At 41.6% G+C, this 134,661-nt stretch overlaps 2 protein-coding genes and 4 non-coding genes across 10 annotated transcripts; 3 read left to right on the forward strand and 3 right to left on the reverse strand.

Moving 5' to 3' along the window:
- Nucleotides 1-65,783: 65,783 nt before the first annotated feature.
- On the reverse strand, nt 65,784-118,774 carry LOC147638504 (lipid droplet phospholipase 1-like). Of its 5 annotated transcripts, none has more exons than XR_015265893.1 (11): nt 117,942-118,774; nt 83,712-83,779; nt 83,536-83,606; nt 83,087-83,338; nt 71,990-72,153; nt 71,790-71,845; nt 71,630-71,682; nt 71,415-71,529; nt 71,112-71,230; nt 70,819-70,916; nt 66,393-66,443 (listed from the first exon to the last, which is right to left on the reverse strand). XR_015265893.1 is itself a non-coding variant. In XM_086798420.1 (10 exons), the coding sequence occupies exons 1-10, from the start codon at nt 118,184-118,186 to the stop codon at nt 66,372-66,374; spliced, it is 1,194 nt and encodes a 397-aa protein (XP_086654546.1). In that variant the 5' UTR covers nt 118,187-118,774; the 3' UTR covers nt 65,784-66,371. The 5 variants fall into 5 exon arrangements, 3 of the variants coding, with proteins under 3 accessions (XP_086654546.1, XP_086654549.1, XP_086654548.1); XR_015265894.1 differs by lacking the exons at nt 66,393-66,443; nt 71,112-71,230 and adding exons at nt 66,450-67,096; nt 67,249-67,327; XM_086798420.1 differs by lacking the exon at nt 71,112-71,230 and having other exon boundaries at nt 65,784-66,443.
- Nucleotides 76,670-76,742, forward strand: TRNAN-GUU (transfer RNA asparagine (anticodon GUU)). Its single transcript has one exon. It is a non-coding gene; the product is annotated as a tRNA-Asn (tRNA).
- Nucleotides 77,506-77,579, forward strand: TRNAH-AUG (transfer RNA histidin (anticodon AUG)). The gene has a single exon. It is a non-coding gene; the product is annotated as a tRNA-His (tRNA).
- On the forward strand, nt 77,907-77,989 carry TRNAY-GUA (transfer RNA tyrosine (anticodon GUA)). The gene has a single exon. It is a non-coding gene; the product is annotated as a tRNA-Tyr (tRNA).
- Nucleotides 81,676-81,746, reverse strand: TRNAG-UCC (transfer RNA glycine (anticodon UCC)). Its single transcript has one exon. It is a non-coding gene; the product is annotated as a tRNA-Gly (tRNA).
- LOC147638509 (uncharacterized) lies at nt 106,950-110,018 on the reverse strand. The gene is made up of 3 exons (XM_086798419.1): nt 108,192-110,018; nt 107,746-108,061; nt 106,950-107,638 (listed from the first exon to the last, which is right to left on the reverse strand). Exons 1-3 carry the CDS (start codon nt 109,649-109,651, stop codon nt 107,180-107,182), a joined length of 2,235 nt encoding a protein of 744 aa, XP_086654545.1. The 5' UTR covers nt 109,652-110,018; the 3' UTR covers nt 106,950-107,179.
- Nucleotides 118,775-134,661: the final 15,887 nt, after the last annotated feature.

A 134,661-nucleotide genomic window follows, 5' to 3' on the forward strand; every position in this document is an offset into this window, starting at 1 on the left:
ACTTGGATAGATCTTAAACTAGAACACTTGAAAATTTAGACAAAACTTTACTTGAATTGGTATAAACTTCGTAATTGTGATTGGTATATAACTTAAGCTTGGTTTCTAATCACTTGAGAGCTATTTCTTTACTTTTCTCATCATCACTAAATTCGATGGTGAAGCAATTGATAACTTGAATCAAAACTAGAGAAACTTGCTTGGATCTTGAATCTTCAAATTGGTCTTAATCTTCTATGAAATGTCTAGCAGTCATTTTTACTTGAATTTGGGCAACTAGATCTTGAAGATAACTTTTGCTAATCTTGTCTCGATCTTTGTAGTTAGGTCACTGTATCTAAAATTCTTTTCAGGAGCTAAAGTTTTCTAACTAGGTCTAGAAGCAAAGAATATTCAGAAGACAAATACAAAAGCAAACAAGAAATTGTATACAATAAATACTTTTTAACACATACCTCCACCTTTGGTTAGTGTGTCGAGTGTGTTAACTCCTTCGGTGTCAAGCATGTCCTTTTGTGCAATTTGGTTCTTCGTTCTAGTTGGGCAAGATTTAGCATAATGTCCCAACATCTTACACCTGAAACACTTGACAATAGGCAGCTTGGATACGATGTCATTGGTCAGGCTATGCATGTCAGATGCTTCCACGATGTCATTGGTCAAGCTATGCATGTCAGATGCTTCCACAATTTTAACTTTCTTCTTAATATATTTGTTTATTCTAGATAGACGTCGTTCAATCTTTCTTTGAAAGTTGTCACGATGCTCTTGTTCTTGATTCAAAAGAATATAAAGAGAATCAAGCTGTTCTTGAATAGTACGATAATGTTGCGGATATTCACCCATTTCCTAACAATTAAAAAGAATAGGAAAAATTTAAAACAGGAGAAAAGATAGGGTTTCTTATCTCATTTGGAATGTCGAACTAGATGTGAGTCCTGCCAAGTTAGCTCAATACACAAAATGCATAATTTTTCAAGAAATAATCCATATACTCTTTAAAATTAGAAAACTAGCCATAGTTAAAGCAACATTTTAATGATATCTTCACTAACAAACTATTTATATTATTCGTACTTCATGAGAATTTAGAAAACAACATTATTCACAAGAATTTGACTAAAGTCTCAAAATTTCTCTTTAGGTAAATTCTAAAAATCTGTAGAAGAAATCCCAAACTAACTATATGCACATGGGACCCTTTTCCATAAAATATGATGGGAATAGTCAAAAAATATTTTTCTTTTGTAAAACATTTTACTAATCTCATATGTTAAGCTTTAAGCTTATTTGAAAAACTTAACAAAGCTTTATAATAAAAGCTTTTTCAAGCATTTCTCAGCCTGAAACTGTCAACTCAACTAACCTAAATTTAGAGAAGAGGTGGTATATTTATAGATATGGCCTCTTTTTTTTTAAATTTTAACTAAGCTTATATCAAAGCTTTATACTAAGCTTTATCTCATAAAACTTTTAATATTAAATTTATCAAGCTTATTAAAAAGCTAATGAAAGCTTTACTTTTAAAGCTTGTAATCTGGTCGATGCCCAAAGCCAACGATGGAGAAAAAGTCGCATCCAAATATAAAAATAAAAGTAAACATTTTAAGCTCATAAAGCTTTTAGCTAATTTAAGCTTTGTAATAATCAAAGCTAATTAGCTAATTTGAGGTTTTGAAAATTCCTCAATTCTTAGCGCTGGCCGCTCGGTTATGAAGGAGGAAGAGCGAGATAAAAAAATCAATTGAAAATTTATATATATATATTTTAAAATCTATGAAGCTGTCCTTCAAGATGCGCAGGGCGCAGGCCGTCGGCCAGATGGAGGGAGGAAAAAATTTCAGTGCCTACTCGCGCTGCCGGCCTGAAAATTCCTCATCTCCCTTAATTCGCAGCTCGCCCCGCCGGGTATGAAGAGGGAGAGAGAGGGAAATTGTGTGTGTGTGTGTATATATATATATATAGCTTTTAGTCATTTCACAGAGAAGACTGCGCTTTTTCTAATTGAGAGAAAAATTAATAAAAATCCATCACCTCCCTGTTGAGAGATATAATCGCGGTGTAGTGTGTATGTGGGAAAGCACCCTAGAGGTGCAAGATATTACGTGTATGTGTGTATGTGGGAAAGCACCCTAGAGGTGCAAGATATTGTGGTGAGATAGGAATGCCACATGTAATATTGTATGGTGTGTGAGTGTTGACCAAAAGAGTGGAAAAGGGAGTGCCACATGGATGATGACATGTAAAGTGGGATAAGGCTTGAGAGCCTATATCATTGTATGGTTCATTGTGATATGCAATACAAGGGAATAGTGTTGAGTGTGCAATCTCCCTCTCTCTCTAGTCATGGAGTTTTTAGTGTGGTTTAATCCACCTTAATCTTATGCTTAATCTATGTCCTTCACCATGATCAATCCCATTTCTAGAATCTTAACATGGTATCAGAGCCAAATGGGCTCTTGGTCATGGGTGATTATTATGTATATTAGTTTGGTTGTGTGTTTCTTTGATTAAGCATTATTTTCAGCTTATTATGAAAAAAATTATGCACACTCATATTATCATTTGGATTTGCATTTGTGAGGATTTAAGAGGAGATTTGTATTTGTGAGGATTTGAGAGGAGATTTGCAACAAGGAGGTTGCATAGAAGCTGCCCAAGAGAGTTCCAAATGGAGTTTTGCAACATAGAGAGCTTGATCATCATCAAGGAAGCTGAAAATGGAGATTTCAGCATTATGAAGGCTATGGAGTCTTCATCACCGTCAAGGAGAAGCTGCCAAGAGAAGATATGCTACTGATTATGCCTCAAGAAGGTTGGTTTTGTGAAGTTTTGCCTCAAAGTTTTGGTTTTGAGCATGGAAAAATGCTCAATGTATAAGGGTTGCTTGATGGGATGGAAGAATCCCAAGGTTCTTTGCTTCCAAGCAAAGAGTGTAAGAGGTGCAATGCTTGTCTAAGAAGGGACAAGCGGTTATGGGCTTAGAAGAAGTCCATGGTTGAGCACATTGGAAAGAGTGATGCTCATGGTTTTGCTCATAGAAGATGGGCAATGTTTGGTGGAAGCTTTTGGAATATTATGTATATTAGTTTGGTTGTGTGTTTCTTTGATTAAGCATTATTTTCAGCTTATTATGAAAAAAATTATGCACACTCATATTATCATTTGGATTTGCATTTGTGAGGATTTAAGAGGAGATTTGTATTTGTGAGGATTTGAGAGGAGATTTGCAACAAGGAGGTTGCATAGAAGCTGCCCAAGAGAGTTGCAAATGGAGTTTTGCAACATAGAGAGCTTGATCATCATCAAGGAAGCTAAAAATGGAGATTTTAGCATTATGAAGGCTATGGAGTCTTCATCACCGTCAAGGAGAAGCTGCCAAGAGAAGATATGCTGCTGATTATGCCTCAAGAAGGTTGGTTTTGTGAAGTTTTGCCTCAAAGTTTTGGTTTTGAGCATGGAAAAATGCTCAATGTATAAGGGTTGCTTGATGGGATGGAAGAATCCCAAGGTTCTTTGCTTCCAAGCAAAGAGTGTAAGCGGTGCAATGCTTGTCTAAGAAGGGACAAGCGGTTATGGGCTTAGAAGAAGTCCATGGTTGAGCACATTGGAAAGAGTGATGCTCATGGTTTTGCTCATAGAAGATGGGCAATGTTTGGTGGAAGCTTTTGGAGTTTTCACATTGGTTTGCACCTTGGTTTCTTGAGAGAAACCAAAATGAAAAAGCACCCTTGAATGGATGTATGCATTGAAAGAAAGCATGCAGATTTGAAGCTCATTGGGGAGTTCAATATAACCAAAGGAACCTAGGAAGAAGGTTCATTATACATAGGCACTTTGGAAAATTGAAGTAGAGAGAAGGCTTTGCAAAGCCTTGGCAAGCTCAATGATGGAGCTTTAAGAGCATGGGAGCCTACAAGTTAGGCTTAGAAGGACCATATAACAATAGAGCAAGAAATGCTCAAGCAAGAAGATCAAGAAATGCGACCTCACAATAAGGCTAGAGATACCAAAAAGCATTGGTAGGAAATAACAGCACAGGTGGTGTCCAAAGAGAACAGTTGGTGGACAGATAATGAACTGCAGAGCAGCAGACGGACATCAGGTATAGCAGCTATTGATGATGAGAGAGAATCACGGCCAATAGCAGAGGTACAAGCGGGCAGCTAACAGAAGAGATTCAGGGCCCCTGATATCACAGGAATACTGAATAGGAGAAGAGAGCCAAGCTCTCATAGAAGTGTAGAAAGGGCTTACATGCTCCAAGAGAAATAAGAAAATCTCACAACAGAATATGGACGTAATGACTAAGGGAGGTCGCCATGAAAGCAAGCAGTTGGCAGTGTTAAAGCTATGCACCCTCAACATAAGAAGATAACAGGAGATGAAGGAGGCGTAGCGAATCAGAAGGCAACTATGCAGTTAGTAGCCATGCAGCGTATGGAGCAGAGAGCTGCTCTGAGAGAAACAGCAGCACAGTCGCGAGACAACTAACCAGCAGCAGGCGCAGCATTGATGCACATGACAACAGCGCGCAGCATAAAGGAACTGGTGGATGAGGGTCTGGACTGCGTTCCAGAGAGGTATGTGCGCCCCCCTCATCAGAGACCCGCCCTCCACACCGTCTGCGATGACACCCAGGCCCCCACGAAGGAAGAGAGAGGAAAGTGTGAACTAGTCGTCGGCAGAATTCATCATTCGCGCAACTGGCAGTCTGGAACTAGCAGTCTGCAGTGCAGCATATTTAATGAGTAGAGGGCAAGAGGCACATTTTATTTTATTTTTTTTAAAAAATCATTCATGTAAGGTTGTTTGTGTGGTGTACAATACACTTAAACAAGGTGCATTCACACACAAACAATTTTCAAGTTTTTTAAAAAAAGTTTGTTCACACACGGAGGGGTTCTCTGCCCAACTACGGCCAAAATGATTTGTAAATGATTTCACCCAAGTGTTTGTGATGGGTAACCGTACCCGAGCTTGTGTGCTCAAAACGAGGATTTCTTTATGTAATCACCCATGGTATAAGGGTTGTCATGCCCGAGCTCACCTAGAAGCTCAAAATGGTTGTTGTGATGTGTGCAAGAGCGATGCACGTGTGAGGTGCATGCGCATGGGTTGGTGAACTTCTACGTTCAAATCGAACTCAGTGGTTCAGCTGTGAGCGAGTCGGCTCAAAATGGACTAGGTGTCTAAGATGGTAGACACGGGCACACATGTTTGGTTGATAGACACTCCAATGTATCATTGAGGGGGAGTGTTGAAAGGTAGCGATTGCGGTTGTGCAATGCTACATTGATATGGGTGATGAATGATGGGTGAGTGTTGTGGAACACCTCGATTAAGAGGGGGTGTTGAGAGATATAATCGCGGTGTAGGGTGTATGTGGGAAAGCACCCTAGAGGTGCAAGATATTACGTGTATGTGTGTATGTGGGAAAGCACCCTAGAGGTGCAAGATATTGTGGTGAGATAGGAATGCCACATGTAATATTGTATGGTGTGTGAGTGTTGACCAAAAGAGTGGAAAAGGGAGTGCCACATGGATGATGACATGTAAAGTGGGATAAGGCTTGAGAGCCTATATCATTGTATGGTTCATTGTGATATGCAATACAAGGGAATAGTGTTGAGTGTGCAATCTCCCTCTCTCTCTAGTCATGGAGTTTTTAGTGTGGTTTAATCCACCTTAATCTTATGCTTAATCTATGTCCTTCACCATGATCAATCCCATTTCTAGAATCTTAACACTCCCACCCTTGATTATAGAAACTGAGCAGAGGGAAGGTTTAGCAATTCTGATTAGGGCTCTCCATGCTCCTCTGCTTGCTCTTTCAATCCGTATAGACAGATTAGGAAGAGGATTAGTGAAGAGGAAGGTGGTTTCATGGTTTTGGGAAACCCACTAATGGTTTTCCACCTAGTTTTATCCTTTGGGCAATGGATTGATGGAGATTGATTACCCAATGGTTAAAAACAAGCTTTATTTCATCCATACATAAACAAAATTCCCTAAACGTGTTCTTCTTCAATTAAAATTCAAAAAAAAAAAAACCAAAATCACCTCTGTTTTTGTCTCTTTCACCTCTTTTGACCACCTTCAAGAAAATTAAATTACACCAAAGCTTTGATACCACTGCAACCGGACCTTTAATTTTCTTGAAGAGATTAATCAAAAGACTCATAAAAATTATATCAAATATCAAACAACTACTTGAAATAAATTGAAAATTAAAGCATATAACAAAACATAGAGCAAGAGAAAGAAGTACATCACCATCAACACAAGGCAACACAAGACTGGGTGCAATCTTCCCCCCCCAACGTGAGTGGCTTCTTCTCGCGTGGGTATTTTTATATATTCCAAAAAGTAGGCTTTCAACCAAAAATAAAGTATACATCCATATTTGGACTTGGCCATTTAATTAGCCTTTGTCCTCAATTTTAGCCTTTGTCCTCAAACCTTCTAAGGTTTGCACTATTTTTCTAATTCAATAATCTAACTTGTGCACATATGCACATTACAAAATAAATCAACTAGTGCTCGTACGCACACTGTATAATAAATTGACGCGTGTACACACACACACATCACACTGACGTCAAAATAATATCAAATGCCATAGTACAGCCACAAAATATTGTGAGATCGGTCCACACGCCATGACTCAATCCACCATCCGTGCGACACCTAAATCGGTACCCTCGCACTGTGCAACACCTAAATTGGTACCCTTGCACACCTCATCACCTAAACTCATAAACATAAACCACGTCAGTAGTAACAATCAATTGACATCTCATCAATCAATCCTAACGTGTTCATGATGAGAAATAGGCATCATAAAAAAATATATATACAAATTTAAATGACCATGATTATTATTCAAATAACATGGGTCATAACAGAGTTTGCTACTTAGGAGTTGCCTCCTTTTATGTTGCTTTGGATGCCTTCTTTTCTGTTGCTTTGGGAGTTTTGTCCTTTTCTGATGCTTTGGGAGTTTCCTCTTTCTCACCTACCTTTGTTTGTCCCTTTTTTGTTTGCTTCTTGGCTTGCCTCTGTTTTGTTTACCTCTTGGGAGTTCTCCTTCTCACTTGGCATTATAGCTTTTTTAGGTGACTACTTTGAGATCTTCTTTTTTGGAGACTTTCCCTTTTGTACCTTTTTTCTTTTAGATGAGAAATACAATTTTTGTTTGGAGGTAAGTACAAGGTGTCCTTTTTTACCCAAAGAATCCACCTTCTGGTCTGTAGATTTTCTTTTCCTATGAGTAGTGATAGGCATTGATGAGTCAGGATCACCTCTGCTGGTATGGCAGCATGTAGTTCAAGCATCTTCTTAGCAATGGCCCTCACGTACCAAATGTATGTATCTGTGTAGCAAGTTGTAGAAAACTATAAAAGAAGCAAGGATTTTTGACTTGAATAATATGAATTATTGACTTAAATAATCCATGACAAAACACAACAAAAAAACTTAAATAAAGCACTTATAGGAATTCTTTTGGGTCTAATAAATAGCTTGGCAGTGAGAAACCTCCAAGCATTAGCAGTGACTCTCCAACCACAGCTAGTAGCATCCTTTTGTAAAGGATCTGGTAGTGAATACATAGTTGGTTCTTTCTCTTTCAAAGGAGGATGCATTACCTCCAAATGAGCAAGTAATCTTTTAGTATCAAAAATAATAAGCAACATCCATGGGAGAATTTAAAAAAAAGACTCATTAGATAAAATTGGGATTACAATTTCGACTCTTCATGTTGTCCATATATTGAGTTGAGAAAACAAACTTTTTTAAATTTGAGGTCAATGACTATGACACTCCAATGAGAACTAAAATATAAAAATAATATAATATAAGAGAAATGGAGGATGTATAGTTAAATAGAAAACAAAAGAAAAAGGCAACACCTTACCCCTCATGATATGGAAAAACTACGAAGAAAACCTTGTCAAAATTTATAGCCTTCAAAAAATGGGCATAAAAAAATGGGCAAAATGCTTTGCTTCTTCCAACTTAATTCCAGAAATGAGAGGATCTACAACAAAAACTTTGTTGTAGTCTTCCTCTGACATGGTACACAACAAATACCTATAAAATTTCAAACATCAATATAGGAATATCAAGAAAACTATAAAAAGGGTATCAAGCTGTGCAGAATATTACCTCAAAAGCATAAAAATCACACTATCTGTAATCTCTTTATCCTTCTCAAATAAAAAAATGGTGTCTTCAGGGGAAATTGTGAGGTACTAATTACTTCCAGGAAGTCCTACATCAACAATAACTTGCCATGGAACTCTTTGAGCTTTTGAATGCTTTCATTCTCTAACTGCCTGCAAACAAAATTCTCATCCTCTGCATCAGTTTCACCTAGGTCCTTCTCTACGACATCTTCAATTGTAACTTCTTCAGTTTGTTTTAGGAGCCCTTGCTAGAGGAACATAAAGAATCTCTACAGCCTTGAGACTTGGATGCCCTTGGGGAGCCAAAAGCTTGTCATATCTCCATCTAAGAAGCTTCAGTGTCATGAAGTCTTTATCCATGAGTGTAACCCTAGGTACATGGCTTGAACAAATATAGGCATCATGCAAAAATTCTATTAAGAAGTTCTCAGCAGCCTCTTGAACACATTCGATTGCATTTCTCAGCCATATGAATCCAAAATTGCTGTCTGAAAGAATTACATATCTCTTTTATAAGTCTCAAGAATGGAGCCCCAGGGATAGATGCTCAAAAGACTTCTGAGCTCTTCTTATTTCCATAAGGGCCTTGATCTAGTAGTTGACCCTCCTCTTAACACCCCTAGAAGATAACGCATGTAAAAAAGGCCCTTGTTTGCCTTTTCCAAAATTGCTAGCTTCAACAGGAGGCTCCTTTGAATCATCCTTTTTTTTATAAGACTTTTTTTGTTGTTTGCTTAATCCTTACCATCTGCTTAAAAAGAAAAGATGGTGCAAAGAGATGGTCATTACCTTATGGATAATATACTACCATATGGACATACAAAGATGGTTCTTAACATGGAAATACAAAGAGAAATCCACATGAATTTACAAAGATGGATATGGCACGAAAAATGGCTAATAGGGGAGAGGAGAATGACCATTCGTGCGTTGTGCAAGAGAAAGTGGTGGATACGATGCACAAAATGGATAACCGGGGAGTGAAGAATGACCATTCGCATGCCATGCAAGAGAAAGTGGCTATCACGGCATGCAAATGTGATGTCGGGAAAAATTAGGAGCAACCTTTGCGTATCGTGCAAGAAAGCGGTGAAGAAACATGAGAAATCGATAAGAGACATGCATATCTTGAGTGAGGGGAATGAGAAGAGAAATCAGTGATCCTTGAGCAGTGAGAGAGAAAATTTGAGTCCAAAAAATCTTTGACAGTGAAAAAAAAAACGAAATGCAAAGATGCTTTTATAGTAAAAAATGCCACGTGGCATAGACCATTGCATGTGTGCCATGTGGCACTAGCCATTACGCCACGATGATTTATCATGCGTTTGTATGCCACGTATCAATTTATCATGTGTTTGTATGCCACGTGTCAATTTATCATACGTCTATACATACATGTGGCACTAGTCGTGCTGACACATGGTAGCAGTAACAATTGGGTCCACATGGTAAGGTTATTAATATCCGTGGCCCGCCCCATTTTTTATTTTTTCCTCAAATAGAATCACCTCCAAAATCTTTATTTTTGCTTATTTTTTCTTCTATTTCTGTATGCCCTGCATACTAGATACAATGTCTTCCATGGCGCGCATGTTAGCCTATTGATATTTTTGAAGTGTTCTTTTGCGCTTTGTTCTGGATAGTTTGTGCACCCATTTGCAAGGCTCTCTTTTTCCAAGGTAATTGATTCCTTTGTTCCACATTCCTTCCTTGATTTGGGAGATGGAGGATGTGGACATTGGGGAAATAGAGTTAATGAATGTAGAGGAGACATCAACTGAGAAGCTTTTTGATCTTTTGCATGGAGCTAGTCACCATAGATCTTTTGATGATGTGAGGTTTATGTTCAATGGTTCTTTTGACTTAAGTAATGTTTTAGCCTCTTCTATTCCATTTGTGGAAGATGAATGGATCACTTTTAGAAAGCTTGTAGAGGTGATGAACAGGTTTGTAAGATAACCTTTTATTTTTGCACTCCCACTCCCTTGCTTTAACAGCATCTAAGAGAAAGAGATTATCTGCTGCCAGGGAGAGTGTGCTTCCACCTAGCCCAAAGACTATCTTTTCTGATGGTGGTCCTTTCCACCAGGGGAAGAAGTGCTAATTTCTAGAGTATAATGCTGCTTTTTTATGCTTCCTTTCTCTTCATGCAGATTCAGTAGATCCTGTAGCTGTAAATGAGCAAGAAAGTGACAAATATCTTGTGTTGGGTGAAGTGGAGGATGAACTTGAAGTTGAAGAGCTAGTGGAGCCAGAGGTTGAGACAGAAATGTCAATTTCTCTCCTCAAAGAAATAAATGAAGTTCCCTTTATAGAGGAGGGAAGCAATGTGGAGATTCCCCTCACTACAGATTCAATTACCTTGCCTGCATTGGCTTCCTGTCCTTTGGAGGGGCATGATTTTGTATTGATCAATGACATACAAAAATTGATGAACCTTAGGGAGGATTATTGCCTTGGAATTATTGTAGAGACATGTGATGAAGAGGAAGGTTTTATTGATGATTCAGAAGATGAGTTCTCAATTCTTGATAAAGAGACTGTCAACTTCATTGAGGGAAAGGATGCACTTAAATTGTGCTTACAAAGGGCTTTGGAGTACCAACCACCTACAGAAAAAGAATTTTTGGATATACAAGAAAGACTTAGTATCTCAGGAATGGGAAGAGACTTGAATCTCCCCAAAGCCTCAAGAGTCCAAATAACAGACCCTCAAGAGGATTATTCAAGTGGCTCAATCAACCTATGGGATGAGAAAAAAGTCCAACAAGATGAAGCAGCAAAGGTAAGTTATCTTGTATTTTTCCCTTGCATTCATAACAGTTGTAGTTTAGTTATTTAATTGATTTATTCTTTCATAGATTGTAATCTATGATGAAGATCAATTTCTTGCAAGATCTGGAGGAAAAAGGCTCAAAGTTGGAAAGGATTCTTCCTTTGCTCATTTTCTTCCAAAGCTCAAGAAAAATATCTTTAGAGTTTATTAAATGCAAGGTTTTTAAATGATCCTAAAATTCCTCTTCTCGCATTCAAAGCTTTATCAAGATACACAGGATATGCTCATGTTCCAATGAATATAGAGAAAGTTCTTCTTCTTGAGAAAGGAACTGCCATTAGGTTTTTTGGATACAAACCAAGATTTTGGGGATGTAGAGCATCCTATTTTCTTTGTTTCTCAACATATATTTTGGGAGCAAACACCGAGGTTGATGCTGCCTTAGAGGGTATCAAAAGTTAAAAGTTTTTGAGGTACAAAGGTAAGGTAGAAGAGAAAAAATGTATTGAAGGTGGTGAAAGCAGTACCAAAAAAAGAAAAAGGTGGTGAAAGCAGTACTAAAAAAAGAAAAAGGTAGCTTTTTGATTCATAAGCTTCATAAGCCTTGGAAAAAGCTTTTTGATTCATAAGCCTTAAGAAAGTGATTCCAAGCATATATGTATATACAGATGTATTTATTGATGTATGCGTTACATGCAAATATCATTCTGAACTTCTTCAGTGTTTTGATGGCTCTCTCTCTCTTTCAGTCTTTGAATCTTCTTTATATAAAATGTATTGAACATTTCACAAAATGAATTTACTTTTGTTGTTCCACCACCATGAGACGAGTTATCTTAAAGTACCATGTGCGTGCTTGATAATGAGATTTTTCCATTCCTTGTGTATTTCATATACTGCAAGTGATCCATAGGTTTCCACAAAAAATACATTGTGTTTCAGCAGGATATGCTGCAAGATAAAACAAATGGTGTCATGCTAGTTATTTAACATTTTATTATTTTCATCATGTAAAATAAAAGGTTGTTAACATTAGTTATTGTGGCTTACCAGATAAAAGGTAATATCCTTTTTTGCCCATGCTTTCACAATGAAGTTTACAAGAGCTTTGATAGCCTCTTTGAAATTTTTTTGTATAATCTCCTTCAACTTTAGATTGTCGGAGAAGCATGACAAAAGTATTTGAATGCACCCATACTTCCATTCTATTTGTGGTCATTATTGGATCACTTGCCTGATTTGTTGTGCATTCCCATAACTCTTTCTAGCACTCCTAAACTGCATTCAATTGTTTATCTTCAAAGTCAGACAAGAACCTCTTTGCCTTTGCTCCACCCATTGAGACATCAGCTATAACATCACCAGTTTCTCTTGACTACTTTAAGTCTTTCTTAAGCTCCACATGAACTCCATGGAAACCCATCTTTGATAACAAAGCCTCATATTTTTCTATGTATGCATCAGACAATTCAGTTAATCCAGGACCTTCCTTGCTTTTGATTAATAAGCAGAGTCCAAGTGAATTTGGATTAGTTTATCAATTATTCTTAGCTCTGCATGTAAAGTACATATGTAAACCCTTTCAAGGTTAATGGTTAAGACAGGATCCCAAATTGGTAACGGTTTTTGTTTTTTTCCAGACTTCTCTTTAGCTTGCTCTTGGTTTTCTATTTTTGAAAGAGGTTGGCTTGAAGCTTCTTGTATATCAAAACGACTTTGTCCCTTGATGGAGGTAGGCTTAGGTTCCTTGATGTGTCATACCAATAGTCATCTTTTTGTTCTTTCATGCAATACAGGCATGGGTATGCTACATTTGGACCTGATGTTACTCCAAACATGCATTCAAGAGCTTTGAGGTCAGCACTCATGTGCCATTCTACAGTGAATGAACCAATGTTCTCCACTATTAGAGGCTCTCCTTTATTATGAGCATGTATGATGTCTGGAATATTAGTGTGAGTGAAGAGCCATTTAAGAGTCTCATGACTCTCATTTGGAACCTGTGCTGTTGCACCTATCCACCACTGTTCATTTTCTGATTGAACATTGCAATATAATGTGTCTTCACTCATACCCATTGCACAGTTTAAAGCTATGTTCATCAAGCCAATGCTGATTCTTTCCATTTTTTGATATTTTAGAACCTGTGCCTCATCTAATTTCAAAACAAAAATGAGTTCACCACTTGTATTGTCCATGACATTTCATATACCTTCACCATTTCAGTTTGGAATTTTTAAATATCAACCTAGGTATTATTATACTCATCATACTGAAATGAGTGCACATTTGTCACATTTTTGTTTTTCTTTGGGATGGGGTTCTTCAAAGGAATGCAAGCTAAAATGTGTCTATACTCACCAAGCACTTCTACAATAGTCATATTCTGATTATGTCTTTCTACTGCAACTCTATGTGGACGGGAAGACCAAACACACGTAAACGGTGTGGTCTGATATGCAATTTACCAATAACTTGGAAATAGCACGATAACCATTTGTGTTGATGGAAGTTTTATCACATACCTTCACTACCTTCTCTGGCCTTATTGTACATTCTGAACTTACATCTTTCAGCACAGTCTGGAGTTCATTTTGAAAGCTAGGGTCTTTAAGAATCTTAGGGATGTCATTTTTGTACAAAGTTGATTTGATTATTGAGATTCTTTGCTCCACATTCTTGCAATCAAAACCAACTACTGTCCTTAAGTATTTCATTCTTCTTTTCCTACCACCCCCATCTCTTACTAAGCTGGTAATGCTCTTGAATTTTCTTTGATGCTCCCTAAGACCAAGAGGAGTACATTTGACCTTTTTCTCAGTAGCTTTTAGTTGTTCCTCAAGCACAGCTATACATTTGTTTTTATCCTCTACAAGTTTGGTTTGTTCTACACAAGCTTTTTCCAATGTTAAAACTTCCACTTTATGTTCACTTTGGAGTGCTAGAAGCTGGACTCTACTTGCTTGTTGCAAAGCAACATGTTGATGAATTAGACAATGACAATAACCTAACAGTCCATCTTTTCCATCTTCGATAAACCTTATTATATCATGAAGTGTGGCAAATGGAGGTGGCTTACTAGTTAGCGGATCAAGTGGGATAGTTGTCCTTGAACCCAAAGATCAATACTCTTTTTTCCTTTTCACTACACAATCTTGTAGCTTCACTCGTATCTTGTAGAACTCTGCGATGAGAACTACTCCATTTTGCATACTCTTTATCCAACTCCAAACGGATTTGAAACTTTCTCCTTAATGGTGTTGCTCGCTCCATGGTGTTGTTGGCATTTCTATTGTTATTGCTCCATGTTGTTACTTCATGATGTTGCTGTTAGTCTCCATGGTTATGATGTTGTTGCTCCAAGAGACTCCATGGTGTTTCTCCATAGGACTCCATGGTGTTGCTACTATTGTTGTTGCACCATGGTATTGTTGTTGGTCTCCATGGTGTGGTTGTTGATAATACTGCATGGTATTATTGTAGGCATTCCTTCACCATCTTCTTCTATCATGGTGTTGCTATTGGCTATGGTATTCACAGAAAGAAACTGAGAGAAGAAACAGAAAGAAAGAAAAATGGAGTGAGAAAACAAGAAAGCAATATTTTGCACATTTTCTAAAAATATGAATCTAATGCAAAAACGATTTGAAGAATAACTTAGATTTGGTGAATAACTAATTGGCACACAATTTAATGATGATACCACAAAATTTAATGATTACATCACCAAATTCAGCCCTCGGATATGCCTCTATTCTAACTAGTTGAGTTCCAATTAGTGTTTTAATCACTTTTCTTACATGGCCCTTTTTTCTTAACTTTTGGCCCTAATGCACCCAGATTCTTGGTCTTTACATTCTCAGGTCCACTTCAAGTTGGAGGTTATGCAAGTAGACTCAGCTTGGTGGTCTTGATCTCCTCACCACCATGACCTCTTGTATGAAAAGATGAGAGCTTGAGCTCTTGCAAGAACACATACACTCACATAAACCCTAGAAGATAACACACAAGATGAGAGGCTGAAAATTAATCTTCTTCTTCTTCTTCAACAAAGGAGGTCTACAAAAGAGATAAAGTGATGAACACACATACTAGACTATATACAAGTGGTCTATAATGTAAACATGCTAAAGTGGAGTGGATATATGTGGACTAGTTGGTGTAGTCTTCTTCTTCTTCTTCTTCAACAAAGGAGGTCTACAAAAGAGATAAAGTGATGAACACACATACTAGACTATATACAAATGGTCTATAATGTAAACATGCTAAAGTGGAGTGGATATATGTGGACTAGTTGGTGTAGTCCAGCTGTAGAATCTTTGGCAAAGATATGTTGGTGCCAGCTACCAAAACTGCGAGTGATGTAAATGTCGAACGGTCATGCAAGCGTCTCGTGAGTGTTAGCTCATGTTGAGCTTGACATCTCAACACTCCCCCTCAAACTCAACTCTAGCTTGTGAACTCCAAGCATATCTTAAAATCTATGGAGCTTCTCAGCTCCCAAGGCCTTCGTGGAAGATGTTAGTGACCTGATCCTGTGTGCTGACGTAGGCCAAGTCAATGTCGTTGTGCAAGACTCTCTCCTTGATGAAGTGATAGTATACCTCAATGTGTTTCGTTTGTGCATGGAAACTAGGCTCTTGGCCAACTGTATACTGCTAAGATTTTCATAATATATGACAATCCACATGCAACTCCAAATCAGCAAGTGTGTGTAACTAAGCTATCCACATGCTGCCACCACCACAGTTTGCCTTTGTACTCGACAAGGCAACTATGGGCTTCTTCTTGCTGCTCCATGTCACAGCAAGACTCCCCAATGAAAACATAAATTAATTGGTAGATCTCCTATCTGAGATGCTACCTGCCCAATCTGCATCTGTGTACCCATATAGCTCCAATGGTACACTTGCTACATAAAACAATGCATAATCAACAGTGGCCCTCAAATACCGAAGTGTGCGTCACACACTGTTAAGATGTGGTTTGCGCGCGAAACCTGCATAAACTGGCTCTCTAAGCCAATAGTGTAACTAAAATTTGGCATGCTGATTGTGACATCGATCAAACTCCCCATAATCTTCCTGTACATAGTGGGGTCCTCCACCACATAACCTGCCTCCGCACATTGAGCTTGCCATTTTGATCTAATGACATTGAGATTGACTTACAACCAGCCATCCCACCAATACATACTGTCTCTATGATAGCCAAATACCATCAGGTGTGCAAATGACTTCAATGTCCAAAAAGTAGCACAGATCTCCCAAATCCTTCATGCCATTTTGATCTAATGGCACTTCCTTTTGAGAAGACATTTCACATGCTCAATCTCTTCCAAGTTGTCACCCCCCCCAATAATAAGATCATCTACATAGATGGTGATGATCAAAATGCCCTTATCACTCTTGCACACATACAAAGAGTGATTTGCATTTGCCATTATGAAAACCAATAGTGACAAGATACTCAACAATCTTGTCATGTCATGCTTGTGGAGCATGATTCAGCCCATACAAGGCCTTAGGAAGCTTACATGTACATACTCTGGGTGACCTGTATCCTCAAAACTAGGTGGCTGATCTATATACACTTCTTCTTACAAGTCACCATGCAAAAACACATTTTTTACATCCATCTGATGTAAAAACTAGCCTTTAATTGCAGCCACCGCAATCACAGCTCTCATAGTTTCCATCTTTGCAATCGGGGAAAACTTCTCCTCATAACCAATCCCATGTGCCTGTGTATATTCTTGGCTACTAATCTAGCCTTGTACCTTCTTATGCTACCATCACTATTGTGTTTCACCTTATACACCCACTTACATCGTCCAATAGCTTTCTTGCCTTCATGCAATGGCACCAAATGCCAAGTTTCATTTCCATACAATGCATCCATCCCCTCATCCACAGATTTCTCCCAATCCACATTTCCAATAGACTCATCAAAACATGTGGGCTCTACAACCTGCACAACTTTTGCCATGTAAGCATAGTGATGTGCCACATAACCATCTTAAGTCAACCTTTGCAGGGTTTTTGACTCTTCCAGATCTTTGTAACTTTGCATTCATGGCTTCCAAAACCTTCTTTACACCAGGTGTCCTTATTGCTAGGATCCCAAGCTCCTCTCATCAGGGCTTATCTCTGAGCCACTAGACTCTCCATTAGCAAAAAAAATACCATGTAGAAATATTGGGCATACCAAGGGGCTCAACCACTTTTGTCTTTATGTGATGTACTAACTATATTTCTAGGACTAGTATCATGATGTAGCCTTTCACTCCATGGTCTATCTAAGAGAACCGCTGCATGAGGACTCTCCTGGTCCACTCAATGACTATGATTGCTAACTTTCATTCTGTGCAACCACATTTCCACTTACATTAGTCCCAACAGCATCCTTTTTCAGCAACATACCAGCTACTCATCTCATCAAATACAACATCCCTGCTTCATGTGTAGCATGATTATAACATCTATATCCCTTTTGCTCAAGAGAATACCCAATAAACACACATTTTTATGCTTTTGGATCCAACTTTTAGTACACAACTCATCTGGCACATGCACATATGCAATACATCCAAAAACTTTCAAGTGAGACAAATTAGGTTTCTTGCCAACCAACCACTGAATTTCTCCTCTAGTGTTACATCATGTATGGCTGTAGTAGGAGTCCTGTTTATGATATAAACTATTGTAGAAATAGCTTCAGCCCAATAGCTATGTGGCATATTCTTCTCTGTCTCATCAATGCTCGTGCTATCTCTAACAATGTGCTTGTTTTTTCATGCATAGTTACATTCAATGTAAACATTCTTTCTACTCTGTTACCTTTTGCAACCAACTTGCACTTACCTTTAAAGTCTTCTACTACATAACAACCATCAGGGTTAAACAGAACCTGCAAGCCCTGCTCAATCATCTAGCCAATAGAAACCAGATTCTTTATAATGTTTAGAATATGAAGTACATCTACAAGGTACTTCACCTTACCATCCTGCATAGACAATGGCACATCTCCAACATGGGCAATCAGATGAGCACTGTCATCCCTATTTCAACAAAACCTGGTCTTTCAAGACTCTTCATTTCCTTGAACCACTCACCATGACTTGTCATGTGGTTCAAAGCACCTGAATCAACATACCATACATCATCCTTACATGTTGCTACAACATTAACTACATGTTGCATAACAAACAACCTCTAATTATTCTCATTATTTATGCTAGAGGACGCATAGTTATTTTGCTGCACTTTTCCATTTTGCATGTTATTTTGCTTCTTATAGCAATTTGCCTGTACATGTCCAAGATTACCATAGTAAAAATAACATCGCGTATCATTATGTTGCCTTTGCAATTACCACAACCTCTTTGACTCCCCCTGCCTCTAAACTGGGCTCTTCCACCTATGTGTTGTTGTTGAGAATCCTAGGACAACTATGGCTGTGCTGACCACCATAATTTTGATTATCTATATGGCCACCACCTTGGCCACGGCCTCTATTGCATCCTCTACCTACACGTGTGGAAGGCCTGTTGCTCTGAATTGCCTTTGTTTTGTGAAGACTGGTCTTCACCCAAACTCTTTTCTTCAATGATTAGCATTGACACCAAATCTGTAAAGTTGGAAATGTTCTTTCGAGTCTGAAAAGATATCTTGAATGCCTTGTATTGTGGGCTTGAGATGTAGACATACTTCCACCTTATCATCATCATCAATAGAAACACCAATAGATGCAAGGGATTCCACAATGCCCTAATCTTCAAGGCATAATCATTCACAGGTATATTTTTTCTTCTCCACTGAATCTTTTGTGCTTTGGTGTTAGTTTCATACAGCTTATTCTTCAACTGAATCTTTCGTGCCTTGGTGTTAGTTTCATACACCTTCACCAAGGTGTCCCATGCCTTCTTGGGTGACTTGGCATCCTATATATGCCCAATCATAGTGTCATGTATGATAATAGAAATCCAATACATGACTTTCCTTGCTCCTTGATTCCAATCCTTGTATTCTTTTACATCTGCCTAGCAGTTGGATTAATCTCTGGTATATTTGGTGCCTTCTCATGTTCACCTTCAATGTAGTCCCAATAGCCTTTTCTCATTAGGAAATTTGTTAATCTAGACCTCCAAGCATGGTTGTAAAGATTTTCTGTAACAATTTGGTTAATTCCATCATTCGACATCTTGTCTGCACAGCAACACAAACTCACGAAAACCAACACTCTTATTTGACCTGCACAAATTGTTGTAGTAGTACTATATTGCACCCAAACTATTGTGATGACACAAAGTTGTGGTTTTGACTTCGGTCACTTCTTAGAATCAAAACACAGTTGTATGAAATCTCACAGCCTCCTCACCTCCCTTTCTCTCCCTAGGTTAAGATAAAGATAAACACATCAAAGGTGAGATCAATGGAAGAAAAGATGAAAGGCTCAGGAGAAGCAAGAATTTCTGCCAATCTTGTAGCTCCCAACAAGAGGAAAATTCTTTGTTTGGAAGAAAATCTTCCGACTCAGGATTATGTGAACGAAAACATACGGGGAATGTTGGTGGTAAGGTTCATCCGTTCGAATTGGGCGATTTGGATGAAAGATCTTAAAGTAAAAGAATATAGCAATCACTTACAAGAGGATAAGATACATGGGATTTGCTTTTTGATAAGAGATTAAGAGGAATTAATCATTATTAAGAAAAAATAATGGCCAAAATCTATAAAAATAGAGATATACAGAGAATTATAGTTTTAAATCCATATATAGACTGTATAAAAAAGGATTATATAGGTATGTAGAGCTTGAAGAGAGCTTCGCGTCTATATAAAAACTTTCAAAAACGGGCAACCGAGCGAAAAGTTATGAGCATTTTACTACAAGACTAAAAGTTAGCAACTTTGGGAGAAATTCTGATCATCAATGAAGTAAAGGATTAAGAAATTAGTTACATGAGTGGAAAGAGCATATAAAGAGCTTCCTAGCCATATGATCAATTTTAGAAACCAATACCCGAGTGATGAGTAATTCGATTGAAATTTGAGTATTAGACCACAAAAACTGCACTTCCCTCTCTTTGCATGAAACCTCAATTTTCACATAGCCTCTTGCCTTTCATCTCCTTCATGATTCAAGCTAGAGGGTAAGGGTTAACATTGCTCAGCGGACAATCGTAAAGATTTACCTATGGTCCCCAAAGTCTTTCCACATGCTCATTACTGCTAAAACTATTGGTACCTCCAAAGGAGGGCGGCAATAAGGCAAGGGCTACCTTGAGAAGTCGCAGGCCCACCAAGATAATAACTCCTTATCCCACTTATCATGAATCATCAAAGAGGTCCAAAATTGGGTTAAGCATGAGGAGCTAATGCTAAATGTAAAGAGAGTGTTTGAAGATAAGAGAATGGCAATGAAACAAAATGCTAAATTGAGGAGGCTTCATTCATTGATTTTTGAAAGGGAGAGGAGGGCTCCTATTATAGGTGGAGAATCACCCTCTCTTTTATTGTTACAAATTACAACATAAAAATCTTCAATCCTTCAGTGACATAAGGGTAGATTTTACCATCAATTGTCCTCTTAGGCTAAGTCTTCTATTGATTATTAAATTGAAGACTTTTTGACTTTGAAAGTGTGATGAGATAATAGCCAAGTCTAAGTGGTATGTAGGTGGAGATCCCACTTACACATGGCAGAATTCTCCTCTTCCACGTAGGCATTCTAGAAGAATCTTTCCCAATTATGCACCTACACACACTCTTCCACATGCCTTCCACACTCCCCAACTTGTAGCCTTATGGTGAATACTATACTAATAATACAATTAAAATCCATGTGAGCATGAAGGCCCACTTTTATTTTCCACATCACTAGCCTATCTACCATACCAAAAAGTATTTATCAAGCATACTTGTGGCATTTACAATGTGTGCACCCTAAATCAAGTAAAACCATTATATTTGAAGATAGAATGCTGTTATCAGGGTAGCCGCCAAGCCGCCACATCACCACGCCGTTATTCCATTATGGGTGCCGCAATCTTCTTGGACAAGCTTCCTCCCTATTACCATTGAGAAACCATCAAAATATGTACAAAATTGAAAATGAAAGATATCAACTTTTCATGTCACACTATCACAACCACTGACCTCAATTTGCATACATATACCCAATGGAAACTTTAAGACCTCTTTGCAATATACACAATGTTTGCATAGCCAATTGTCCTTCCTGCAGTTCCAAACAAAAATTTGTAGAGAATCGAAACTTACCCGTAGTGCATGCGAACACCTACGAACTGAAAAATAGAGGTCAAGACACGCCCAAAACACGATTTCGCCCCCTAAAAATTTTATCCAAAGAAAATTATAGTTGCCCTGCAACTCTACTCCCACAAAGACAACTCCTCAATCAGAGTTCATTTGCCGGTACCTCCCGAAGAGCTCCCGACAAGGGTGTAGTAGCCAACATAAAGAGGGAAGAGTAGATAAAGCCCTTACCCTTGTACCGCTTTCTGTGTTTCTCTTACTTGTCGCTCAACTTCTTAGTATGAACCAGGCTCTGATACCATGAAAAGATGCACGGAGGAAGAGAGCTTGAGCTCTTGTAAGAACACACACAATCACACAAACCCTAGAAGAGAACACACAAGATGAGAGGCTAAAAATTAATCTTCTTCTTCTTCAACAAAGGAGGTCTACAAAAGAGATAAAGTTACTAACACACATACTAGAGTATATACAAGCGGTCTATAATGTGAACATGCTAAAGTAGAGTGGGTAGATGTGGACTAGCTAGTGTAGTCCAACTGTAGAATCTCAGGTGAATATATGTCGGTGGCAGCTACCAAACCTGCCAGTGATGTAAATGTCAAACGATCATGCAAGCGCCTCATGAGTGTTAGCTCATGTTGAGCTTGACATTTGTAGCCGTGCTTTGGCCATTCTCATCCCTCCTACTCACTCTATCGGCTCATTGTTTTGAACTCGAGATTCAAATAGTTCTTTAGCTTCTTGAGCCAGGCTTTCATTCTCCTAGGATTTCATTCGTTGTACTATCTCGGGGCAACCGTGGATGATTTGATCTCAAGTTTTAGTAGCTTGTTGGTTTTCTACATTAGTTCCTGGCTTCGTTTTTCCTTCTACATAATGTCCTAAGTCATTTTGTATGTTGAATCCACAAACTCCTTGTCTTTTCTATTTCTCACTTCCTACTGCATGCCCGAGCTGAATTCTTTCATGTATAGTTCATCAGTCTTCTTCAATGTTGTGTCTCATCTTCTCCAATCCTTTAAACAATTGAACAATATTCTTCAACATCAACATGCTCATGCTTCCGAGGATATAGAATAGGGTAGAAGTGTGAGAAAGCATCATCATGAGATCCAAGCGGATAGGGCAATTGCTATGGAGGTGGCAATTGATTTATGATTCTTGCATGTATCCTATTTTCTTGTAGGATTCTCTAGCAAGCCCTCAATCATATAATGTGCATAGCAAAACATTTGCATGGGCATGCTTCCCCCAACTTGATCTCAAGAATTTTCCTTTCTTTATTTTCTCTCACCCAAATGGCCCACTGATGCATCTTGGCGTACTTTCTTGACTTTATCTGTTAGCTCCCTAGCTCCGAGTAGCAACTCTAGAATCCTCCTGATAGATCTCAAATGTGTAGTTGTTACTCTTGCTAGTGAAGGAGGTTTATCATCTTTGGACACCTTGTAAACAGGTTTTATGTTCAGCAGTTGTGTATGCATCGAGGATGTCTCTATGGTACATAAGGTACTGAGTAGGGTACCTTAGTAATTGGCCATCCTTGCTTAATCTTTTGAAAATCATGGGTGGTAAAACTTTTCTTCATTTGTCATCTCCTCAAATAACTTTGATTCCCCAACCTCATTTTTCTTTTGCTATTCACTTCTTCTCTCAGCCGCTTAGCTGATCAAGAGCTTCCTTTCCATGTCCTTTTCTTCCACCTTTTCCTTTCCTTTACTAGTCCCCTTTGCTTGAATTTTCTTTGTCCTTGCATGGATCTCTACCTCTCAAGTTTCCTTGACCACTTTGTCCACCCTGATTTTTCCTAGAACCTCCACTTGGGCCTCCTCCACCACTGGAACCTCCTTGATCTCCCGAGTTTCCTGCCCCTAAGCCTCCATATCCTCTTGACACAGTGCCCTAGGCCTCCTCCATCTAAATTTCCCTCTTTTGTATCTGTAGGTTCAAGATCATATTTTTCTTCCTCATCATCTTAGGATTCTTCGGCCTGACCAATCTCCATTTCCATTTTGCTCTAATTCCTTCATCACTTCTTTAGCTACCTTCTTAAAAGACTTGGCTTCTTCCTCATCATCCTGGTGGATGAGTTCCTAAACTCGGTCTTCTTTTTGAATATTTTTCTTTCCCGTAACATCTCATGCAAAGTGTCCACCAGCTACCCCTTGGTGCACTTGTTCGATGATGTATAAGTGTTCATTCTCCCTGGGGTAGCGTCTTAATATGTCATCCTTACCTCTTTTATAAAGAGTTTTAGAAGGTTATGCTTCTTTAAGAAATTTTCTTACTAGACCTTTCCTTAACTTCTTTACCTCCTGGAAAACCATTGGCTAGAAAGTTAACAATTTTCTCATTTCACTCTGGTATGGCCTCAACTTTGAATAGTGTAGCGTTAGGTAGATAATCATCTATTCCAGTTGGTGCTTCACCATTAGGTAGACGAGATAGATGATCAACTATGACATGTTTTTTGCTAGGTCTTACCACCAATTGTGAAATCAAATTTGAGAAGAATCAACACCACCTAGTGATTCTCCCTGTGGAGCAAGGTTTATTGACAAGGTATAGTAAGGCTTGATGATCAACATAGAAAATAAATTTATTAGTTAGAAGGTAATGCCAGAATTTCTTCACGACATATACCATTCCTAAACCTTCACGCTCTGTGGTAGTGTAATTCATCTCAGCCTCACATAATTATTGACTTGCAAAACTTATGGGATAGTCTAGTTTATGTTCACCTGGGTGAGCTAGGACGCATCCAATTATACAAAGTTAGAAGCATCAATATGTACGTGGAAGATAACATCCCAGTTTGGCACTCATAGTATGGGAGTACTAGCCAAAGCTTGCTTTAACATGTCATACACTTGTTGGCATTCTTCTGTCCACTCGAATATAATGAGAAGCTTATACAAGGGACGTGCAATCTCGGCATAGAAGAGGATGAATCACCAGTAGTAGCCTACATGTCCCATAAACCTTTGGACTCCCTTGTAGTTTGTTGGCAAGGGTAATTCCAAAATAATTTTGATTTTACTTTCATTTTTGTGGAAACTATTTGTCCTAAAATGAGTGTGTGTTTAATCCAAAATTGGCATTTGAATGGGTTTAGAGATAGGCGATATAGTCTACATCATACAAATACCTTTTGTAAACATAATAAATGCTCCTTCCATGATGAATGAACACACAATCATCTAAGAAAGCGTCAAGAAAGGTCCTTAAAAAATATTTAAAGGGAGTGTTTATAAGCCTTTGGAAAATATTTAAAGGGAGTATTTATAAGCCTTTGGAATGTGGCTGGTGCATTTGTCAAGCCAAATGGCATGACTCTATAAGCGTAAACTCTGTGTTTTATAATAAAAGAAGTTTTTGCTTGATCCTCTGGAGCAATGGAAATTTGGTTATATCCTGTATAGCCATCTGAGAAGATGTATGCTTCCTTGCTAGCTACTCATTTGAGTACATGTTTTGAATACGGAAAGGGGTAATGATCTCGTCTTATTATTGCATTGACCTTTTTGAGATTGATAAATACTGGTAATTTCCCATTCTTTTTAGGTACAACCACAATGGCTGATACTCAGTCTGAATGTTTAATTTCATACATGAGTTCACATTCGATGAGCTTGTCTATCTCTTGTTTTACAATGCTAGCATACTTTGAATTCATTAGATAAGGTCATTGATGGATAGGTTTAGCATTTAGTACCATGTGGATTGTGTGCTGCACAACCTCAAACAGGTACTCCCTTCATATCATGCTAAGTCCATGCCAAGCAATCCTTATATTCCTTGAGGAGATCAATGATTTCACCTTCCTAGTTCAAAGTGAGGTCTTTTGCTATAAATACTGGCTTAGGGTCTTCCTAGGTTTAGCCAATTCTACTTCTTTTACTTTAGCAGGACCATCATAAACTCATTCTACCTCACTTGTTGGTTTTTGTGTGGCATTATCAAACACTAACTTGCTGTTCCCAATTGTAAAAGATTTACAGGGCCCAAGTTAGGTGTTAGCTCTTGATTTTCTTCACCTACCTTATTTGTAGTTTCCACTTCCCTCTCTTTCTAGGCCAACTCTTTGTTCTTCTTCCACCTCATGGGAAGGATTAAGCTTTGATTCATCCACACGCGATATCAATTTTGGCTTTAACTTAGTGGGAGAAGGGTTGCAATACATAACTTTTTGTAATTCCTCTCCACAATTGTCAATAAACTGATGTGCATTGAATGCACCAATATATTGTAGCCATTATGAAGTAGTTTTCCTCTCTTGTAGCTTTCAATGATGATTGGCTACATAGCATTTACATCTCCACCATTTTTGGTTGGATGCTCCTTGTGTTTTGAAGAACTTCGTCCCTTTCTTTAGATTGGGCCTCATGAGTATTAGATTTAAAGCTACTCCCTGTAATTTTTTTTAACGTTGTTAGCTCTTTTTTGCTTGTGGTAACTAAGGATTTGGCGTCGCTTTCAATCTCTATTCCATACTCCCCACCATCACCATTGGTGCTAGTGTCCAAATCATCCCATGTGGACTCAAGTTCACTATAACCATTTCCCTTGGCATCAGAAGGTAGAGCATGAATGGCACAACCTTGGGGAGCTCCTCACCATCTGGTGTAACACGTTAATTCTATGGTTCCCCAAATATCTGTTGTAGCCATCATATGTATCCAATTTAGACCATCTTCAAGTCAATAGCTTGTTTGTTTAGCATCCTTGGAGGTTGGGTCCTTCCCTACATTAGTCTCTTCTCTGTAAGTATAGCATTATTGCAATGGGGCTGAATGGGTGGCGATGTCTAAATGATTTTCAAAAAGTCAACCACTACCCATAGGATGTACGCGGCTAGTCACAAGATCAACCACTACCCATGGGATGTACGCGGCTAGTCAGAAGATCAACCCTGATGATGGAATCATCGAATTGGAGGTAGACATGGTTCTTAGACCAGCCATGTACCATCTTTGTCTCTGGCATGAATTGACATCTTAAGATCATTTCATACGGTTTGCGTTGTTTGGAAAAGTCCATAACAATGAAGGTATGTTTAACCCGATGTTTAAGAATGTTGATCTTTAAATATCATAGCATCCCAATAGGTTTGGCATGTGACAATTCCGTCAGTCATCTTGACAATGATGTCGAGACTTCTAGACATGGATTGGCCATCTTCTCTCATCATTTTTTTGGTGATTATGCTCACTCTAGCACCACCATCTAGGACTCCCATTACTATGATGCCCTTGGTGGCGGTGACTGGTAGTACTGCATTAGACTCATCACCTTCAAAGTATTGTCCTAGTTTATTAGGTGGAATTTTAACCATAGATTTGGCATTTTCTTCTTCCACTGGGATTGTTGGTTTGGGTAGAACTCGTGGTGTCTCCATTTTATAGAGCTTATGCATGTTAGAAAATGGTTGTAATATGCTACATTGAGTTCTACATTAAGGAGAGCTCTCATCGCCTTCAAACAATTCATGATCTCCACTCAATCGGGCAGTTATTGTTGTACTTGTTTGAAAGGCCATAAAGTCTAAAAATTTGGGGATGTTTAGTGGCACATTCATGACCTCCTTCCCATAAAAAGGTGTCAGGGAGACTAGAAAATCCATCTCTGAGATGGGATCAGGGTTTCCATGTCCCTTGATCTAATCATGGATTAAACTATGTGAGAGGTGGAGGCCTCATTCTCTTCCATGTGATGACACTCGGTACATCTAGAGGCTTGTGAATCTCAGTAGTAGACAATAAGGTACTAGGGTATATAGTATCTGAGACTCTCACTTGCTTGGGCTTTGGTTCAAAATCCTCTTGTGTTTTATAACTAAATCACTAAATTCATAGACTTGTTCAATCTCCTTTTGAGGGTCAAGATAAGAGCCAAGTTTCTTCATGTGTGCTTTAGTTTCATGCATTACAAGCTCCCATGGGGCCTCCTTTCCCATGTTCTTGGTTTTGGGTGGTATTTCCCTACCAAGTTTAGAATTAGTCCTTGTGTCCAAGGAGTCTGAGTCCTCATCTAGATCCTGAATGAGGACTAGCTAATGAGGCGTTCCCAGATTTATGTTTTTGGTCTCCTTTGTTTTCCCATTTTTAATCAACTTTTTTCTCCTATGGGCCCTTCTTCTTCTTAGACTCTGCTACTACTGAGGCCACAAATCATTGTTTGAGAACATGTTAGTTTTGTGCTTGTATAGCCAGGTGATAGCATGCAAAGATGTGTAATCTAGATTCTTCAAGATCTACCTTTGAGTTTGATTATCTACCCAAATCAAGTCTAGGGGTGTGATGATGGGTCTTATCTGTGGACTTGTCACCACAATCTTATTGGGGCAGTCCTTAATCCAATGATCTATGCCACAACAGTTACCAGTAGAGCCGGTGGCATGTTTGAGGGCACATCTTGGCTAAGTTGAGGAAACCTTATAGGGAATTGTGACAGTCATTGGGGACCTTGATAGTGATAACATTACAGAGGCATTCTCCTTCCCCTTGCATTAATGTTCTGGCCCCTTCCCATCACAACAAGTTGATAAACTGGATTGACTCCCCCTCTCCCATAATAGTTGGGATGAAGCTTTGTAGGGTCCTCAAAGAGGTGTGGGATGGCTTTGACATCCAGCTCATATTCTTGGTAATTAGTAGGCTCCTCAAAGCTTACTTGATTAAGAGGTGTCACCCTTGGTGGTGGTGGTTGTTTTGTAGTCCTAAGACTAATGGAGGAAATGGCACATTAGGTGCATTGTGCATGCCTTTTGATAGGATTTGTTATGTGGGATGCTCAACCATTGCTTGATTTGAAGGATTGAGAGCTAGTGTTTGTTGTGGTGCCAACAATGCTAGCTGTGGTCTCATTGTGTTGGCAATAGCATGTAGGCATGCTCGACAATCTTGAGCTTTGTGAGATCCGTGCCCTCTCTGCGCATCGAACTCTGGAGAGCTAGCAGTAGAAGTAGCAACCTCACATGCAGGGCAGAGCTTCCCACTCGGAGCCTTGCCCACAAATATCTGGAAAAAAGACTAATCCCTCGGTTCTTCCAAAACCGAACCCGAAAAAAACTTCCCTCACCCAGAAAGCATAGATGATTCCTCCAGGAAAATCTTCTAATGTAGTCAAGAGCCTTAACTATCCTTTGTATTCCGACCGAACCCGCGGGTCACATGGCCGGATCAAAGGAGGAACTTGCACTTGGTTCATAGAGACCAATGCTTAACTATCGTAACTTGAATAAAATTGAATTTTATCATAGGAATCCATCGATCTAGCCAATCCCATGGGTTAGCCAACCGCCCAACCCACTGTATTGATAGGATCCATTATAAAAATTTGGTTATGTTTTGTCCCGGGTACCAGGGAAAAGAGTTCCTAGGCGCCCCAGCTAGCACTCATGCAAAAATTAAATAGATTCACCACTTACACATCCAATATGAAATTGCCTTTTTCTTAGATTCAACTATTTCCAAATAGAATTGCAATAAAACCACAATGTTTCCATCATAATCCTTAGTATTCCATTTCTAGGGTCCAAATTCTAACTTTTCCACTTTCCTACCATAAAATTTGAATTCCGGTCATTCCTTCCTCAACGTACCTATGACATCATCGGCAACTAGAATGCTCACTACCTGGTTAGTCTCTCTAGGCTCACCTAGTACTTCACTCAGGGGCCTTTTCAATAGTTCCTAGCTCATAGTACACCCAGGAGTATAATCTCATAAAACACATATGGACTCTCCGTTTAAGATCAGCTAGATCAACCAACAATGAGATCCAATTACCAAAAACAGCCATGGACTCATCCATTGAAGACCAGCAAGGTCAACCAACCAAATCCATGCCAGTGTTCAGAAAACAACTCCAACTCAATGTTCCATTTCTTCCTCGACGCACACGTGGGTATCCTAGGCAACCCAGAGCCCGAGCATCGTATGGTCAACACCCTCTAGCCTCCTTTGCAGGTGACCTAGTGCTTCACTCATAGGCTAAATTTTCTATCTTCTTCTCTTATCTCCTAACATATAACTGAAAGTTAAGAGTACATACATATAAAGGGAAAGTACTCTCCTACAACAACATAAAAATGGTCGGTCTATAGTGTGAAATCGACTATTTGAGCTGGTGCTATAACTATGCCATAACTCTAGTACTCCAAAGTGGTTGTCACACAACCTATCATTCACCACTGGTAGCTTATCAACCATAGCACATTGAGGTGCATTATCACTATGTTAGGGAACAACTCTATATTGGAGAGATAGGCTTGACCTACGTGCCAACACAGGCCAATGTGGCAGATGGATTTACTAAGCCCCTTTCCAAGGAGAAGTTTGAATCTTTCCAACAAGCTCTGAACTTATTACCTCTACTAGGATAATCTACTACACCTTGTATCTGTTCATGCCAGGGGGGTTTGTTAGCCTTCTACCTTTAACAAGTTCAATGTGAACTAAGCTGATCACGGGAACTTTTACCCTATGCTGGTAGGGGTTTTTTCCCCATGAGAACACACCCTTAGTGTGTTAGTAGCCATGTTAGCCCTAGTGCTAAGGCTACTAGAGTTCTACTCCACGCAGCCATGTTAGCCCTAGTGCTAAGGCTACTAGAGTTCTACTCCACGCAGCCATCATTATCTCATTCGATTATATTCCACCTACTATCACTATTGTTTCTTTTTCTCTCTGAGCTCCTGTGTGTGTTTTGTTTGTGAGTCTATGTAGAGCATCTTATTTCACATCCCACACCCGATTCCTATGGCCCAAAGGTGGTAAAAATAATACGATGTTTAGCATCGATGCCATAGAGATCTCCGGCATAACACCACTCGCAAATAGTCTAGATAACTCGGAGCAATTTTAATAAGCATCCCAAGAGTGATGGTGAATTTGAGACTTTTGAATTGTTCCTATACTTCCTCATTTCTGCTCAAGCCCTCTTTGTCTTGCTTTTGGGTTCAAGGTGGTTCTAGCTCTCTCTATACTGGGTTCATTTGCCTCCTCCCTCATTAGAGACGTATAAGGTAGCCTTATTTTAGCTTCTTCTTCTTATAATTCCTTGGTGATTTTTGATGCTACTTAACCCGGTTCATTTGCCTCCTCCCTCAATGGAGAAGTGTAAGGTAGTCTTATTTTGGCTTCTTCTTCTTGTAATTCCTTGGTTATTTTTATTGCTACTTAACCTATTAGGCGATGACTCAGCTCTCCTGGCCATTCTTGCCATCACCTTGGCTTTTGGCTCTAGGATTTCTTGAATTACCAGGTGCACTCCTATTGCTTTGTCACTTGCTTATGCCTTCTTTGGACAATCCCTAGTGAAATGTCCTTCCTTTCCATAGGTGTAATAGCTCATATGTGCTGATGACTCTTTCACAGCCTCGTGTTCTTTCCCCTCTATCTGTTGTTGTTTCTCTTATGATAATTCTTAAGTCTATTTCCTTTTTACAGTCATCTACTAATTTGTCTCCTATAGACCTTGGCTAGGTTTCTTGGTTTATCATAATATCTACACCTGATGCAATCCTGTGTCGGGTGCCTAGATATTTTGCACTTAGTACACCATACCTCCTTTCCTATTGTGAGACACAGACTCGTTCTTTTGTGCACCAAATCCTTCAATTATTTGGTGATGCTCTCCTCTATCGTGGTTTATCATAACAGCTACACCTGATGCAATCCTCTTTCGAGTGGTTAGATCTTTTGCACTTAGTGCACCATGCCTCCTTTCCTACTATGAGGAGGTGGACTTATTCTTTTGTGTGCCAAAGTCTGTTGCCTTTTTGTCCTCATCTCACTGATTTGGGTCCAGCAAACCTTGGGTAGGTGTCGTCTCAGTGTCGTGGTTTATTTATCCTATGATTTTTTGCACTTATTATACCATACCTCATTTCCTATTGTGAGAGGTAGACTCGTTCTTTTTTGTGCTAAATCCTTCAATTTTCTTCTTTCTAGTTTGGCCTCTTGGAATTTCTTCTTCCTGCTACTCTAAGTGTCTGTTTATCTCTCTGATTCCTCTTGTTTATCTCTCCGATTCCTCTTGTTTTTTTTGAGGTAGCATATTTCTTTGCCTTCTTTATCTTCTTAGTTTTCTTCTCCTCTTCTGGATTTCTCTTAGATTCTTCTATTTCATAGCCCTTGTCTTATGACTTGAACTACTTTCCACTTTTAGTGCTCCCTCTAATAGTTCTTCTAGTCCTTGGTCTTTCATAGCCCTTGGTCTTACGACCTGACCTACTTTCCACTTTCAGCACGCTCTCTCCACCAATAGTTCTTCCAATCCCCTGGTTAGGTTAAAACATTCTCCTCCCATAGTTTCTTGCTCTTCAACCCGTTAAGGAACCAAGATCTCAAATTCTACTCAGTATAGGAGGACCAGTTAATTGTTTGGATATCTCTATGATTTTTTCATGAATTCCCTAAATGAAATAACTCCTTGTCTAATCTTCCCCAAGTTACAAAGCAAGTCATCACTACGAGTCTCTCTATACCTTTTTAAGAAAGCTTGTCTCTCTAGGCCATATGATGGAATCCTTTCATGAGGATACTAGTAATTTTTTAAGAAAGCTTGTCTCTCTAGGCCGTATGATGGAATCCTTTCATGAGGATACTAGTAATATGACTTCTAAGCCTTTTCCAATAGTGTTTGAGGAAAATAATCCTCCCATTTGTCCTTATCTACACTGATAGCTCCAGTTTCACCTTTGTTGTGCTAGTCAAGTCCCTAGGGCTGATCCATAAAGTACAGATCTAGATTGTAGGATATGATTATTCCATAGTGTTTGTGGTAATGCAGATGGAGGAAATCACTGGTGACTATCTGATGCTATGCTCAACAACAGATAATGTTGTTGCAGAAAGGCAAGAAGAAGATAAAGGCTATAGTTGCGGGCTTCGATCAAAAAGTCACTAAATCTACCAAAACTACTTTTTGTCGAAGTTTTGAATTTCCTAGTGGGAGTGGAGGAGGATCAAGAAGAAAAAATATTAAAGTTGTGACGAGTTTCATGTGGTTCTTTTTGAATGATTTCAGTGTTTTGGGAAGGAAGTAGCTCACTTGTGCAATACAGACTATGTTTGGAGAAGTGTCAGAAGAGGCTCGATTTGAGTCTCAATCTTGCCAAGTGTACTTTTGCAGTTAATATTGGAATCCTTCTTGGGCACATTGTATCTAAAGAAATCTTGGCCCAAGTCTCCAAGTAATCTTGGTAATGCAAAGCAACTTAGAAAATTTATTGGGCAAATTTGCTAGCATAACCAGTTTCTTCGCTACCTGGCTAATGTGGCACATCCACTTCATGCTTTGATGAAGCAAGATATAGCCTATGAGTGGACAAAGGAATGTAATAAAGCCTTCTATAGCTCAAATTGATGTTGATGGTAGTCCCAATCTTGGAAGTGCCAAATTGGTCCATGCATTTTCATGTGTTTGTAGATGTTTCAAATGTCACTATTAGTTGTGCATTGATACATGAGTCTAAAGATGGATGGTTTCAGCCCATTTATTATGCTAGTTGGCTACTCTTTGGGGCAGAGAAGAATTATTCCACTACAAAGAGAGATTCTTTGTCACAATAAATTCAAACATTATTTATTGGGAAATGAATTCACTTTTCATGTGGATCATCAAACCCTTCAGTACTTAATTAGTAAGCCTAACATGACATGTAAGCTGGCCTAGTGGATGTTCCTTCTTTCAGGAATTCACTTTTTAAATCCTCCCACCCTTGCAAAAGAGAATGCAGTGGGACTGATTTCTTGTTAAGATAGGTGAAGCTCCCACCACTATGGTTGATTCATTCCCTGATGCGGATATCTTTTCAGTCAAAGTTATTTCAAGTCTTCTGGATTGGTATGATGAGATGTTCATGTTCATGTTTCTGACACAAAGGATTTTTTCACCTACCTTGTCATGGGATCAGCGAGACGAGGAAGTGATCGGCCTTAAGAAGAATTTTTTAATGATGATTGTCAGCCAATTATATAAGATGTGTATTAACCAGGTGCTCCGAAGATGTGTACCAATACATGAGGAGCAAGCTATCTTGGTGGAGGCCCATCAGGGCATTGTAGAGGTAGACACTTCTCCAAAGACATTACAGGGCGAAAAAGTGTTCTAGGCTAGATTTTGGTGGTGGTTACAGGGATGGATAGGGAGTGCGATGTATGCTAACACTTAGGCCAACCTGCAGCATGAGTGGGCATATCGAATGTCTCATAATATAGTATTGCCCTTGGAACCTTTTCAAAAAGGGGGGCTAGATTTTGTGGGTCCCTCTAAACCCCCTACATGAAAGAAATACTATAACAAATATATTCTGGTTGCCCAAATACATTGATTACTATACCAAATGGGTGGAAGATCCTACCTTGAGGGATAATCGATTGGAATTTGTAGCCAAGAACTTGTATGAAATGATTATGACCCATTATGGGTGCCCTATTGAATTGGTTAACAATCAAGGAGGGTATTTTCTTAATGCTATGATTATGACCCATTATGGGTGCTCAATTGAATTGGTTAACAATCAAGGACGGCATTTTCTTAATGCCGTGATCCGTAGTTTGACAGAATGCCATATGATTATCCATAAGAACTCAACAGTGTATTATCTCCAAGAAAATGGCCAAGCAAAATCCACCAATAAAATCCTCCAAAAGGTGGTTATTAATGAATATAGTACAGATTGGGATTAGAAGCTTTACTTTGCATTATGGGCTTTTCGAACAGCTTACAAAGTAGCCACACTAGGCTAACTCCTTTCTCTCTGGTGTATGGTTTGGAGATGGTAGTGCCCATGGAGTTTATTGTGCCAAGTCTTTGAGTAGCTATTTATGCATGTCTTCCTATTAGATAGTCCTTAAAATATAGATTGAATCAACTAATGGCATTGGATAAAAATAGATTTCAAAGCTCTTGGATGGCAAAAGTAGTACAACATAAGTGCAAAAACGTTAAGTGCAAAGGACGACAAAATTCAAAATTCAAAATTTTTTATGTAGGCGACCCTATGTTGCTCTTCTAGTCCCAGATGGGTCCACACGTTGGAAAATTAAAGCTCAAATGGGTAGGACCCTATTGCACTTTGGCTAAGATTAGTCCTAGTACTTTTTCTCTGGTCACAGATGGTGTTTCTTTTCCTAACCTTGTGAAAGGGTTCTGGTTGAAACCTTACTATGATCATAAATGGGAAGATCAACATGTGGATGGGAAGCTGAATAACACTTGGGGAAGTCTAGATGAACTAGTCTATTTCAATGGGTTGAAGAAGACCAACCCATTGAAATAGGCCAACCTGCCAAAGAAGACGAAAAATCTGCTAAACAAGAGATGCAAGTAGTTGAAGCAGGGGAAATTAATGTTACAAAAACCAAGTCTAAAAAGATGTAAGAAGTTGAAGCATGGGGAAATTAATGTTACAAAAACTAAGTCTGAAGAGAAGTCTACAAAAGGGAGTAACCCTATGATTCCTTGGTGCTCTAGTTTTTCCTTTGTGAGATTCACATGGATTAGGTTGTGCAAGTGGAATATCTATCAAATGTGGCCCACACTACTTTGATTACTCAAGAGTGGGAGTAGCATTTCATAGGCAGCTCATAGTTCTAGAGGCTAGAAGCATTGCAACAGAGTAATTGCTTAAGACATAGGTAGTAGAGCTAAGCTTTTCTCTAGGATTAAAATAAGAAATGATTGAATCTCTAAGTTCTACTCTCTAGCTGAATGCCATGATAAAACTATTCAGATTTTGGATTTACAAGCTTAGCTACAAAAGTAGAGTGAAGATTTTGAGAAATCACAAAATAAACCAACTCCAAACCGCCATGGTTAGATATGCAGTTTAAGCTCATAGAAGGAGTAGAGCAGGAGCTACAAATCTTGACTGATGTGAGAACTCAAGATGAAGAATAGGTAAAAGCTATGGTGATAGCCCACTTGGAGAATCTGCGAGAAATCTATTTATTTGCGGATATGAATAAAGTTCAAAAACTTATGTATAAGTCTTGCTGGGATGCCCAAGTTGCCATTACCAATATCATGGTAATAGCGGAGGAATGGGATAACTTGGAGCTTAAGGGGGGGCTAGCAGATGTCAGTGAAGCTCTATGAGGATATGGAGAAATGCCTCTTAACGGCATTAGAGGGTCTGCCACCTACTTATAAAGCTGTGGCTCTTTATCATCCACACACTAGCCCAAACCCGATGATGATGAAGGAGAAACCAATTAAGATGAGACCCCCTAGTGACAGGTGTAGGCAAAGGCTTTCGAGTTGTGGAACTTGTTGCCACCACAACAAAGACTTCCAAACCCTTCTACTTCTAAAGAGCAGAGCTAAAAGGCTAAGTGGAGGAGCTGAAAAATACGTGGAACTGCTAGAAAAAAAGTTAAAACTTGCCAACAACTACATTAAAATGTCCTATGGAGGAGATAATGAATTTCTAGTGGCCAAAAAAACCTTCTTCTTGGTGAATTTGGATGTCCACGCTCTCAAAGAGCATGCTCTAACTGCAAAAAAAGAAGTCCGATTGCTAGAAAATGAATGCAACTCTCTTTGGCAGCTATAATTAAAGGAATATGAAGATGAGACAGAGGAGCTTGCTAAGGAAAATCAATAGCTGGTGCAAAGGATTGACACATTAAAGAATTTAGTTAGAGGTGGACCAACTGATGGGAAAATCATTCCTAGGCTCGGAAGTAGATCAAAGAGTTGAAAAAGGAGAAAACTATTCTAGAAGAATATGCAATCAAAGTATAGGAGGCTCACAAGGCCCAACTAGATCAATTCCAGAAAAGTTTTGAAGATCTAATAGCTTCACAGGAAAGGAGCTAGAAGCTTACTACTCTGCACATGCAAGGTGTACATTCCACAGGAGTAACCTCGTCTTCAGGAACTCCTCTCCGCCCTATTGGTTTGGTGTAGCAAAATTGAGGAAGGCAAATGAAAATTTAACCCTTTTCTCTAACCAATTGGCAGATAAGCTGGACAAAAAATGAGACACTCAATCACCAGTGCCTGGATTTAACTACAAAAGGGGGAAAGCTTGTTTGTTTCTCAAGAAGATTGTTTCCATGGGGTGGATTATTTACAATAGCTGGTCCATACCTTAACAATAGCCTCTACTCCTTTACCTTGAAATTGGGGAGAAATTAATCAGCTTTTGGTGAAATATGCCCAAACTACCGATCAAAGAGGAAAGGAGAGGAGTACTGAGAGACAGTCCATAAAGTGGCAGATCATCTCACAAAGATCCGGAGAGGTCCAAGGGGGGCATGTTGAAGCCAGTGAATCCTTTAAGTGGGATGATGAATTATGACTTTGATCACCACTATGCTTGAGCCTTATAGCTCACTGGTGGAATAACTATAGTCCTTATTCTTTACATATGTATAAAGATTACAAAGAAGTTCATCCGGAGGATAAAATGTTGGATGTTAAGTATATAAATCCATGGAATTTTTTTTGTCTTGGCAACCTAGAAGTAAATGCTGGCAATCCCAAAGATTCTTATGTTCACTCTTTATCTTCTCTAGAGAGTTGGTTGGTCACTGATGGAAAGTGGGTTCAATACATCCGTGTGTGGCTGACCCACCGGTGGGTGTGCCAGGTGTTAGCAATAGTAACATACTCTAGGTAGAATACTATAATATCTTAGGTGGATTCATCGTGTAGAGATATAATAAGGCCTAAACACTGCCTTAGATATTCTTTGTAACTACCATATATACAAGCACCACAAGCGCTCATTATACACAAGATTCATACAACAAATTCATTGTTAGTTATGTCTCTACAATTAATACAATTTAATTCCAATTATGTCTACATTACTCTATGTATTTAGTTATGTCTCTGTTCTTTGTGTAAAACTTAGTAAGTGTTGATGACCCCCAATAACTTTAACATCATGAATGGATAGTTGCAAACCTTCCCTTTCCATTTTTGGAGAATTTTCTTGCTTTTCTCATTTCGTCTTGTTGTTAGCGATCTATCTTCCCTAGTAGGATTGCCAAAATTTAGATAGTCCTTTATTGACAAGATTTCACTCAAAACTTGTTCTCGTTATGCGGTGCACAATTGTTCTTTTATGTGATCTAGCTCGCCAGGCTACTCCTCCCTTGAATTCAAGAGAGAATTGGGTCTAGATCCCTAGCCCGTGTCGAAGCTATCTCCTATACATCTATAGGCACTCATCACTAGGAAATATTTATAGATTAATCACACTCGTGAGAAATGATGATCATATTCTCTCTCTCTCTCTCTCCCTCTCTCTCTCTCTCTCTCTCTCTCTCTCTCTTCATAGTATGTAATCGGATAATACAATCAATAAGACTTAATAGCATATTCATGAAAAGAATCACATTACATCTAATTGACAAATTCTTAATATGGTGATACCACAATCAAGAAGACTTGACATCATATTCATGAAAAGAGTCACGTTACATCTTATTGAAAAATTCTTAAAATATGGTGATACCACAATCATCCAAAAATCTCATTAAACTAACTTGTAATTAACATCAAACTTTTTAGAACTCCCTTTACAAAGTTTACAAGGTTTATATACTCTTCTAAGATCTTGGCAAGCAAAATCTACAGGCTTACCACGTGTTATCCTGGTTACAAGCATTAAAAAAGGGGTTCTATCCTAGATTACTCCTATGGTTGGCTACAATCATTAAACAAGGTGTCCTATCTTGGATTACTCCTTCGGTTGCTTTCAAGCTTCTGCTTCTTGTGTTTCTCGGTGTGTTTATTGTGTTAGTTAAATGTGCTACATCTTGGCCTTCACATCATGGTCTTTACATTCTCAAGTCCACTCTAGCTTGTAAGTAGACTCAACCTAGTGGTCTTGATCTCCTTGTTGACAATCTCTCTTAGACATGCTTTGGCAATTCCCATCCACCCTACTCGCTCTACCCTACTCGCTCTCTGCTATGTTTTTTGAACTCGGTCTTGGAATAGTGCTTTAGCTTCCCGAGTCAAGCTTTTGAGCGTTGAGCTTCTACTTGCTCTGTTAGCTCTCATTGCTTTAAACTTGATCTTGGAATAGTTCTTTAGCTTTTCGAGTTAGGATTTCAAGTGTCGAGCTTCTAGCAACTTTTTTATCAGATTCCACTAGTGGGACTTACTTTTATATAGAAGCCTTAAGCATCTAGTAGCTTTCTTGTCAGAGTCTAGCGGGGTGTCATCAGTTTTGCTATGACTTTCCTTTGTCTTAGGGGGTTGTGACATGAATGACTTAGTGTTATTGAGGATGAATTCATGGAATATTATATATATTCCCATGTTGTGTAATTATAAATTTTTAAAAGAATTCATGGAATATTTTTATTCCCAAGTTTTTATGCTATGAACTCCCAGACGGGTTTAGATGGGGATGCCTTTCTAAATCCGAGCGATTGTAGCTTACTTTATGTGTATGTGGATGAATCCGTACCATGCTTGGGTGAATCTGTACATGCATGGGAAAGTATTGGTTGCATCATCTTTTTGATATGAAATTTTATATGGATGTTTAATTTTAATCAATTAATTTATTAATGGATTGGCTAGTTGATGCAAATGCATATCACTGGACCGGATAATGGAGGTGAGTCGGTGATGGTCAAGAAATATATTTTGAGATGACCAATTTTGAATATCATCACAAAGTTAAATAATATTTAACTTTGTGATGATAAGCACCATTAATATATTTGGACGCTATTCATATTCATTAACAATGTGTATATGTTAATTGGGACATGTGAAAGCTCCCTAGTGCATACTTTATTTTTCAAGACATGTGCACTCTTATAAGATTCAAGGCTCACAACTATTTTTAAAAGAAGCCTAGCTTGCACGCTCAAGAAAGCTAATTTTAAAGCAAGCTAATTTTGAAGAATACTATTCTTGAAAAAGTTGACATTTTTGTAAAAGTATCCTATTTTTTAGCCCCAAAGGCTACCCATGAAATCTATTTAAGTACACCAAGAGGAAGTGTGGGCTCACTCTTGTGTGGGAGGAGATTGGAACTAATATTGAGTACTAAGTATCTTGTTTGTTCTATTTATTTTACATATTTTATTTATTGCAACCACTTTTATGGGTTTATGTCAACATCCCACAACACGTAGTTTTAGGGATCCAAATGGAAGGGTCCCCTTCATAGTAGCCTTATGCTACTAACAACGTGGTGGGGATTCTGCAAGGCTCTAGGTGGGACACTCGGGTTGTGGATAAAGCTTTGATGCTTGGGATTCCTGCTTATGGGCACCAAGTCTTTGCTTGGGAATCATAGATTAGCTAGCCAATGTGCTCTTTCCACACTCTGTTGAGATTTGAGGTGACATGTGAGCTAGAGAGAAGAGTGGAGATTTATCCCACATTGATATACAAGCCCAAGAGTGTACCTCTTCATAAAAGGGGACCATTTCAAGCAATGAAACACGAAGAAAGATCTCAAGCCTCTTTATGAGTACAAGTCTCAACCTTGTAACCTAATTGTGCTTAAGTCTTAAGCTTAGTTAGCATAATCTTTTCATCATCATTATATTGTTAATTAGGTTGCACGCACCATAAGATTAGTGTTCCTTAATCATAGTAATTAAGGTTAAGATAGCCAATGGTGGTGAGGGTTCATCTTTTGTGACATGGTATCAGAGCCACCCTCTTAGCCTTAGCTCACAGTAGTCTAATTCCTTCACTAATCATCTCATTATCAACTAATCTCAATCTTATCCAATTCCTCCATTTGTGGTCCAAATTTCAAATGCTCACCATTGCTCATTCTCTCATTCATTTTCCAAGATAATTTACAAGGTTCTTGCTCAACCCTAGGCTAAGCCACAATCGCGAATTGAAGAGACTTTTTCATTGCCATTCTTGTACTGGGACTAGACACTAGCCGTGAATCATTATCACATGCAAAGACCTTCCCGATCTTCTCGCTACAAATTTGTATGATATTAGACATTACAAACAAAGAAAAATAAAAGCTTTAGTAATACCTTCTCAGTATGGAGCATGTTGAAGTTGTTTCAAGATTTAATGGTGATGGGTTTCATACATGGCAAAGCAAGACCATGTACTTGCTTATGCATAAGGGGCATTGGCACCTCATTGAGGATGAACAAGTGGAGGTTGAGCCACTTCAAAATAACAAAGAATTGGACCTTAGCGCTAAAATATTGATGATGATGTGATTAGTCACATTGCTAGAATGCCAAGTTGGCATGCATGAACTCAATAAGATTTTTGACACCGACTCAAAGAGCTCAAAGATCAACCTTCTCATGCAATTTTATAAGCTTGACAAGAAGGAGACTGAGGCCATGGCACAACACATTAGTAAATTCAAAGGTATCAAGCAACAACTTTGTGCGTTAAAGAAAATCATTGAGGAAGATGAATCTATTGCCGTATTGTTAAAAAAGTGTTGACAAAGAACCTTATGAATCACTTGTTGTTGCTACACTTAAAAATGTGCCCAATACTAAAATTCAAGATGTAGAATCATCTCTACTTGGACAAGAATCAAAATTCAAGGATAAAGAACCATTCAAATCACATTCAAGTGGGTAAGCACTGTATACAAAGGATGGGAGATTTCAAGGACAAATTAATCAACCATCTCAACTTCCAAGATGTAATCACTGTGGCAAGCTTAGTCACATCTTTGCAAATTGTCGTTTCAAAAATAAACCAAAAAGAGATTGTAGTGCATGTGGAAGGTTGGGCACTTGGAGAACATTGCTACCCCAAACAAAATCAAGAAAACAACTATGTGGAAGATGGTCACTTTGTGGTAGAAAATGATGCCTCTAGCTCCAAAAATCTTCTTTAAAAACAATGTACGTCCTACCCTCTGGAACCGATGATGTAGCCAAGGTAGAAGAAATAGTCAAAATTTATAACCCTAGTCTTAGAAGAGACCTCTAGACCTCAAAGATAGGTCAAGTCTCTATCAAGGTGGGGACCTCACTCTTAGAGATGACCTCTAGGCCTCAAAGATAGGTCAAGTCACCATCAAGGGGGGGGTGTTAAGATTTGAGGTGACATGTGAGCTAGAGAGAAGAGTGGAGACTTATCCCACATTAATGTACAAGCTTAAGAGTGTACCTCCTCATATAAAAGGGGAACATTTCAAGCAATGAAACATGAAGCAAGCTCTCAAGCCTCTTTATGAGTACAAGTCTCAATCTTGTAACCTAATTGTTCTTGATTCTTAAGCTTAGTTATCATAATATTTTCATTATCGTTATGTTGTTAATTAGGTTGCACCCACCATAACATTAGTGTTCCTTAATCACAATAATTAGGGTTAAGCTGGCCACCAATGGTGAGGGTTCATCTTTTGTGACACACTCTTGCTTGGGGACTTGAGGTTGTAAGATCCCTCCCAAGCTATGTAATGATTCTCTTTTAATATAGATTTTAAGAAGAAAGAGAGTGCACTTATAGGGAGAGACTATAAGGTTAGAAATATTAAGAAAATGATAGAGTAAAAATATGAGCTCCAAAAATTTGAAAAGAAATAAGAAGACAAGAATAGATCTATTAAGAGATAAATATCTCCAAAAATAGAATTTCAATTTTAGAAGATAGGAGGTCATATTTAGAGTACTTTTACATATTTAAAATATAAAAAAACAACATGTTTCTAAAGATAATACATTTGTGGCTATATACAGACGTTCTTGCCTATTCTACCCGCCGCAATGGCTTATATGCCAGATGCCTTTCAGTTCTTTTGAATGGTTAAATGACTATATTCTGAGTTTTTATCAAGGAGTTATTTAAGTATGTTAGAATAACTCTCTGATAGATATTTAAATATATGACAAGAGTTCTATTAGAATAATTATGTTTCCCCTCTGCGAGATAGAGTTAGGTCCCTTCTTTTGCTCGTATCCTCATATTTCCAAGAGATCAAGGTGTTGTCAATCGAAGACAAGGGGACTTATCTGCCTATCAAAAGGATCCCCTTGACCTAGCTAGGGTGGGGACCTTACAATTGGTATCAAAGCTAACCTTAGTTCCTAGGATTTGTTATTCAAAGGTTAACTATGAAGGGATTAAAACAAGTGATTGTTTATCATATGAGGACGAATCAATCATCTCTACTGGCCATAGAAGTGGTTTGAATATCCTCACATGTTGAGGCAATCATCCTATATATGAAATTGTGCTTGTATCTTGGGGGTGCACATGCAAGATATTTGTAGAATAAATTTGAGAATTAAGATTGAAGAGGAAACCTTTTGAGAAAAAACATAGGGTGATCTAATTGAGAAGTCAATGATAACTGAATGACTAGAAATTGTGCTTGTATCTTGGGGATGCACATGCAAGATATTTGTACAATAAATTTGAGAAATAAGATTGGGGAGGAAACCTTTTGAGGAAAAACATAGGGTGATCTAATTGAGAAATCAAATGACTGAATGACTAGAAGGATAGATCGAAACTTTGTTTAGAGAAACTTTTAGGATAAATCTCATTAATTTTTATATTGTAAATTATTAAGGAGAGACCCGTGTAAGGTACAAATATAGGTTTGAATAGTTGACGTGTGAATGCCATCCACCACTGGATGCTTTACACTAGGACAGTCATCTAGGATCCTGACCCCATCTCGGACGAGAGCGTGGGTCTAACTCCTGATGTGTGTAATTCCCAAAAAATGAAGCTCCCAGGACCTTGAGTGTCTTTAGATGTGGTGCTATGATAAGTATTTGATAGTTTTGAACTTCTCGGTGAGTTAATTATCTATCTGAGTATATATTTAAGTAATAATAATAATATAAGTAGCTATTTAAATAAAAAATATAATAATAATATAATATAATGTGAAATAGAAGTAGGATTTATAACTTATTATATTTTAATGAAGTTTCATTAATTTTTAAGTCTATAGACATGAGGTATAAAAATAAATATAAGTTTATAGCTATTTGTAGGGATAATAATAAATATAAGTATAAATGTATTAAAAATAATATAAATTTGACTGCAAATATGAGTATAAGTTAGATCAAACTCATTCATACTATCTATTCTCTAGCTCTCCACTACTCATCACGGCCACCTCCCTTGCTTTCGCCAACATGGATTAGTAGCACTCGCTATACTCACTTTGGGTAGATCTACCCCAAGTTTTGTGAGAATGTAGACCTCGAGACTACCATTTCCACCTTAGAACCTAATACTCGTTGATAGCTACATTTTGCAATGTAGTCAATGACATTACCTTCTCTATCCCAAACTCCACCTTGAGTTGGATTCCTTCAGAGTTCCTTTCCGGTATGAAGCGTGGATCCAACCACAAGAAGGCAGTGAGCAGAGCTCTCTATCATGTTAGAGATATCCACACTACCTCTACCTTAACCTCCTTTTAAAAGCACATTCCACTCGATCTCATTGAGCGGGATATTACTTTTGCTATTTACATCTTAAGCTCTGATGTTGAAGAGCTTGAGGATGATGACACCCATGATCTCCCACTAGTGGAATACACAGATAGAAAGCGAGGGGAGAATGTTCTAGGTCCTACCATTGAGGCCACAAAGAGCTCTCACATGGCTCTTGTAAGCATCCAGCCTCACGAAACGCCAAGTTGTGACACACCATTAGCTTCATTGAGTGCCATCACCATTGAAAGGGTGCAGTATCTCCTCATGCAGGATGTATTGGAGCTCTTAGAGTTGAGGGAGAAGGAACTCTACAATATACTTGATCAGTTCTTGGACTTTGATCTCCAAGAAGCTCTACTTTGGTTGATGACGTTGGGTGATATGATGAAAGAAGTGTAGATGACATCTCTGCTATCATTGCTATCCAGAAGCAGATTGAGGATGCAGATCCTTAATATGACATTTTCGATGAAGAGTTCGAGCACTTGCAAGAGGAACTCTTTGGACCTTGACCACACCTTTCGTTGAGTCACACGATGGCAGACCCATTCCAGGAGAAGACCTAGAGGCACCCTTGCAAAAGGAGCTCGACAAACCAAAGAAGGTGACTTGTTTTTATCACATTCTCCCCAAATTTAATGTGTGGGGCCTCTAAGGTATGCAGAGGTCCTACATGTGATGGCATGCCCATCTGGGGCGGCCTGTAAGGCATCAATCTGAAGGCTCATGTGAGAAAGCCTGGTTTTTGCAGAACTAGGCTTTCTCATGCAAGCCTTTGGGCTGATGCCTTATAGGCCTTAGATGGGCATGCCATCACATGTAGGGCCCCTACATGCCTTGGAGGCCCCACACATCAAATTTGGTTCCATTTTGAAAAAAACATCTGCCTTTCCCATGCATTGCATGTTCGATGCTGACATCAATTCTTATGGTGGTGAGCAAGAAATTGTGTATCTTGATGAGTTTACGTCGAGGCAGAGTGGAAAATATGGGGGCCAAGGAAGGGCTAAAGGAGTACATTTGTAAACTTGCCACAATGATGTGATAGTCTTCCACAAGAGTTACTCTCTAAGGTATGCAGAGAATGTTTTGAAGCATAAAGCACTTATTACAAAGAGTGATTCATTCAAAATTATTCCAACTAGCTCAAGTTTGGAAAAGGTTGTTCTACTTTGACACTCAAAGTTTCTTTATTTGTCTTGACTCAAAGGTGGGGCCCCTTGCATTCTATGGTGGCCCGTGGCATTGTTTGCAGGGGTAAAGGATCGCATCGTCAATTAAATGAGGCTAATTTGCAACATGAGATAAGAGCAAAAAGTTTTTATATTTATCAAGATATACATTGAGGTTTACATAGCTTTTGAGAATTATATTTATGCAAGATATGTAAAAATGTAACTAAAGATCATGGCCTAGAGGATCTCTCCAGCGTCGCATGTGTCGCACCCGGTTGCATGTCCTTTTCAGTGATAGTGACCCTCTTTGCATGGATAGCTACAAGCACGATGTTGCCAAAAATGCCCACTAGGAATACCTCTGCAGCCTTTTGGAGTGCCTCCATGGCCTGAGCTATCCACCGCATAGGTAGTGGGCTAGTTGCTGCATAAGCTCAAAACCTCATGTCCATATTATGGAGTTGCAGATCTTGCATTGTCTCTTGCACCACACATTGGAAGGATACCTTCGATGTGAGCAAGTGGACTATCTTTTGGTATTTCCTTATCTCATGAGAGCTATAGTACCGGGCATCCACTTGTGCTTGTGATGTTGTTGTAGTTGTGGTTGGGCTCCCCATTCATTAGATGAGGACATTCGATACATAAGTGAGGGAGAAAATTATTATTTTTCCTTAAGATAGGTAAAATTGTGCATTTTTTAGGAGAGAGAAAATGTGAAAAAAATAAGGTGTATCTATGAAAACTTTCTCTTAATTGATTAAAAGCCTCAGAAAAAAATTATATTTAATTAAAAACATTAGTTTTGACTCTATACACAAAAAATATATATAAGTCTTAGGAGAGCACCTATGTACATGTGCACATACACACGTAAACAATGTAAAATGTGTGAATTAGAATTGTATGGTTGATAAAATTTATGAGAAAAATAATTAATGTAAGAGCTCATTTCTTATTTAAATTAATTAGGTTAATTTTTATAAGGTTCCCATGGAAAGTAAAATGAATTTAGGTCCAAAGTTTATGCATGTGTATGTGTGCACATGTGTGATGAGAACCCTGACCTTAAGGAAATTTCTACAATCTTAGTCTATATTTAAGACCCAAGTATAGGAATTACTTTAAGGTCATGTGCATGGTAAAAAATAATGAGGTTAGCACCATAGAGAAATAATTAATCAAAAGGGTCGAATGTGTGCACATAAATTAAATGGAAATAAGGTTAAATGATTAAGGTTCAAAAGCCATGGTTTATTATAAACCATAATGGATTAAGGATGAGTGGTAATTGGTTGCAAATGTTTTAGGTAATCATAATTGCTAGTGGTATCTAACATGGGTGATGCCGAGCTCTGTTCCCTTAGTTGCATTAGTGCATTGTGGCTTATGCCATGAGTCAAGGCTAGCCCACCAAATTCAATTAGTTTAATTCAAACTATCACCTCTAGCCTCCATTTACTTCAAACTATCACCTCTAGACTATCACCTCTAGCCTCCATTTAATTCAAACTATCACCTCTAGCCTCCATTTTCTTGAGCTAGTAGTATTGAACTAATGTTAATGGTGTACTATACCATATATTGGCCATCTATATGCATAGGGTGTGATGTTAGGCTATAAAAGGGGTGTTTGTCACGGTATATAAGGGGCCCCTATCTCTTCATAGGGTGTGCTATCAAGCTATAAGAAGGACCCCTATCTCTTCATTTTTCACATGCCTCCTTCTTGGAGCCTAGATGCTAGCATTTTGGTCATAAGCTCCCTTATAGCACTACCTTACACCCCCTTACATGTCATAGTACCCTATAACTAGTGAAACTACCATGTCAACATCACTTTTTGGCTTGAGGAGGCACTATTTCTAATAAGGAAGAAATAGGCATGGAGTTATTCTTGGATTTAGAGGCCTTGTGCCACCCATACATCAAGCTTGGACACATTTTCAAGCATTGTTTGTATTTTTTGAAAAATTAAAGTACATATGTCCTTTCTTGTACAATTGAACCCACATCTTCCAATTTCATTCTTTTTTTTAACATTTTAGCTCTTTGTGAATTAGCAATAAGAAGAAATATTATTTAAATCAAATAGGCATATCCTTTTTAGCCTTAGAGACCCTTAATTATACAAATCAATATATTAATCTTATTATAAGGTGTGTATAATCAAGCATAGGCTAGATATTTATTAATACATGGATAAATCTTTGAAAATGATCTACTACATTAGTCTATGATCGCCCTGCATCAATTAAATGCAATAAATCTTAGGATATAGCCTATAATTATATTTTGACAACTTTCTTGATGACCTTGGGGAAAACCTTGGAACTTATCATAAATCCTTTTTTGGTCCTAGATTACAATTGGATTAAAATTAGGGGGATCAAGATTTGTAAGACTATTAGCTTATTTAAATAATTGTATACCCTAAATGAGCACATAAATTTAGTCTTTGTTTCTTTTCTCATATCTAGATCTTGGAGCTTTACCTAGATTAGCACGTGTAAAATTTTAAGATAAAGGAGTCATAAAACTAGCCTAAAATCTAGTAAGAGTTAGTGAAAAAAGAGGTTAAGTGAAGCCTAAAAGTGGGTTCAAATGTGTTCAAATTGTATAAACCCTTATGCACCCTTGTGTATAAGAACCTGCACATATACGCATAGGAAACCCTTAAAGTTGTAAGAGAAATGATTTTGTCGGTGCTTGCCCTAGGTATATACAACAAAAAACCTTTATTTTTTAAAAACCTATGGTATTATGATCATAAAGAGTTGTTTTTCTAGAGAGAGAGTGCTACCCCCTTTCTCCCCTTTTCCACATAATAATATGTAAAAGTGTGATAAGAGATACTTGGTCAACCCTCGAAGAAAATTTACTTTATGTGAGTTAGGAGAAGAAAAGTCTATCTTTGATAGATGAATGAACGAGTATAAATAAAGATACAGATAAGGGAGACCTTTAGAGAGAGAAACCCCTTTGGGAAAAAAAAGGGAAATAAGTAGTCAAATTAATTCACCATAGCATCATAGACTAGGACTTTGAATGAAGACCTTAGCATAAAAGTTAAATTTTGGACTCTTCCAATGGAACAAAGGGCTTAGTTCTAGCCTCGTCCATAAAGGATTAGTAGTTACACCTAAGAATATGCTTAAGGAGACTTCTAGAAAATAATTGAAGGGTAGAATGAAAAAGATCACAATAGATATGACCCTTAGAGACCTCATGCCTTCTTAAGTAAGGATGGATCCAACTATTTTCTGAAGGAACATGAAGGCTTAGACCAAGACTATTGGATCGAGAAACTCGTTCAATGAATCATCAAGACTTTTGCATCATCGAAATTCGCAATGGTTTACCCTGCTTAGACCAAGAATATTGGATTGGGAAATGTTTTCAGAGTCTCGATGGTGGATGATCGAGTGGTCTTATTGGAACTTGCGATGAATTACCCTATTTAGAAATGCATGTGGTGATGCATGGTTGCTTGATCATGTCTGATAATTCTTTGAATTGTTTGCTTTGTGGAATTATTTATATACTTAGTGGAACTTGTGAAGGTGCCTTACAAGAGTTAATATGATGCCGCGTAGATATCATTCGGGTGGTGAATTTTGTCTCACGAAGATGGTTGTCTGAGACCTTGACATACATGGTATGAGGATAGAGGCAGCTCTAGAGTGTACTAGGCTAAGCAGGTATGGGTTGGACCTATGCATTGGTCATAAGACTCTAGTACGATCATAACCTGGAATGTTTGTACCTTGGGAAGGATATAGCCATTAGAAGTGGCTCCTATCAATCCGGGAAGGATATAACCATTAGAAGTGGCTCCTATCAATCCGGGATGTGAGACTTATGGACTCCTTACAAGATGGTAGCACAAGTTAGAGTGCTCAGGCTCAGATAGGTGCGTATCTTCCTTATTTGAGGAGTAGAGGCATGGTGTGAGGAGATGTTTTGGATTCATGTTATATTATTATTTGTTATGTATGGTTTTTATATCCTTAAAGGTTTTGATTTGTGTGTTATGGAGTGTGTGCGTGAATTGTTTTCAATTGGGTGTGTAAGTAGGAATATCAGTTATGGGTGTGTGAGTTCACACCACTCCATAGGTCCAGTGTTGGGTAAGGTGGCAGGCTAGACCCAAAGGATTAGATGGGGTCTAGGCTATGCCTATGGATCTAGTCAAAGTAGAAATTGGATACACCACCATTGGAAAGTGGGAGGCAAGGTGGAACCAAGTGCTTTCTAAACAAAATCCAAAAAGTTGTTTGAAAACTTAGTAAACTCGAGTGAAATGAGTTTTTTTTTAAGAAAAAAATTCTGAGTAGAGACGTCTCCTCCATGATCGAGGGATATGATGTCACTAGTCTATCTTAGTCGTCTCCCACCATGATCGAGGGATATGATGTCACTAGTCTATCTTAGTCATCAAAATGACTTCTATTTGTGAGAATTATGGAAGGACCCTTCCTTGGAGGAATCATACACATTTCCTAGTGCAAAGTCTATTCTAGAATAGTTATGAGAGAAGCTACTAGAATAGCCCACACTAGGATAGTGTCATAGAGTGAGGCACCCGTTTACGTTAATCTTTTGTTGTAGTTGTTTTGAGTGTCTACTATAATGGATAGGAGTCTCACACCAATAGACATATATGCAATGTTCTCTCACAATAATAGACACATGCACTGTTCTTTCACAAACTTGCATTGGGCCCCTCATTATTAATAACTGCTCAAGTACATTTCTGGATGGGGGACCATGGTAGGCACAAGCCTGGCCCATGATACGCCCATCGCTTGGACCTTCCTACAACCAGCAGGGACCTTTCATGCCTCCTCTTGGACCACCCCTATTCCTGGTGCCACAAAGGCCGCCCAACTCCCTTGCAAAGCTATGGACACAACCTTACACAAATCCGTTGGCATGCCTATAACAAACTACTGATCTTAACTCCCCCAAGAAAAGGGATGTCAAGTAAATGTAAAAGAAAGTAGAAAAAGGAGGTTGAAGAAAGCAGTTGTGTTAGAAAAGTCCTTATGTAAAGAAGTGCATCCACACGGGCACACCTTTCGCCCATTGCCCATACACGTCACGTGTATATTTCACTATTGGCATCATAGTTTTTTCACTTCTTGCATCTCATGTTACCCACAAGCACCCGCAAATAATCTCATCAACGCTAAGCCTCTAGGTATATCTCTCGATGGGGAGACTATGGCAGGGGTGCAAGTTTGGCCCATGGTATGATCCATTTCCTAGAGAACCCTCGACCTTGTGGATACCTCCTTTGAGCTTCTATGCCTGTATCCTCAGCTTTGACTCTAATTCACTACCAAAAAAACCTTATCGTTTAGCTGACGTATTTGTCAAGCCACGTGCCAAGGTATCCTGGATCTCCATCTAGCCATGCTAATCATTTCATAGTGGTCCTGGCACTTGGGAGGGGGGGTCACTAAAAAATATGTAAGAAGATAGCATGTGAGTTCAATAGAAGGGTTTTTTCTCTCTTGTGGAGTTACATGAATTTACATAATAAAAGGATTTTTAATTGAAACGGTGAAATTTTTGGTACAAAAGGGGTACTTTATTGTAGAAAATGTTACAAAAGGGGTGTCTTTAAAATTCAAAAATCCATAAGTAGGGGGTTTTTTAAAATACCTCTTAAACGCACGTGTTACATAGGGGGTTAACATAGTGAACTCCCCCAAGCTTGGCACTCATTTCACGACTCAAAGGGTGCGGAGTACTTCTCCCACAACCACCTCCTCTTGATGGGTCCCCACCACATCTATAACCAAGCATGAAGCATTTGTATATCACCTATCACTTCCCATGTTGCCTCGACAAGATGCCTACCATCACGGCTGCCCAAAGCTAACCATCACTTTGCCCTATATCTAGTTGTGGATCGGTCTTGAACTCATCGCTTAACCTTGGATGCAAATTCCATGGCATATCATGGACCATCCACATCATCCACTTCCTGGTAGCTTACTTATTGATTTGCGTGATGCGAGGACGCAATTACCATTAAGAAAGGGGGTATGTTAACCACTCTATTAGTTAATATGGTTTCATCCACATAACCTACCTATAAGGTGCTTTAACATCTTACGTGCTCAAACAGATGACACTAAAACATATTAAACAGCCTTACTATGAGCTTAATGTCACATAGGGGAAGTCTATAGTCTACGCACTAGTGTACATAGTTACTTAAGACTAGTAATAGAGATCATATAATTTTTAAGTTTGGCTAACTTAGTGTAAAAACTAGTAACACACAAGTATTCCCTTGTAAGAGTTTTCTTGTGAGCTCTCTTTTTTCACTCTTCTGGCTTGCTTGTATGCTTTTGAATTCATGCTTGGATAGGTTTTATTGTAGGCTTCCCTTTTCGATTAGCTTCTTCTTCCCTTGCTTTTTGTGAGAGAGAACCATTACAAAGAATCACCTCTTCTTGCCTCCATCTAGGCATTGTGAGCTCTCCCTTTACCCCTTTGGCAAGGAGCATTCCGATGTGACAAACGGAGTGAGGATATGACGAACAAGCTACTGTACCCATATGGAAAGTTGCATTTGTTGTGGCTTGAGTGAAGGCAAGACCCAATTACACATGCTTTGGCAAGGCTAAGGAAAGCTCTTCATCTAGGAAAAGAAAGCTCTACCTTTGCTTCCATGACCATGGAAGCATTCTAACATGTGTGACAATGGACTGAGGACACGAGGCCCTGGGCTAACACATCCATACTGGGAAGTTTCATCTGTACTTTTACAACAAGACCAAATGACACTTGTTTTGACAAAGGCTAAGGTAAGCTATTGTCTTAAGCACTCGTGTGCTTGGTGGACTCCTGGTTAGAGTAAGATACTCGTTTGTTACCTAGCTCTTTTTGCGCGGAGCAATGTAGCAACATCATGTGCAAGGTAATGGTAAGACAATTGCACTAGAAACAGGCTAGAGTCAAATGAATCCAGAAAGGTAATGGTGTATTGTCCTAGACTGGCAGCACCATCATGGCCATAAGCAATGCTGCCTACCCAAAAGTGAGGGAAGAAGCTGGCAGGGTTCTCTTGAAGCTCCTTTCTCTCCTTCCATCAGTAGGTGGAAGGCCACTGAGATGGTTGGAAGGACTAGTAAAGACCCATTTTTCACTAAAGAACTGAGCTTCTCAAAGGTCAAAACATGATATAAAATAGAGAGAACACAGAGAGCACGAAGAACATGATTACATAGTAACAGAACAATTTGCAAAATGAGCACATGTGAAGGATATTTAATACTTGTATGTAAGAAACACTTTGGCAACTTCCCGTGAAAGGCTGAATAAATATTAATAGTAAGAGCTAAATTTTGTCCCATAACCATTACACATGCAGTGTAGATCATATGGTACTATTGTACACATGGATACACACAATTTGGACACACAAACATATAATTAACTATGGGATCAATCCTTGATTGTGGTAATCTTCTAAAATAAGGTTTGAGCAAAATTCATTCAATGGCTTTATACCATTGAGTGATATTTATTCAAAGGTGCCAATGTTTTGAATGATCCCACAAAATCCAAGCCTTGCTTTTAGAATATCCTAAGGGGTAATACCAGATTGTGTGGCATAGGTTGGCCTAAGCTTGGATAAACACCAAAAAATTTCATTCCAATAGTGATATCACTGAGGAAGATATGGCCTTCACCAATCTATTGATGTGCTTATGCCAGCACGGAACGTTTCTCATGTTGTTGTACACACCTACAAAGAATTTGGTCAACACCCATCTTGTACAACTACTTGACGACCCCACAATAAAAGGATTTACTATGGAGTGCCAACTGCTCTTGGTGGTCTTGGCTCATTATTATTACTAAAAAGATTACTTCCATGGGAAAGATCATCTCATCATACCAATCTAGGGGGACTAATCAATGATCCAATATTGTATCTGATGGTACCCATTTTAATATGGGACAAGAAATGATCAATTGCTTACTTGATGTATGCTTGATTGAAAAATCAATCTCTAGCAAAAGCAACATCCATTGGTGTGCTAACTTGCTGTCAAATTTGGTTTGTTCACCAAGAAAAATAATGCCTAGATGATCCACATGAAATGTCTAGTGATTTAGGAAAAGGTATAATGCTGGAACTTGTTGACAAAATAGACCATTCCTAGAGCCTCTCACATTTCATAGTGGAATAATTATGCCTCATACTTACTTGCATAATGCACCGGTTGGAACCACCCTGATTCCTACATCATCAATAAACTTTTGATCCGCCATATAGGACGTATTAAACATGTGAACAAATCCAGAGGCCACACAATCGAGGCCAAGGCCAACACGAGTTGTAGATAAATGAAAAGCCTTTTTACATTGTTCCAATGCTTCCTTCTTAGTGAGATAAGGTATAACAAGATGGTACAGCAGAATGCCACAAATCTACTTAAAAATCATTGTGCCACTAGATCTAGCCAAGGAATTGGCCCAATTCTTTAAGGTTTTGGAGTGCCTTTAGTATCTTGAAAACTTCCAACTTTTTGGATTCCATTGCAAACTGGCTGTTTACATTACATTTGCTAATAGGATAGACCACCTGGTTATTTTGGTTTAGAATTCATAGAAATTTTCTTGGTGCTCTAATGGAGGGTGCTCAAGATGATGCAAGCTGTATAGCTCCTTAACACAATCAAAGCCAAAGATTAGGGTCTCATTATCACACTTAATTCAGTATATCATTGTCGTTATTCCACTAGTTGATGTTCCCATGTTGAATCCAAGCAATGGGCTTTTCACATCTTGGGATGTTGTTTATGCTGAATATGTTGGGATCTTTCACCTTCCATGGGCACTATGAGGTTTTCCCTTTTGAAACAAAGCACCAATGCTCCTTGAGTTCCAAATGTTTTCCTAATAAGTGTACTAGATGATCTCAATCATGGCCTTCATAAAGCATTTAAGTGGAATTAAAATCATGATGAGTGTGTGTGGCATCATTATAGATCATATTATGGTGATGATGGTTATCTTTTCAATTTGCATCGATTGGATGCCTTAAAATGCAAAGTGGATAGCTTATATCAGTTCTTAGGGGAGAGGGAGAGAGAGAGAGAGAGAGAGAGAGAGAGAGAGAGAGAGAGTGGTGCACATGCTATATTGGCACTTGAAGAGGATGATGGACAAGAGAGCTAGGGAGATGCCTCACTTGCACCTAGCTATGTTGCTCATGTTTCTTAGATTGTTATTGATTATGCTAGCCCTTGGATGATTGATTCAATTATTGATCTAGTCGAGAATGCATGCCTTATTAAGGTGCCACATGTTACATTTGAGGAGGTTTTACATGATAATGTTCATGATGATGGTATTATTATTATTTCACTATCTCCACAAGTTAATGATGTTATTACTATGTAAAGCCTACAAATGGTTGGTGCATATTGTTCATGCAACTCATGCAACTAAAAATAGGGTAGAGGAGTCTCTGAATAAGGTACAAGTCATGATCAAGTGATTATGTAAGTTTGGTTCATGTCTAATCATAATTAGTGTCTTCTTGTGTTAATCTCATATCAATTTTCTGCATATACCAATTTTTGTCTCTCATATTAATGATGTCTTGTACAATCTTTGATCCACCTTGAGTATTTTTTGATCAATATTCATAGCTTAGTTATCATATCCAACATTTGGTATCAGATCTTGACTCAATTAGGTTTAGTTTATTAGCAAAAACCCTATTTAATTTCTTAATCACCATAGCCAGTTTTTTTCTGTTTGAACCACTTGCTATAGTTTGCTTCCGTGCTTGCACCTGAGTGGATTAAACCCTAATATTTTGACATAGACTTGTTGCCTTGGTCCCACGCATGCTACAACTCGAAGCTCATCGCCCAATTTTGATGCAGCTCAGCGAATTTCTCATCGTCATCAGTGCAGCCCGTTTCCTGTTCAGCGTAGCAATTCGCCTTCGTCGCTTCGAATTAAGCCAGTTCCTCTAAGGGTTGCAAGTCCATCAAGTGAAGATTGAGCACACAAAATTTGGAGGCATATGGTCCATTGTAGAGCAGCTGCATGTATCGTTTTTCTAGTCGCCCCTTTTCTGCAGTTTCTGCTCCAACTACATGATGGTGATACCTATTTTGATTTATATTGATGATATTTTTGTTATTTGGGCTTAAATCATCTATGTGAGCAAGTTTTCAACATCAATCATCATATTTTATCATCATGAGTCCAAATTTCCCGACAAATTCAATGGAACTGGGTTCCATACGTGGCAAATCAAGGTGAAGGGCCACCTCATGAAGAAAAATCTGTGGAGTATGGTCAAGCCACTTACTGAAGATGAAGCTGGTATTTCTGCTGCAGTTACAGAGCTACAACGGTTGCACTTCAAACAAAAAATGAGCAAGCACTTAGTATTATCATTTTTTACTGCTTTAGAAGATGATTTTATTCATTATATTGATGATGTTGAGTCAGCTATGGAAGCTTGGGAATTATTAGAACGTACTTTTGGTGCAAAGGCAAAGCATTCCAAGATCAGTTTGAAGATGCAACTCTGTGATCTAACCATGGAGAGTAATGAAAATTTAGCAGCTTTGATTAACAGGTTGAAGAGCTTAATGACACAGTTGGTTTATGTTAAATCTCCTGTTCTTGAAGAAGATGCTATTGCTATCTTGCTTAAAAGCTTACCTTCAAGCTTTAGACAAATTGTGACGGTACTTAAAGAGAAGGAGCCAGTCCCTTCTTTGGAAAGTATCATAAATTCTTTGTAGGAAGAAGACAAGAAGATTACAAAGGATGTGATAGATCCTTATGCATATACGATTACTACAACATCGGCAAAGAAGAAGTGTACTATTTGTGGTCGTACAAATCATCTTACTAAGGATTGTTTCTCCAAACATCCTTGTGAGTATTGTGGAAAGACGAATCATCCATCCTCAAAGTGCTACCAAACAGATCAAAAGCAAGCAAAGGCACATGTGGTTGAAGAAGTCAACCAACAAGAAGAAACAAATCTTTGTTCTAGTCTTAGTATAAAAGATGTAGATGAGGAGTATGCTTTTTAGATTATGTCATGTATGTGGTTGAGTCAAGACTTATGTTGTTCCAACTTGACGAGTTGTAGAGGAGAGTACACTACCCTATGTTGTTGTTAAGGGGGGACTCTTACTCATTGTGTCAAGGAGGTCTGTTAGACTTGATTCATGTTTTGTAAGAAGTTGGTCTTATTAAGGGGTATTGTTGGATAAATGTAATCCCAACTCCTTAGTCCAAATTAATATGTGGTGGATAGGCTAGTGGTCAGTGGTTGGTGTGTAAAGCCTACAAATGGTTGGTGCATGTTGTTCATGAAACTCATGCAACTAAAAATAGGATAGAGGAGTCTCTAAATAAGATACAAGTCGTTATCAAGTGATTATGTAAGTTTGGTTCATGTCTAATCACAATTAGTGTCTTGTGTTAATCTCATATCAATTTTCTGCATATACCAATTTTTGTCTCTCATATTAATGATGTCGTACAATCTTTGATCCACCTTGAGTATGTTTTGATCAATCTTCATAGCTTAGTTATCATATCCAACAACAATCTGGTTGAGAAGGATCTTCGAAGACATGGGTGTTACTCAAAATAGAGGGATAATGTTTATGTGCGATAATTGGAGTTGCAAGGTGATTACCACAACCTAGTGTTTCATGATCGGCAAAGAAGCTCTTTGAGATACAGTATTAATATATGTGTGAGATTATTATGGATAAAGAGGTGGAGCTTGTCCTACTACTATCCAATAAGAGATAATTTTGTATATATTTTCACAAGGACTCTAGGGAGAGATATACTAGAGTGTCATCTTGATCGACTCAACTTTGGACTGAAGAGGTAGTTCACCTATGGATGGACATTGAGGGTTGCTCAATTCTCCACCCTCATGTTGTTACTAGGTGACATATGTGTTCTATTTTATAAGGCAGGAGGAATAGCCATTGTGGTGAGCACCCAGGCACCCGATAGTTTTCACTTTAGGATGGTGGTCAAATGTGGCCAGATGGCTAGGAGACGGCTTATGTAAACTTAGCACTATGCCAATAGGATACATGCTTGTGCAGGCTATGTGATAACATTAAACAGTGTTGGTGGAAAATAAACCAAAGACACACTACATTCTTGAGTTATGAGGCATGTTTTAGGGCCTAGATGGTTTTAGGTGGCCATGGGAGTTGTACAAAGTCCCTATATAACTATGCGATAGTCTATTATAGTCCCAATCATTCTACAAAACTATGTTGTGGTTGAATATAATCCTCATAGAGACCAAATCGTGGATCGATCACAACAAGGTCGATCTACACCTAAATATGTTGTCCAATATGTTGTCCTTGGTTACTATATATATACTATTTTGGCAGCCTTAGTTCATCATCGAGTTTATTATGTTCAAGCACTCTTGTAAGCAAGACATCCTCCGTCGAGAGTCTGTTTAGGTTGCCATCATCAAAACTCCCTACCCAGAGCATGTGGATGGGTGGGCAACCCTCAATTTGTAATCAAAGTTTGGAAGCAGTAATATTATTTACTCTCCACTTCTTTCTGCAATTAAGTGCTTTGTATTGTGTTGATTTTTCTTCTACTATGTGTTTTCTTACGTGTTTCTCTCTTACATGGAGGTTCTATATGGTTCTTTATCAATGTAGTATTTTTAGTAATGATCTATATCCAGGTAGATATTCGTGTATATATTACCTTCAAGTAGATCCACTTCTTGGTCTTCATTGACATGGGGTCTACTTATGATCTTGTTATGGTCCATCTTGTATTGTGAATGATGCAAAGAAATTGCTTCCATTAGCTAGATTGGCAACAAGATACAATCCATCACCTTACCAAGTTTAAAATTAAGGATTCCCATGTAGCTTGGACATGGAGAAACTTTGATAAATTTCTTATATTGAGAAATCCTTAAATATAGCTTCTTTGGCAATTTTTTTGCCATGTTCTTTCCACACTCTGATGTTGTGGATATGAGTGTACAAAAAAGTCCAAGCCCTAGGGTGGCTAGACACTTGTCCCCTTGTTAGCCCTTGAGCAGCTCTCTTTTAGGAGGTGACTCCTCCATGTCTCTCTCAAGTGCTTAGCATGGTGATCTTTGCATCTACTATAGCTAAGTTATGTGAATAGTGAATACTTTTTTTTAAAGGAGGAAAGCAAAAAACTAAAACATCTTTGCATCTACTCTAGCTAAGCTATGTGAATTTTGGGAGGAAAGTAGAAAACTAAAACATGTGCATAGGGAATTTCTTATTTATGCATAACCAATGATATTGTGCATATGGAATTTATTATGTATGCATGACCAATGAGATGATTAACCAATTCATGAGGGGTATTGAAGGCGACCACGTCTTCTTCCTCTATTGAAGAGCCCGAGGGTGGTGTTCCAAGGAGGCATTGTAAAGACAAGATAAAGGAGGAGGATATAGAGGAGGAGGAGATAGTTTATAAAAGGACACACAAAAACCCTATTGAAAGATATAGTATCTTGGGATACATAAATTACAAGTGGAGGTTCAATTGGTTTTGGCTTGCAAAAATCCTTGATTGAAGCTCTTCCATCACACAAAAGACTTCAAATTTGCTTTCTTTTGTGAGGTGCCAAGACTTAGACTAGTTTTGTAACCTTTTACTTGACTTGTGATGGTAATAGCTCCTATAATATACAAAACTTTTTGCCTTTCAGTATCTTCGATTGTTGTTAAGTGTCTTGGATTGTTTCAAAAATCTAATCTTGTTGTCTTTGCTACATGCTTACTTCTTTGACCATACTTGCTACATATATAGTCTTTGAGACCTTGTTAAATAATGGCATCAGAATTTTAAAACAATATTAAAGTCTAGCTAACATGATATTTGCAACCCATTAGCAATTTTCCACCCTCATTTACCCTTTGGTCTTTGCCCAATAGTCAAGCATCCCTTTAATTCTTCAATGTTTGAAAAAGCCTTCAATTTCTTTAACTTGACTTCAATTTCTTCTACTTGTACAAGTACTTCTTGTCATCCCAAGCTTTGATACCACTATTAGAAGGCAAAATATTAAAGCACAAAATGACACTTGTAAGTTTAGTGTAAGTATAGAGTAAGAAAAATCAATACACAAGATTGGGTCCAATTTTCCCCCACACAAGAGCGAGTCCACACTTTCTCTCATTGTATTTTAATACATAGCTTGTGGGACTCAAAATAGCTTTACTTTGCATACATGTCCATCTCAAGAAAAAATATCTTACTTTACTCACATTGCTTGAAATAGTTTGTGGGACTCAAAATAGCTTTACTTTACATTCATGTCCATCTCAAGTAAAAAATAGCTTGCTTTACTTATGTGCATATCTATCTACTCAAAATTGGAGTATCCCTTTAACCAAATAAATATTTATAACCTTTGCAATAAAATCAAATGTCTATATAAGATAACTTTCATATGTCTGAATAGATATCTGATGCTAACAAATATGGCTGCCGTCCAAAATGGAACAAATAGTGATCAAAATGAAATAATAATCCATCGACGCCCAAAGTTAAGCATCTTAAAATCTTCATGACCACAGCAGCTTGCCTCCATTATCCAACCCAAGGGTTTAAACTTTCATCAACTATGCCAATCAGTCATAAACTAATCGATTAAAATTTTCAATTCAAATAACCACATAAAATCCAACGAATCTAGATGATGCAACCAATAGTATCATGCATATACGGAGTCACCCATGTACGTTCAAAGTAAGCTATGACTGCTCAGATTTAGAAGGGTGTCCCAATCTAAACCCATCGAGCAGAATTCATAATTAATAAAAAACATAGAAATTTAAATGCCATGAATTACTCCTCATAACAGTACACCTAGATCACTCTGCTAGGTGTTCTTATTCAACAGTGCTTTAGCTCTTTGTACACCAAGTGTAACAATAGCCGGTATCCCAAACCCCTCATCAAGGCTCTATTCTGAGACACTATCTTCATCAAAACAAAGGAGTGACTTACTTAAACATCTGGGCAACATTATAAAAGGTTGATCCGCCTTTTCTTTTCCCTTACGTGATACATGTGAGCTTGCTGAATTTTTTAACACCAATAGTACCAACCACCACATAATACATCAAAATGCCTAATAGTATGTCTCAACCTGCCTGACCTAGATCTCACAATAGACCCTTTGCTAGAGGACTCTCCTAGTCCACTAAGTGCATGTGGCCATTTGATTCTTTAGTTCAACCCTCTATATAATCCTTCACTGGTGTATGCCAACTACTCGTCACATTAAACACAACATCCCTGCTCACTCGTATCTCATGTGTAGTGCGGTTATAGTATCTATGACCTTTATGCTCTCATCGGAATAACCGATAAATATACATTCTTATACCTTGGTATCCAACTTACTTCTCACCTCATCTGGTACATATACATAAGCAATGTACCCAAACACTTTCAAGTGTGCCGAATCTGGTTTTCTACCATTAACGTTTATTTAAGCATCATGCAACCATGAACTACTACAATGGACATCGTGTTCATGTAGAGAAACTTTTGCAATTGTTTTATACAAGATAAAGCACAATAACTTGCACATAAAAATTAGCCACCAACGAGCATTCGAAAGGAAAGCCTCACTTTTGATGTCAAGATTTGAACCTAGTTTGTAGTATCCATAACTCAACATTGGCACGATATTTTCTTCAGACAAAATTTTAATATTTGATTCTAATTGGGATTGATGGCACATGACATGATGAATGTGGGAGGATGGACCACTCATACAAGAATTGTTTGCGAAAAACGTTTGACTATGTTATTAGGTGGCACAATGCATACTAATAATTTGTACACAATCAATGGGTCACATAAACAAACCCAAGCAAAAAGAGTATGGACATGCTAAGTGTGACTTGGCAGTGATTGATGGACTACACAAAAAAGTTACTTAAATGGTTAAGGAGAGAAAATTCCTCTGCAAAGTAAGGCAAAGTGAAAAATTGGAAGATGAATAAAATAGTGAGATCTTACATGGGTGGCAAGTTGCGAATGCTTATGGATGCAGCACAAGATGAAGATGTGGTCAATTGGGGTGATGTATGAATGCGAAGAATGTGACATGTTTGGACACTTACGGTAATTGTTTCCTTGTTGGTTGAAGGGATGGTTGCACACTTCATTGAAGATTGACATTATACTTTAGAAGAGGTGTATCAAGATGTGAAAATTACAACCAATTGTCAAGAGAGGCAATAGGATGCGAATGAAACATGAAGAATCTTGAAGGATCAAATCTTCAATAGGTATAGATACATCCTTATTGATCGCATGATCAATGATATCCATGACCTCAAGTTGAAATACGCATAGGCATGTGTTCTTCTTTTGTGTCCATTGATTCATACATATCATCTCCAACATTATTGGCTTCAAGTTGTGGTGGTGGAACCAGTGTACCTAAGATAAAACTCCTTGGCAACCTAATTCTTCCTTTATGTTATCTTTGCATAATTTCTTCCTCATTGGGCAAGAACCATCAAACTTACCACCACCCTCTAGTGTATAATGCAAAGTCAAGGGTGGAGCATCTTTGTTTCCTCTTGCTTGTTTGCTTCCAATTTTGTGTTTTACTCACCTTATTTTTAATTCTATAGCGAAAAGTACTGTAGGTGTTACGACCCTGTGTTTTTCCCTCTGGACAACAAGCAGGTGGGCATGGGCACGGGATGGACAGTGTGAACAGGCATCAATTGGATATGAAAAGGAAACTCATGTGTGGCCAGCCCAGGTGTGAAAGGGGACAAAAGGGAGTTTTGAGTTTATAAGGTTTTTAAACCTTAGATGACTTAAATATTATTATTTTTATGAGCATGCGTTTTGTTATGTTGCTTTTGGCGTTTTTGAGAAAAGTGAATCGCCTCTTTATAAAGCGAAGGGTGGCGGAGCTGAAGGAGGGCAGGTCGCCAGGTGGTCATCGTCGAAGTCATCATGTGGTCGTAGTGTGTGGTACAGGCGGGCTTCTTTCTTATCTTTGATTTTTATTTGTTGGTTGCGACATTGTGGGTACCACATACACATATCATTGCTATATGTAGAAGGTTGTCACACAAAAGAGAGTAGTAAGAGGGTTGTAGTACAAGAGGATTTATTGTATGGGTGATTCATGTGATGAATACTTTGGCACAATACATGAAAATGTGTTAGTTGATATTGGTGAGGAGAATGCAAAAGAGGATTTCCTAAAAAAACTCAATGAAGACGAGGACTCAAGTCTCAAGGATCTTGGATACAATATTTGGTAATGCCACATATGTCGAAATCGGAAGATGATTGGAAAGAAAGCGCATGAATTGGAGAGAGATATTGAAGAGGTACTTCAACAAAAGAAGCCACACTTTATGTTTGATAAAGTGGCTCCACATGAAAATTTGGATAAGCCATCGTTGGAGGATGCTTCATGAAGAGGCTGCTCTAGATATGTATGCATATGGAGGATGGAGAAGTTGTTTGCTCCTAATATGTATATAGGATGCTTCTTCTATATGAAAATTTGGATAAACCATTATTGGAGGATGCTACATGGACGGATACGTATGCATACAGAGGAGGCTTCTTCACATGAAAATTTGGATGAGCCATCATCGAAGGATGCTACATGGAGAGGTTTTTTGCTCAGGATATGTATGCATGTAGAGGAGGATTCTTCTATTATGGAGATCCCATTGGGAAATATGTTCATAAAAGTGTTAGCATGCATGCCATATTGGATTCAAAGTCTATATCTTGCTATGATTGGGATGGTCCACCTTCACATGTCTTTTGGTCCAATGGACTATGGTTGAGGGCAAATTTTTTGTTATTGTAACAAAAGTTGTCTTGGAGTATATAAAGTGTGCACCTCTTATAGGAGATAAAATTTGGACATAAGAAGTTGTCTTGGTGTATATAAAAAGGGTGCACCTTATAGGAGATAAGGTGCACCTTATAGGAGATAAAAGTTGGACATAAGAAGTTCACTTTTGACAATATGTCAAAGGAGTTTTGGTACTTCATGGGGGTATCTCAAGCATCAAGCCATCTAAAAAACCAATAAATACCACCTTGTCACTCATTTTGGGACTTTTAGCTTCCTATTATTATTATTTTAGCTAGTTGAAGCTAGTACTTGGCTAGTGGATTACAAAGTACGGTTTGTGAGAGCACTTATGTACTCTTATAGAAATCATAATTCGTGATGGGATTACAATCACTGTATACATTTTCATCTATTATAATAAAAAGTTTAGCTTTTTCCTAGATCCCCACATAAGATTCAAAGCCAAAAGAGAAACTATATTAAAAAAATACTAGCTTTATAGAGAATTCATTACACCGCTCCTATTGACATTACATTCTATTGAGATTCCAACCACCAAATGACACTCGCATGAACATGACACTCCATGGCTATAGATACAAGTACGTGATAGATGGTTTAAGATTCCTTCATATGCTTCAAAACTGAAGAAGAACCCATAGCATTGCAAGTAGACTGATTGCTACTACTACTAGACTGAAAACCAATAGATTGACACACACAACAATTTACCTATACTATAGGTAGATAAAAGTATCCATGCCATAACTAGTAAACATATTTCACACAACAAAAGCACCAATACCATAGGCAAATTGAATCCCAACAACAAAGCCATCACAAGCCTCACCTCTAAGATATGAAAATAGATACTCTATAGAGATACACAAAAAGCTAAATTAAAGGAGTGTTGATGGGTTCCTTGGATAATCTCAATAATTACCCAAAGAAAATCACTTTGTGTGGTCTTCTCATGAAAATTTCACATGCATGCAAAAATGTAGTTTGATTAGGGCCTCATTTCTCTATGAATGATTTCTATGAATTAGGCCTCTTCCAAATTTAAACAAGGAAACAAAAGATCTTTAAGTATCTATAACACCCTCATTTCAACCTAAATGTCATTGCAACATTGTCAGCAACAAATCCAATGTAGAGCTTAAATTGGTTTTTTTAAATATTGTTGACTTTTCTCTATTGAAAATCAATTTTTTCAATTTAACGGTGAAAAACAAAATATGTATCTTTATTTTGTGGCATTGGAATTTTGGACTTGAAGTGCTAATTTGAAACACTTCAATGATAAAAGGAGCTGATGTTAATGCAAGTTTAAGTATTTTAGCCAACAATTAGATCTTTATTGAGTTTTTACTCCACCTTAAATATAGAGGATTTTTTTAACAAACATTATAATAAAATTAGTAATTTGCAATGAAATGTTAACTTATAAGGTACTTAGGTGATTATAGAGTTGTACATGATGGTCTATAGCAAATATTTTTGTTGAATTGGAGTAATAAAAGGTTTAATTTCACCCTCCAAACTAATTTAATCCTCCATACTAATGAAATATGCTTTATTTACCTTAACACTAGTTTGTACTCGTACATTCAAGTGTAAATGAAAAAAGCCTTCACTTGAAGCATCAACAATGCCTCACGGCCATATTCTTATCTAAATTGTTCTTCCCGCACATGCTTATTCTGACCAAAGGTGAAGATAGAGAAGCACAAATGCATATATAATATTCTTTTTTCTTTAAGAGAGGATTTATTTTCTTTAATCGCACCCCTTCTAGGTTATACGGGGTGAGGACGAGGGGTGAGTATTGATTTGCAACCTTAGCTTCCAAAGCTCGAGCTCTACCCATAGGCCTTTTCCCCACCCCATGCATAATACTCCCAAGGGAGAACGGCATGGTTGACTACATAAGAGTTGTGTGCCACCCATTGCTTTAAACTAATCCCCTCACACTCTATAAGTCTTCCTATTTTCATGACTTGTGGAAGATTTGAGAGATGCTTAGGCAGAGTGGGAACTTGCCTTAACATACAAGAGCCTCCGCAAGCCCATGTGGATGTGTGTACGCTCTAGAAAGTACATCAAGCACATATATCGGCCAACCATCAACTTCCTCTTTGGCATGTGAATGACACATCATGGGTGATGTGGTAACTCTTGGTTTCCAAGAGAGAGAACTCATACCTGGAGCTCAACAAAACTTATAAGATAGCCGTTCCAAAAGCAATTGAACTCAAAGAACAATTCATGCAAGTTCGAGAGCAAGGCTTTGTTTAACCGAGTGTATCTCCTTGGAGTGCACTAGTTCTTTTGTAGAAGAAGTATGGGACTATCTAGTGTAGATGCTTGAAGAGTCATTTTGGGTGGAGAAGAGTGCCTGGCTTTTGAATATACAAAAAGAAGGCATTTAACTATTGGTTTAAAATACACAAGGGAAGATTGGTAGAAGTAGAATGGTGTGCACTATGAGATGCTATTAGTCTAATGGGTGTGTTTGGAAAGTTTCCCTTGTTGGTTAGATTGGATACTTATTTTCCATGAAATTAGAGGTTGGCCAAGATTACAAGGATGCTTTCTTGCGGAGAAAGAGGTAAGGGAAGGTGAGTATTTACAATATTCAAGTCCCCTCCCCCACCCCCCGGAAAGTCCCCTTTTGAGGGGATGTAGCTGAGCTAAAAGCTACACTACTCACACACACAACCCTATGGTGTCAAGGCTCGAACCCACGACCTCTTGGTTAGGGTGGGTCATGATGAGCTTAGCCACTCGGGCAAGTGCCCACTAACTATGCAAGGTTTTTCAAAGAGATAAGGCACATATAAGGGTTTGGAAATTCAAGAGGCGAAAACATATCTTATTTTGAAGATGGATAGATTGATCACCATCAGATTTGGAGGCTTCTTTTAATCCCTAATTGCTTTTTTTTATGCGTTACATATGATCGTTTTTCATAACCCATGCGTCACACGGGTATGTGCACTAGATTCAACAAAAGGACTATGCAATTTATGCAAACAGGACTTTGGCAGATCAACACAACCTGCAATCTTACTATATAATTCCAAATCAATATTTACGTCTTCATCATTACCATTTGTTGAGCAGCAAAGCTTTATGTGATGATATGACTCATTGTTTTGTGAGCATGGAGGCGGCCTCTCAGAAACATTGTAAAGAGTGTGTGGTTTTCCCACTTCGTATATAATAAGCATAAAATGCCATGTTAGCCTCTCTTTTTTGGAGACTAACTCATCCAACCATCACTAATTATGTAGCTTCCAATTATACTCTAGATGTAGCCACATAGCTGAACTATTATGATGATAGATTCAATCTTTTTGTTGAGAAAGTTCATATAGTATCTAATGACAGCAATCCGGTCCAGCGGCTGTAGCTAGCAGAGTTCGAAGTCCTCATCCTGGAAGTCGAATGCCTTCACCGCTACATGCTTGTGGACAACAGATTTAAATCGTATCAAGATGTGAGCAGTGAAATCCCATAGCTTCCAACTTTTCTATCTGGAAGTTCCCATAAGAGAATCACACAGTTGCAGCTTGATAGATCACTATCATGATGTAGAACTTGCACTCAACACTAAGAGAGCAAAATGCTATAATACAAAGTTGTCCATAATATGAGCAATCACATCCGTCCCATCAGAATGCATCCAGTAGGACTTCACCTGCAGAGTGGCATGATATATACATAAGAAAACAATGCTGGCGTCCATCAAACAATCTCCACTAGGAATAGTACAAGTAGTGATGATCAAGCAACTACCGAAACTGCCAACATGACAATCCTCATTATACCTACCACATTATAAAGGCACTTATTGCAGGATGTTTCATCTCTTTTCAAATAATGTTATATTGCAAAAGGAGACAATTAGGCAGCAAGCACTGTAATATGCAGGCCTTTGTTGGCCTGCAAAGCAGTCAATGGCATGTTAATTGTCGAAGGATGACGATGGAGAAATGTTGGGGCAAAGGCTTTGTTTCAAGGATACATACGATGATGGAGAAAATGTGCCAGCATAAGAATTCTGGGAAGCCCAGAGGGACACAATTGGCGCAAGTGAGAGTAGTAGCAATTAAACCTAATTCAAACAAACAAGCTCATCTAGAAGATGCTCTACAAGCCTTTGAAGCTAAACGATCGGCTTGGATTGTTCAGTGAAACCTTGAAACTTTGTAATAGTTTCTATGAAACCCAGAAACAAATTATCAAACCTGTCGTAAAACCCTAATCTTGAAAAACTTCAAATTTGCACCAATCTGCCTTCCATCACTTGCATCAAAAAACTTTGAATTTGCATCAATCTGACTTTCACCACTGTGAGATGCATAGGACCATCATTAAAAGCTCAACTTATAGTTAGGTGAGCCTTCAAACATTAAATAAAGTATATAATTTGTAGAGAAAAGTTTCCAAGAATATGCTTGAGCTTGATTCCGAAAAATCCAGTATGTAAGTGCTCCACAGACCTGTATACTGGTGGTAAAGGAATTGGACTCAGGAGGCACGAACCAGTCTCCTGCACCTTCTAGACGCCTATGACTATAACTATAGATAAAGAGGGGAAAAAAGGTTAGTAACTGTTTATATTTATGTTTATGTTTATGTGTACAACTGCATATTATGTGGGCATGTACATATGATTCCATGTATATACATGAAACATAAGACATGTCTGACAAAGGCATTTCTTCGAAAAGCTTCGAATCCAGTAGCAGCTGAGACTCTAACCCACTTTGCAGATACAAGTGGAAATCAAGAGCACAAAGGTGGTTTTTCACCAAGGGTCAAAACTCAGCAAGAAAAGATTCACCCAATAAAGAAATACAGAGGTCCCTTTTTTTTTCCCGGAAGAACAAAGGGAGATGTCAAACCAAAAGATAGGGAAATCGCAACCAATTTGGGGCACTATGCTTGTCAAATCCCCGCAGGATCACCTCGTAGAACGCTCCTGGTACAAGACTCGAAACCTGCAAACAAACCAAAGAAACATGAAGGGGGTGGAGGCCTGACTCACCTCCCAACCTTGACAGCCGTGGGCAAGCCCACAAGTCTTGGCTATCCCCACCGAGCCACGAGCTGAGCTAACTAGATGGACGTACCGACCAATCTCTACCACATGACGTCCCATACCGCCACGGAGCTACCCTCGCGGGCCTCGAGACTGCTACCGGCCTCGGCTGCATAAAGCAGGTGCATGTCTGCACTAGATCCACGCTCCTGACCATACAGCTCTCACAAAGACACGCAAGACTCTATGAACTAATGACTAACCTTGGCCACCCTTTTATAGGCTCTTGGTTGGTCATCGGGCGTGCACACTTGGGTGCCCGCCCATTAGTCTATCCCTAACTCAGCTCGCCAATCAGCCTGCCTAGCTCCAAGCTTCCCCAAACCTCGAAGCTAGTCTTGTGTGCGTGTAGCACACAGTAGATACACTGTGCACGTATGGGACGTCACGTGGTAGAGATTGGTCGGTACGTCCATCTAGTTAGCTCAGCTCGTGGCTCAGTGGGGACAGCCAAGACTTGTGGGCTTGCCCACGGCTGTCAAGATTGGGAGGTGAGTCGGGCCTGCACCCCCTTCATGTTTGTTTGGTTTGTTTGCAGGTTTCGAGTCTTGTACCAGGAGCGTTCTACGAGGTGATCCTGCAAGGATTTGACAATGCCACCATAAAAGTCCCGTATGAGTGGAGGAGAAGAAAATGTCATGGTTCGACTCTCATAAATCTGCTGCATTTTGTTTGCACAGCTCTAGAAGATCCCTGTATATGGGCCCAAGTGGCCAAAAGAGTATGCACAATGTCACTCCATGTACTGCCGATAAACTGGGTGTCATAAACATGAATACCCCCGAAGGCCTCTGAACACATGGTCTTCCAGATATGCCATGCCAAGATACTAGCAATAATCTCCCATGTGGTGTCAATACTCAACGGAGGTGATGTGTATCGTAGCTGAGGGATATCCTGAAGCAAACATCTCTGAGCTATGCCCCTACGGACAAGAATAGCAGGATCTGCATCACTGCCCTTAAAAGAATCTGTGGGCCAGATTGAGTCAACCATGCAATAGCACCCCAAGTAATATAGATAGGATCACTCCAAAAATGCCCAACAGCTGGGCTATAGATACCCAAATCCTCTGTGCTCCATTGCAGTCCCATAAGCAATGATACACTGTCTTGGATGGAGTTGGGCATCTAGGACAAGAAGGATCCATGCCAAAAATAGATCTCCATCGGTTGGTGGGCAACACTCCATGTAGAAACAGCCACAAGAAGTGAGAAATCTGGCTCTCTGCCAGAATCGCCTCTAAATGGGGGGTGTGATGTCATACGCCTCCCAATGAGGCCTAAGAGTGGGAACTCTCTGTCTGGGTCTGTCCAAGCATGAGCAACCTGGCGTTATGCAGTGTAGCTGAAGAAAGGTATGCTCCTCATGGGGTTAGTCACATCAGTCCATTCCCACTCATCAAGGTCCCAAGTAGATATCTGATAGGGCATCCACCATATAGCCAAAGGCACCACAAGGCATGAGTAACCATCACTAGGGAAGGGTCAGTATACGAATGATTTCCCAGAGTGACCCACTACTCACAAAGCAAGTTGTCATCACCTGTACAGAGGTCTTTTGAAACCAGTGTGACTGGACACAACGAGTTGCGACTTTTTGTTTGTGAGAGGTCACAGACATTCAAAGCCCGGAGTTGGTGACAACACCAACAACAGAGATTCAACCAACTTCTGTCTCAGAGTTCACCACATTTGTGGCTATAAAACAAGAAGCTCCAGCTGTATTAGAAGTTCCAAATGAGGTGATACAAGATCAACCAAAAAAGCGGTCATTGTGGATATGAATAAATCAGGTAACATCACAATGCTAACCCCTACTGCATGAGCCTACGGTACAAAGTGAGGGCTCTCACACAAGTGAAATAATGGGAGAGGAGAGAAAAATATTTATTGTCAACACACTATTAAGTATAACAACATTAAAGACCTTGCATAGTTCTTCATGTCCACAGCCTTGAATGTCCTAGACCCTTTTCACTGTCAGAAATTGTGGTGAAGGGCGTTGTGTTTTTGAGGGGGGGCATATAAGCCTTGTCATTTGGTGCATATGTGAAGGTCTATAGGGCCTTGATTTAAAGGATTGCAAATGGTGAAACAGGTGAGAGATGTAACTGACGTGATGTCATGAGCCATGTGGGCTAGATTTTATAATTCAAGCAGCATTTCTCAATGATATGCAGCTGCACTGCACGATTGGACCACAGCTAAAGGTCTCTTTTGAGATAAAATGAAAACCATAAAAGAATCAGGGAAATGTGTAAAAGTGACCCTAAGCCCCCTAACAATTTTACATAAGCTCATTCGCATGCACAAAAAGGCAGTTATATGTATAAATTGAAAATCAGCATGTGCCTCATCCACATGGCTGCATCAGCAGTGATTCAACCTTCATCAAAGGGATCATATTCAAAATGGATATCGACTCTGGAGAAGGGGAGGACCACATGAGCCTTGTGATTGGGTGCACATGTGTGAAGGTCTATATTTTAAAGGTTAAATTGATTGGATTTAGTGTAAGTAAGGTGGTGATTGTAAATGGTGAAAAAGGTGAGTACTTGAGGATGTAAGCGATGTGATGTCATGAGCTACATGGGCTAGATTCTAGGGTGATTAAGGGAATTTAGGACTTGTGATTGAGGAAATCACAGAGATAATTTGAATCTAGATGCTTCCTTTCGGAGCTATATAATGATGTATTTCAAGTGTATTTGGAATGAGATTAGTGCCCTAGCCTTGGGTATACTCTTGTTCATAAGCTCTTCCATTAGCATTGTTAAGTGTTAGACATCCAATTATTCAATCATGAATTTGTGTATGTTGTTTGAGCCTCCTTAGCTCCAAGTTTTCAACTCTCACGAGGATAAACTCTTGGCTGTTCATCTTAGCTACTTTGAAGACCCTGTAAGAGTCATTATATCATATCCAATGCCAAAGAAAGAAAATCAATCACGAAAATGAGAACATACCTGAATCGTGCTATGTGCATACAGCTTTTGTGCACTTCTTGCGAAGCTCACATGAACTCGTTGCCAAGACAGACGCCTTAGTCCAGATATCATTTCTTCTGCACAGAGAGAAACCCGTGCTTTTTTAGGACTTGATAGGAAAAAACAAAAGGGGCAACTAAAGATAAGATAGAATAACCAGGTGCATAGATCACCGAAAAAAACCTTCCTAACATCCAAGGAGAAATTTGTCACATGCATCCAAGTGAATTTCATGTGTCATGACTAAGGGATTACCCAAGGTTAGGGTTTACCAGGGCGGCATGCCATGTGAGCCCTTTTGATAAAAGGGCACAGGTCACAAAGTCACATGAGCTAGGGTCGAGCAGGGATTGCAAAAGGAGTAGATTAATTTCACAACTATGAAGGGGAGCTGCATCACCCAAAAGCATTGGTGTCCAAGAGTGCATTAGGGAACAAAAGCCGCAATATAAGGAGTCCGTATGCATGAGGTGCAGACTAGCCAAGGAAAAGGGGACAAAGCTCCCCTTTCAGAAAGATTAAGCAGATCAGTCCCAGACTGGGGGTTGCACCTAAAGAGGTATTACAGAGCCTACCTTCGACTGGATCTAAAGCTGGTTTCCTTGCATAATCAGCACCATCTGTCTCTGCGGGAACATCTTCTATATGAACAATATGTGGGTACTTCATATCAACAGCTTCTTCTTTTATCTGCCATAAGAAATACAGATGCACAGCTAGATTAATAAACTCACATGGCTGTATTAGGGCTAAGGATTCTAAGCTCATAACTTGGTAACCTCAAAACTACCTCATGGACCTCACTTTTTCGCCTGATTGTGGCCGTTCTACAGCCCACCATGTCTAAGCAAGTCATGGTACAAAGCCTAACGACATAACACTTGAAATGCAACAGACCAGTACGAGAAAAGCATTCAGCTGTAAGGGTGATTCAACCAAACAAAGGATACGATCAAAGTTAACATTTGCATAAGCTACCCGGCGTTGAAAAGCCTTTAATGCAGATCTGTTCAGCCAAAAGATAGCACACATTCTAAAGTTCACAATGATAACTTCCTCTCAACCATGCAACAAGAAACTATGTTATCTTGACAATATAAAAGCTGCAAATACACTATATAAAAGGAAAAATGTTGCTTAGCACACTGACTGGAATTTCCCTTCTGCACAGTCTGTGACCATGCGTTGAAGAAGTGGAGCTTGTGACTCATCACCATCGGTGAGAAACAGATGCTTTCCAGTTCTCCCCACTAACCAATGCGCACTTGACACTGCTACTTTCTCCAGGAAGGTTAGCCCACCTAAAATTGGAAGCTGTGGTTCCAAGTAAATCTGAATGAGGTCAATCAGAATGATTGAAACAAGCGCACATTTGCTCACACTGTGCCATTCATCTGAATAAACAGCAAGGGACACTTTGTAACAAGGGAGCACAGACTTTGGAACACTCAAAACACTTGACTATTAACTAAATTAAACACAATCCAATGTTACTGAAAAAGACAACAATACCAAAACCATCAACATAACACTAGTTGTGAAAGTGATCCCTTGAACCACTAGATTGCCAGCACAACGAAATGAAATGAATACTTTGAACAAACTTTACTCTGTTGTTGTGTCGTTGAAGATCCAAAAGTTCCCAAATCTCTCTCTTCAGACCTCTCCAAAGTACCCAAAAGACCCTCCAAGCAACAAAATTCTATTTTCTACCGGTCACACCTAGAAATCTTGATGGAGATTTGTTGCAGCTTTGCCCTTTTCTGAACAGTTCCAAATCAGCTCCCAATCAGGTCTTGGACAGCCAGCCTTGGAGCAACTCGACCAGCCAATAGGGCTTTCCAGGCAGCTTCAAATCAGGTGGTGCAGCTGACTGCACGTATATGCAACCAAAAGCAGCTCAAACAGCACTAGGGCAGCAAAAATGTAGAGATTCTACAAATCCACAAGGGTGGACACGCTGGTGATAGAATTTCCCAGCAACCAGGAGTAAAAACAATGAAGGAAGAGAGAAAAGAAGGGTAATTTCTCGTCATTTGGCTTGGAGGTGTGGTAATGGCAAAACTATGAAGTCTCTGCTTGCCCAAGCAAGAACGATGGGAAAAGGCCCATCATGGCTTGTTGTGGGTAGTGGATTCCGATGTGGATGTATGTGACACAAAGAAATCTGTGATGGCTCTCTGTGAGGTGTCCTATCGGAGCCGGGGCTGTCTCAGCATACTCCCTCAACACTACATCCCTGTGTCGTCTCAGCTCCATCAAGTACATGCCCAAGCACCTCTCATCCTCGAACTGTATCACCCGTGTGACTGGTCCGAATCCCTCTCGGAAGGGGCAGTGGAGAGAGAGAGAGAGAGAGAGAGAGAGAAATGAAATGAAATGAAATGATATATTAACGTCTTCAAAAGGCCATAATGACCTATGAGACCAAAAAGTTACATCATGGTGGATCTGATACAATGTCTGGATAAAAAACCAGAAAATGAAAAATAAAGATGATACTACTCGCACCTAGAAAATGAAACTAGAACTGGAAGGTAAATAGAAACCCTTATAGGGTGTGAATATAGTGAGGGGGAGGGTACGCTATGGAGGTGAGTGGAGTACAGTGAGGGGATACAATATCATGTGGGACGGGGGGGGGGGGGGGGGGGGCACACTATGGAGGTGCCTCCATCTCATAATATGTGCCGCATCGGACGCTGGCGGATCTCCTCAATATCCTCTGTGGTCAGCACCCTGACTGGGTGTCCCGCATGTCTCGCAAGAATAATCCGAATCCGCCGCTGCAACCTCCATCTATGCTGGGATGCCCTCCTCCGTAGTCGTGGGCGTCTGGACCACCCAATCTCAACCGCACGATCAATCAGTGTACCGCTGGTGTGGGCGGTATCCATGTCCCGCTGCTGCTGCTGCTGTGGTCCATCTGGCGCAGTGATGGCTGGGTCTGATCACAAAACCATCTGCTGTGAGCTGAAGAAAATGCTCTCTGTAGAAAGCCATCTTCGTGCCCAGCTCCTCAGTCGGCTGTATCCATGTCCTCCTAATGTCCAGTTGAACTAAATCTTGACGGATGAGTCTGGTAATCTATGTCCGTGTGAGAGTGAGAGAGGGTGCCTCCAGAGAATACTGGAAGGGAGGCAATCTGTCCATGCTAAAACCATGTGCCTGGAACCAAGATGTCATCTGTCCATACCAACAAGCCGTGTCTCCCTGTAAAGCTAACTGTCGGGAGGACTCAAGGGCGAGGCGTGCATATCTGTCTCGGGGGAGATCCCACAAGCCATGTATGTAGGAGACTGATCTCGTAAGAGCCTCAATCACCAGAGGGGCAGCCGCCAGCTCTGCTCGAATAATCTCATGAGGTACCAAGCCTTGGCTCTAATAATCCTAGCAATCATAGATACCAAAGGCCTCTCCATACCTCTCCACCCGCCTGCGCTGTGAAGGTCACCATATCTGCACTCCATAAAGCATAGCTGATGTCACTAGAGTGTCAAAAAGCCAAAGTTTCGTTCGAGGTTCTTGAAACTGAACCTGCGAACACATCCTCTCCAAACCACCCAGGGCTGCATGTGCTCTAGTCAATCTAGTCTCTGCTGCTCTGGCGGAATGAATTTTTGTGAAAAAATTACTTGATCGCTCGCTAGGAAATCTGTATCTTTTATTTATCAATTCTTCTCTATCGGGGAACGCCGCATGCAAGAGAATGACAGGCTACAGCGACGAGGAACCTGCATCGGCCCTAAGAACTTGGAGAACCATGTAACGGTTTTCCAGGATATCCCGGGTTTCTGCTTCACCCTCTCTCATCGGTGAAGACGATGCCGTTCGCCCGGCGTGTTCCGGACACCTTGCTCTCGATTTTGGGGCATCTTGCACTACTCATTTACCTCGTTTTGCTTCCTGTTTGCTTCCAGTGTTTGCAATGGAAAGAATGGCTTAAAGTTCCCTAGATTTAATTGATAACGGTACTGTGGGCAATCTGCCGCCCGTCAGGGATTCCGGCCTATGGGATAGGATGCCTTCGATCAGGCCGATGCCAATTTGATTGATAGCAAAGCTGCCGGAATCCGCACTAGAGGCCATAATTCTATGCATTATTCCGCTTTATTGCAGATTATTCCTATGAATGCTGATAGATTGGGTGGCCATTACTTGCACTAGGGAACGGGCCATGCATCATTCATAAGGGCCAATGGTTTGATCGATAGCAAAGTAGTTAAAAAGGAGCGGTACTCGGCAGGAATCGGTTAGTTACAAAGGTAGCAGAAAACTACAGCTTCTACACGCTCCACAAGCCTTTCCCTCTGCACCTATTAACCCAGCAGACGGTTCACCTTTTCTCGCAACCCATCCCTCTTCTACGAGACTTGCCTTCGCCAGCTGTTTGGCATTCGAGAATGGTAAGTGAGATAGGCAGTATGGTTTTTTACGTCCAAACTGTGCATCACGTCGAACGGCTTGCAAGCCGCAGAAAAAAGGCATGGGTTGTTTCTGAACCGGTATGATAGTTGTGCACTGGTGTGACATCCCAGACTTAACGAAATCGGATGGCGCATGGCTTTCATCCATGGATGCAAAATTCCAAGCACTGAAACGGGCAGAGAACGGAAGGGGCGCTTTCATCAAGTCCTTGTAGCAAAGCTCGGCTGGCCTCTGGAGCATGCAAATCTCTGTTCTATATTCCTGCACGATCAAAGTGGCATTCTTTCTTTCACCTGTACAAGTGAATTTTTACTTGTAATGGAGTAGTCAAGATACCAGTAAGGAAAAGAAATGTCACTTTTCTGTTAAGCAAAGAAAGTGACATTAAAAAGCTGGTCTGTCGCTAGGGAGGCTTTCAGTCCCCAAACCTATGGCAGTGCGCCGGGGGAGTCTCTGTAGGGGTAGTGCAGTTGGAAGGTAGAGCCCCAAAAAAGGTCCATCCCCGAACCAGTGGCAATGTTACGAGTATCTTGTTTGTAGCTGGGAAGGGAGAGCGCCTTGTCGGTCCCCAAACAAGCAGTGCTGGCGAGAGCGTATTGTCGGTCCCCAAACCAAAGGCAGTGCTACTAAAGGAAAGTGGCGGCAGTGGAGCGCCTCTTTCAGTGCATTCGAGGGAAAACTCGGCACATGGCCTTACAGCAGTGCACAAGCCCATCCCTAACATTCGAGCATAGCAAAAGCGTAGCGAGTGCGGTAGTGAGAAAACTTCCGTCCCCAAAGGCAAGCTACCTCCTTTAGGTTCCACGACGCCTTGAGAAGCGCTACGCACTGAGGGATCCACAAATTTGGCCTAAAAAGATAAAATTCCGTTTTCTTTACATCTATATACGAAAATTCATTCCATTCATAAAACGTTCCGAAGGTTGCGAAAGCGCGCTTTCGTAAGATTTCAGCATTTTTGGAAAATCTTTCGGGTTAAACCTGAACAAAGAGAAGGGAAGAAGGGGGCATCGGAAGAGGTCCCGCCCGCTCCGCGTTGTTCTCCACTTGTGAAAAAGCATCGGTATATCGGTCATTACATGACCTTGATCGCTACACTTGATCAGATACATATTTTCTGAGATAGATGCTAGGATAAAGCATAAAGCTCTTTCTCTGCTTCCGCTCCTACTCGTGCTGGGAAAGTGCCATGTTATTTGGTTGGTGAGAGGCGCCGGCTACAGACAGAAAGATTTCGATACTGGCCCCCTATAGTATAGCCTGGTAATAAAATTGACGTATATAGATGCGCCATTCGTTTAGCCAGCTTCCAGTCTCTATTCACTTTGCACAACCCCATCACCCCCTTATAGAGAAAAGGGTTGCAGGGCTTCATTCGGGTCAGTAATACACCCATTCTTGTTTCGGATTAGCTCAGTCGGTAGAGCAGTGGACTGTTAATCCATGGGTCGCAAGTTCGAGTCTTGCATCCGGAGAAAATAACTGAAACAAACATGAGAATTGATCAACTAGAGCTTTTAAATAGGCCCGCCCTCGAGACGGTGGTAATCAAAAAAAAGCCGTATAGAAAAAATGATAAAAATGGTAAGTAGATTGAATGGCGGGTATTGGTGAAAAGCCGAGGAAACAACGAAGAGTTGCTTGCTCTGGGTATTGGTGCTTTTATAAGACGTGATGACCCTATCGGTACCACAAGAATCTGGGCATGGCAACTACGAGACAAAGATGCCCAAAACGGATTCTCAATGGGATTGTTGACCAAGTGTCTCTCTTGCTCGAGAACAACAACGGTCTGCCATTCCTCGGGGATCCCCCGAACCACAGCTCACGAATGGTAGCATAGGATGGTAACGGCCTATCAATTTACATTGCTTTGTGCTTTGTTCGGCTTTTTCATTGATTTGAAAACTCGGTGGAGAATTCGGTTTAGTTTACTTCAATCAATTAACCTTCTTCCGAGTCCAGTGAAATTATATGGACTTCCCTTCAATAAGTATACCCGAACTCAATGATCGAGAATACATGTATGTTATGCCTCGTAACAGATACGATACCACCTTCTTTACGCCTCTTTCCTTCTTTCTAAAGTGTCTTATTTGTTCGCAGTGTGGCATCTCTTCCGTGTCGGCATATTCTGAGAGAGGATCCTACGCTTCCGCATCTTTCTAAACCGGAATGGGTAAGGAGAGGAAAGGTTGCTTCGGCGAAGGGGTTCCTGGAACAGATCCAGTGGAGACGGGGCCTGTAGCTCAGGGGATTAGAGCACGTGGCTATGAACCACGGTGTCGGGGGTTCGAATCCCTCCTCGCCCACAATAGGGAGAACAAGAAGTCACTTTGGGTTTTGTCGATTCGCTTCGTGACGATTCTATCGAGAAGGACCGAAGCTTGCTCTCGAGGCAATTATTTCAAAGACTTCGAATGCTAAGCGTATTCCAGGGACTAGACCATGACATTTCTCAGAAGCTCCGAGCATAGGTGTACCGACGGCATTCAACATGGCCTCTATTTGTTTGATTCCTTGAATCTCTACTTGTTCGATTAGTCCATTCGAAGGGGTTAGGACATGTGGATTGACCGATTTCTCTCTTCCCAATCACGATCTTGCCTCAGAAAGTCAGTCAAAGCTTACTTTGAATGGGGAGAGTGGCCGAGTGGTTAAAAGCGACAGACTGTAAATCTGTTTAAGGTTTTCTACGTAGGTTCGAATCCTGCCTCTCCCAATAGGTTAGGTATGAAAAAGATTGTAGCTTTCACTGTTAATGGATAGCAAAATGTGTATCTGATGCTTTGCCTAGGCCAGAGAACCCAACCCGCTCGTACCTTCCTCTTCCATGGAAATGAAACGAATTGACCTTTCCACTCCCTCAAACCAACTTTCCTAAGGAGGGCGCCACCCTGGAGGGCTTTTGGGCAACCCCGGTCTTTCGGTATAGTGAATACACCCCTCCGTCCGACCTGATTATCAGACCCCGTAAACATATTCATGGGATAGGAGGACCCAGGAAGGGCGTCCGAGCCGGGGATATTGGGGAATGAATCTATCCGTGTGTCCACGGCACACAACCGTAACTAGAGCGGGAAGCAGCGGGCGGGAGAGAAGGGGGCGGACCCCCACCCCGAAGTGAAGAGATTCAATGAGACCACTCGAATACATAGACAACGTGCCATTTCATGGTGACTAGGAAAAGCGGGGAAAGGTATAAGAAGAGGAAACTAATCGACGAGAAACTAATAGCTAGTAGCAACGACTTCTCGGGATCCATTGGTTTGTATAGAATCCATCTTTTAGGCGTATCGAAATACATTATTTTCACCAAGCGTATATAATAAAATAGAGTGACCCCCTGTGTCCCGGGGTACCTAGCCCCCCCCAGAATCGCGGGAGACAGTCGCCCATCATACGGCTCACCCACTCAACTTGCTTCGGATGTTAGTTCTGAATCGTTCAGGTTCAGATAACTTCGTTGGCTTTACGAACGAAGGAGCGGAGCAAGAAAGCGCCAAGCGCTTTCTAAGCGATGCCCACTTCAATAGATTGGTACCTCATTCTCGAGGACTTGTTTTCCTCTCCCATCCGCAGGGTCTTCGGCTCTCCCCCTTTATTCGGAGGGAGCAGGGGGGATACCGGGAGAAAGGGCGAGCCTTCTTATCCTCACCGTTTGATCTCCTTCAGACCACCTACGGCCCTGTTCGAAAAGCTATGCATCCAAAGATTCACAAGGATCGAATCCCCTGTCTGAACTCTGTCAGACGCATCCAATGGATCCAACAAAAGGGTTAAGGAGAGTGAATACGTAGAGTATAACTCAACAAGGCTTTTAGCTATTTAGGCCCCTTCCCAGCTACCGGATCACTGCTCCAGTGCTGCTTTCCCCCAAATGAAACCAAGACAAAGGGGTTCCTTTTAGGTAGGCAGGTACTATGGACCTTTTGCCGTCCATCGCAGAGCCCGCTATGGGAAGAGCGCAGTAAATAATCAGGGGAGGAACATTTCTATACGATTGGTAGGAAAAGAAACAGATACGTATAGATAGATGGATGTATCTATATCTATCTACCTATATATAGCAACGCTTTAAATCCTTGCGCACCTCTCCCCACAAGCACTCCCGGAGACCTGCCACAAAACACTGTCGGGCCCGGAAAGCGCCCTCGGTCTCTCGAACTTGATTAACTTGGCCAAGGAATAAGGCATGTAGGGCGCGAAGCGCCTTTTCTACGCTTCTCTAATCTCTTGGCACTTCACTTTCCAAGACGAATTGGCGGTTCCTTTCGGATGGACTTCGCCATTATTCCCTAAGGGCTGTATTATCGTATCGAGATGCCGATTTGTTCCCTGTCCCCAGTGATATGGGTAATCTGCTCCGTCCGGCTTGCGTTGTTCCGATCACCGGCAGGGGGCACTTCAACAATCACGCGTTGTAACTGGGAGTCTTATCACACTGAAGGGTACTTCGACAATCTGATGAAGTACACCGGGCATCCCACATGATAATGGACACCACCTAAAGAGCTATGGCTCTCCCTGCTAATAACGATACTCCTTCAAATAAATGTCTCTACCTTTAGTGATATCAGTAATTCTGCCGATAATTTCTTACGCTCTAAGGTCTTTTCCGCATGAGAGAGGGTTACCAAAATGTATTGGCGAACACTGCTTCGTGAAAGGTGGCGGGCTTTTACATGAAACACACGTGATTGTGAAACTAAATAGAAGCAATGAATAGACCCTATATACTGCAAAAACAGACCATTTACCGCAAACGATTTGGAAAAAATCCTTAGGATCGTCAGAGCTGTTTTTACTATTTCCAACGGGAGATTAAATGGGAACCACGCAAGACATTTAGAACAAAACAAACGAACAGACGATTCGCCGTTACCAAGGTTAGCGGCGAATCGTCTAAAAGGAACAGAAACACAACCATCACCATTGCCATTAATCCAACCATCAACACTACCGTACTTATTGCACACGCTATAGCCAATACTACTCAACAATTTGCTAGGATCTATAGATCGAGGCCTATGGAAGATACGAGGATTATTAGTGTTAGTCTGCGTATCGTCATCAATTTTTGTCTGTGTTGTCTCACAAGGGTTGCCAGTGGTAGTCTCAGTCTCCGCATAATAATAACTGTCCTGGACCTGGTTCTCACCAGCTCTATAATGATCCGCCAAAACTCTCCGATAATTACTTTAGCAACTCGGACATATGGAATTCACTTAAGACTAATAAGGCCACCGCCAATGATGACAAGGATGAGATAGAGGATTACGATGCTGACAGCACTATTGATAATAGCATTCCCGAGGTTAGATACGACCCCGACCACAATTACATGGATGTTCACTGCAACGACGAGGCCGACCCTGGTACGCCCCTCCTCGCCAATGTCGGTAATGACTATGATTTCCTACAGGACTACAACAATGATACTACCACTAAGGTTGATAAGCCTTGCTGCATTCACGATACCTGCTCTAAGGCGGAGGATAATAAACCGTTCGATACTGATTTCTCACATGCCTACTTGGATGATACTAGCTCTAAGCCTAGCTGTACTCACGAAGCCCCCCCTAAGCGCGATAAGCTGATCGATGTTCTCAGTAGTCTCTTCGACCAAAGAACCGATATAAGCGTGAAGATAGAGGGTGATAACACTGCCCTTGATTCCGTAGTTTTTAGTTTAGGATCGCACTCTCGGCTCTCGGGAACTGCACCGATAGATATCTAGGGATGGAAATCCTCGATATCACCTCTTGTAAAGGTGAAATCGAAACTAAAGGCTCGTAACCTCTCATTAAAGGCCTTGCGCTCTTGTTCAAAGGCCAAGCGCTCTCGATAAATGTCCATACGCTGCTTTTCACATTGCGCCTGGAAGGCCCAACGCTCATCATCTAAGGCTGGCTTTTCGCGTTACCTAGACCACAGGGCTTAGATCCTGAAGAGGTAAGCCGGAGGGAAGTCCCTAAGAGAGGTCGGAAGAGAGAAGGTGGTAGGGCCAGGGAGTCCGTGCAATCTTAAGAGAATTTAATGGGGAACCAGTAGAATTATATGTGGCATCTTTTGGCGAAAAAGTCGAATAAGGAATAGTCAAATTAGTTGGTCCAAAAGGAAGAGTAAAATTGACAGGAAAAAGAAACCTTGAACCGTGGTTAAACCTTGAACCAAGTGGGTCCCCCAACAACCGCCAGTATAGCCAGCTTTTGGGAGATAGGGCCCCTGGAGAAATTTGTCTCCACCCTGGGGTGTGTGAGACTCACCCGTCCCAACGTCATGTTGTGTACGATGTTGCGGTTCATGGTTTAATTTGTGTTTGTTCTATATACGAGATTTTTCAAATAAATGGCACCGTTTTCCCGTAGCCATGACCTGTAGCCATCCCTTGCCCTACCTGTCAGTTGCGGATAACGGGAATCGAACCCATATCCTCTGCTTGGAAGGCAGATAATCTACCGTTAATCTATATCCGCCTAAGTTTTGTTCCCGAAAGGAGGGGTGTTATACAGAGATCATTCCTATAATACGAATAGGCCGAGGCGCGGGCTTGGCCTTCCATGCAGACTTTGCCCCGCTCAAGTACCTAGTAGAATGCAAGTGATGGATCATTCGTGTTCAATTCATTTCATATACGATAATTCATGGAACGCTATCGATGAAAACTGCCCGTTCGTATCTCTCCGATGGCTCGCTATCGCTTTTCGGTTGGTCGACTGAAGGGCAAATCTAAAGTTAAAGATCTTTTTGACGTTAAGAAAAGTAGTTAACTGTGAAGAAACCCGAGATGGGCTTATATCAAACGCAGATGCTTGATGCATAAACCCCGTAGAAATCCTTCTACAAGATAGAGGCAAACTACAGCTTGGACTTGGACTTGGAAGTCTATGCGGGGTACGACTGCACCCAAAGCACAAGGAGCTTGTGCCCCCATAATTGTAAACAGAAACTGAAGGGAGGGTCTCCGGTGTCTCAAATCACTTGAATCCCCTGGGTTCCTAGTCTAACGTTACCTGTGGAAATAGCAACAAAGTGTGCAATGAATTTGTAACCATAAGAGGGACCAAAGAACGTGCAATCCGGGCTGCTTTTTCTAGTGAAAGTGCTATTCGAATCTTGGGCCGCAGGCTGCGCATTTCGAACGGAGTGCGGCAAGAATCTCATCGGAAAACAAAAAGCTATGGATACAAGAAAGGAAGGGAATCCCACGAACACACGGGAATGGAAATTTGAGAGAGAGAGAGAGAGAGAGAGAGAGAGAGAGAGAGAGAGAGAGAGAGAGAGAGATATTAAGTGTCTACTAAAGACCCAATGGGCCTATGAGACCAAAGTGATACAATAATGTCCATGGCATATCTCATCATGGAATGGAAAATAAAACAGAAAGAAAACATAAACATCGCTATCTCACTGGGGTGATACAAAATTGTCCATGGAAACTCATCATGGAATACTAAGAACATAGAAACATGAGAGCAACATCAGCTCCGAGTAGATGGTATACCACTCTCCAAAATATCAAGCATGGGGCTAATGAGTATGGCTGAGAGGTCTCCCTCAGCTATGTCACGTGGAAAGGTAGCTCGATGGCGGGGCAGCATGTCTTGGATCTTGGATCTGGAGCTGATGAGGTGATCGTGGCCGATTGGGGGGGGGGGGGGGGGGGGGCGCCGGGGGCGAGAGAGAGAGAGAGACCCAGGCTCACATCTATTCTGATTTTCTGATAAACCACCCACACTTAGGACCGGTAACGAACCCAAGTTTTATATAGAATTCATAAATTGCATCAAAATAGCCTTTCAAAAATCAAAGTCACCTGTCCGCTTCCTCGGGATCCAAGGTGAGGTGTTGCAACTGTAACGAAGTTCACAGGTTGGAGACCCAAAATTGTTCCATTTGAGGGATCCAATGCAATGTTCTCATCATGAGGTTCATTGGTTGGCAGACAACTACTGTCAGGTGGACTGTAAAGTTGTCCTATGGCATACCTTGCAATCAGCCCACCTAATGAATGCGCAACAAAAGAGATCCTTCTCAGTCCGGGTGAGCTGTCAATAACTTCTTTAACCTGTATAAATACATGCAAAGAACATGCATGCAGGTGTCACACACAAATGAATTCAAAGAAAGATGGCAAGAAAAGAGGAGAGAATACACACTTAAGTTTAGGACCTCATGTGCAAGCTACCCCTATACGCCCACAAGAAGCATGGCCACTACATAGAAAATCAAAAAGTAAACACTACAAGGAAAAGGTGACTCAACCTCCTCTGCTAGCCGATGGCCCATCACATCAACTCCATCAAATGTCAAAGTTGCAGCATTGCAGGTACTGCCTGAAAGTGAAAATTTCAAGTTTTTCATATCCTGATACTACAAATATTGTCAAGGTCAAATGGAGATAATAGGACGGAAGGTAAAGAAATATATCAAAAACTTACAGTGCACCAAAACCTCACTTCCAAACCTTGACTTGAACTGATCAGCTCCAAACTTCCAATCGCTAGCACTGCAGAAAAAACACGTACATGAAACAAAAGCGTCCAAACGAGCACCATATGTTTTGCCCTAAGCCATTTTTAAAGAAGTGTCACTATATCAGTAGTAAAAGTCGGATCTGTGGACTTGGGAAAAGTGTTCCAACAAAGATAGGGCCAAGAGGGGACGAGACCTTAGCCCTGACCTGATGGGTGCAGCCAAGCAGGTCACTCACTACAGACATGCCAACATGGCCCTCTTGCACTGTCCAGCCTGCCCAGCCTGCCTTGTGCCTGCAGGCCTCTCGACTCTGATGTAACCAGACCATAGACCATAAGGCAGGCTCCAAGCATGGCAGCATGCCCCTAACAGAGAACAACCACTCTCGGCGCCCTCTCACAGCCTCAAATGATCATCACATGCCTAGCAATCATATAATGTGAACACTTTTGAGGTGGTGTGTCACCATTTGGCCACCCAATTGGTCCACCCGTGCTTTCTCATCATGTATGTACATTGGACTGGTGTCCATGCCAGTTGTATATGCCGAGGATTGATGCCACTCATGTGATACTGTGGAATTGGCTTTCTGTTGGGACTTGTGCCTTTGTGTACATGCCCGGAAATGCCTAGTGGATTGGTGTTCCATTGGGTCTGGTATCTCGTATACTTGCCTGGAGCACATCTATTTTGGTATAGTGTCATGAATGGGGATCGTCACGACCCTGTGTTTTTCTCTGGACAAGATGCAGGTGTGCACGGGGACATGGTGGACAGTGTGAATGGCATCAGGTTGCAGTGAAAAAGGAAGCCCATGTGTGGACAACCCCAAGTGTGAAGGGGGACAAAGGTTTAAAAACCTTTAAAATCTTTATAATGCCTTTTATGGAGGGATCGTGGCCCATATGCTATTATGGGGGGGGGCCACGTGTGTGCTTTTTGGAGAAAAGAGGAGATGCTGGCTGGACTGCGCTGGCTTTTCTCTCTCTCTCTTTCTCTTGCATACCGGCAAGCTAGAATGTGTGGCTACGCAGGTCTGCAGGGATAGGCCGGCGGCTGCAGGATAGGAGGCGGCGCATGTGGAGGTAGCAGGCTAGAATGTGTGGCTACGCAGGTCTGCAGAGATAGGCCGGCGGCTGCAGGATAGGAGGCAGAGCATGTGGAGGTACGTGGGCTGTAGAGCCAGGGATTGCAGCCTACGTGGCACACAAAGGGGCTGGTTTCTCTTGACATAAAGGTGGACAGGGGCTGGTTTTTCATGAACATAGACATCATGTCGATGGCGTTCAACTGATGGAACTTTCAGCTTCTCTTTGCTTTGGATTCGGGACTGTTTTGGGACAGTTTATGGGCTGTTTTTGCTTGGCTGCAAATTCAGCTATGTGCTTGGGTTTTTGGCTGCAAGTACAGGTCATTTGGTTATGTTTCTTGGCATGGGAGTGTTGCAAGCTCGCATGGCTGCGTGCTCATGGAGCAGATTGTTTTCTTCCTGCTAGAAAGGAACAGTGGGACCTACAGTTATGGGCATCTCTATGTTGCCAGATGTTTCATGAGGGAACAGGTAACTAGATGTATGGAAACAGGACAGAAGTTTCAAAGGGAAACAGGCCTAAGGGTTTCATGTGGAAACAGGTCGTAGGTTTCTCGAGGAAGCATGTTTTTGGGTTTCTCCAGGAGATAGGTCACATGCAAGCAGAAGGTACAGGAATGGACACATGTATGGTACAGCCTTGCTACTGATTGGATAGGGGACAAGGAATCCATGACAGAGATGGATAGTACCCTTGAAAGGTAGAGAGGGTTGGTACAGGTGTGTCGATTGTATAGTATGCTGTGCTGTGATACGAGCTCTCTTCTGAGAGATAGTTTGGGAGTGTGTGTTGTGATGCAGAAGCACTCGATGTGTCAGGGTGTGATGCTGTTCATAGGGTGAGAGGCTATGGATGATTGTGGCAGCCCTAATCATGGGAGAAAGCTTCTGTATGCAGACTCAATGTGTGGGAGTGTTCTGATATGAACAATGGCTGGATTTGTTTGTGGATGCCGTGTGGACAAGAAGCCATGATGCAGATTCTTTGCAAGCTTCAGGAGTTCTACTGTGTCGGCTGAGTTCCCAGCCTTATATTGTAATCAAAGCTCTTATAATCAATTAAAGAAATACCGCAAGGGGCACCACTGCGATTTGGGGCCAATCGGTGTCCGTGTACTGATTGCAGGAGCACTCTAGCTCCCCCTGTTTGTCTTCCTTTTCTAGGTCCTCAATGGCGTTGAAGTGTTTTATGTGCGAGTGTTTGTTTCACCGCCCGTCAGGCCGGTTTCAGGGATTGTCCATACCAATGTTGCATTGCATAGCATCTTTATGTGCTTGCTTGCAATTGAAATTGCATGTTGTTTTCATGCTCGCATGACCAATGTGTAGTTTCGGGTAAAGGGACGCCCGCCCGTGAACCATGCGTGTGAAACTGTCTATTGACATGGTTATGTAGCATCTGACAGGTGGTAAGTATTGGTCATAAACCTAGTCTAAGGAACTAGCACTAATTTATAAGTGAGTGTGTATACACTTCATTAAGTTTTGGGCAACCAAAACTCACTTATAAATTATGACCAGCCTTGTGTTCACACACACTGATGTCCCGATGCCCACTGCCCAAACCTTATACCCTTTGTACAAAGGAAGTAACCAACCATGTGTCCGTTCTAGCTTGCACCACAAAGTACCTACCTGACACCTAGAGTGGACAACTCACCACCTCACTCTTCCTTCTCTCTCTAGAAGTAGGCGCCTCCACTTTGGCTATATTTTCTACACTTTTCTCCTTCCCAACTCCATATCCAAGCTTGATAGGGTATTTTTCCAACTTCCAAGAGTGTTTCCAAGTGTTGTAAACTCTCCTACACACTTCCAGGAGGAGGAGCAACTGAGGCATCTTGTGGGTCAGCTCTGCAAGTACAACCAGTCAGCAAACTGACGTGGCACTGCCACGTGGCACAGGTGACGTGGCAGCTCACACGTGGTATCCATGGCTGCACAGGCTGGACTGCAGCTAATGTGGCACCTGGCTGCAAGAAGCGTACGTGTGTGTGGTACACCTAGCTGCTAGAAGCGCACATGGCTGGGCTGACGTGGCTGACTGTTGGTACACATGGCGACTGGCTACACAAGCACAGGCGCTGCCACGTAGGTAGGCATGCGCTCACAAGCAAGAGAAAGGGAGGCAAAGCGATGGGCAACCGGGCGGCAGCAAAACACGCAAGGAAAAGCGCGATGGAGAAAAGCACCGGGCAACCAAGTTTTCGAAAAAAAAGAAAACGCTAAAGCGCTACGTTTATTTATATATATATATATATAAGAGAGAAGAAAAGGTATTCGAAAGAGTTCTTTTGAGAAAAGCACTTGTATTAGTTTTTCTTAGGAGGAAAAGCATAGCTTTTCACCCCCAAAACTTGTATAAATAGAGGGCCAAGGCTCTTGTGTCCCACAACACAAACTGGGTGAAAGTTTGAGAAGATCTCCTCCACGTGAAGCAAGGAGGCATCTTCTCGGGAATTGTACAAGGGCTACGCCAACTTCAAGTGATAAATAAATACCTGCGGGGGCGCCACGCTTTGGGGCCAATTGGTCTTTTGTGCAGGAGCACTCTAGCTCCACTTATTCTTTTTCTTCTTCTTACAAGTTTATTATTCCAGTTCGTAAAGAGTTTTAAGTGCGATTAAGTGTGCTCACCGTCCGTCAAGTTTCTAAAGGCCTGTTTCAAGGTTCCATTGCCCGGATTCATCATCAACTTTTTCAAGGGGCGAACCTGTGGTCAACACATTTAATTCTATGGCTAGAACAAGTGAGGAGATGAAGGATTTATCTTCAGAAGAGGATGACTACTTTAAAGAAGATGACGAAAGTGAGCAAGAATTACCTCCCAATGTGCCAAAATTTGAAGATGATGATGCCACCTATGAAGCAAAGATGCAGAGTTTGATGGAGGGATTAATGGAGCTCGCGACGGACTCACGTTTTCCACAAAACTTCAAAGCTGATTCTCAACCACAGAAGCAGGGGTCCGAGAAGAAAGCCAAGCCTAAACATTCGTCTCCCGTCTACCCAAATTTTCAGCCATACCCCAATTCTTCTTCTTCTTTTCCCCCACCTACCCATGGAAACTCTTTTAATACTTCTCATCCTGGTTATTTTGGCGGAGGCTCTGTCTCTTCATTCCATGACGGATGTACCCAACATGGGCATGACTGGGAGCTATGGTATGCGACCAAGTATGCATGGAGGTATGTATGGAGGTATGCCAGGAGGTATGTATGGAACGTATGGTGGTGGTGGCGGAAGTGCTTTTGGTATGCCTGGTATGGGAGGTGGTATGATGGGCATAGGATCTAATGTTGTGGGCAATTCTTTTCTCAAACCACATCCATATCATAATCTTGTTCTGAGCGAGAAGCCAAAAGATTAAAAATTGGGTGGTGCTGCAGTAAAGTTTGATACTTTTAGTAGTGCAAAGGATCATTTGAAGGCTCTCACCTTCATTCAACAGTTTGATGCGGCATTTTCTGGTGGTAACTTCACAGAGGCATCAAAGGTACGGAAGGCAACTTCTTTCCTAAAGGAAAATGCTCTTCAATGGTGGTTGACACTTCTTCATTAGGGAATAGCACCTAGCACTTGGGTGGAGTTCAAGCAAATCTTCTCTTCTTTATGGTTGACACCAACTTTTGAGGTGGATGTTATGACAGCTTGGCATCTATTAGATTCCAGAGATTGTAGCAATCTGGAAGAATATAACAAGAAATTTTGGGATGCTTTGCTACCGGTCACATCCTTTAGGCCCATGTCACTGGTTGAGCAAGTAGAGACATATTGTTGTGGGTTATCCAAGGAGCTTCGTGACTATTGCATTAAAACAAAGGTCGTCTATATGACTCAAATGATAGAAAATGCTCAAACTGGATATGCCATGCTTACTGGTCAGATGTCAGGATTTAAGAATCAACGTCTCTTCTCAAAGAAAGCATTTAGAGAGACAAAGGAGTCAAAGGACAACAAAAACACTGAACCACGAGAGAAGGGGCAATCCAAGAAGAGGAAATTTCAACCCTTACCTCAAAGAACAAATGAAGAAAAGAAAGAACTTATAGCTGCCAACAAATGTTTCTCTTGTGGAGAAGAGGGACATCATGACTTGATAGGGTTGAAGCAAGGGGATGCATCTTCAGAGTTGTGCAGAGCATGGGGAAGACCTCGAGATCAGGAGGTTTTGATCTTTTTCGATCTTGGGACTCGTGCAAACTTCATCACCCCCGAGCTTGCAGCAAAGTTGGGCATCAAACCAAAGGAGATGGGTGTGTTGCATGAGGCTACTTTGGCTTGTCCTGGACATTCGGTTGAGGTTACACCGATCATTGGGAAACTGCGTCTTAGTGTGCACACTTACACGGATAGAGAGGATGATTTCTACATTATGCCGTTGGAGGGTTGTGATGTTTTGTTGGGTATGCCTTGGTGCCATAAATTTAAAGCGGTAGTAGATACTTTCAATAGGAAAATTTCTCACTCACAAGAATAAGGAACACACTCTTGATGTAAAGCTTAAAGGGGAATCTATTCCTGTTGTATCGGCCTCGGCCATTTCTCGTTTAATAAAGAAACACCTTTCTTTTTACTTAGTGTTTGTTAAAGAGAATCAAGATGCCACAGATTCCAACTTGTCTGAGCTGAACAAGGAAAGAATAGATTTTCTAAAAAGTTTTCAAGATTGTTTTTCAAAGGCTTTGCCACGGGAGTTGCCGCCTGCTAGGCCTGAGGATCATGGGATTGATTTGATTCCTGGAAGTTCACCACCGAATAAACCACTCTATAGGGTGAGTGCAGCCCAACAAGGAGATTATGAGCCAAGTGCATGATCTGTTGGACAAAGGGTTGATTCAGCCGAGCTCTTCGCCCTATTGTTCACCAGTGCTTTTGGTACAAAAGAAAGATGGTTCTTGGCAGATGTGCATTGATTACAGGGCACTGAATAAGATTACCATCAAGAACAAATTCCCTATACCACGAATCGATGATATCTTGGATCGGTTACAGGGAGCAGCTTACTTCGGTCGCATTGATCTGAAAAGAGTGGATATCATCAAATTCGCAAAAAGCCAGAAGATGTGCACAAGACAGCTTTCATGACAACTATTGGACTTTATGAGTTTTTGGTCATGAGCGACAACAGGATGATGGATCGAATTTTCCAATCACACCATGCTTTTGTTCCAATCACACCATGCTTTTGTAAACACCTTCTTTGATGATATGATTGTGTTTTCTCATTCAGAGAAGGTCGCGAGCATTTGACCAAAGTGTTTGAGGAACTCAAAAAGCATAGATTGGTTGTCAACGGAAAGAAGAGTGAATTTTTCATGCAGGAGATTCACTTTCTTGGGCACATAGTATCTAAGGATGGTGTCAGGATGGATCCAGCGAAAATTGAAGCGATAAAGAATTGAAGCGATAATTGAAGCGATAAAGAATTGGCCGGATTTGCAGACTATACATGATGTCAGAAGTTTCTTAGGACTTTGTTCATATTACATGAGGTTTATCCGATTCTTTGCAGAAATTGCTTCACCTTTACATCACCTGACCAATTTCGATGGACAGAGAAGGAAGTGGAAGCTTTCAACAAGCTTAAGGAAAAGCTAACCATTGGTCCAGTTTTGGTTCTACTAGATCTACATAAACCTTTTGTGGTACAGTGTGATGCATGTGGGAATAGCATCGGAGCTGTTCTTATGCAGGATGGACATGTTATTGCCTATGAGAGTAGAACTTTGTCACCAGCAGAAAGGAATCTACAAGTATATGAGAAGGAGCTTCTTGCGGTGATTCATGCTCTTTCTACTTGGAAGAATTACCTTCTTGGGGCTGATTTCATTGTTCAGAGTGATCATCAGACTCTTCAATACTTCCTTACTCAAACGAAGCTCTCAAAGAAGTATATGAGATGAGCAAACTTTGTAAACCGGCCTTCGGAAAGCAAAGAGCGGTGAAACAAACATTTGCACATAAAACACTTCAACGCCATTGAAGACCTAGAAAAGGAAAACAAACAGGGGGAGCTAGAGTGCTCTTGCAAACAGTACACGGACACCGATTGGTCCCAAATCGCAGTGGCGCCCCTTGCGGTATTTCTTTAATTGATTAAAAGAGCTTTGATTACAATATAAGGCTGGTAATTCAGCCGTCCCAGTAGAACTCCTGAAGCCTGCAAAGAACCTGCATCTGGCTTCTTGTCCACACGGCATCCACAAATAAATCCAGCCGTTGTTCACATCAAAAGACTCTCACACATTGAGCCTGCATACAGAAGCTTTCTCCCATGATCAAGGCTGCCGCAACCATCCATAGCCTCTCACACTATGAACAGCATCACACCCTAACCCATCCAGTGCTCCTGCATCACAACACAGACTCCCAAACTGTCTCTCAAAGGAGTATCACAGCACAGCATACCATACAGTCGACACACCTGTACAAACCCTCTCTACCTTCCAAGGGTACTATCCATCTCTGTCATGGATTCCCTGTCCCCTGTCATATCAGTAGCAAGGCTGTACCATACATGTGTCCATTCCTGTACCTTCTGCCTGCATGTGACCTATCTCCTGGAGAAACCCAAACACATGTTTCCTCGTCGAGAAACCTACGACCTGTTTCCACATGAAACCCTTAGGCCTGTTTCTCTTTGAAACTTATGTCCTCTTTCCCATACATCTAGTTACCTGTTCCCACATGAAACATCTGGCAACATAGAGATTCCCATACTGTAGGTCCCACTGTTCCTTTCTAGCTGGAAGAAAACAATCTGCTCCATGAGCACGCAACCATGCGAGCTTGCATCACTCCCATGCCAAGAAACATAACCAATTGACCTGTACTTGCAGCCAAAAACCCAAGTACAAAGCTGAATTCGCAGCCAAACAAAAACAGCCCATAGACTGTCCCAAAACAGTCCCGAATCCAAAGCAAAGAGAAGCTGAAAGTTCCATCAGTTGAACGCCATCGACATGATGTCTATGTTCATGGAAACCCAATCTCTGTCCACCTTTGTGTCAAGAGAAACCAGCCCTTGTCTACTCTTCAGCAGAGGGAGAGAGAGAAAGGAGGCCTGTGACTCTGTCTTGTAGCGCAGCACAGCAGTCTCCAAAAAGCATGCATAAATAGACACTCAGATGCGTCTATATTGCCTGTAGCGCAGCCCGCCAGCAGTACCCTCCTGCTGTCCGTACAGGCCTGCAACTACCACCTGTACCAGCCGCCAACCAACCTGCAGCAGCCGTACAGATCTGCCACGTGGACTGTACCTGCACATGCGCCGCCTCCAATCTGCAGCAACCTGACCTGCGCCGCCTGTACCTGCATCGCCTGAATCTGCACCTGCAGCAGCCTGACCTGCCACGTGGACTGTACCTGCAGACAGCAGCCGTACACTACCTGCAGCAATCGTACAGTTCTGCACAGGCCCTTCTGTGCGCAGCCAGCATGCAGACCACCTCTCCCCAGAAAAGCACACCTTCCTCCAGAGACAAGCGCCTCTTTTGCCTAACAGCCCCCCTTTTTCCCAAAAAGCACACGTGGCCCCCAAAATAGCATAAGGGCCACGTTTCTTTAATGAAAAGCTTTATAAATGATTACAAAGGTTTTTGAACCTTTTAAGCTAAAATCTTTTTGCCCCCTTTCACACATGGGGTTGTCCACCTACGGGCTCCCTTTTTGACTCCAACCTGATGCCAATCACACTGTCCACCATGTCCCCGTGCACACCTGCATCTTGTCCAGAGAAAAACACAGGGTCGTGACATACCCCCCTCTTGAAAAATGGCAAGCGTCCTCGATTGCACTCAATGGCACAGTAAAGCATCGCATGAGCAAAGATACCCCATATGGCAAAAACAATGGCCTTCCAATGCATCTGGATGATAGAACAATCATCCTGCACAATAAGCCACACTGTCCTCTTGCTTGTTCCTTCAGAACCTACAGCAAAAGTCTAAAACCAAATGGAAAGACGTTAACTGTGTTAGCCAAAAACAAAACCATGCATCATTCTACATATGACAAACATTTGAATGACACATATATGCATTCGCAAACAATATGCTCCTCAAAATGCTCTACCTACTCCAAAGTAACAGTCTAAGGGCTGCTCGCAAGCCTTACGCCCATGGGCATCCCGCAGGACCCACGACTGAAGGTAAAACATGAGCATATGAAAGCACTCAATGCATCCAAACACTACATCCAGTAAGTACTTTCCCACATACGTTTCATGGTCATCCCGCAGGAGTCACACCCAGTGGTGCATCCATGACATAATAAAGCACTTGATGTATCATACCAATATACATGCAGCACATGACACAATGCAGAGTATTTCCCAATGTATTCTCAATGGTACCAGGATCCAATGGCACCAGAATACAAAAATACCTCTACCTCAAAAAGTGTATGCATACATGCACAAACAGAGTTCGATCCATATTTCCATGAACCAAACCAACTCTAGGACTGCTCGCAAGACTTATGTCCTCCATAGAGTTAACCATAGTTGCAGTTATAGTTCCAGGTGCGCGCGACTGTGAACCATACTCAACCATCATCTCATGTGTCTAGAACACAATGTCATAGAAGTCCCATAAGCAGATGTACTATCAGCCTCAGTACCTTCGGGTGAATACAAAGATGTCACCAAGCGACTCCTAGATGACAACTGAGCCTGTCTGTAACAAGGGAGCGGAGGTGCTACCCCCCTCTTGAGCATCAGGCAATGCTCCAGACCTATGCTCTGCTGAACCTGAATGAGACGTAACAAGAGTCGACTCCAACTCATAGGCATCAAGATAAGCAACTCCTGAGGTGAATCTGCTAAGTCACCCTCCTCCATCCACTTCGCATCCATCAGTGAACCTCCTCCATCCACTTCGTATCCATCAGTGAACAGCTTTTGAACTTCAGAGGATAGCGACGGGAAACCTTACCCTACACCTTTCTTTCCTTATGTGCCAGTATATGCTCAGGAATAAGAACCTCCTCAAGTTCCTCCACTTCCATCTGAGCCTCATCTGATACATCCTCAGGCACCCAAAACCTGCTTGCACTCCACCCAAGTGATAAGCACAAGTCCTGGATGAAGCATAGTAGATCACTACTCCTGAACATAGAAAGAAACTGTCTTCCGAACCCATGAAGCCTCTGCGAAGATACGATCGGTGACAAACTGTCGAAAGCCATAGCCTTCAACGCATCTCCTGCACCATAACACTTCAACTGCTGCTTGTTCCTGGCCGACTACTTCTTGTCCTTGGTGTCTTTTCTCCTGAGCTTCATCTTCAGCTCTTGCTCTTCACCTCATATAGGCAAAGACACAAAATCCTGCACTGTGTCCTGCACTTCCTTTTCACTTTCCTCATGTTGAAGCTTTTGATGTGACTCTCATGAGACAACCACGAGCTTGCCCCCTTAGGAAAGTTGGCGATTGTCCCGACCAAAGCAACCACGAACTCGCCTCCTTGGGAAAGTCGACGATGTGTCCCGACCAAAACAACCCTGGGCTCGCCCACTTGAGAAAGTTGACGATGTCCCGGCAACGGAACCTTGTAAACCGGCCTTCGGAAAGCAAAGAGCGGTGAAACAAACATTTGCACATAAAACACTTCAACGCCATTGAAGACCTAGAAAAGGAAAACAAACAGGGGGAGCTAGAGTGCTCTTGCAAACAGTACACGGACACCGATTGGTCCCAAATCGCAGTGGCGCCCCTTGCGGTATTTCTTTAATTGATTAAAAGAGCTTTGATTACAATATAAGGCTGGTAATTCAGCCGTCCCAGTAGAACTCCTGAAGCCTGCAAAGAACCTGCATCTGGCTTCTTGTCCACACGGCATCCACAAATAAATCCAGCCGTTGTTCACATCAAAAGACTCTCACACATTGAGCCTGCATACAGAAGCTTTCTCCCATGATCAAGGCTGCCGCAACCATCCATAGCCTCTCACACTATGAACAGCATCACACCCTAACCCATCCAGTGCTCCTGCATCACAACACAGACTCCCAAACTGTCTCTCAAAGGAGTATCACAGCACAGCATACCATACAGTCGACACACCTGTACAAACCCTCTCTACCTTCCAAGGGTACTATCCATCTCTGTCATGGATTCCCTGTCCCCTGTCATATCAGTAGCAAGGCTGTACCATACATGTGTCCATTCCTGTACCTTCTGCCTGCATGTGACCTATCTCCTGGAGAAACCCAAACACATGTTTCCTCGTCGAGAAACCTACGACCTGTTTCCACATGAAACCCTTAGGCCTGTTTCTCTTTGAAACTTATGTCCTCTTTCCCATACATCTAGTTACCTGTTCCCACATGAAACATCTGGCAACATAGAGATTCCCATACTGTAGGTCCCACTGTTCCTTTCTAGCTGGAAGAAAACAATCTGCTCCATGAGCACGCAGCCATGCGAGCTTGCATCACTCCCATGCCAAGAAACATAACCAATTGACCTGTACTTGCAGCCAAAAACCCAAGTACAAAGCTGAATTCGCAGCCAAACAAAAACAGCCCATAGACTGTCCCAAAACAGTCCCGAATCCAAAGCAAAGAGAAGCTGAAAGTTCCATCAGTTGAACGCCATCGACATGATCTCTATGTTCATGGAAACCCAGTCTCTGTCCACCTTTGTGTCAAGAGAAACCAGCCCTTGTCTACTCTTCAGCAGAGGGAGAGAGAGAAAGGAGGCCTGTGACTCTGTCTTGTAGCGCAGCACAGCAGTCTCCAAAAAGCATGCATAAATACACTCAAATGCGCCTATATTGCTTGTAGCGCAGCCCGCCAGCAGTACCCTCCTGCTGTCCGTACAGGCCTGCAACTACCACCTGTACCAGCCGCCAACCAACCTGCAGCAGCCGTACAGATCTGCCACGTGGACTGTACCTGCACATGCACCGCCTCCAATCTGCAGCAACCTGACCTGCGCCGCTTGTACCTGCATCGCCTGAATCTGCACCTGCAGCAGCCTGACCTGCCACGTGGACTGTACCTGCAGACAGCAGCCGTACACTACCTGCAGCAATCGTACAGTTCTGCACAGGCCCTTCTGTGCGCAGCCAGCATGCAGACCACCTCTCCCCAGAAAAGCACACCTTCCTCCAGAGACAGGCGCCTCTTTTGCCTAACAGCCCCCCTTTTTCCCAAAAAGCACACGTGGCCCCCAAAATAGCATAAGGGCCACGATTCTTTAATGAAAAGCTTTATAAATGATTACAAAGGTTTTTAAACCTTTTAAGCTAAAATCTTTTTGCCCCCTTTCACACATGGGGTTGTCCACCTACGGGCTCCCTTTTTGACTCCAACCTGATGCCAATCACACTGTCCACCATGTCCCCGTGCACACCTGCATCTTGTCCAGAGAAAAACACAGGGTCGTGACAAACTTTCTGTCCATGTTTCACTTTCAGATTGTTCATGTGGATGGCAAAAAGAATGTGGTTGCGGATGCCTTGTCTAGGAAACCACATGTGGCCGCCGTCTCTATTATCTTTCATCATGAACTTGATGATATGCAAGAACAGTATGCTCATGACACAAATTTTAAGCACATTTTTGATCGTTTGACTGAAGGAGGTTGCATCATTTGTCAGAAGGTGAAGTATGACCGTCAAAAGACACCTAGGTTACTTCATCCTTTGCCTATTTCAGATAGACCGTGGGAGAGTATTGCTATGGATTTTATTTTTGATCTTCCTATAGGACAGAGAGTGGGAATGATGGCATCTAGACTATCGTGGATCGTTTCAGCAAACAGGCCCATTTCATTCCAGTCAGGAAGAAGATTAATGCAGAGCAAATGGTGAGGATATTTTTGACAAATATCTTCAAGTACCATGGGATGCCCACATCTATTGTTAGTGACCGAGATCCTGGAATGACAAGTTTATTTTGGAGAGCATTGTTCGAGAACATGAAGACTTCGTTGAAGTTCTCATCATCTTTTCATCCACAAACAGATGGGCAATCTGAAATTGCCAACTCAGTTGTTTTGGATCTTCTAAAGTGTTATGTTTCGGAACATAAGAAACAGTGGAAAAAGTATCTTCCTTTAGTGGAGTTTGCTTACAACACCACCATTCACACTTCGACAGGAAAGGCACCTTTCGAGATTGTGAAGGACTCAAGAGAAACAGAGGAACGCAGCAAACCTTCACCGTCGATCATTGGTTTTTGATTTGGGTGATTTGGTGCTTTTGAGATTTGAGAAGGCTAGACTCAAGAAAATGAAGTGTAAACAGCACTTATATCCTAAACTGAGTATGCGGTACTATGGGCCTTTTTAGGTGATTGAGAAGATGAGGGATGTTTCTTATCATCTTCAGCTACCGGATCATTGGAGGATTCATAATGCATTCCATGTGAGTCTTCTCAAACCTTTCAGAGGTAAGGTGCCTACAGATCAGGTTGATGAGACACAACCAGAAGTCGAAGAACTAGATGAGATTCTTCAACCGAAACAGATTTTGGCACATAAAGAAAGAAAAGTCAAAGGAAAAGTTTCACGTCGATATCTGGTGAAGTTTGTGAACTATTCACCTATGGATTCGAAGTGGATGGAGGAGGGTGATTTGGCAGATTCACCGAGGATCCTACAACTTTACCTCGAGGCTTTTGGTTTGGAGCCTACCTTAGAAAGTGCTTCAACAGGTTCAGCTGCTGTGGATTCTGGAGTACTACATGTTACTCAAGAGGGAGGTGACTCCGCTCCTTTGTCACAGAGTTCACTTGGATGAGATCTGGAAGTCGCTTGGTGTTCTTATCAGCACACCCGAGTTACTGAACTGATAGTATATCTGCCTATGGGATTTCTATGATATATGTGTACTAGTCACATGGTTTGATTCATGGATATACGGATCTTTTGAGAGAATGGGGATGCCTATTCTAGATTATCATTTAATATGCATCAATGTTTACTCATGTTCATGATGTACAGCTGATCATGGGTCCTGTGGGATGGCCATGAGCGGAGCAGGTAAAGCATCCAGGGAGACATGACTATTCACTATCTGAGCTTGCAGTCAAAGGTGCTTCAACAAGTCTCCCCATTTGCCTAGCCTACAGACGCAATGACGTGAATGGATGCTCTTGATTTATGTATTCAGGTGTTCTGTTTCAGTTAGCAGGACATAGCTTTCTCGTTGCTCTCTTAGGTTTTGTTTCAGTTGGTAGATCCTTTGAATGAACAATCGAGGACGATTGCTTTGTTTTAAGAGGGGGATATGTTACAAGACTGAGTATTTTACCTCTTTTTCTTAGGCATTGTGATTATGTTTAAGCATGTTTAACATTCACTAATCATGTTTAATCCTGTATATGCATGTGTAAGTTTGTACACGTGTACACGTGTGTGGATGCAGATACATGTTTGGTGTGTGTGTGTGTGTACATGTGTGTGCATGATCACATATTTGTTCATGTGCATGCTTTTTCTTTTTAATCTCTCTCTTACCTTGTTGCAGGAGCAGCAGCAGCGGAGGCATATTGTGGGTCAACTCTGCAAGTACAACCAGTCAGCAAAACTGACGTGGCACTGCCACGTGGTAGCTGACACGTGGTACGGTTGGCTGCACAGGCTGGACTACAGCTGATGTGGCACCTGGCTGCAAGAAGCGTACTGTGTGGTACACCTGGCTAGTAGAAGCGCACATGGCTGGGCCGGCATGGCTGACTGTTGGTACACATGGCGGCTGGCTGCACAAGCACAGGCGTTGCCACGTAGGCAAGCATGTGCTCACAAGCAAGAGAAAGGGAGGCGAAGCGATGGGCAACCGGGCAGCAGCAAAACGCGCAAGGAAAAGCATTTTGGAGAAAAGCACCGGGCAACCCAGTTTTCGAAAAAGAAGAAAACGCTAAAGCGCTACGTTTATTTTTTTTATTTTTTTTAAAAAAAAAAGAGAGAAGAAAAGCTATTCGAAAGAGTTCTTTTGAGAAAAGCACTTGTATTGGTTTTTCTTAGGGGGAAAAGCATAGCTTTTCACCCCCAAAACTTGTATAAATAGAGGGCCAAGGCTCTTGTATCCCACAACACAAACTGGGTGAAAGTTTGAGAAGATCCCCTCCACATGAAGCAAGGAGGCATCTTCTCGGGAATTGTACAAGGGCTAGACCGACTTCAAGTGATAAATAAATACTTGCAGGGGCGCCACACTTTGGGGCCAATTGGTCTTTTGTGCAGGAGCACTCTAGCCCCAATTATTCTTTTTCTTCTTCTTCCAAGTTTATTATTCCAGTTCGTAAAGAGTTTTAAGTGCGATTAAGTGTGCTCACCGCCCCCGTCAAGTTTCTGAAGGCCGGTTTCACTAAGAGGATGAATCTCCATGCTATGGGAGAGGAACCATCGGCGACTTCACACCACGCAGGAGTACCTTATGTAGCCGTGAAGGATGCAATGTTTACAGCAATGGTCAAAATGTATGTCAAATGCCATCACCGGTTGAAAATGTGCATGCACAACACATGCAACATGGGCTACAATTTTCTATTGGTGCAGGTCTTCCACGTATCTCTCATGCCACTCATGCCTTCAAGTGTGCTCGTGAGGGAGAAGCTATAGGTGAAAATGCACCAATGCATGTTGAGGGGCCAACCATGCCTCATGCTTACAGGACACATGTATCTATGCCTAATGCATCACCTTTTGCTCCTAAAATGATGCCAGTCACAGGGGCTGTCCCAATGAACAAGCATGCGAAAAAACATGTTGAGATCCAAGCTCATGCATCAAAGTCTCGTGACTTCAAAGCTGGAGACAAATCTGTGAAGTTTGACGCATATCATGGGGAATATGATGCATCAAAGGCACTTGCTTTTATTGCCCAGTTTGATATTGCTTTCAGTGATGAGAATTTCACTCAGAAATCCATGATCCGGCATGTAAGCATGTTCATGAAAGACATTATTGCCCATTGGTGGCTCACGGAGAAGCTCTCACCGAATCCTGTTAGATCATGGAAAGAGTTGAAGGAGACGTTCTATGCCCAATTCTTGCCTCCCAGTGCATTGAATGAGATAACAATGAAGTGTGATTGGGTGAAGTAAAATGAGGGGGAAACAGTGAATGCATATGTGCAAAAGTTTTGAAAAGTGCTTTTGGAGGTGTCTCCATTTATGCATGTCACCGAGGTGGAAAGGAAGAGAAGGTTTCAATCGAGATTGCAACCCGTGTACGAGGTGGAACTACAAATGTATCCTGGTCACACCTTACACCAACTAATCGCAGCCGCCACTGCCACCAAGTAATTGGAATGAGTTGATCCAATAAGGCTAAACCCTCATTTCAAAGCAAAGAGAGAGCTGTCCAAAACCTGCAAAATAATGGACAGCCACCTAAAAAGAACCAAAACCAAGATAAAAATGGTCCAAAGGCTGAAAATAACTCTACCAAGAAGTGTCGCTTCAAAGTGAGAAACTATAGTCTCACTCCGGAGCAAAAAAAAGCAATATATGAGCGAGGAAAAATGCTTTACTTGTGGTAGCACTGAGCATATTGCAAATGCATGACCAAACAAGAAGAAGTGTGATAATGCAAATGCATCAAAGCCCAATGTGCATATGGTTCTGAATGTGCAGGGCAACTTCACATGATAGCAAAGACAGGGTTGTATGTAAAGCTTGGGGACAGCTTAAGGATTAGCCCGCTTTGTTCATGTTTGATGATTGTGCAACTTAGAACTTCATATCTACTCAAATGGTAGCTGCTTTGGGTATTGAAGTGGAGAACATGGGTCGTTAAATTGAAGCAAGGACTGCCTTTGTTGGTAGAGAAGTGCAGGTTATGCCCATTATTGGCAAGTTGTGCATACACATTCAAGGCTACATGGATCATGAGGATTTCCTTGTGGCGCCTTTGAATGGCTGTGATGTATTGCTTGGAAAGCCTTGGCACACACACATTGATCCCTGCAAGGCTTACAAGACCAACAGAATCACCTTCATTCATAAAGGCCAAGAGCATGTAATTGATGCTAGTGAAGAGGGTGATACCATTCCCCTTGTATCTCATGTACAAATTAAGAAAGTAATGAAAAAGAGTGTTTTTGCATACTTGATTTTTGTACGAGATCATATTGAAGAAAATAATGTGCATGTAAACACTCTTAGTAATGATAGGCTGAAATCCTTGCAAGAGTACAATGATTGTTTTGCCGATGAGTTGTCACCCATACGTCCCATTGATCTTGTGCCGGGTAGCTCACCACCTAATAGGCCCGCCTATCGTGTAAGTGTATCCCAAAAAGAGAAAATCATGAAGCAGGTAAATGAGCTTCTTGAGAAGGGTTTGGTTCAGCCAAACTCTTTCCTATATTGTTCGCCCGTCCTCTTGGTTTAAAAGAAGGATGGATCTTTTTGTATGTGTGTGGATTATAGAGCTTTGAATAAGCTCGCCATCAAGAATCGATTTCCAATTCTACACATAGACAACATCCTTGACAAGTTGGATGGATCGGCATGCTTTAGCCGAATTGATCTCAAGAGTGGGTATCATTAAGTGCGTGTAGTGACTGAGAATGTATACAAAACTACTTTCAGGACAGCACTTGGGCTTTATGAGTATCTTGTTATGCCTTTTGGTCTTACGAATGCCCCGGCTACATTCAATAGAATGATGGATCACATATTCCGTGGGTACAGGAAATTTACAGGTGTCTTCTTTGATGATATCCTAGTCTTCTCGAAGACCAAAGAAGAGCATAGAGATCATTTGGCTATTGCTTTTTAAGAACTCCGTAAGTATAAACTCTTCATAAATGCAAAGAAGAGTGAGTTCTTCTTGTCAGAGATACATTATCTTGGATATATTGTGTCCAAAGATGGAGTGCGGATGGATCCTGCAAAGATTGATGCAATTTGGAATTGGCCTGAATTGAGTTCAGTACATATGATCCGTAGTTTTTCTTGGATTATGCTCTTATTACCGTAGGTTCATTCAGCACTTTGCATATTCCCACGCAGCCATGAAAAAGTATTACAATGGATTTCATTATGGACTTACCATGGACCCAACAAGATAATGATGCTATTTGGACAATTGGGACAGGTTTAGCAAGCAAGCTCACTTCTTGCCAGTCAAAAAGACCATCAAAGCCGAGTATACGGTTAAAATATATCTTGCACAAGTGTTCAAGCATCATGGAATGCCGAAGTCCATTGTGGGGGATAGAGATCCCACGACTACAAGTCTTTTTTGGTGGGTCTTATTTGATAACATGGGTACCAAATTGGACTTCTCATCACCTTATCACCCTCAAACGGATGGGCAAAGTGAGGCTCCAAATTCAGCCGTGTTGGATCTCTTGAAATGTTATGTGACGTATCAGAAGTCTTCTTAGGAGAAGTATTTACCGCTTGTGGAATTTGCATACAACAACACGCTGCATGCTACGAAAAAGGCTCCGTTTGAGATTGTTTATGGTAAGGTGGTTTTGCCACCCATCCTTCGCACAAAGGATGAGATATTTGCAGCTTATGAGTATGTAAAAGACTTGGATATTGCTTTTGCTCAGGTGCGGATAGCCATGCAAGGTCACAAGACAAGCATAAAAAGGTTGCCGACAAGCATAGAAGGCGATTGCATGTTAAAGATAATGATTGGGTATTGCTAAAATTTAAGAAAGCAAGACTTGCAAAGAGGCCTAGCAAAGAGGGTGCATATCCTAAGCTTGCAACCAGGTACTATGGGCCTTTTTGAGTGATCGAGAAGATCAATGAAGTTGCTTTCAGATTGGCATTGGCACAAACACAATGCTTTTCATGTGAGTCTCCTTCGCAAGCATGTAACGCTGGAGCCCAGTGAAACGGTCATTGAGGATCCACCAAAAGTGGATGAGTTTGAGGAGATCTTGCAGCCAGAGCAGATTGTGTATCACAAGGAACGCAAGCTTGCTGCAGGAAAAGTTGTCAGGCGTTACCTTGTGAAGTTTAAGAATTATCTTCCCATTGATGCTAAATGGGTAGATGAACAGTTCTTCAAAGATTACCCGCATTTGCTTAAGACATATTTGGATGCTTTTCAAGTGCGGACAACTATTTAGAAGCCGGGGAATGTTACCATTTGGCCACCAATTGGTCCACCCGTGCTTTCTCATCATGTATGTACATTGGACTGGTGTCCATGGCAGTTGTATATGCCAAGGATTGATGCCACTCATGTGATACTGTGGAATTAATTTTCTGCTGGGACTTGTGCCCTTGTGTACATGCCCGGAAATGCCTAGTGGATTGGTGTTCCAATGGGTCCGGTATGTCATGTACTTCCCTGGAGCACGTTTATTTTGGTAGTCTCATGAATGGGGATTGTCCATACTAATACTGCATTGCATAGCATCTTTATGTGCTTGCTTGCAATTGAAATTGCATGCTGTTTTCATGCTTGCTTGACCAATGTGTAGTTTCGAGTAAGGGGGCGCCCGCCCGTGAACCGTGTGTGTGTTTTTCTGTCATGCCATCATTGTGCCCGACAGATGTTTTGTACTTGTTCCATGAACAGGAGATATGTCCATGATACTATTTGCACATGCATTCATGTTTTGCATGTTTGGAACTGTTTTCGCATGACTTGTAATTTTGTGTTTGCCTTTTCGACGTGCCACTTACTGAGCGGGGAAGCCTGCCAGTGAGTCATGAAGTTTGCTCTGTCTTCTGACGAGTTTTGTTGCGTGTGAATAGGTGGTAAGTGTATTGCACTTGTTTATTTTATAGCATTCTTTTTAACCTTTGTTTTTATAAGGTTGTAAGTTCACATTCATTAAAGAGTGGGCACCCTCCCAAATATTTAATGATGTCCTTGGTAGGGTGGGCACTCACGTTTTAATCATGAAGGGTAAAAGGAACCCTTTATGTGTGGGGGTGGGTGCATGGCCACCTACCCACACCCCACCTTGGAACTAGCCGCCTCCATGCAAGCTAGAGGGGCCGGCCAGCTGTGGACGTGTGCCTTCTCCGATACCTTCATATTGGCGACCACCTCACCAGCTTGGATAGACACGACGGTGCAGGCGATCATATCTCTCCACTTGCCCTTAGGTTGCTGCACGATTGGTGGGCTGCGTTCTCTACACAGGCAGCTACTACGACTCTCCTCTACAGGCGGCTGCGTGGGGCTGCTTTCTCCTCTACAGGCGGCTGGGTGGGACTGCTCTCTCCTATACAGGCGGTTGCGTGGGGCTGTGCTTCCTCTTCAGGCGGTTACGCTCTCTACACAGGCGGCTGTCCTCTCCTCTGCAAGCGGCTGTGCTCTCCACAGCAGGCTACGCTCCTCCCCTTCTTGCAGGCGGCTGCCCCATTTGCTGGTGGTTGCGCTACTCTCTACACAGGCGGATGCTCTCTCTGCACAGGCGCCTGCCCACTTTGCTGGTGATTGCGCTCCTCTCCACAGGCGGATGCTCTCTCTGCACAGGCGCCTGCCCACTTTGCTGGTGATTGCGCTCCTCTCCACAGGCGGCTGCTCTCTCTACACAGGCGGTTGCTCTCTCTACAGAGGCGGCTACGCTCTCTACACAGGCGGCTGCGCCTCCTCTCTCTGCAGGCGGCTGCGCTTTCCTCCTCAAGTGGCTGCGCTCTCCTCTACAGGCGGCTGCGCCCTCTTCCACAGGCGGCTGCGCCCATTTAGCAGGGGGCTGCGCTCAGAACTCCAGGCGGCTGCGTGCTCTTCCCTCTTGCCAGTAGACTACTGCGCCCTGGTGTCCATCTCTAGTAGCTGCACCTAGATGCATCGGGTATTTGTCTTCCACTAGTGGGCTACAGATAAGTGGATTGAGATTTAAGTAAAGGACTTTGATGTAAATCTGATAAAGGTTACTCTCTGTTGCTAACACTCGTTCGGTGCCGGGTAGTCCAAGCTTCTGGAGAACCACGGTCCATGGTTGCCGAGATCGGGAGAGCTAGGCGTTACTTTTGTGGGGTATAGCAATGAGACAAGGGATACAGGCTGTATGTACCTTTCACCAGGAAGATTATTGTGTCCAGAGACATCATCTTTGATGAATATGCATCTCAACCCATGATTTCATGTAGGCTACATCCATCGAACCTCTTGAGCCTGCTTTGGCTCCAAACTAGCCTCTTGTGTTGCTACTGAAAATCAGCAAAATCAGCAGCCCAACATTCCCCATATTGCTCCAGATCTGCCACACTTTGATCAAGATGCCATGGGTGATGCATTGGTTGAAGAGGATACGGCCATTTGTGACTCCGAGAGAGTTTTCCGTTGGCTCATTGACACCTTGCATGACAACAAGCTGCCTACACTTATGCCATGTCGTACACACACTGCCTCTCGACATGCATCTCATTTTGTTGACACAACTCTTGCTGCTACCGCATGTAATGACAAGCCACTTTCTCATTTTGATGCATTGGAGAATGATCATTGGGTTACAGCCATGCGTTCGGAGTTGGTCTCCATTGAAAAGAATGCTACATGGGAGTTATGTGACTATCGGCACAAACTGGGTGTATAAATTGAAACGCATGCCTGATGGCTCAATTGATCGCTATAAGGCTCATTAGGTCACCAAAGGGTATGCCCAACAAGTGGGCATTGACTATGAGGAGACTTTTGCACCTACTTCCCATATGACTACCATACGCACTATTGTTACATTAGCTTTGCAGAAAGGTTGGAATGTGCATCAGTTGGATGTCAAAACTACTTTTCTGAATGGTGATTTGCAGGAAGAGGTTTACGTATCACAGCCTCCTGGCTTTGTTCAGAAAGGTGCAAAGCATAAAGTATGGAGATTGCGTAAAGCACTTTATGGTCTTAAACAGGCTCCTCGTGCTTGGTATCAAAAGATTCATGCATATTTGCTCTCATATTTTTCAGAATAGTCCTAAAAGTACCCTCTATGTTTGCAAACAAGGGGATGATTTCATAATCTTGAACCTTTATGTGGATGATTTGCTAGTGACCGGCCCTAATGAGAGGCAAATTTCATAGCTGAATTACTACATGCATTTGATGTTACAAGCATGAGACTTTTGCATTACTATTTGTGTATTCAATTTATACGAGTTAAGGGGGGCATCATGCTATCTCAGAGAAGATACATTGAGTAGCTCTTAGAAAGGTTCCAAATGATAGATTGCAAGCCTTTTCTACTCCTATAGACCAGGCTTACAACTATCACTTGAGAACTCTTCCGAGCCATTTGATGTTGCCAACTATCAACAAGCTGTGGGGGGCTACCTTATGTACCTATGCTCTACCCATCTTGATATTCAGTATGCAGTGTCACAGTCGAGCAGATTTATGCATTGCCTTGGCATTAGGCAATGGCAAGCAGTGAAGCGTGTCTTTCGTTATCTTAAAGGCACTAAGGACTTTGCATTGTTTTATGGCAATGCGTCTCCTTTATGCTTGACCGCCTACACTAATAGTGACTAGGTAGGATGTTATGACCCTAGGGTGTCAACCAATGGTAATTGTTTCCTTCTTGGAAGTTCATGCATTTCATGGCTCAGCAAGAAGCAGCCAACAGTGGCCACTTCTAGTTGTGAGGCTGAGTATAGGGCAACATTCACAGCTACTAGCTACTGTGGAGTGTGTATGGCTCCGCCATCTATTGGCAGATCTTGGTATTAGACAGTCGTCTTCTACCACCATTTTCACTGAGAGCCAAAGTGCATTGGCAATGGCGCAGAATCCAGTTTTTCATGCACAAACAAAGCACATTGAGGTGCATTATCGTTATGTCAAGGAGAGGCTCCATGCAGGAGAGAGCCTTTACTTACGTGCCTACACAAGCCAAAGTAGCAGATGGGTTTACCAAGTCTCTTTTGAGAGAGAAGTTTGAAGCTTTCTGCAAAGCTTTACACTTATTACCTCTACCAAGGTAGTCTACTACACCATGCACACGTTCATACCATTCACTTCAAGGGGGTTTGTTAGCCATTTGGCCTCAAGCATAGTTTCCACGAGTTTCGGAAACGGGGGTGCGGAGCACGGCGGGAAACGGAGTTTCGGAGTTTCGGCCTTCGGGAAGAAACGGGGAAACGGAGTTTCGGTTTTAGGGTTTAATACATACATATATAATTAATAAAAACATTACAAAAGCTTGAAAAATACATCTTTGCTTAAGTTCAAAACTTCAATGTCAAAGACTCAAATGATAGATCAAAATTCAGAAATGACAACTGTAGGCTCAAGCCTCAAAAGAGTCGATACAAAACAAGATCCATCATCCATCATCCATCATCCATAATCCATAATCCATATGTATAGACTATAGTAAATACAAAACATGATCAAAAAATATCCATGTGGCTGGCAGGCTGGCAGCAGCTGCTGGCATGACAAAATCCTAGAGCTAAGTGCTCCAAAAATCACTCATCAAGATCATCCATGGAGGAGTCATCCTCCGACTCATGAGAGTCAGGCTCAGATGAAGAAATGGTAGGATCATGGTCCTCTGCCTCTGCTGAAGTGGAAGCGATGGATCCCCCCCTCTGCCTCTGAGAATGGGTGGTGCAGCGGGTGTTGTGGCTCGGCACTGTCAGCTCCTCATAAAGCAAGGTGTACATATCACGCTCATTCCGTGGGATCTCTGGGATGAACCTCTCCCTCATGATGTCGATCTTATCCACATTCACCTGTGAAGGCTCCGGATGTCGGGCATTCCTCTCAAGGAGCTGGAGGTTGCAATGACAAAACACCAACCGCTCTAGCTGAGCGGTACTCAGCCTATTCCTCTTCTTTGTATGGAAGAGGGCCCAAGTGCTCCAATTCCTCTCACATGGACCCGAACTGCAATCCTGTGAGAGCACTCGAATGGCGATGCGTTTCTGTTATTGAAATGCACATACAATTAGAAATTAGAACTAAGTGGAAACAAGAAAGATGCACATTGTACAGTGTACTATGTAAACTGTAGTTAAGGGTAGTGAATTACCAGCGTGGGAGCACAATTTCCATACTTCTCCCACCATGAGACAGGCTGTAGCTGAGTCTCTCGAAGCTTTGCAGTCTCTCGACCAAAGCTCCCTGTCTGGTTGCGAAAGGCCAAGAGATCATCCTCTATACATTTCAGCATGTGCACATTACCAGATGTCAAGTTCCTCATGTATGTCATGAAGCCTTCTTCTAGCTCCTCGTTCTCGTATTGCTCCTCATCTCGCCACAAAGGATGCAATACATGTGCTACTGCATGAATCGGCCTGTGAAACCAATCCCATCGCCGATTCCACACAGCCTTGATTTCATCAACCCTTTAGAGATCAAACCATAAGATAAAAAAGGACAAAAAACAAGAGTCAAGAGTCGAGACCAATGTAAAGACTCAAGAGTAAAATAAAGATAAGAAGTAAAGCAAGGGTAGCCATGACTGAGGAGACTTACTGCTCTGCTCTCAAGTAGTCTTGCTTGTTGAGAGCCTCCCCAATCTTGTCCATGTACTCGTATAAAAGGCCTAGAGTACTGCCCTCCATGTCTGTAATGCGTAACACTGTGTAGATGGGGTTGAGAGTTTTGATCAACCCCTCAACCTCTACCCACCACTCCTCTCTCATGACATCACGCACAAAAGCTCTTGCCTTGGGGCTCTCTCTCTCATCCCACTCTAGCCATTCATTTGAGTAGACAGTGCGTACCAACTCTCTGCGGACTCGCAGGAGTCTCTCAAGCACAATGAGCATGTATGCAAATCTGGTGGCTGCAGGCTGCAATAGCTCAAGAGTGCTGTAGGCCCGATACATGCTCAAGACTTTTGGCCTCTTCTTCACAAACTTCACCATGCTTCGTGCGGTGCAAAAGATGGCTTCAACCCATTGTATTTGACCTATGTCCTCAATCAATAAGTCGAGGCTATGTGATGCACAAGGGGTCCACACAATGGCTGGAAATTCATCCTCTAGCATAGAGCCCATAGACTTACAATTACTTCCATTATCTGTCACCACCTGCACAACATTCTCAGGCCCAACTTGCACTATAGCCTCCCTTATATGTGTCCAAATAAATGCACCTGTAACTGTGAGACCTGGGAGGGAGGCATCAATGGCTTTCAAAAACATAGTGCCTTTGCAGCATGACACCAAAACATTGTATACATTTCTCCTGCGTACATCTGACCACCCATCACACAATATAGTGCAGCCATACTTTTTCCATGTTTCCTTCAAGGGCTCTAGCTGCACTTCTATGCATGATTTTTCCCGCTTTAGCTCTCGTGTCCGCAGAGCCTCAGATGTAGGGCCATCCCACTCGCATCCAATGCGGCTGATGGCCCTCATGGTCTTCCTCCATTGATTTGTCTTGGCCACATGAAAGGGAATGGCACACCGTATGAACATCCGGGTGAGCTCCCTAGTTGCCTCTGCAATTGCTTGCTTTTGAAATCCTGCTTGGATGCTAGCCCTTTGTACAGTATTTATTGGAGGGGTGTCTTGTGAATGTGATACATCACCTGGCAAAGGAGTCCTCCTTGCATGCACACCCGACACTGAGGTAGAGGAGAAATCTGATCCTGTGTCTCTGCCTCTGGCCCTCTTTGCTGCTGCTGCTTGACTTGAACCAGCTTCATGCTCTTGACCACCCATTGCTGTAGATACTTCCTCTTCGGGAATGGCAAAACGCTTTTGCCTCCACATTTCAAGGCTTTTCCGAACATCTAGAGGAACAGAGGGGCATGGCCCTACATCTTTGTTTGGAACATGAGCAAGATGGTCCTTCACACGGGTGACACTCCCCGTTTTGACCAACCCACAATATTTACATCTCCATTTCCTGGAGCCACCAGATCCTGCATAAGCCCCCACTTGCTCCACATGCTGCCAAAAAGGATCCGGAGTCCGAGCCATGTTACTTAACTTACTTGTGCGGTTCGAGGTCGGAAGACTCGGAGAGATTCGAGAAGTGGAGGCTGTTTTTCTGGTCCTGCAGGCTGCGAGCAAGGTGTGACTCCTTCTTGCTTGGTAGAGCTTAGATGGCAAAGGTGGAGGCCCCAAGTAGAGAGGTAGAGGGCGTGGTAGAGGGCTGATGTGGAGGTAGAGGAGTAGAGGGCAAGGTAGATGGCTAGAGCAGCTCCAAACAGGCGGCGGAAAGAAGGCGAAAAATGCCGGCGAAGAGAGCACGCGGGTTTTTAAACCCTGGAAAAAATAAAAGCTGGAAACGCCGTTTCCGTTTCTGGAAACGTTTCCGAAACGTTTCCACGTTTCGGTGCTCCAGAAACGCCGTTTCTGGAAACTATGGCCTCAAGGAAGTCCTGGTGTGAACACCTCTATCCATAGGCACTTTTTACTCTGGCTGAACAAAGATTTTTTCCCCGTGGGAACACACCCTTGTGTGTTGGTTTTGACTTTCATTATTATCAAGTACACTTTTCCAACACGTCTCACCCTCACGTTTCTCTCTGAGTTCGACTCTATGTCTTTGTGCGTGTTCTCTTGCAGAGCTCCCTCACATCAGCCAACACTATAAACAACCATTAAGCTTGTTTTATCAATCAAAGCATCCTAGCCAAGTATCTGCCTATTAACCCCTAATCCCAAGGCTCCCTAACCCCGTTGGATTAGATATCCGATGCATAGATTAGTGTCCAGGTACGTAACATCCTTCCCCTCTTCAAGCATTTACTCTTAAATGGAATTAGGGAAGTGCTTACTCAAACTAGTTGTGGACTCCTAAGTTGAGTCCACCTCTACCCTATCTTTTCACTTAATCTTATATTCACAAATCAACTTGTTTCTAAGTTGCCTTTCCCTAAAACCTATCACTCTCTCAGGTTCATGTGGAACATTGGATAAGTCCTCAACCTCAAGAGGTTCCTAATGGATAACAAGGTTATCCTAAGCTCCTAGCATCTCTTAACATCAAAGACTAGATGAATTTCCACATTCCTCTAAGGTCCACAATACCTAGGGGATAACTACCCAATCTTCCCCGTATGTAATGTCTCAGAACTCTTGGACACTCTCAACTAAACTAGCATTCCTCAATAAACGCCCTCAACAAATGCCGCCTATAAGCATAAAACCGCGCATGATCTTGTGCACTCTTTATAGCCTCTTGTGCATTGACTAGCATTTCCTACATATCTACTAAGAAATCTCTAGCCACATCCATCTAAATACCCTTAATTCAAAATGTTATTGGAGATCTAGGTTGGTATCCGTACATCAACATAAATAGACTATAACCAATAGCCACATGCTTGCACTATTATAGGCAAACCCAACCATCAAGATGTACTTCTCCCAATCTAATGGTCTCTTGGAGGCGTATACACAAAGCATATCCTCCAAAACCTAATTCACCCTCTCTATTTGTCCATCAGACTGAGAATGATCAGAGGAACTCATACTCAGCATAGTCTCCAATCTCTAGAAACCAGCTGCTAGAAGTGTCCAGAAAACTTGCAGTCCTTATCACGCTGACTATATCAAAAGGCAATCCATACAACCTAGAACCGGCCTTCAGTAGAAACCAAAGTGCGGTAGACTAACTGTCGCCCTAACACAACTGTAAATCAGCAAAGAAAGCAGACAAAAGGGAGCTAGAGCGCTCCTACAAGAAAACAACGACACCTGCTGGCCCCAAAGCTTGGCGCCCCTTTTAGTATTTCTTTATTTAAATTCAAGGAAGAGTCCAACTGACTACAACATGGCCAAACATGGCTGAAGTAATAGCATGCCCAAGATGTGATTTTCTCAGCATAGAAGTCCCGCACAGTCTTGTGCATGAGAATCACAAACCTGCACCCCTTTATGCCAAGAAAATACATTCATGAGACCTCGAACAACGTAGCCAAATTGCCCTTACTCGCAGACAAAAACACAGCCACAGATCAGCCCACAAACTCGTCCAAAACTGTTTCCCAGGTTGCCCTATTTCTGCCCTCTTGAGCTGCGAATCCTTCCTCTCACAAAGGACCAAGAGAAACACTCCCGAACAGCCCACGAGCCGGAAGAAAGAGAGGCTGCGAGCCCTTCAGTTTGCTTGCCCGCGAAGGGGAACCTTCATCGCCATCCTCCACCAGCTTGCGAGGGGGGGGGGGGGGGGGGGAGAGAGAGAGAGAGAGAGAGAGAGAGAGAGCAGTAGCCGGCTATCCCTGCTTAGCAGCGCGCATCTGCTCCTCCTGCAGTCCGCCGCCTTCCACCTGCTGTCTGCCACGAGAGAGAGAGAGAGAGAGAGAGAGAGAGAGAGAGAGAGAGAGAGGGAGTTTCAGTCCTGCGCCTCCTATCCTACAGCCGCCTGCAGTCCTGGCCGCCGGCTTGTTGCAAAGAGGGAGAGAGCCTGTGTGTGTGTGTTGCAGCCCAGCCCGCCAACCTTCCCCAAAAAGAGAGAGAAAAGCACCTATGCATGTAGTTGCAGCGCCGCCCCCCCCCCCCCGCCCCCGCCCTCCCTCCCCCACTCCTCCCAAAAGAGAGTTCCTCCCCCAATAATAACGTAGCCCCCCAAGGCCCACGATTCTTCCAAAAAAGGGGTGTTCTTTTTTTAATGGCTTTAAATCCTGTCCCCTCCCCCCACATGGGGTTATGAAAAGGAACTTTAATAATTCCTAGTGTCACCTTTGACCCCAAGTGTGAACATTTAACAAATATCCTGCATACTGACCACCATGCCCAATGTTCGGAGTGGCGAATTGCCAAAAATACACAGGGTAGTAAGACAACCTGAAATGATGCTCAACAAACTATTCCACCAATTTAGTTGCCTTCACTAACACTTTTGCGTGCCAACTTCATCAACCTATCTACCACCACCCAGATAGCATCATGCCCTCTGCTCATCCGTGGCAAACCTACAATGAAGTCCATGAAAATACTCTCCCATTTATCTCCTGGGATCTCTAGAGATGTAGCATACCCCCAGTCTCTATGGAACCAAGTTTGTTGTGATAACCGACCATGAGTCAATTAAGTACATTTGTGATAGACCAGAGTTGAGGGGTAGGAAGGCATGGTGGTTTGAGTTGATGCAGACTTTGATATGGAATAAAGTATTGGAAGGATAGCCTAAACCGAGTTGTGGATGCCTTGAGTAGAATTGGGAAGTTGAACACTTTGAGCTTACCCAGATTAGGGCTGACATTTATGACACTTTGAGAGGGCTATTTGAGACCGACCGTCATTTTGGTCGGTATTGGCAGCAGGTCTAGGTTGAGAGCTCCATGGATTTAGATTGCGACTCAAGATTCATGCCATCTATGAGTGTGGAAGGTGGTAAGTTTTTTAATCTGTAATGGATTGTTGTTTTGGAAGGAGAAGGTTTGTGTAGTGGATAATGCTAAGATTAGGAAAAGGATCCTGTATGAATGTCATTATGCTCCTACAGTGGGTCATCTAGGGGTACAACAAACCTGTTTTCATAGCATGTACAAACCGCATATAGTTCCTTTTCCTAAGTGTGCTAGCTGACCTGCATATCATCAAGCTTTTTGCTTTCAAATGCCACAAGTCGGCCATCATGGAACAATGTTGTGCCTATCGTGAAATCACTAGCATCAATCTCGACCACAAATAATCTGCTAGAATCCAGCAAGCCCAATACACGTGCTTCTTCACATTAAGCTTGAGAGCTCGAAAAGCCTCATCAAGCTTCTCGTTCCAAGAAATCGGGCTATTGCATCCTCTTCCCCAAAGGAGGTTTGTGAAATGTACAATTAACTGTGAATAATCCCTCACTGACTTCTTGAGAAAGATTGTGAATCCCAAAAACGCCTCAAGTTGCCTTATAATCTAAAAACCGGCTAATCTAAACCTTTTGTATCCGCTCTTGAGAAATCCAATGTCCTAGATATATTAGTTCTCATTTGAAGAACTTTGAATACCCGGCAGACAACTTCTCCTGCCTTAAAATCCTCAAGACGATCTAGAGATGTTTGCATCAAAATCACCCTATGAACAAAACTGAACACCATCCATGATGAAAGATAACTTATGACCCTTCCAATAATGTATCTATAGATCGTGGTTATGAAACCACTCTTTACCTATAATAACATCTACTTTATCTAGATTCATAATCATGAAATCTAATGGATTTGAGTATCTCTCGATATTACAGCCTCCTGACTCCTCCAGCAAAGTGTTCCCTGCTTTTACAAGCTGCACCAGCTCCACAATCAGGTTCTATCTTTTCTCTTGTTGCCTCCTCAAGACTAGCTCTGAGATCAACCAGTGCATGTCTTGCACATGACGTTGGTAGTCCTCCAGGGTATGGTCTTGATTGGTCATGTGGGCAGAAGCACCACTATCACCAACTCATTCCATCGCTTCAGGTATGTCAATGACCTCTTCTGGAGAAGTCATCTCTGTGATCACTAGGAGTGAATCCTATGAAGAAGTGGATGAATCTGTGACTACCATGTATGCTACTTTGGCAGATCCCTCCTCTGAAACTTTGTCCTTGCCCTTGTCTTTGGTGTTGTCCTTGTCAGATACTTTGGAAGCATCCTGGGCTTGGGCTTGGGCTTTGGCTTTGGCTTTGGCTTTGGCTTTGGCTTTGGCTTTGGCTTTGGCTTTGGCTGCTCAAGAGGTATCGTGACGAGCAAAGCAGCAAGCCTTAGTATGACTTGTCCTGCCACAGTAATCACATTCATTGCTTTTGTCCTTGGACTCCTTTGAATCTTGTTTACCCTTGCCTTTGCCTTTGTTTTTGTTGTTGTTGGAGTTTCCTTTTCCACCTTTGCCTTTGCCCTTGTCAGAGGCAACAAAAGTAGACTCCGACTTGCCTTTTCCGCGAAGCATGCACTTGTCGTGGAGATAACTCACGACCTCCTCAAAAGGGGGGAGAGGATCACGGAAGTAAATACGATCCCTAAAAGAATCAAAGGAAGCTTGGAATTTTCCGAGAAGCTTATGGATAGGATTGTTGATTGTGCTCCCGTACTCCTCAAGCTGCAGCTTGATACAAGTGAACTATCCAATCTTCTCAACCATGTTATCTGACTCATTGATTGTAATCTTCTCCAGACTTTAGTTTGGCAATCTTCATTGTCGAAACTCTCCCATACCTCCTCTGGATCTCCATCCACATCTGATGAGCATTAGAGTAGAGACAAATCATGCCTGTATAGATGGAGTCATCCAGCGGATGATGATACGACGTGCCCAAGCATCCAATATGCTTCTCAAAGCAGGGTCCAGTGAGGTGTGGAGATGGACATCCACACACTGGCTCCTTCTAGCAATAACCGAGTGTAGAAAGATCACATATGATAGTTGGTGGCTGTAAGCTTCATGGAGTCACTAACTTAGGAAGGATTGTAGGATGGTATATGGGTAGGGGTGGGAGCATGAACCGGATGAGAAACTCAGAGAAGAAAGATTGGGAAAAGGAACCACCTCGGGGGCAGGAGCAGGGGATCCAAGTAGTGAAGGTGCTGGAGTATCAAAGCAGCAGCAGTAAAGAAATCTCATGAAGACATGTCCTCTGACAAGAAAACCTTCTCTGAATCAAGAGGGCTGTAAAAAAACAGCAAATAGCCTCCTCTCAAGCTGTGCACAGCAAGAGGAGAGAAAGAAAAAAGGGAGGTAGGGTGGGAAAAGAGAAATAGGGAAAGCAAATCTCTCAGGAACCTGTCCGTAGCACAAAAACATGCCCTAAATGTTGCCACATGTCTACTAAAGATGCTCCATGCTTGCTAATGATGCCAACGTGTCACTGGGCACTCGTGCATGTGACAAACAGAGAGAAGAGAGAAATGTTGCTAAAACAGTGTTTTCTATATATATGTATGAAGATGTACATAGATCATAGCCAACATGGCCTCCGAAGGTAACAGCTATACCTATGACCTATCCAACCAATCAGGGATCAGATGACTAATGACTAAGGTGACCCTTGCTATTTGTAGGCTAATAAAACTACCCCTACACCTACCCGACTGCTGTCGGCCAGGTCTCTTGGACAAGTAAATACCAAAAATCCCATAAAATAGTTGGTCGATGCCTAAAAAAGGCTCCTAATCCTAGCTAAAGTAGAGGGTAAAGTATCTCCACATCTGTGCATGTGACACAGAAACCTACCAAGCTAGTTCTTTAAAGCTTTCCAAGAGAATCCAAGGTTCGTATTTCCTGGCAAAGCCAACCACCTCCCAAATTTACATGTTCCGCCAATCAGTCGAGCACCTCCCACGCTAATTGTCAACGGGTTCCAAGCACCGAACAAGCTGATTACGGTTGGCCAACTTAGTTTCCCTTCGTAAGTAGTTCAATGTGTCCACCCAAAGGCGGAGTAGAAGCCTGTCCAAAGCAGCATGAGCGGGTGCCACAGGGTAGTGCTAGCGAGGGCTCGAACTTGGAACCCCCTAGTCCGAGTTCCAACGCTCTCCCAGCTGGGCTACAACCCGTTGGCCTAATTTTTCTACAGATAGGACCCTTCTTCCCTCATTCTAAGCATCAAAAAACTGGGGCTCGAACTCGGGACCCCCTAATCCGAGTTCGAGCACTCTACCAGCTAGGTTACAACCCGTTGGCCTAATTTTTCTACAAATAGGACCCTTCTTACCTCATTGTAAGCATCTACAAACTAGGGCTCGAACTCGGGACTCCCTCATCCGAGTTGAGCGCTCTACCAGCTGTGCTACAGCCTACAACCTGTTGGTCTGATTTTTCCACGAATCGGACCCTTCTTCCCTCATTCTTAGCATCAGCAGCAAAGAGAAAAAGAAGATCAAGCCATCAAGAATAGAGTATTCACCCCGAACAACAATAATTAATACAAATAAATCCAAGGCTTCTGATTCCACAGACTGGGAGAAGGATTTGTTGCTCTATTCAAGGAGAAGTTTGGTTTTCAGCAGATCTAGTAAGATTCATTGGAAAATATTCAGCTTGGTTCATTCTAATAACATGCAGTAGGATAGGTTGACGGAATGAAGTCTTTCTATATCATTCTTGTTCCTCTCTTCTTATTCTCTATACATTTCAGTTCTGTGCTCCAAAGTAGTTCAAAGAATCAAGCTTCCATTAGTGCTATCCCAACATTGGTATTTGACAAAAGTATTAGAGGAGGTATAGCGAATTTTCAGCCACAAATTTTTTCCCTTGTTTTAGGGAAGACTAAAATCACCAGTCAACCCCTCAAATGCAATGATTGAAGATATGGATCTTTCACAAGCATCATTAAAGCTCATGATTCAATGTACAAAGCAACACATCCAATGGATGACAAAGAGTGAGAAGTACAAGAGAAAGTTCCATGAAGTGTGGAGGAAATTTTGGGAGATCCAACTTGCAATGTATGAGAGATAGATTCAACACAACGAAGGGGAGTTTGCACATTCAGGTAGAGTTTAAAAGAGCACAAAGGTTGTTATTTCACGAAGGATTAAACCTCGAAGGAGTGTCCTCAATAGATGGAGATTTTAGTGATTGGACAAGAGGAGGTGCTGCTTTCTCATTCTAAAGAATCAGCAGATGTTCACAGCCCGGAGTTGGTGGCTACACTGACAATAGAATCCAACAGACCATAGCTTACGAGTTCATTGCAGTGGCTCCTCTCTCAAAGGTGGTTCCGCTGACAAGAGAGCTATTGGGTCATTACCTATCACCTCAAAAAACACATGAAATCCTTTTTTTGAATCTTTGACTATGGCATCAAGCGTGGTTCTGTTTGGTCTCGGAAATTCATTGGTCTTTTCCTCCTGAATCATCTCTTTAGATTGGTTCTCGTCTGATGGCAATATAGGATTGCGTTGGACTTAAGGTTCTAGCTGAGGTTCCTTAATTGATTCGGGAATGGGTTCAAGAATTTGCTCACTCAGAAACAGTGCTTCATATTCGACCATTTATTCAAGGATCAGTTCTATCAGCTTGGACTCTTCAGGCCAACTCTTGTGCTTGCTTATTTTGAGATTTCACGCAATGGAAACAAGAAAGAGCACCATTTTCACAATTCAAAGGTTTGATCAACAAATACAGATACGATGATGGAGGGTTGAGCAATGGACACGTGAAGATTTAATGGGTCATAACAATGGCGACAGGCATTGTTTGACGAAGGCATGATCAACAAATACAGGTTTAATGATGGAGGATTGAGCGAAGGGCACATGAATATTGATGGGTCAGAACAATGGCGATAGGAAAGAGCAACATTTACCCAGTTCTAAGGTTTGAAAACAGTGTAGACATGGGAACTAACCTGCCAACGATGCCGCTGACCATCACAATGAGGTGGCGAGGAGGGGGATCATCTGCATCTGGGGTTGAGGAGTCCATGCATGTTGAAGGCTTGGAACCCACCCCTGCGCCTTGTTGTTGCATGTAAGCTACTGCTGCGGGTATGGCTATGGCTATGGCTATGGCTATGGCAGGATCTCTGAAAGACAGTGTAGTCAAGCAAATCGCTGCGAGAAGAAAGAGAATGGGCTGAGGCGGACGCTTCATCGAATTATCTTCTATCTTCTGAACACACTAAAGAGAGAAATATAAATGTTTTCATTTGACTTAGAACTTCAGGAAAGTATATATTTTGGCCCCTCCTTCATCTCGTGTCGCCTCCTCTTACTTCCACTTGCGAACTCCTCTCTCTGCTGCAGCATGTGTAAAGTGCAAGTTAGAGCCATGACTGCTCTCTGTGTTGTTCAAATCGCAGGCCTTCTCTCGCGCATTTATGCTTGGCCACGCGGAGGAGGAGTGGGGAGGAAGTGGAGTAGCCGGAGGGGAGGTGGGACAGTAGCTGAAGGATAGGAGGAGAAGCGTGATGGCGTTCTGCACAGGAGCGGGCGGGTCGGTGGGTCGGTGACGACAAGGACACGGCGAGCATCGACGATGTGGCGGCTTGGGAAGGTCTACTTCATAAACCTAAGGTTTAATTAATCGGGACACCCTACTGCAGGTTAAATATAAACTACCACGGGATGTTATGAAGACTACTAGTAGCATTGGGAGTCATTGGGTTCGGTGGCCAACACGCGGCACGCACATGCAAGCGCACAGGGTGGGAAGGGCTGAGGTATGGCTGGGACACGAGAATAGAGCAATGACGCCGGAGAAGCTGGCTGGGGGGACTAGGACTCGGATGAGAAAATGAATAGAATCCGAGAAGATGAAGAGGGCATCAAGGAGGTGAAGAAAGTGTAGTCTGATTGGATCTCCTTCAGGCTGAATAACGAGGTCCAGCAAGAAAGGAATACTAGAGGGAAGGTATGTGCAAATATTTCACTAGACCCTGTGAAGAGGCAAATAGGATTATTTTCAATGTGTAGCGCGATTCTGCTATGCCCAAGGAGACGGTGCGTCGAGTAAGGTGGAGGTGGGGAAGTGGTTGCAAGATTATGTATTTCATGAGAGGGTGGTGTCGTAGGTGTTTCACCTGCACAACGGGTTTTTTAATGTGATGTTTGTGAAAGGGTAGACGGTAGTGGACCTATTTACTAGAGCTCTACTCTGCATGTTATGCCGTTTGATCCGGCTTTTTGATGTGAATAAGAGGCTCATGAGGTGTGTCCAGTGTGGGTAGAGATTGAGGGGCTTCCACCCTGGTTAAGTCGAGCGATGGGAGATTTGGCAAGGTCAATCGAACCGATTCTATTTGTCCCGAGAGATGAGGATAACGGGAGACATTCAAACAAGATCTGTGTAACCTGGAATGCTATACTGGAGATGCCTAAAGTTTTAGAGGTGTACCTGGGCGAGATGGGGAAGTTAGAGTTAAAGCTGATATTTGGGACTTTTCTTGAGGTTTATTTCAAATGCAGAGGGTTTGGCCACATTGCCAAGAACTGTGGTATAACTAAGAATGAGGAAATAGGTGGGGAGGAGAGGAAGAAGGATGAATTTGTTGAGGCAAATAAGATCAGGAGCACTGAAAAACCATTTGAAAAGGAAAGAAAAGGTGGTAACTGAGGAAAGGGGATCTAAAGAGTAGGGATGGACCAAAGTGAGGGATAAAGAAAAAGGGGGCTGCAGCTTTAGACAAATAAAATGAGAGGCAAGGAAAATTCATATCAAACCTAATGGGAAGGGAGTATTGACTGGTAGCAAACCATTTAAGACAATTCCCTACCAGGAAACTGAGGGCGAACAATCTTTTATTGAAAGATGAGCTATTTGTCACCCTCTTTGAAGAGGCAATTAGAAGACTTAGAGATAAGGGGGGGTTGATGGTTCTTGGATAAGCTTTTCTAATGAGATGTAAGGAATTATCAGAAGAGTTGGAAAACTAAGGGCTAAATAGAAGAGATAGGAGAGGAGAGAATTGAGTAAGCTGATGGAGCAATTGCAAGGGAAGAGACAAAGGGGAGGCCTCTCTAAAGATGAGATTAGCCAATACATTTGGTGTCAGACTCAACTGAAGAGGGAAGGATGACAAGTTGGCTAGGGAAGGAGAAAGGGAAAATGAGTGGAGAGCCTTCAATAGCAAGTGGAAACCTACCAGGTATCTAAAGAGAGAAAGGGGATAAGGAAGTGATAGGGCAGATCAGAGATGAGAGTGGTCAAGAGATTGGAGATATCAAACAAATTGCTCCAAAATGGGTTGAGTTTCTAGGGGCCACCTTGAGAGCCTAAAGGAAGAGAGCTCCCCAAGAAGGTATTAGATAGAGAAGAGTTTGCTTGACATGATCAGTAAGAGAGTGGAGACTAATATGGCAAAATGGTTAGAGAGAGAGGTGGAGATGAAAGAATGTTAGATTGCCCTATAGAAACTTGGAAGGAGGAATCTCCTGGGTGGGATGGTTTAACTGTGGAATTCTTCATTGCTTTTTGGCCATCTCTAAAAGATTTGGTGTGGATCACATGTTGGGAGGCTTTTGCTATAGGCAGGTCGGACAAAGATTTGAAAGAGAGGATTGTGAAACTAATACCTAAGCAAGCAGCTTGTAAAACAGATTTAACCACTGGAGACCCATCACTTTGCTCATTGTGGTATATAAGATCCTAGCCAAGGTCATTGCTTTGAGGATTAGTCCTATTATGCAAGAGGTGATATCCAAGAGGCAGTATGGGTTTATTAAAGGGAGGTCTATCTATGACAACATATTTTCTGCTTTGATGAGTAAGGAAGTCACTCTCAGAGAATAGGACAAAAGTGTGTAATCCTTCAATTGGATGTGGAGAAAGCTTATGACATGGTACATTGGTCCTATGTGGCCAAAGTTATAGAGAAGCTGGGATTTGGAAGTAGAATGGCCACTTCTATCTACACTCTCATTGTAGGGGGTTACTCCTCTAAGCTATTACTGAATGGAAGGTTAGTGGGAGGGTTTGAAATCAATAGATCTATACGACAGGGGTGCCCTCTTGCCCCTTGCTATTCGCCATTGCTTCACACCCTTTGATTGTGGCTCTAGAAGATGCATGTGGAAAAGTGCTGGTGACAGGTTTGCGAATGAGAGGTAGGGAGCAATTGGTGGTACATTGTTTTGCAAATGAATTGTTACTTTTTTCAAGGGCTGATAATGATAATGTAAGACATGCTTTGCAAATTGTCCAACTCTTTGCCGATGCTTCTAGATCTAGATGCAACATTCATAAACCCACAATTATTAGCTTGACATAAGATGACAATTTTGACTTGGAAAGATGGGGGTGTGAGGTAATAAAGGAAGGGAAAGATTGTTAGGCATTTGGGAATTCCCTTTGGAGTTGGGGTGACCAGCAAGGATGTAACTAATTGGGCAATTGAGAGGTTTTTAAATAAGATGAAGAAAGAAGGGATTAGGGTGTCTTTTCATGAACAGGGTGGCCATTGTTAATTTAGTTTTGAATGCATATATCATGTTCCTATGTCCTATGGTTGATTTTCGAAAATGTCACTAAAAGAGGATCATGGCTCCAGTTAGGATGTTTATTTGGAAAAACAGCATGGATGACTGGAAATATTTAGCTTGGTTAGCTTGGGAGAAAGTTAGTTTGCCTAAAAGTGTGGGAAGACTAGGAATTATGCACTTGCCCATTCATGCCAAAGCTAGGGTGGCAACTAGCTTACCTAAATGCTTATTATTATGGTCTATAATGGTTAGAGAGGTGATTGAGTATTCCAATGTGCAATGCAAGGGGAAGTGGGTTGGATTGGATTGGAAAGCTAAGTTGTTCTCTCATGCTCCTTTGAGAATTCAGAGCTCCCACTTTTGTATGTTCCTTTGTCTTAACTAGAAGGAGGTGATGGATTGATGAAGTGGGGTGGATGTATAAGGGCTACAAGAAACTCTTTGTTTAGCTTAAGATTATGGTGGTCTCATAAATTTACTCCCCCCTTAGCTCAATTGGATGTTAGAAGAACCAAAAGATTGAATAACAGGGGGCTGAGATGGATTGGAGACTGTTGGGATTGTTCCCATGTTCGGTGGAAAGAGTTAGGGCAATTAAGGGATGAGTTTGAGTTGTAGTAGCACGTGGCAGGACAAGCCTTGGAAGAGATTAGGAAGGGTTGGGTTTCTACTGCTTTTAATCAGGCTTGCTGGTTGAAGGACTGGACTTGGTTTAATGGGGTCAAGTTGGGGAGGGTGTCTACCAAGTGTCTGTATGAGGAGATGAGCAAGAGTGAAATAAATGTAATGTATCATATAAAATCTGGAGAGTAAGGTGGAGTTCAAAGACTTATATGAAGAGGTGGAGACTGTTGTGGGAGATGGATATTCTCGTGAAGGCACATTCCTTGTTGTGTGGGCCCTTCCTATTGGATATAAATTGGTACAAAGGAACTTTACTTCTGAGGTATACCGAGGTATACCCTAGATGTGGAATTGCAATTGAAGATGGTAGACATGCTTTATGGGGATGTCTTGCTATTAGGGGGCTATGGAGCAGAATTGATAGATGGGTAGCTTCTAGAGTGGGGGTAAAGGGAACCGGGGGCGGGGGGCGGGGGGACTGGTTACTGGGGAGACTGACAGAAGTAGAGGGGGCAATCAATTTAGTCTTCAATCTTACTAGATATAGTTGTCTCTGGGACATTTGGAACTCTAGAAACTGGCAGTATTTCAAAAAAGATCAAAGCAGGGGCTTGATGTTGTAGAGTTAATGTATAGATGTGTGCATCAGTGTTGGTCTATATATTATGTAAATAAGATAAATGACAATTCATTTGTACAAGTAATGCACGCTTTGTAGGCTAGGATAGGATAAGCCAATCTTAGGCTTATGAGATGATTGCACATACTAGAGTAACCTAACCCCTTTTTGGCATGTGGCAAGGATATGCAGGGAAAGACTTGAAGGAAAGGTTTCCCACCAAGTTTGGACCTGAGACTCAATTATGGTATCTGGAAGAGAAGCAACTAATTCATACTTTTATGGCCTTGGTAGAGAACCCTATTCGCATGAAACCTGATGTAAAGATATGGACCAAGAAAGAGTTCATGGAGGAGTAAACCCTAAAAGGATGCACTTCTAAGTCTTTGCTTGTGGGGCTGGCTTGTAGTTGGCTTGTAGCCGGGGTACCATATTTCTTGGGAGCACTCATTTTTTGTTTGGGAGGAGGAGAGGTGGGATCAAATTTGTGGCTTACTTAATAGTGAATTGTGATAGGATTTGAGTGATAGTTGTAAAAAGTTGACTTCTATACATGCCTTTGCGTAGCTTATAAATATAATTATAATTATGTTCCCAAAAAAAGAGAGACTATTAGTAGCATTGCAAATTTTGTGATGGTTGACTATGATTTCATTGATAGTGAGTATTATGTTGGTTGAGTTTGCTTTCACTAATGTGTGTGTGTGTGAAATAATGTGGGGTGTGTGTGTTTGTGTGAAATAATGTGGGGTGTGTGTGTGTTTGTGTGTGAAATAATGTGGGGTGTGTGTGTGTTTGTGTGTGTACATATATGCGTGTGTGAAAGAATGGGGGTGTGTGGGTGTATATATGTGTGTGTGTGAGAATGTATGTACATGCGTGCAAACTGCTCGATGATAGTAATAGGAACTCACCTTCTGTACCCCGATTGTTTAAGCCTTAACTATATAGAAGTGTTGATTACATGAATATATTTATATAGGAGAGGGAATCATTGGTGCTTGCATTTTACCTCCCTTGTACATATGTGTGTGCACATGCACACACACACACACACACACATGTATAGATGTGTGCAGATGCACACACATGTGTATGTATAGATGGTGTGTGTGCATGCACACACGTTGTCTAGTTGTGTGTACACATGTATGAATGTTTATGTATATATATTCATATGTACATGTGTACACACGCACTCACACACACACACATGCATGCTCATGAATATGCATGTGTGCTTATGTGTACATGCACATATATATGTATGTATACACGTATGGTATGTGTGCACAAAAGCACACACGTGTGCATACATACATGTGCATATTCACAAGCATACAACACACTATATATATGACACACACACACACATGCATGTATGATTGTGTATATTCATAATCATGCATGCATGTGTGTGTATGAGTGTGTGATATTGTGTGTGAGAGAGAGAGAAAGAGAGAGCGAGAGAGAGTGTGTGTGTGTGTGAGAGAGAGAGAGAGAGAGAGAGAGAGAGAGAGAGAGTGTGTGTGTGTGTGTGTGTGTCTGTGTCTATGTCATGTATGAGTGTGTGTGTCATATATATAATATGTGTATGTGTATGTGTATGTCATATATATAATATGTGTATGTGTATGTGTATGTGTCAAAGTGTGTGTGTGTGTGTGTGCGAGATAGAGAGAAATGAAATGATATATTAACGTCTCTAAGAGGCCATGATGGCCTATGAGACCAAAACTGAGAGTATATCTGAAGTTCGTGTCTCATCAAAGAGAACAACCAAATGAAACTGAAAAGTACAATAAATTGACTATCTTACCGTTATAATAACTGTAAGTAAGACTCCTAGATGATACTGAGTAGAAAATACTAGAAAATACTAGAAAATGTATATCAAGTAGATCCATGTATGCTGATCAGTTGAAGTGCTGCCCTCTCCTCAGATCAAATATCTCCGCCATGGGGTTGTCTAGAATGGAGAGAGGACATAGAAGCGAGGTAGGCACCTCCAATGCCGAGCAATAATGGCTCTGATCTGGCGATGGTGAGGATGTTGTGGTCGGGATCCTGGTGGGCGTGGCCAATGAGCACGACATAAGATGACTGCTCTATCAATGGTGACTCCCTAGGAGCATGGCTGGTGTCTTGATGGCTCGATGGACGACATAAGATGACTGCTCTATCAATGGTGACTCCCGAGGAGCGTGGCTGGTGTCTTGATGGCTCTATCAATGGTGACTCCCTAGGAGCGTGGCTGGTGTCATGATGGCTCGATGGAGGTATCATGAGGTGTGTGGGCCGAGCTGCTAGTGCTGGTGCTGAAGAAATCTGTCAGGATCCTCTGCCTAGGTACATCATGGCTCCGTCTCCTGTCTGCCACCCAAGAGGGTCTCTCTGTGTCTCTTGAGCTCAAGTAGGAACAATCCCAGGCATCTCTTATCCTCAAACTCCATGACCCTACATAACAGCCCAAAACCCTCTCGGAAGAGGAAGTGATATCTACCTCGGAGCTCATAATAGACTGTACATCGGCAAATGTAGTGCTCCTCTGTCTCTGCCTCTTGGTAGCCTAGCTGACAAATGCGGTCATCCAAGATCTGATGCACATATCGCCCTATCTCAATCTGCCAGATGGTGTGATGAGGTCCGGATCTGTCTAATGGCACAATGGCACAATGTATCCCATGTGATAGTAGGTGTACATCCATGTACATCGGGCGGGTGATAAAACCATCTAGTGAGAGGTGTAGAAAATGGCTCTTGTAATGAGTCATTTTCATGCCTAAGGGCTCAAGGGGACTAGTCCATGTCCTCTTTGTGTCCACTTTGACGATATCCATCCTAATGACGTGGTTTTGCTCTGAGTGGGTGAGATCCAAAAATGGACAATCCAAGCTGTACTGAAAGGGTGGGAGTGCTGCTATCCACAAACCATGTAGGTCAGACCATGATCTCATCTGAGCATTGCAGCAATGAGTTTCTCCATCCTCTGCCAACTGTATGGATGAGGTCGATGCCAATCGGGAGGAGTACCTCTGTTGAGGGAGCTCCCCTAGCCTCTGTAAAAAGGTAACTGCCTCGAATAGGGCCTCGGTCACTACTCGTGCGACACTGATGATTTTCTCCGAATCATGCTGGCAATCATCATAATCAATGGTCTCTCCAACTGGCACAATCATCATAATCAGTGGTCTCTCCATATGCCTCCATCCCTCATTCGTCCCTCTCTAAGATCTGTGATGTATGCTGGGTCCCCAAATAAGAGCTCCGTACAAGAGAGTCGGTGTGACAAGTGTATCAAATAGCCACAATTTGGTGTGCAGCTCCTGAAATTGTATGTGTGCACACTGCCTCTCAAGTGCCCCCAAGGCTGCATGCCCTTGAGCTAATCTAGCTGCTGCTACCTCCTTTAGGGAGAAATGTGGTCCTATGAAAGCAACTCCCAAATAGACATATGACTTGACGTACTCAACCGCCTCCCCTCGGAAAGTGAATTGATACCCTGATCTTGTCATCCATGCCTATGTGGTGTTAAACACCATAACCTTGGTTTTCTCAAGGTTCATTGTCAGATCACTATTTACACAGAATGCCTATAATGCATCCAAATGCCTCTGTAATCCCTCTGGAGAGTTTGAGATTAGAACAATATCATCTACATATAACGAGATGGGTATCAACACCCCTGCCAGGCATGCCCCCGAGCCTCCCAATCTCTCTACATAATCAGAGACCACATTCATGTACAGTCCAAAGAGGGTGGGTGATAGTAGGCATCCTTGCTTCACCCCTATCGTGTTGGTCACCATATCAGATAGTCTACCTGGAGCTCGGACTCTTCTTGTCACAAACTCATACAAAGCATATATCCCCCACTGCATATCCTCAAGTACCTCAATGTCCTGCAATCTATGCATAAGCATGGCACGTGGTACGGTATCAAAGGCTTTGCATAAGTCCACAAAGCAGCGATATATCCTTCTCTTCTGTGATGTGCCCTCTTCAATGAGTGCTCGAAGTGTAAGTATGTGATCCAAGGTAGTAAATCCTCTCTTGAACCAGGCATGTCCCTGTGCTCGGTGACCATGCCTCTCTGCCAAGTGGCTCAGCTCCAACTCCAATGTAGAGCCATATAGTTTGGCCAAGTAATGACCAATCATGATCGTCCTGTAGTTGCCTGGTACCATGGGGCCCCACTCTTAAAGAGTGGTACAATGGCATGTTCTGTCTAGCTTACTGGGAAACCCTCATGAATGGCATGATTAAACACATGTACAATCAACGGAGCCAAAGTGTCACGTGCATATGAGAAGTGCTCTCCAACTAGCCCATCATGATCCCATGCCTTTCCATTCTGCCTATCTATCGCATCTAGCACCATCTGCATAGTAAAAAAGGTGCTGCTAGAGCAGGTCTAGCTCCCAGTGGAGGGGAGGTGGGGGGCTCTCCTGGTGCATCATACAGCTCTCTAGCATAAGCATGACATGCCTCATGTGCAATATGTGCAATAATCGGAGTACTAGGCTGTCTCTCTTGAAACATATTACATGCCCTCTTGTTGTCCTTCCCCAAGAGGCAGAGTTGGTAGATCTCCTCCTCTAACTTAGCCAGGTAGGCTCGTTTCTTCCTCCTCACAACGTACCAAAAGATCATCTTGGCCTATCTATGTGTGTGAGTCCCAATGGCAATCTCACACTGTAGCTGTGCCCATGTCTCATGACACCCATCATCATACCAACTGTTCTGTGGGGCAGTGCTGTGGGGGGGGTGTGGAAGGGATCATACTGTAGGGAAACACATATGAGGTGGATGCATGTAATACACCTACCAATCCTCTCATAATTCGTCCAGAGGGCTATGCGGGTCTAAAGCAAACAAGCCTCAGATATTGCATCTCGGTAAACCCCAGCTGTCTCACATGTCAACTGATATCTCGGATACCTAGGTAGATGAGTGGTTGGCCCATCTCTTAGGGATCTACCTACTAGTGTGAAACTTAGGTATGCATGATCGGCTGCTATGCCAATGGGCCGATTGGAAATCGTGAAATCCCGCACATCATGTATCAATGAAGGAGATGCCATCAAGTAGTCCACTGTGCTCGCTCCCCCTTTAGAGTTTTAGCATGTGAGAGCATCTAATCCCTGCCATCTCGATAGGCCATTGTATATGACAAACCCATGTGCACTCTCGAGTGTGAGAAAATGCCTGCCATAAGCATGTGCATATTCACAAGCATACAACACACTATATATATGACACACACACATGCATGTATGATTGTGTATATTCACAATCATGCATGCATGTGTGTGTATGAGTGTGCCAATTGTGTATGTGTGTGTGTGTGCATGCATGTGTGTGTGTGTGTGTGTGAGAGAGAGAGAGAGAGAGAGAGAGAGAGAGAGATGCACACACACACATATGTATACACACTCACTCACTTACGTGCACACATACACACACACACACACTCACTCACTCACTCACATGCACACATACACACACACACACTTGCACACGTGCACACACTTGCACATGCACACACACACACATGTATACACACTCACTCACTTACGTGCACACATACACACACATGCTTACACACAAAACATTTACATATATGTTTCATTTTATGTTTATGTCTCTGTTGTGTGTGTGTGTGTGTGTGTGTGTGTGAAAATTCAGAAATGTGTTACATGGTATTTATCATCTCGTCTCATGAGATATTTTTAGTTAACTTCTATAACAAGGGGAAGCCTCATTATAGAACGAGAGAAACATAAAAGGAGGGTCCTTTTGTGTTGCTAAGACATGATACTCCTAAAGGATCAATGTCATTAATCACCCTACAGGTAAGAATATAGAAAGGGGGCTTATGAATATAGAACATGAGATCAAAGTCATTATTCACCCTTAATAAGTAATAAAATAGAACATGGGCTTCCAATGAATGCCGCACAATTTCGATGAGTGGGCTGCCCGATAATGGGTGGTAAGTGAGCTGGTTGCCCACATGAATTTGTGTAGGATTTATGACATTCCCTATGTAGGATTGATGACATTCCCTAAGTGAGCTGGTTGCCCACATGAATTTGTGTGACATTCCCTATGTGTGTTGATGTGTGTTGTGTTGTGTATGTTTGTGTGTGTGTGTGGGGGGGGGTGTGTGTGTGTGTGTGTGGTTTGTGTGACAAGTATGTGTAAGAGGTGGTTGACCATCCTACGGAGTATTAGTTGTCACTAGAGAGTTGTGGGAGATGTACATGTGATTGGCATCTTGTTATGTAAATTTGAATGCACATATGAAATATTTTTTGGTTGAATCTCATTACGTGTGGTTATGTGGATCCTAGAATTCAACACCATGATGGCAATATGAAAATTAAGGTACATTTGTGCATTCTCTTGACGATGTTGCAATGTTGCAAGTACACTACTTGAGTGTACACCACTTGACATCATCGGTTGGCGAAAGCATGGAACACCATTAACCTTGGGCCCGACACTATCCTCCCTCAAGGGATCCTAGATAACACTCTCATATTTATTTTCTAGCTTTACTGCTAGTGGCGGGTCACAAATCATAGCCATCTCGATGTTTTTACTTTCTCAAAGTCATCATTGTGGACCAACTCCATATCATTACTGTCGGATGCATTCATGGAATTACTATCCACTAACTCCATTTATCTCTGGTGCACATGAAATCGTGTGTGCTAACGTGTAATGACAAAAAGGTAACATGTTTATAGGTTGGAAGGAAGTGGGATGAGAGGGTTGAAGTGAAGTTCAAAACTTTAGAAGATAAAGAGATTTGAGATGGCATACGTAGATCTTGCACAACCTCTATGTATGAGCCAATAAGAAGGGAGAGGTTGGATTTATAGGGGAATGAGTTTTTTTTAAAGCACACTTGCTTTAGTTTTGTGCTTTCTAAAAGTTGAAGCTTAAAAATATACCCCCTCTTGCTTTAGCACCAAAAAAAGAGCTTACATATGCTTTTCTTTTACTCATGCCTTTTCCCATTTTAGGATTCATGCCCATGTAGGATCTCCCAAGGCTTTGTGGGTTTGTTGTCTAGGACACTCTATGCTTTGGCATAGTTAACCTCTAGTAATTTTAAGGAGCAATGCTAGTCTGTGGGTGACAACAGACTAGTAATTTTAAGGAGTAGTGCTAGTCTGTGGGTGACAACAAGATAAGGGACTTTCTTTATTGTTTGAGCATTGGCATGTTACTTATATGGCAAAAATTTTAGACAAGTTTTTGTTGGCGAATAGAGAGGTTGGTGGAGAGACAACACAAGAGAGAGAGAAGGGGAGAGTTGATACCAAGAGAGAGTAAAGGGAGTCATGGACACAAATCAAGATGCACACATTAATCATTAGACTAGGGCTATTAAACAGCCTTTGAAGTACAAAAGACAAGGTCGTAGGACCATACAAAAATAAAAGGTCTAAATCACACTAAAGATAAAATCTAGATAATACTAGGGTGTGTTCACACACACACACACACATTTTGCTTAAGGGAAGGTTTATACACATTGCCACTAAACTTATTCAACAAATCCCCTTATAGTGGTAACGTGTCTAGAAGGCCCAAATATCATCGACCATATTTGTGATGCCCTTCTTCTCCTTGGAATTTTCCTTTGCTGAATTGGCTTTCTCTTTCCTCTGCTTGATGGTGAGTTGCTTCCTGCATTCATTGATGAAATGTCCCTCCTTGTGGTAGTAGTGACACTTCCCTTTCTTCTTCTTGGAAGTATCTTTCGATTTGTCTTTACCTTTTTGACTTGAAATGCTTGTTCACCATCATGAGTGGGAGTGGTGGAGTTGACCTTGAACTATTTGTCCTCTGCAAAACCAGCTCATCAAAAGTTATTGGCGGTGCACCTCTTCTCATTGATAGATTTAGAGAGGTATAAAAGCTTTGGTGGGATGGCGGGAGTGAACTGAGAGCAATGTTAACTAACTCTCGATCTGAAACTAGTTTGATGATGTTGAGCAGCTACTTCTTGAGGTCTTTTGATCTTGGTCAAAAAATTGGCGCGGCTCATGTACCTGTATCCATGAGAGTGGTATCTACCGCATGCTTGAGGCACATCACCCAAGCCTCGTTCGAGCCTGGTATATGGAATATTGTAGCTAATCATCCTAATGGTAGGATTTTGGTAGTGGAGATTCTAATAGTTGGGGAAAGAATGTGGATAGTGAACATTTATGGGGCCCATAATCATAAAGTTAGAAGTGGGATGTGGGAGTGGATTGCTAATCTGAATATCCAGGGGCAATGCATGAGAGGTAGAGGAATAGGTGTGGGGGGAGCATTGTTTTGATGGGTCAAGAAAAGATGAGGTGGGAGGAATTAAGAGGGAGAATTGGCTTAATGGATGGGTGGGACATGGGTGATTGGGGATCTAATCCTGGACATACCTATTTTAGACTACAATGTTTTGGATCATCATCTAGAATAGATGGAGTCTTTTTTAACCAACAAGCTTTATGGGTTCCTCATACTCTCAAGATGATTGTTAACTTTAGCTCTGCTTTGTTTGATCATATGTTAACTGAAATGGGGTTGGCATATAATTAATTAGAAGGAGACTGAATTAAATAAGTTCCCCACAAGGAAACTAAGAGTGAACAACCTACTTCTCAAGGATGAGCTCTTTGTTAGACATACTGAGGAGGCAATTGAGAGACTTAAAAAGAGAGGAACCTCCCAGGGCTCTTGGAGGAATTTTGCTAATGAGATTCAAGGCATAATTAGGGGGCTTGGGAAATTAAGGGCTGAGGAAAAAAGACAAAAAAGGAAGAGATGGAGTGAACTTTTAGAGATCCTTTAGAAAAAGAGACATATAGGGAAACTCACATATGAGGAAGCTGCTTGGTATTTTAAGTGTCAAGCAGGCTTGAAGAGTGAGGATGAAAAATGTATCAAGAGAGAGGATAGCAGATATAAATGAAAAATCTTTAATCATAGAAGGAAACCTAATAGGTATATTTTCAAATGGTTGAGGAGGAAAACTGCAAGGAAATAATGGGAAAGGTATTGGATGAAAATGGACAAGGAGTGGAGGGAATTGGCTTGATTGCTAAAAAATGAGTAGAATTCTTGGGTTCCACTCTTAGTCTGAAAGAAGACTGCTCATGCAAAAGGTTTCAAGCTGAGAGCAAACTGTTAGGACTAATTAACAATAGAGTGGATCCTGATAAGGCCAAGTGCCTTGAGAGAGATATTGAAGCTAAAGAATGTTGGGTATCCCCCCTTCAAAAGCTGGGGAGAGAGAAATCACCTCGGTGGGATGGTTTGTCAGTAGAATTCTTCATTATTTTTTGGCCATCATTAAAGGATTTAGTGTGGAAAATTTGTAGAGAGGCCTTTATATCTAAGGCAGTCTGGATAAGGATTTGAAGGAGGGGTTGGTGAAACTCATTCCTAAACAAGCAACCTGTTGATAAATTCAATCAATTGGAGACCCATTACCTTGTTAACTGTTATATATAAAATCATGGCCAAATTATTGCTATAAGGACTTCCCATGTCCTCTAAGAAGTCATCTCCAAGAGGCAATATAGCTTCATAAAAGGTAGGTCAATCTATGATAACATTTATGTTGCTATGCTTTGAGAACACATGAGAAGCGCATATTATTACAACTAGATCTTGATAAGGCTTATGACAGGGGTCATTTGTGGTTAGGGTGATGGAAAAATTAGGATTTGGTGTGTTAGGATGACTACATCCATATATACCCTTACATTAGGAGGACACTCCAAGTTGTGTTGAATGGGAGGGTTTGAGGTGAACATGACAGTAAGACAGGGTTGTCCCCTTGCTCCTCTATTATTTGCTATTGCTTCTCATCCTTTGATAGTGGCATTGGAAGATGCTTATGATGGAGGGAGGGTAACTGGATTGAAGCTAAGTAATGGTGAGCAACTGATTATACAATGTTTTGAAGATGACTCTTTACTCTTTTTGAAACTTGATAATGACAATGTGAGATAGGCTTTATGCATTATTTAGGACTTTGCAGATGCATCTCTGGGTCCAAGTGTAATATACATAAGTCCAAAATAATAAGCCTGTTTGAGGATAATGACTTTTCTTAGCAATGTATGGAGATTTCAACCTTAACACTTTCATTTATAAAGGACTAAGTTGAATGCTACGACTCTTAAAAAGATGGGGATGTGAGGTTATTAAGAGGGGATAGATTGGCAGACATCTAGGGGTTCTAGAAGTAACAAACAAACAACTAATTGACTGGACCCTGGAGAGATTTTTCTTAAAGCTCAAAAAATGGGAAGGTATCAGAATTCCATTTCATGGCAGGGTGGCCATATGCAATACTGTGCTGAATGCTTACATTATGTTTTTATATCCTGTGCTGGAATTTGGGAAGTGCCATTGACAGAAGATTGTGAGGCCCAAAGGGATTTCCTATGGAGAAATGGAAGCTCTAGTAAGCTGGTTTTAGCTTGGCTTGCATGGGATAGACTAAGCTTACCCCGGCTAAAGGAGGCATTGGTATCCTACATATCCCTTCTTAGACTGCAGCAAATATGGCTTTACTTCTTCCTAAGTATCTTCAACAGAAGGAGATATGGACTAAGATGTTGAAGGAGCTTGTATATGATGCCTATATTAACTTTGAGGGTAGATGAAAAGGACTAGGATGGAAGGATAAACTCTTTTCTTATGCCTCTCTTAAAATCACAGGATCCCCCTTTTGTAGAATGCTTTGGAGCAAATGGAAAGAGACTTTGGGTTTGATAGTTTGGGATGGATGTTACAGAGCCTCGGGAAATTCTCTCTTGAGCCTTGGGATTCGGTGGACCCACAAATTCAATCCTCCTTTAGCTCTTTAGGATCCCAGAACAGCTAAGAACTTGAATAATAAAGGGCTAAGGAGGCTGTCTGAATGTTGGGATGAGATCTCAGTGGGGTGGAAAGAACCTAAACAGCTAGAAGAGGAATTTGTAGTGTCTCCTCGGAAGGGGCAGTTAGTTAGACAAGTGATGGAGGAGGTACACAAGGGTTGGACATCTACTAACTTTGATGAATCCTATTGGATAAAGGATCAGGTTTGGTACAATGGTGCAAAACTGGACAGAGGGGCAACAAAGGACTTATATAAGGAATTAAGAAAAAGTGAGGAAAATGTAAATTACTGTAGTAAAATCTAGAGGGTAAGCTGGAGAAAGAGATGGAAAGCAATATGGGAGATTAATATTCCCACAGAATCCCAAGTATTTCTTTGGAGAGTATGCATGGGGGCTTTACCCATTGGGGTTAAGCTACTTCAGAGAAACTTTACCAGTGGCTATTGTCCCAGGTGCAAGACTACCCTTGAGGATGGGAAACATGCCTTTTGGGATTGCCCTGCTACTATAAGAGGTACGTGGACCAGAATTGGGAAATGGGTTTGCTATAATACAAGGATACAAGGCCAATGGGGGGACTGGATTTTAGGGAGATAGTCAACTAATGGGGGGACTGGATTTTAGGGAGATAGTCAACTAATGATGGACATGCTGACTTAATCTTCAATATAATCAGGTTTTGTATCTTTGGGAGGTATGGAATACCGAGAACTATATAGTTTTTCAAAAAGTAATTGATGCACGAATAGATGTGATAGATAGAGATGCATAAATGTATATACATGTGCTAGTCTATTTACTATGTGAATAAGCTGAACAAGGAAGAGATGTGATGCAGATGATTCAGGCTCTGCAAACATTCATCATTTGATCCTTATTCCCTCTAGGGAGACTTTCATACATATTGGGCTGAGTCTAATAGGTTTCTCTTTATGTTTTCAGGAAATTACAGGGTTAAACTTGAAGTTAAAGCTAGTGAAGTTTGGCCAAAGACCAGAAGGTAGTACT

Source organism: Cibotium barometz, chromosome 5, assembly GCF_041138505.1.
Source record: "Cibotium barometz isolate CiBa-2024 chromosome 5, ASM4113850v1, whole genome shotgun sequence".
Lineage (NCBI taxonomy): Eukaryota > Viridiplantae > Streptophyta > Polypodiopsida > Cyatheales > Cibotiaceae > Cibotium > Cibotium barometz.

Excerpts from the sequence above, each read along its gene's own strand:
- LOC147638509 (XM_086798419.1), bottom strand. The coding sequence starts at position 109,651 with ATGGCTCGGACTCCGGATCCTTTTTGGCAGCATGTGGAGCAAGTGGGG. Across the intron at positions 108,062-108,191 it reads GACTACTTGAGAGCAGAGCA|GGTTGATGAAATCAAGGCTG; the intron begins GTAAGTCTCCTC and ends TGATCTCTAAAG. Across the intron at positions 107,639-107,745 it reads GAAATTGTGCTCCCACGCTG|AAACGCATCGCCATTCGAGT; the intron begins GTAATTCACTAC and ends TTTCAATAACAG.
- LOC147638504 (XM_086798420.1), bottom strand. The coding sequence starts at position 118,186 with ATGAAGCGTCCGCCTCAGCCCATTCTCTTTCTTCTCGCAGCGATTTGC. Across the intron at positions 71,846-71,989 it reads TGTGCAGAAGGGAAATTCCA|ATCTGCATTAAAGGCTTTTC; the intron begins GTCAGTGTGCTA and ends TTGGCTGAACAG. Across the intron at positions 71,530-71,629 it reads GAAAAAGTGAGGTCCATGAG|ATAAAAGAAGAAGCTGTTGA; the intron begins GTAGTTTTGAGG and ends TTCTTATGGCAG.